General features: G+C 40.1%; 12 protein-coding genes, 5 long non-coding RNA genes and 2 pseudogenes across 19 annotated transcripts; 9 read left to right on the top strand and 10 right to left on the bottom strand.

The window, feature by feature from the left end:
• Positions 1-3,515: 3,515 nt before the first annotated feature.
• On the top strand, positions 3,516-5,502 carry LOC116934664 (annotated as a pseudogene).
• A 6,428-nt stretch (positions 5,503-11,930) lies between these two features.
• Positions 11,931-13,706, bottom strand: LOC123470646 (uncharacterized protein K02A2.6-like). The gene has a single exon (XM_045171192.1). The coding sequence runs from the start codon at positions 13,704-13,706 to the stop codon at positions 11,931-11,933; it is 1,776 nt and encodes a 591-aa protein (XP_045027127.1).
• Positions 13,707-29,693: 15,987 nt separating this feature from the next.
• Positions 29,694-30,391, bottom strand: LOC123470400. Its single transcript, XR_006644061.1, has 3 exons — positions 30,133-30,391; positions 29,845-30,069; positions 29,694-29,779 (listed from the first exon to the last, which is right to left on the bottom strand). It is a non-coding gene; the product is annotated as an uncharacterized LOC123470400 (long non-coding RNA).
• Positions 30,392-41,492: 11,101 nt separating this feature from the next.
• LOC116934666 lies at positions 41,493-42,776 on the top strand. The gene is made up of 4 exons (XM_032942141.2): positions 41,493-41,671; positions 41,741-41,942; positions 42,004-42,101; positions 42,171-42,776. The coding sequence occupies exons 1-4, from the start codon at positions 41,594-41,596 to the stop codon at positions 42,762-42,764; spliced, it is 972 nt and encodes a 323-aa protein (XP_032798032.1). The 5' UTR covers positions 41,493-41,593; the 3' UTR covers positions 42,765-42,776.
• A 12,549-nt stretch (positions 42,777-55,325) lies between these two features.
• Positions 55,326-56,095, bottom strand: LOC116934662. The gene is made up of 2 exons (XR_004400850.2): positions 55,883-56,095; positions 55,326-55,731 (listed from the first exon to the last, which is right to left on the bottom strand). It is a non-coding gene; the product is annotated as an uncharacterized LOC116934662 (long non-coding RNA).
• Positions 56,096-67,754: 11,659 nt separating this feature from the next.
• On the bottom strand, positions 67,755-68,120 carry LOC116934667. The gene has a single exon (XM_032942142.1). It carries the CDS (start codon positions 68,118-68,120, stop codon positions 67,755-67,757), a length of 366 nt encoding a protein of 121 aa, XP_032798033.1.
• A 7,476-nt stretch (positions 68,121-75,596) lies between these two features.
• LOC116934670 lies at positions 75,597-77,512 on the top strand. Its single transcript, XR_004400853.2, has 5 exons — positions 75,597-76,142; positions 76,215-76,295; positions 76,368-76,840; positions 76,914-77,163; positions 77,252-77,512. It is a non-coding gene; the product is annotated as an uncharacterized LOC116934670 (long non-coding RNA).
• Positions 77,513-77,660: 148 nt separating this feature from the next.
• On the bottom strand, positions 77,661-81,969 carry LOC116934669 (tetratricopeptide repeat protein 7B). Its single transcript, XM_032942143.2, has 11 exons — positions 81,686-81,969; positions 81,399-81,614; positions 81,090-81,341; positions 80,740-80,993; positions 80,275-80,658; positions 80,063-80,214; positions 79,161-79,816; positions 78,830-79,062; positions 78,648-78,752; positions 78,187-78,278; positions 77,661-77,880 (listed from the first exon to the last, which is right to left on the bottom strand). The coding sequence occupies exons 1-11, from the start codon at positions 81,798-81,800 to the stop codon at positions 77,748-77,750; spliced, it is 2,592 nt and encodes an 863-aa protein (XP_032798034.2). The 5' UTR covers positions 81,801-81,969; the 3' UTR covers positions 77,661-77,747.
• A 7,476-nt stretch (positions 81,970-89,445) lies between these two features.
• Positions 89,446-94,280, bottom strand: LOC116934668. 3 transcript variants are annotated; one of them, XR_006644483.1, is made up of 5 exons: positions 92,714-94,280; positions 91,406-92,631; positions 91,239-91,276; positions 90,207-91,138; positions 89,446-90,131 (listed from the first exon to the last, which is right to left on the bottom strand). It is a non-coding gene; the product is annotated as an uncharacterized LOC116934668 (long non-coding RNA). The 3 variants fall into 3 exon arrangements; XR_004400852.2 differs by having other exon boundaries at positions 91,239-92,631; XR_006644484.1 differs by having other exon boundaries at positions 91,239-92,631; positions 92,735-94,280.
• Positions 94,281-94,587: 307 nt separating this feature from the next.
• Positions 94,588-97,164, top strand: LOC123470738 (calmodulin). Its single transcript, XM_045171451.1, has 4 exons — positions 94,588-94,747; positions 95,356-95,530; positions 95,828-96,070; positions 96,830-97,164. Exons 1-4 carry the CDS (start codon positions 94,745-94,747, stop codon positions 96,856-96,858), a joined length of 450 nt encoding a protein of 149 aa, XP_045027386.1. The 5' UTR covers positions 94,588-94,744; the 3' UTR covers positions 96,859-97,164.
• Positions 97,165-98,504: 1,340 nt separating this feature from the next.
• Positions 98,505-99,775, bottom strand: LOC116919377 (E2F-associated phosphoprotein). Its single transcript, XM_032925343.2, has 2 exons — positions 98,850-99,775; positions 98,505-98,780 (listed from the first exon to the last, which is right to left on the bottom strand). Exons 1-2 carry the CDS (start codon positions 99,344-99,346, stop codon positions 98,525-98,527), a joined length of 753 nt encoding a protein of 250 aa, XP_032781234.2. The 5' UTR covers positions 99,347-99,775; the 3' UTR covers positions 98,505-98,524.
• A 1,580-nt stretch (positions 99,776-101,355) lies between these two features.
• Positions 101,356-103,774, top strand: LOC116919376 (protein MEMO1). Its single transcript, XM_032925342.2, has 8 exons — positions 101,356-101,699; positions 101,779-101,860; positions 101,982-102,050; positions 102,122-102,234; positions 102,294-102,405; positions 102,639-102,855; positions 102,916-103,020; positions 103,116-103,774. The coding sequence occupies exons 1-8, from the start codon at positions 101,651-101,653 to the stop codon at positions 103,251-103,253; spliced, it is 885 nt and encodes a 294-aa protein (XP_032781233.2). The 5' UTR covers positions 101,356-101,650; the 3' UTR covers positions 103,254-103,774.
• A 730-nt stretch (positions 103,775-104,504) lies between these two features.
• Positions 104,505-106,012, top strand: LOC123470739 (the record flags this gene model as incomplete). The annotated part of the gene is made up of 4 exons (XM_045171452.1): positions 104,505-104,642; positions 104,706-104,934; positions 105,008-105,216; positions 105,304-106,012. Coding segments are annotated over 4 exons (1,050 nt in total), but the record flags the coding sequence as incomplete, so codon positions are not given.
• A 6,496-nt stretch (positions 106,013-112,508) lies between these two features.
• Positions 112,509-113,559, bottom strand: LOC116918730. Its single transcript, XR_004391634.2, has 3 exons — positions 113,378-113,559; positions 112,893-113,313; positions 112,509-112,832 (listed from the first exon to the last, which is right to left on the bottom strand). It is a non-coding gene; the product is annotated as an uncharacterized LOC116918730 (long non-coding RNA).
• Positions 113,560-120,665: 7,106 nt separating this feature from the next.
• Positions 120,666-122,285, top strand: LOC116919335. The gene is made up of 6 exons (XM_045171190.1): positions 120,666-120,824; positions 120,900-121,023; positions 121,147-121,287; positions 121,373-121,834; positions 121,904-122,002; positions 122,104-122,285. The coding sequence occupies exons 1-6, from the start codon at positions 120,666-120,668 to the stop codon at positions 122,283-122,285; spliced, it is 1,167 nt and encodes a 388-aa protein (XP_045027125.1).
• A 963-nt stretch (positions 122,286-123,248) lies between these two features.
• Positions 123,249-123,713, bottom strand: LOC116919383. Its single transcript, XM_032925349.2, has one exon. The coding sequence runs from the start codon at positions 123,711-123,713 to the stop codon at positions 123,249-123,251; it is 465 nt and encodes a 154-aa protein (XP_032781240.2).
• Positions 123,714-124,448: 735 nt separating this feature from the next.
• Positions 124,449-129,283, bottom strand: LOC116919334 (annotated as a pseudogene).
• Positions 127,184-127,891, top strand: LOC116918655. The gene has a single exon (XM_032924382.2). It carries the CDS (start codon positions 127,184-127,186, stop codon positions 127,889-127,891), a length of 708 nt encoding a protein of 235 aa, XP_032780273.2.
• Positions 129,284-130,500: 1,217 nt separating the features above from the next.
• LOC116919333 lies at positions 130,501-131,891 on the top strand (the record flags this gene model as incomplete). The annotated part of the gene is made up of 4 exons (XM_032925307.2): positions 130,501-130,632; positions 130,701-131,034; positions 131,215-131,421; positions 131,653-131,891. Coding segments are annotated over 4 exons (912 nt in total), but the record flags the coding sequence as incomplete, so codon positions are not given.
• Between the last annotated feature and the right edge of the window lie 11,130 nt (positions 131,892-143,021).

Here is a 143,021-nt window from a genome sequence, read left to right as displayed (position 1 = left end):
TTTTTTGTTTTATTGTTTGTTTTAAATTTGTATGGTAATAAGTGCTCCTTATTGCCTTCTCTTCGTTTGTTGGCTTCCTATTTGGTTGAAATTTTTTGATATCTTTTCATAGTTGTAAAAGAACATGCTTTGTTAGAAATTAGTTCTTTATAAAAGATGAGGGAAAATGAGGATAGTGGTTTAGAAACCACTTTAGAAAGAAGATCTGTAAGAAAAGGGCCACTAATACAAAGATTTGTTCGATCAGTACGGGAAAGGTTCACTCCTTTAAGATCAGGAGGCGGGTCGACGTCAATTTTGAGAAATAACAAAAATCTAGGTGTCGAACTAGATAGTGATAGCCCACATCAATCCGATATTGATCTTTTTGATTCCAATGAAATTAAAGAATTGAGAAATGATGATCAGTGGAACGAAGTACTTAATATGCAAGTATCGTCACAAGACGAAACCGTAGTCGAACCCCTGATAGGCGAGGAGACAAGAGAATTGCTATTATATAATCAACTTCTAGAACAGGCTCGGGCAATTACGGACCTTGAAAAAACAACAGATAGGGTAGAAAACACAGAAGATATCTCTATAGATTTCCAAAACCTAGAACTAATAAATGAAGAGAACCAAGATCGGGCATGGTTTTATCAGCAATACGGAAATATGAGATTAACGGAAATTCCTGTTGACGATCTTATTTTTTAATTGCAGTATTTGCTTCGAAGTGAAAAAAAATAGAGTTAACAAACAAAGAAGTAGGAACAGCCTTAAGAGAATTTCTCTTAACCGAACCAACAATTTTGACACCAATTGAACTCTTTAAGCACTGTGGTCTAAAATCATACTACGAAAGTACCGATTCAGAGTATGAATCAGTGCACTCGGGAGAACAACAAAGTAGGTCAGAATCAGACTTAGTGCCCCAATCTTTAGTAACACTCGAAACTGAGGAGGAAACTTCTAAAAACAGCGTACCCATCAAAATTGTAAGAGCGGAAATTCTCACGCAAGGTGATCAGATTCCTTTAGATTGTCCTAAATTGACCGCTAGTACCACAACAATCACTTGTCCGGCGGTTAATTATTCACAGTCAAGTATGAATACTCAAACTCCTCAATCACAGTTAGCGTCCACTCCGTGTAACTATTTACCGTATCAAGGACTACAAAGTCGGAAAGTCTCCTTTACTCCAACGTCGATCGTGGACCAGTCAAACAAAATCATGCAAAACAAACCGTCAGAAGAAACAAACCAAGACATGTCCATTAAAATATACGTTAAAGAATTGAGCCCTTTGATAGAATGCGGAATGGATTATGAGGATGCTTCTAAAGCAGCTGATTGTATTGTGCAACACATTCTAACGAATACTAAACGTTGCATTAATTCCTCTCAGAAAACGAAGAATAATGGACAGCCTGTTTTTAGAACTAGCTCTCAGCCTTCATATCTTACCTCAACCCCTTTACATACACAACAACTTGCGTTTAGTGGACAAAGTGTAAAAATCCCAAGCAGGTACAATAAGCAAAGTAATAACGGAACAACTCAAAACGGCTGAAGGAATAAAACCAGACCCTGCTAAAATTGAAACCCTTGTGAATTACAAAAGACCTGGTACAGTAAAAGAATTACAATCTTTTTTGGGACTAGTCAGTTACTACAGACGATTTGTAAAAAATTACTCTACCGTCGCCCACCCCTTGTTATCACAGACTACATTAAAACCTACTGATAGTGTAACTTGGAAAACAGATGAAATTGCAGCTTTTGAGTACTTGCGACAATGTTTAATATCAGAACCTATCTTTATATATCTGGATTTTTCAAAGGAATTTCTGATTTACACGGACGCAAGTAACTATGGCTTAGGAGCCGTCCTTTCTCAGATGAAAGACGGAAAGGACCAACCTATTGCCTATGCAAGCAGACATCTTAATAATAGAGAAATCAAGTATTCGACAAGAGAAAAAGAGGCCGCAGCAGTAGTGTTTGGGATAAAACGTTTTCGACATTATTTACAAGATCAACCTTTTGTTATTGTAAGCGATTACAAGCCTCTTCAGTGGTAGCAGACTTTTAAAGACGAAACAGGGCGACTAGGTAGATGGGCGATCTTGCTATCTAATATGAAGTTCAGTGTTCAGTACCGACCAGGTCGAGTACACGAAAATGCTGATTTTCTTTCAAGAATACCGATGAATCTAATATCTGCCATTCCTGCACACAACAACGTAATGTGTCAAGAACAGCAGAAAGACTCTCTGTGCAAAGAAATCGTTACGTTTTTGGAACAAAATGAACCTTGGAAAAAAGAAGATGGCCCGATGCTTTCTTGGGTCAGTGAAATAGATTATTTCTTTGTTGAACATGGTCTTTTATGTAAACACTTCGAACCTACTTCAGTGAAAAGAAGAAACTTTGAACAGTGTCAAGTGGTTGTTCCACTTTCTCTATGAAAGCAACTTTTACAAGAATACCATGATTCCCCATTGTCAGGACATATGGCAACTAGGCGAACATTCTTTCGTCTAAGGGACAAATACTATTGGCCTACCATGTTACGGGATGTTAAGGAATATTGCACTTCTTGTGAACCTTGTGCGCTGGGACGTCGAGTGCACAGTACGAAAGCCTATCTCAACCCGTTAGACCTCGCTACAAGACCTTTTGAAGTATTGGGCTTAGATATTCTAGGTCCAATCAAACTTCATTCACTTGAAGGAAACAATCATATATTAGTAATCACGGATTACTTTTCTAAATGGATAGAAGTCATTCCTCTTACCAACTCTACCGCCCTCAGTACTAGTAAAGCCTTAGTAGAACGAATTATTTTACATCATGGTCCCCCGAAAGCAATAATTACATATCGAGGCAGAAATTTTACTTCTGAATTATTTTCTGCGCTTTGTAAAGCTTTAAACATTAAACGCATGAAAACAACTGCGTATCACCCTCAGACTAATGGGAAAACAGAGCAATTCAACAAAACTGTTGTTAAAATGATAAGGAAATATTTGGAGAATGGATTCGAGCGGTGGGAGGATATTTTAGGCGCCGTTGTTTTCGCTTATAATAATTCTGTCCACTCGTCAACACTTGAGACTCCATATTTTCTAAATTACGGTAGTGAACTCGTGATCCAGTCATGCCGATTGATCAATTTCTCCGTCCTCTTCCCCCAGTAATAGTTACTCCCTCAGACTATAAAAGTCAAATTATAAAACGCTTACACGAAGCCTTTCAGCTTGTCAAAATCAATCTTTCCCAAGCTCGTGAACAACAAAAATCCCAGTACGATAAACGCGTAAAATAGCAAAAATTCAACGTAGGAGATAAAGTTTTACTGGATATGCGAACGCCCTTGGCGGGAATTAGTAAAAAACTCATTCCACGTTTTATATCCCCATTTCGAATTTTGAAAGTAAGCAACAACAGTACTTTGGAAATAGAACAAGACGTAGGAAAACAAACTCAACTTGTACATGTGAATCGAATAAAACCCCTATTTGAGTCAATGATCTGGAAAGACGAACCAGGTGTCGAATTTTTAGATGTAAGAATTAAGAAACAAGCCGAAAAATTCGAACAAGAAACCGTAGATGAACTCGAAACTTTTCCTCTACCCCTAGAAACAAACCTTCAATCTGAGTTAGAACAAATTCCTTGTGAAAAAGAAACTCCTACTCAAAATTTGATGAGACCCCCACCCACAATTCCTCCTACTCCAAATTTAATTATAAGTTCACCAACAATTTCATTACCTTCCAACCCGATTCCAGAGACGTCAACCTTACCCATACAACCAGAGCGTCGCCTCGGTTTACGTCCTCGGAATATTTTAAAACCAGTTGTCAAATTCTGAAATTGTATTGCTAAAATTTTTTTTTTGTAAATCACGTTTGAATCTCTCAAACCATCTTTAAGTCGTGTTTAAATTTTAATTATTGCGTATTAACGGATTTCTTTAACTTTTAGTAATAGTTGAACAATATCAAACTTTAGTAATCTTAATAAGTCATAGAATGGATCCCTGAAATTTATTTTGAAATTACTTTCTCATAGGTTATGTCTTCTACCTCTCCTCATCATACCGTTTCTCTGTCGCCTCCATGCTCTTAACATCACTATTTGTAATTGTACGGCTTCTCAGCCAAAAGGGTTCCTAAAATTCACTAGCGATGACTGTGATTATCAAATAAGCCCCCTTCCCACTATTCCAGTATATTATGATGTCTATTCTACTCTTCCCCAAATCACCCGTTTTGTTGGTCATTCGTGTACCATGTGGCTGGAAAAGAAACACATCTATACTGACTTCTGGGGTTGGCAAACTCCAAGTCAATCAAGAGTGCCAATAGAAGTCAATGCACATGAATTTGAAAAAATGTGTGATTCCCGATTGTGCCATGGCAAAAGCATGGACTACTTAGGAAAAAATAAGTGGTCGTTCGAACGTATTCCAAATGTGCAGGGTAGCTGGCTTCAAGTCACAGCTGATCAGCTGATCAGCTGATCAACTGTCGATTAGAAGTTACTTTAGAAACTGAGGGTGTTAACTGTACGATAAGCTCCCCCATTGGCGATATACCGGGAGGGATCAACGGATCCATTTCTCACAACCTAGTGACCATTGTCTGGAAAGAATCGTTGAGAGAAGTTCAACAGTGCAAACTAAGGCTTGTGGAAACAGGTATCGCTCAACGTTACCTGATTAACAACAGTGAAATAAAAGAATTCGTGACGTCGAACAACAACTTGACTTTGTTTACAATACAACTAACAAGGAATATTGTAATTCATCCAAAAAAAGTTACAAACAAGTAATCGGAATGGACAAAATTATTTTACGTTTACATTCTTTAACTGATTCCAATGCTCATCCGAGTAAACCACTGGAAGAAGACATCGAAAAAATTGCTGACATTATCCGGGCTGAAATCAGCGGAGCGGCACATTCTCAATACGCACGAGACCGAACTACCGATAGAATAAATGGAGTGGCTCGAGAAATTCGAGCTCTACAATGTGAAAATCGTGTGCTGGCACACAAAACTGCTATCGCCACCGCACAACACAGTGAATGGCCTGCTGCCAGTTACCTTAATTTACCCACATGTAGCAAATTGATAGCCACTGGTGAATCGATCAGCGTCTATCAATGCTTCCCGAAAAATTCAACGATCACCACTGAAATCACAAGCTGTGGTCCTCAACCCAAATTCGGCGACTACACTTTAGACACTGAAGGATGGGAACTGATGCCTTACAACCCCTGTTACTGGCATAAAAATTTCGTCAACATTAACGGCCGAGCACATTTCTACAAAAACAGTTCTTGGCATCCAATCGTCCCCGGTGTAATAGTCCAAGGACATAGTTTGATCAACACTTTGCCATATTAAATTGATAAGTTACTCGCACTAAGTTTACACCCCACGCTAAACCCCCACCCGATAAGCACCGCAGCTGCAATCACCGGGATAATTGCTGCTGCTAAAGAAAAACATAGCATCGACCTTGGAAATCCTTTTCACATGAGCACTCTTCTGTCTTCACTCCAAAAAGAAAAGAACGTTTTCCTGTCGTCTAAGATTCTTAGTTGGTCAAGTGGCATTTGTAGTCTTCTAGGGATGGGATTTATCGGATTCTGTTTCTTTCATTTTTGTGGAGTAGGTTCCCTTATTGCAAGATACATACCTTGTTGTTCTTTTCTAAGTACTTGTAACCCTTTCAATTACTTCACCAAAACATCTGATAATGATATAGAAGTAGGCCACCCTGCGTTATTAAACCCCTCAAATCCATCCCTGCCCATTACTATTCTAAACTTACCCGCCTCTAATCAACAACCCGCCCCGGAATTTTTTGCCCCATCAGCCCCTTTTCTACAAGGAGAACCTCCATGGAACAATTTCCAGCGGGATGCACTAAACCAACCGCATCGAGAAGCAGCTGTTCTGTTGAATTAATTAATGTTGTTTTCTTTGCTTTGTTTTGATTCACTTTCTATTCCGTTCAAAATTTGACCTTGATTGATTGCGAGACGCAATCTTTTGGAACCGGATAGCTATCTAAAGAACCAAAACAATTTATTCTTTATTATTTTCCTTATTTTTCCCTACCCTTTATTCTTACGTAACATTAATTTTCTATACGCTCCTCTTTCTATGTAATTTCTTCCTTAGACGTCTTACAGACTGATTTACCCTTCAAACGTTTCAACTTAATTTTCTTGTAGTTCGACCTTCACGAACCCCGTATAAAAACTTTTGTTTCATAGAAAATAGAGAGAGACACTTTTCACAATTCAGTTCCCAAAGAGTTGCTCCCCAATTTTTTGTGCTACTGAAATATACTTTCCAAGAAACGACAATGAAAAATTAAGTTAAAATATTAATAGCTTACACTAGTTTCCACCACTGTTCCCCGCCCCAAAACCGTCGAAATTTTAGACATACAGACCAACGAAACGCGGTATAGGGATTCCTCTCAGCGTGAAACAACCAGGGTTCCATGACTCTGGAATGTAATATTTTAAATTTTTTTTGGTATATTTATATTTACTATTTTTAATCTGGTAACCCTGGAATATAGCAAGCAGCAGACGATACCTTTGTTTTCGAAATAGTTAGGGGTTGTAGTGTGCAGTGTGTGATTTTTCTGATTTGGATTACACATATATTGGTAAATATTTTATTTATTTTTCGTATTTCGTTTTTAAGTTAAGTTTAAGTTTAAATGTGTTTTATTATTTATACTTACTTTACTTTACTTACTATAATTGTTAATTTTTTCTTTACTTACTATTTTCTACTTTTTCCTTTTTCATTTTGTTCTTCATTTTTTTTACTTTAGGTTAATTACTTTCTTTACTTTATTTTTTAACACTTACCTTACACTTTACTTTACTTTACCTACCCTATACCCCTGTACTTCCTCGTCACACTCGGGCTTGTCCCGGTTAGGTTCTTTACTAGATTCAGTTAAGTAAAGTAAGTTAAGTTAGTTTATTAAGTTTACTTTGGTCGGGTAAAATAGACTTTTACCCCAAGTCTACAGGTCTACATGGAATTTAAAATTTTCGGCTGATTTCTCTTTTGAATGGCGACTACAAAGTCATGGCATCTGTTTTACGAGACAATTGAGTCAGACACTGTCATCTACCATAGGGCCTGATAAAAAAGGTGGGGTACCTGGTAGACTGATTTTTGATAACCTAAGTATTTTAGGTGATTTCATTCAATTCCTTGATGACCGGGGATGCCATGACTCTTCCAACTTTTTGATTCAGGTTATGGATGTTGCCTTTGTTAGAGTTGACTTTGAAAAGGCCTACGACCTGGTTAACAGGAAAGTCCTCTGGGGGATTCTGGATGTCATAAGCTATCCCACCATTTTCGTCCGTTGGTTACAGACAATGTATTCTCTAACAGGAATGACAATCCTAAACGGATCGGAGTCGACTGGGGGAAAATTTTTCATATTCAATCGATTCGCCATGGGTTCTCCGTATCTGCCCATCTCTTTGTTTTGTACATTGAGCCAATATTCGTACCTTTATCTCAAGTTCTAAAGGGCATATCATTATTTAATGAAAAACTAACTGTTAGGGTTTTTGTTGACGTCATAATTTTTTTTTCCACGACGAAGATTTTACCACTGTAGAACAGGTCCTTGACCTGTTCTGTCAGTGGACAAAGGGGAGGATGAACAAAAACAAAGCAGATTCCCTTGGACTCGGGACTTGGAGCTCTAGATTGATTTGGTCCTCTTGAGTGGCTTATGTCAGCACCAACATTGTCCCTGTTAGGAACTGAATTCTCCCACTCCATAGTAGAAACAGCTGATATGGTCTGGAATGATGAATTCGGCCCCCTATATGGTATTTTGCGATACAATGCCTGTCGACGTTTCCATCTTTACCAGAGGGTGATTTTTCTTAAACCGAGGGCTCTCTCTAGAACTTTGTATATTGCACAAGTATTACCTTGTAATCAAAATATAGTTGACCAGATTTCAAAGGCAGGTGGCATGAAATTCCTATAGATAAGAAAATTATCAATGCCGAAAAAACTGTAATATACTGTTACTAACGTTCACATGCAATGGAACGTGATAACAAAGATGAGGGATGGAGGGTGAAATAATGACGATGAAGAAAATGACTTGACGAAAAATGAACGGCTTTATTCTCCGTTGAAAAAAGGGGGGAACAAAAGAGAGAGAGAGAGAACTGGGAACTTAATTGAGACTTGATTACGGGGGAGGTAAACGAGATGTTCTCGTTCACGACTGTTACAAAATTAACACTATGAAAAACTGAACTGAAAAGGGGCAAGGGCCACTTCCAACGTAAACAGCAAAAAGAAGGCCCTTGCCACCTACAATCCTGCCCGTGAGGGCAGCACTGTAAGTGACATATACCATACTAGCAGTCATATAGACCCACACAGCACACTTACTTATTTTAAAGGATATTTATTATCCTAACGGCACTACTAGGATTTCTTGATTCTGTCCTGAAATCTTACAATGACGACTTAAAGACGATTTTAACAGGTGTTGGTGACCCGCAAAAACTGGTCTAATTCACATATTTTTATAGTCACCAAGCCTCTTATTTTGGCGTTCACTGGGGTGACTTTTTGATCTATGAAAAAAAAACGCTAAAAACCTTATTCTGCCATCAGATTCGAACACGGGCCTACCGCATGAAAATCGAGTAGTCCACCATACACGCAACATTCATTTATGTTATAGTTGTTTTTAGACTGATAAATTATACAGTGAAAGATTTTGGCTCCCATAATTAAGAAATGAATTTTCAAATAAAATTTAGAATTTAATAAATCGACACTTCGCGTTTTTTGACCAAAATACCAGAAGAGAAACATAATTGTAATGTGTTTCGATCGTTGAACTCCCGCATAGGACTCCCACCATATACTGAGTTTTTTCTTGTTAACCAATCACTACGTACAGTACCCAACAAACGATTAGGTACACCCCCGTTTTATTAGTGCATTTGATTGCGCTACGGGTCTTAGGAAAACTTGAATATCTTTTTACTGAGAAGGACAATTTTTTTTTCTTTTTTCCTCTATCAGAAGAGAAAGTGCTCTAAAAGTTATCTTAACATGAAAAAATTGTAGAAGTTACACCCAGGGCGTATCGTAACGTATCGTTCACATGATTAGGTACACAACTTTTCTCTCCATAAACGCCCTGTTAATACTTGCGTTTGCAAAAATATAAATAAAATACCTCAAAACATCCTTAAATTAATTTTTTTTTGCCGAATAACGTGTTTTTCTTTACTCTATTAGCATATTGTAAAACCCCTACTTACTTCATCTTTAAGTAAATAGCTTTTACTCGATTAAGGGAAGCTGCGGACTTCGTTCGATGGTATATTCCCGTAAAATGTTAACATGATTCAAACAAGTCGATGAATGTCTCAAACGATTGGAGGCATACATACAGGCCGTAGCCGTATAGCCAGCGTCAAGCACAACAAAGACACAAATAAGACAAGTTTAAACGGGGAACGAGCAAGCCAGTAGCAGGTCGAATAAACGACCTGACACTTGACTCGCGAAGGGGTGAATCAACACTAGACTGGGTGAACAGCCCAGCGTTGACTAACGAAGAATTACAATTGATGGGGTTTTATACGACAAACAAAGTCAACGCGATCACCAACGCAAGGTGAGCGTAATGAAAGGATGGAAAGGAAAATGACTTGTTTCCAGGAATGAGAGGGAGGATATTTTTCCAAGAAAGAGTGAGCTGATGCATTCCTTACAATATAGAGTATGTGTTTTTGTATTATTTGAACTAAAAAAATTGCTTCCCTATACCCCAAAGTTGTTACACTGAAATGTTTTACAGAGAAAATTATGATTTGTGCTTGAGCCACCAGGGGCGCGGGGATCAATTTCAAGTGCTCAGATTTTTTTCTTTAAACACAGCTAGATTTTTTGGATGAAAAAAAATAAACTAGAAAATAATTGATTTTTTATCATAAGAAGAAAGTATTTAATCTGTTTTGATTGTTACCGTAATGTATAACCACAAATTCACAGACATTCTTTTAGTTGTTGTTATACATTACAGCAACAATCAAATCAGATTAAACTCTTTCTTCTTATGAGAAAATAAAATTATTTTTAATTTTTTTTTATACGAATAATCTAGCTGTGTTTAAAGAAAAAAAATCTGATTACTTGAAATTAATTAATTTAATTTAAAATTATTAAAGAAATTATTAAAGAGATTATTAATTAAATTAATCCCACTGCCCCTGGTGGCGCAAGCACAAATCTAAATTTTTTCTGTAAAACATTTGAGTGTAACAACTTTGGGGTATAGGAAAGCATTTTTTTAGTTCAAATAATTCAAAAACATGCACTATATTCTAATAGAGTGAAGAAAAACGCGTCATGCGGCATAAAGAAATTAATTTAAGGATGTTTTGAAGTATTTTATTTATATTTTTTTAAACACCGGTATTAACATGGGGTTTATGGGGAGAAAAATGGTGTACCTAATCATGTGAACGATGCTTTAGTGCCCTGGGTGTAACTCCTGCAGTTTTTTCATGTTAAGATAACTTTTAGATCACTTTCTCTTCTGATAAAGGAAAAAAGAAAAACAAATTTATTCCTTACCAGTAAAAAGAAATTTAAGTTTTCCTGAGAACCGTAGCGCCATAAGAATGCACTAAAAAAACGGATGTGTACCTAATCGTTTGGTGGGTACTGTATCACAAAAAGCAATTCTAAACTATTATTTGATGTAGTGTACGTAATTCTTACAAAGTTGAACCCCAATGCTACACTGTTAATTGTGACAACGTAGCTTTTAAAGAATTGGAACAAAATAAGACGTCTTCTGAGGAACATGATTTATTTTTAAAAAGGACCGTTGCTTAAGCGCGTCCTGATAACGTCCTTTGGTGGTCCAGTACTGCACGTCCTAGTAAGACAGATTTAGGATGAGTTACTGCATTAGATTGTTATGTGGGGACGCCCTTTTACCTTCAGTAACCCCTGCATCAAACTATTCGCCTCGTCCATCCTCGTGCAGGGGAATCCAATGGTACACCAGAAAAAATTTAACCATTGGATCCTGCAAGAGACCAGAATGGGAAAGCTGGAGATCCTGCGGGCTAATCTGGATTGACCACGTATCTGGAAGGAGACTGCAGCCCTTCTAATATCCGGGAGACCATGTTTCTGTTCAACCAGTGACCTCTTCCTACCAGGACCAGATGCCATAGGTTAGATCCAGCCCAGGATGCTACATGGCCTTTTTGTCATCAACATCCCGAAACCTATGAGCATGTGATATTCCACTGCCCTGGGCGCCTCCCGTTTGGAGCCGGTTGGAAGTAATCATGCTTAAAACGGGTTGCAAGTCGTCCAAAGAAGATCTGATTCGTGGCCATTTTGGGCCAATAGGAAACATTTACTCTTCTGGCTGCCTACGCTTTCGTCACCTGGAAGGCGAAGAATAACCAAAAAATCCCACGTCAAGAAGAAGTAGATAGGTTATGGAAAAGAATTTATCCCCACTAGTTAGATCCTGCCATTCCATTTTCTTTTAAGTCATAATTTTAGTTTTGTTTTGTTTATTATATTTTTTGTATATATTTTCCAGTTTCAATATGTAAAGCCTTTGTTTATATTTTTTTATTGTAACGTTTATTTTTTTTATATATATATTTTACTGTTTCAATATGTAAAGCCTTTGTTTATATTTTGTTTATTGCGTTTCGGAAGAGCATCAGTGCTTGGCTCATTTTGTCTGCATCCCACTTCCCGCCGACTTTGGAGTCGCAGATGAGTTTTTTTATTTGTTTGATTTCGGCTTCTGCTCGGCCGTTGGACTGTGGGTATTGGAATGATGATGAATGCCAAGAGACATTCTAGGTGCGCAAGAAATCCTGGAACTCGGCCGCTTTGAAAGGCTGATTGTCCGACCAGAATCCTTCCGGCGCGGAGAACGTTGTGAAGAAAGCTCGACTGCTGTTGATGAGTCGGTAGGCTGTGGTGTTCTTGTCGTTGTACATAGTTACGTCTGGCCATCCGGAAAACTGGTCGACGATGACCAGAAAGTAGCGCCCGTCGTCTTCGCCTATGTCTGCATGGACAAATTGAAATGGTCTCGCTGCTGGATGGTGAGGGCGGAGCGGCTCTGCTGGCTGTGACGGGAGGTGTCTGACGCAACTTTCACACGACTTCGCAGCGTTGTTGATGTCGGCGTCCATGTGTGGCCAGTATACTGACAGACGGGCCCATTGTCGCATCTTGGTTGATCCCTGGTGCATTCCAACTAGGATTTTCAGCATCTCCGGGACTTTAGCGCGGGGGATTACTACTCTTGGGCCACACACGATCATGTTATCGTGGTCCTCGATCGCCAGGCTTTCTCTTTTATCCCAGAATGGACGTAGGTTGGCTGGTAGGTTGGTCTTTTCGTTTGGAAACCCGTTTAAGATTACTTCTCTTAGGTCCTGTAGGTCTCGATCTGCAGCCGCGGCTATTTTGATGCCTTCCAGGCATATGTCTGTTGCTTTTTCTTTTGAACCTGTCCACTCGGCTATCATACCGACGACTGCTTTTCGGGCTGTGTAAACCATCGGTCCTTCTCCGAGCAAGTCCTCCTCGGTTGGTTTGTCCGTTGGGGAGCGGGATAAGGCATCAGCTTCAATATTTTGGGTGCCGGGCACCCAGCGGGCATGGAAGCAGAACCGAGACATTTTCAATCTCAGTCGGAGCAGTCGCTGGTTGTCTAGCTGGTCCAGCGAGTAGTCATTGAGAATGGGGATTAGCGGCCGGTGGTCCAGTACCAGTTCAAATGTAGGTAGGCCCTCGAGGAACTGTTTGCACTTGCTCATGGCCCAGGCCGCTCCGAGGCATTCCAGCTCTATCATGGCGTATCTGGATTCGGCCGGAGCGATGAATCTTGATCCGGCTTGCACCATCCGCCATTGTCCGTCTGATTGCTGCTGCTTCAGGATAAATCCGAGTCCGCGGAGGCGCGATGCGTCGGAGAATAGCTCTGTCGGTCGGGACGGGTCGTAGTAGGCCAGCGCTGGGACATTTGAAAGAAGGCGGCGTGCTGCTACGAATGCTTTGTCGTGGTCGTCGAGCCATACAAATGCGGCTTGTTTTTTCAGAAGGGGGGCAAATGGAGCCAATGCTGCTGCGATTTCGTTGCTGAAAAGGCCGACTTGTTGGCAGAGGCCGTTGAATGACCGAAGGTTGGTCTTGTCGTTTGGGCGGGGGAATTCGGCTATTGCTCTAGTGAGTCCTGGGCTTGGTCCATATCCATTTCTGTCCAGTCGGTATCCGGCGAAGTCACCTTCTTGTGATGCGAATGCTCCAATTGTCTTCTTGGTGTTGAAGGAAACGTTGTACTTGTCTGCTCTTTCGGCAATTTCCTTTGTCAGGGCCAGCATTTCGGGGTATGTGGCAGTGTATACGCACATATCTTCCACGCAAATGGCGATAGGGAGGTCGCCGAAAATCTGGTGGTAACGGCTCCCGAAGCTGTCGCCTGAATGGCTGATCCCCATTGGGAGGCGGGTGTATTGGAATAGGCCGAAAGGGGTAGAGAAGGTGGTTAGCGTCATTGATTCTTCGTCGAGGCGTACCATGTGGTAGCCCTTGAGGCCATCAAACATGTTGAAGTAATTCATTCCGGTTGGGATCGATCACACGGCTTCAAAAGGCGTCTTGTTCGGAAAGATGGTGCCTACGAGCCATTTGTTGAGCTCCCGGAAATCGAATGTAATGCGGACGCCTCCCGACACAGATTCTTTTGGTAGTGTGACAACTCCACTGATGAAAGGTGTTATGGCTCCTGGTTGTACTGCTCGGACGAGTCCCTGTTCCACTTGGCTCATGAGTTCGTCGTGGAACATCTGCATGAGCGGTTCAGCAATGTTTCGATGACCACGTATCTGTACTGGTATGGCTCCTTCTCGTAGTGTTACGTGCACCGGTTCGCAGTCCATCTCTCTGCAGACTCCGTCGAAGACTTTCGGGTGTGCGGCCATTAGTTTGGCTAGGTCGGAGTCTCTCTGTTCATTGGATGGGCGGTCTGCGTTGGTGATTTGATGGACTCGGACATGTGGATAATCGACTGGAATCATCCCTAGTTGTTGCTGCGATGATCTCGATAGGACTGGTTGCCTCAGATCTTCCAAGACGTGGACTGTCGACTGTATGCGGCGTGATGATCCGTCGTTGGCTGTTCAGTTGATCGAAGCCTTGAATGATCCTAGAGATTGCCGGTGGCGGTTTCGGCCTGAGTGTCGGCATCGAGTCGTACATCTCCAAAATGGCTGCGGTAAATTGATGGCAGGATTGCGTCCAAGGTTGATCCGGTATCGGAGTACCTGAGTGGCCGGTCCTTCTTTGGGTGTGATGGAGATTGCGACTGTGTCTTCTTTAGTTGAGGCGATTCGGTTTACGTAAATTGCCGAAAGTTTACCTTTTACTGGGCAGACGGATTTGAAGTGGCCGGTTTGGTCGCATTTTCTACACTTGTCGTTTTTGGCTGGGCAGTTGTGACCTCCTGGTCGGATTTCAAAGCCGCATTTGTCGCATGTGGCTCCACTGGTGCCGGGGTTGGCTTTGGTGGTAGCTGCAGCTGCGGCCTCGGTGACTCTGGATGATTTGGCTTTCTTGTAGGCTGATTTATGGATGGCTTGGACCAATCCTCCTGGATGGATTTGCTCGGCTTGCAGTTTTGACATCTCGGACGTGCGGACGATCACAATCGCTTGGTCAAGTGAGAGATTTGGTCCTACTTCCAGCAGCTTGATGCGGACGTCGTTATCTGCTACTCCGTTGACGATGCGGCCCAGCAGTCGCTCCGTTTCGCAGAGGTGGCAACATTCGACTTCGAACTCGCATTTTCGGGATAGGTCGCGGAGCTCGCATAGCCAGTTGTCGATTGATTGGCTTTGTCGTTGGTCGCAGGAGTCGAATTTCGTGCGCCAGACGTGTTTGTTCTTCCCTGCGTTGCAGAGGTCTTTCAGATATTGGATGATGATCGACGAATCTTTCATTGCGGCGTCGCCGAGGCGGGCGTTGATGACGGTGCTGAGGGTGTTGGGTTACATGCATGCAAGTAGTTGTGTCGCTTTGTATTCTTCTCTTCCTGATGCTGGTTGGTAGGCTTCATCGATTGTTGAGAGCTTGATGTATAGATTCCAGCGAGTCTCCCAGATGCTGAAAGTTTCTTTGTCGGCTTCGATGTCCCGCGGCGGAGGCTGGCCGTTCGGCTTGAACGACTTGGTGGGCTTGGTCATCATGCTGTTGACGACGTCGATGGCTTGTTGTTGTTCTCCTTGGGCTACGAGGAGGGCGACTTTTGCTTGTGTAACCTGGGCTGAGGTTGTTGCTATGTCGTTGGTTCTGTTGGCTGCGGTGGCTGCTGCTGCGGCGGTTTTGGTGGTGTTCACGTCGGTTGTGGCGTTGTGGACGGCGGTTTGTGCAGCTGTGAGGCGGGCTGATGCAGCTTGGAGGGCTGCTAGTTGTGTGAGGTCCATTTTTGGCTGATGGAATCTCGTTCACAGGCGGCTATTTGACTCCCGCCACGTGGTGGTGGCGGTGGGCTGGGTGGGGGGTGTTTTCTCCTCCACTGGTCGCGCTTTCTTGGGTGATTCACTGGTTTTGGGGAATTTTCTTAGATACTGCGCTGCACGTTGCTGTCACGTAGGTTCTGTAGATAGATCTGCGCCATGTAATGACTTGGGATGACACTGCGAGGCTTCGGTGATACTGTGTATTGACACTTGGCACTGAGACGTGCTCTTAGCTTGTGACTTGAGTCCAGACTGACTCTCCATTATTGGGGTGGGGCTAAAGACGATACAGACGAGGGGGAGACCTCTTGCGGAGATATAACAGAATTATAATAAAATAGACTGGAGTTTAGAGTGTTAACGGCAAAACCTTCTTCATTTACTTCAGGTAGGGTCGTTTCTTTGCCACATTTTAAATCTTAGATCCACTGACTTGTAGTTTTTTTATGATTGTTTGTTTGATTCCACTTCAGTCAAAACTAGCAACGGAATGCCATTTTTTCAGCACTTTAGAGAAAAATCTACCTACAAAAGAATTAAAGAGCTTCTACCTAGATAATATAGGCATAGTATAAGTGCAAATACTATTGAGGACGGTTTTAAGATGAGAGGGGAACTTGTTCTTGTGTAGACAATTTTGTGTGCTTTGACATGGCCTCCCAGATAAGGAGTAAGTTGCCTGTTTTTCTAAAGGCATAAAATAATCTATAAGGGTATTGCATTAAAGCTATCTTTATTATCGGCATCAACAGAGCAATTCATAAAGTGCGTTATGAATTATCAGTCTTGCAGCAAGCGCGCTCAAGGTTTACCCGGCGCACCTCCCACGCTAAAACGTTCGGCGCACAACTCAACTAATTTTGAGCGTGGGAGGTGCGCCGCACAAAAAAGTTTGATCGGTAAGCGCTTAATCTTCCGCTCAAACTCATCAGCTCCACCATGCGGTCCCAGACAAAAAATTTTGTTTCGACGCTGTCATTGCAGTTGTCTTCAGCTGGGCGTTTAAAAGAATAGCAGACACATTTAGAAACTACTGAGTGCTGACATTTCAATTCGAAATTAAAGGTAGCTTAATTCACAACTAAACATGTCTAGTTGTGATGAAACTGAAAATGATGTGGAAAATGTTATAAACAAAAATTTGAGGTAAAAAAAATTTTGTCGTGTTAAAAAGTCAAGGTGTGTTTTGCATACTTTAGTCTTAACTTTATTGAACATGTGTTTTTTTTACAGAATAGTGTTAAGAAGGTAGACATTTCGGCTGAATTCTTTAAATATTTTGATGATGTATATGGAAAGAAAGCTAGGTTTTACAAATGTTTGTTTAAAGGCTGCAAAACAAAAGTTAAGAAGGATGGCAACAATCAGTGCTTCCACTTTTTGCTTCTAGGATACGCCGTGGCGTTGCCAGAAAACTTAATCTAAGATTTTTTAAAAGTAAAAATCCCCCAAAAAACCCTGTTTAGCTAAAAGAAAAAACCCCGAAATACAACCAAGTTTAATAATAAACCCCATGGAAATATATTTTTCTAAGGAACTGTCAATAGGTTGGGCATCAATTCTTTCAATAGGGTAGAAACTGAATGATTTTTGCCAAACATTACATTGCAAGTGTCGGCTGAGAAGCCAACGACCCTATAAAAAATTGGCGTTAAATAAGGACGGACAGAAAAAAATATTATCAGACTAGCTTTCAAATCGTATAGCGGATTTTGTCAAAAGATCGACTACCGCTTGAATGAGGCCGTTTGCGGTGCCGTTTTGGCATTGAACCAGATCAAGAATGTTGACAATCAGCTTCTGCTTTAATGAATCCCAATATTGAATCATAACAGCTATTTGAGTAGATGTAGTAGCATCAGTAGTTTTGTCAATTATAATGGAAGAGAAGCTGCTGAATTAATTTATTTTCAAGATGAGCCCCACTACCTAAATATAATAAATTAATCAGTACATTTTGTTAAGCTGTTTTTATTCAAACGTATTATGCTTAATCATTAATAATCGATAAATAACGAAATTAATTGCTCATCAAATCTTATGATGTTACTGGCCGAATTAACTGCTTCGCTAATTTAAGTTTTCGTAGGCACTCATCATGAGGAAAACAGAATCGAAGTAGAGGAATGAGTTGGTCAATCAACGGAAGAGGCAAATTCTTTTCTGCAAGGAACATGCACATACGAGTAGCGAGAACAACATCATTGTTTTCTTGAGGAAAGTTGTTACATGCTTCAGAAATTTGTTTTCTTTGGGCCTCAATTAACGTATTCAAATGGGCGCTTCTTTGATGTTTTGACGTCATTTTGTTTTGCTTGAACAGACCAGTTCCAGGAGAACAAAATTCAGCACATGGTATGCAGTACGCAACAGCCTCTTTGGTACCCGTAATCCTCTTTTCAAGCCATCCAATACATTCAGGATCACATAACCATTGGTCCCGAAACCTTTGTTTGTATGGCTCATTCTGTTTGGTTTTTCTTTGCATTTTTTCTGGTTAAATTTACCTTTTTTATTGTGGGCACTATCTTTTGAAGTTGAGGACTTGGGCTTCCTTTTGCTGTTTTTACTTATCTCTTCATTAGAGGCAGTTGCTGCGTCAAAGATCTCAACATCAGAATCACAGGATTCAGATGTTGCTGGTTCAGTTCTTGCAGATTTTCAAGCCGAGTCACTTCAGTCAGTTAGTGATGCCTCAATATTGAGTTCTATTTCAACTATTTGGCTTTTTGTACTTGCAGAAGGCTCTGAAATTCATGACTGTGATAGGCACTTGTCTTTCTTGTCATCCAGTTAAGTAGAGAAAAGTTATTTTTTTAACCTAGTTTTTCAATTTAAAAAAATTTATTGAGTTGAGACTAGACATACATCAAGATGTGCAGCTAAGTATAGAGTTGCTCATTTTTTACCTAGTTTTGTAATTTAAATAAATTTGACTGACTTGAGACTATATATCAGGTTAAACACGTGAAAACAACTTAAATAAGGCTTACCGGCTCAGTGACGAGTCAAGTGTTTTAGAATCATACGAGTAAGAGGATACGCCAAATAGCAGACGAAAAACTAATTGTTGTCATGTTCTCACACAAACGGTAGGGAACTAAAGAAGGGAGAACCAGGAATACACCAGTTGAACCAGACACGTCAAGGTTAGAACATGGTGTCAGAAGTGGTCTCACTTTCCACCTTTTGAAACAAAGAAACCACGTGTGTACCACACTGTGTCCAACCTCTGTCGTCCTGTCATCCTCGCTTAAAGCGCCGGAGCCCTTCTCGTTTTCGGCTAGTGATTTGGCCACACAACGAGCAGTATGGCGTCAACAATTTCAGTGGTTTTTGGTAGCTACCAGAAAAGAGGAAGATGACGAAGAGGTGTTGGTTGGTGTTCTTCTCCCCCTTCTCGGCAGTGAAGGCCTCAAAATCTACGACACCTTTACGTTCGCGACAGCAGGTGATTCCAAAAAAGTTAAGCCGGTGCTAGACAAGTTTATGTTGGAGAAATATAATAGAATAATGTAGTTCAGTTAACAGAACATTAAGTATATATTTAACCGGCTTGACGTTTTACAATACTGTTAAGTGAAGGATTGTATTCTTCCTGAGACGGTTGAAACACAGATAGTTATAACAAGAGAGATAATCAGTCGAGAGAACTTCACGCTTCAGGTACCATTGACAGCTAGATTGGATTGCCTATATCCAGGTGCTTCTTTTGCTCTGGCTGACAACTACTAGGGCCAGCAGCCGACGCCATCTATGTTGATAGAATAGAACTTATTAAGTTTGTCCTAATATTTCCAATAGTTTAGCGGTTATTTCGAACCACGCCGCAGTGAAGTGTTTGAGCTTTTTATATTTCTGTGTCGTCACCAACATCAAGACGAGTCGTTCGATGCTTGGTTGGTTGACTTGCGTGCTCTAGTAAAAAACTGCAATTATGGAAATGCGGCTACGGCAATCTTACACGACCAGATCGTGCTTGGTGTGGCAGACGGTGGGATTTGCGAGAGATTGTTGTTCGAGAAGCATATAACCCTAGAGCGAGCAACCGAAATCGCAAGAGCATGTGAGTCGTCCAAATCTCGGTTGTCTCAGATCGAGGCACAGAGCACAGAAACTGAAAAAGCGCACAGCCTGTTTCTCAAGAAAGCCCGCAAGCAAGATAGCCGGTTCGGGGATGGGATGCTAAAGGCTGACCCCCAAAAATTCAAAGCAATCATCAACATGACAGAACCCGAGGACAAGAAGAGCCTAATCCGTCTGCTAGGAATGGTAACATAACTCGGCAAGTTTTGTAAGAGCCTTGCCGGCCTAATTCGACCGCTTAGATATCTCCTTAAAGAAAACACAGCCTGGACGTGGGGGGAGCCGCAGAAAGCGGTTATGAAGCTCAAAGTTGCAATTGCAACCCTCCCCGTCTTGCGCCTGTACGATATGTTGAAACTGGTAGTGGTCTCAGTCGATGCCTCGTCTGTAGGAATCGGGGCTGTATTGCTGCAAGAAGGTCAGCCGGTGGCGTACGCGTTCACTTCTCTCACACCCGACCAACGTAGATATTTTCAGATTGAAAAAAACTCCTGGCGGTCCAGTTTGGGCTTATGCGCTTTCGGCAGTACGTGTTTGGACAGTCAGAAGTGGTGGAAACAGATCACAAGCTCTTAATTGGTCGTGTTAAAAAGCCAATTCCTACCAGTTCCCCCAGAATCCAGAGCATGAGGCTCCAACTCCAGCGGCATTTTCCACCTCCAATACAAGCCGGGAAAAGAGTTGTTCATCGTCGATGCTTTAAGCAGAGCACCTGTATCCAGCCAGTATCAGGATGATGTCACTTAGGCGTGTGAAGAGCAAGTTCTGTTTGTGTTGCATCAAGTTGTGCCAGCAGCCGATACACGTGCTCGCTATGCGGAAGCGACAGTGAAGGATTCAACGTTGCAGCTACAAAAACTCACTCTAAATGGGTAGCCCAACGACAAAAGCCAGTGCCCCGTTCCTGCAAAGCCCTATTGGGCAGTAAGGCATGATATTGCTGAAGTGGGTGGGCTGCTTCTCTACAAAGAGCGTCTGATATTTCCCACATCTCTACGGCAGGAGGTGCTAAAAGGGAATCACAGTGGCCATTTCGGCTAAACTAAGTGTGTAATAAGAGCAAGGTCAGCGATTTACTGGCGGGTTGTGAGGACCAAGTAAAAAACGTTGTAGCGAGCTGCAACATTTGTCAGTCAAACCAAAGCCAAAACCCGTCAAAGCTGCTGTACCCAGTAGAACTGCCCGTACACCCTTTCAGTTCGTGTTAGCTGTCATTTTCAAGTTTCAGGGTCGGTTTTATTTGTTGACGGTAGACGCTTATAGTAAGTGGCCGTGTGCAGCCCAAGTCAAAGATCTATCGGCGGCGGCCACCATCGTGGAGCTTGACCGAATATTCGCGGAGTTTGGAGCGCCAGAAGTCTTCAAGTCAGACAATGGGACCTATTTCGCAAACGCCGAATTAAGGAGGTTCAGCGCTTGAAATAACTGCTGCCTCATACCGTCGAGTACACAGTATACACGCTCCAATGGCCTCCCGGAACGTCATATTGTAACGCGGGGAGTTACTTGAAGACCCAGGTAGTGACTAAGACACGTTTATTCACCGTAAACGTACATAACACTACAACAGATATAAGTACACTGGGGCCACAGCAAGGGAAACGTACGAGTATTTATGGTTTTGGAGAACAGAAGCTATCGTGGGAAATCTCTACGAACAAGACTGCCGGACATCTCGGATAGGATTTCGGGAAATATCCGATAAAAGATCGCCGGACATGACGATCGAGTCCATAGTCTCAATAACCGCGACAATATTCAAACCGTGAAAAGAACACTTCTCAAAATGCTCCAGGATGGGAAGACGCTGTCTGAAACTTTAGCGGTAATTCGCTCAACCCTGCTGTCAGAGTCCCTTCTATCGCCCGTGGTGCTGCTGCAAAGCCGAAATTTGCGCGGTGCTTTGCCGACCCAGTCTTCAGAAGGTGGCAGTTCCAGCAGCTAGGGTAGTTCAACAACGACAGAAGAGACAGGTGGAAGCGTTATTCTTCCATGGACGGGCCCCGGATGCTCGTTTCTCAACGTTAAGTGTCGGGCAATGCGTGCGAGTGCTAGTTTCAGGTGTTCCCGGGGCGTCATAGCAGCAGTCTGCCCGAAACCTAATTCATACCTGGTCAAAACGGACGATGGACGGTCCTTTCGGCGCAACAGGAGCTCAATTTATGTCGACAAGTCAACACCAGTGGTTCCTCGCGCAGTCGGCAAACCCAGTCACAAAAACGGCTCGCATTGGCGAGAAATGTTAGACATCCCTCGACGCCAAGTTTTAGTGCCACGGGTGCCCGTTGGTCGAGTGGTCACCTTTGAGCCTTTCCAACAAGAACTTCGTCAAGCTGCCCAGAGAGACCCCACCCTAACGCCAACGGTTAACTCCTGCCAGACGCTCAGTCGAGCGTTCGAAGCCAACTGGCCAGCAGCAGAGGTTATAATGCAGTACGAAACTCGTGGAAAAGTCTACTCAATACCAAATTGAGTCCTTTTAATGTTGGCCTTGTTCCTGAGTTAAATTAGTTCAGTCAGTCTTGTGTCGGTTGCTCATTCATAGTCGTTGGTGTCGTTTTGTTTTCACATCGCCCTTGTGTTAGTTCATGTACGTGCAGTTGTCTGATTCGTTGTAACGAGTCGTTGCATTCAGAGTTTGTTCATCATGGTCTCCTCTTGTCTCATCTTGCATCATCATAATCATCCTGGTGGTAGTCTTTAAGTTAAGCTCACTACTCGTTGTTTTTGTTTGTGTTATCTCTGTATGCGTGTGTGAAGGGGAGATGTTGTAATGTGCTCACACATCCGGTAGGGGACTAAAGAAAGGGGAACCAGGAATACACCAATTGAACCAGACACGTCAAAATTAGAACAATAATCGAATATCACATAATCAGATTCAGAGTTTCAGACAGAGCAAATCAGCATTAGTCGTCAATAGACACGAGTCCGTAGCCTAGCGGTCGGCATAGGCAATTTAGGCAAGCCAAATATAAACTGCCATCCTCTATAGCCGCGATGAATCGGATTTTTCTAAAATTAAAACGAACATTTAGAAAACATAAAAAAAACTTGGTTATATCGGAAAACGTCAAAAAGTTTTCAAACCCTAACTTTCCAAAAAAATAGATCCAAAAACCCTGAAAGTGGAAAAACTGGCAGGAATGGTGACTTACTGCCTTACCTAACTCATATCTGTAATGAGTGACAGGCTTTATCCATTAATAACAAAACTGAATGATGAACGTTGTTGATTCTATTTTTCTTTCAACATATAACATATAAATAAGAAAAGCTTGTAGTTGTAGAAAACAATAATTTAATTCTTTCTTTTCACCAAGAAGTGTAAATTTTAGTGCTAGATGTCATGGAGAAAAAATTTGAGCTGTGCGCCGCACCACTCAAACTCGATTGAGCAGTGCAGCGCCCAGCTCAAGAAGTTTGAGCGTTTAAAGGCAAGACTCTGCAAAAGGCAATAGTAAATTAAATTTTGGTTTTTTGTGAGTGAAAATGATTTATCTTTACCATATCCTTGAGAAATGTAGTCTACAAGCTTTGCAGAGTATGGAATCCCTGAATATCAGTAACGGTCACCTGTGATGTGTTTTGGCCTTTACACAGCAATGTTTTTATATCAGGCCTGAATTTTAAATGCATGTAGTATACGCTACAAGTCAACAGGTAAGCATAACTTACAGTTTTCATGTTGATGGGCTGGAAAAAGAGAATGAGTTGCATGACCTAAATCTGTTCTATATTCCAAATATTAATTGATAAGATTTCTTGTAAACGTGTTAAAAGTGTGATCCTAAATTATGCCATTTTTTGTGTGGAAACAAATACAGAATCGTCATCAACGGTAGTTAATCCCCTTTGAGCAAAATATAAGATATGGAAAAAAAAATGTTGATTCATACCTTCATCAGCAAACATTAATTAAAGCAGGTAGGTTTTCTTTTCTAAGTACCGTCACTAAGAAATCATCAATATGTTATAAACAAAGTGAGCTTGGAAATCTCATGAAATCAGATTCTTTATAGCTTTGTTCTAGCCAACTCATCACCTTTCAGGAGATTTTAATTTTATACTATGTAATTATTCTTGAAAGTAAAGCTTATTGTATGTTTGGTACCTTTAGACATTGAGTGGTTTCCCCTAACCGATTACATCCGTTTAATACGATGAGGTCTCATCAATTCGAAATTTCCATTTTAAATTTAATCAGATCTAGAATTCAATAGTAAAAGAAGCTATAAAAAATTGAAAACTCAATGAAAGATAGGCGGTAAAATGAAACTTCCATTTTTAGCTGTCACTTGAATCTACTTCAACTACTTTATAGCATATATAGCCCACTGGATGTACTAGTTCAAGCCTGGAGTATAGAACTATAAAAAAGACTCACCCCTCCGCTGACGGGAGGAGCTTATTCTCGAATAGACACTAGCACCACCACCAAAGGTTCTTGGACTTGGAACTTTGTTGAGCAATCGTCAACAAAACAGTTAGTTGTCGTTGTCGCCTTTTGACGTTAGGTTTCTTTTTTCTTTTTGAATTATAATAAGTCAAACAAGGTTGAGTGATGAACGCGTCTGATATTTACAGTATATGAAAATATGTGTAAAGTTCAAACCCTACCCGATCCTCGGTTTTCTTTTCAGTGATAGCTCTACTTTATTTAATAACATTAAATTAACGAAAATTTCAAAAAACAATTACGTTGCATTTCTATTCAAACAAAAACAAAGAAAAAATTTGAAAATAATCGTATAACGCAATTGTTGTCCTTAGCGAAATATAAACACAAAAACATGTTTAGATTTTGAGAATGTTGTTCTTCGACACTAGTAGAACGCGCTGAAGTCCATTCCAAGTTGGACACAAAAGAGGCAGGAAGTGCGTCGAAATGATTGAACGGGCGAGATAGGAAACCTCTAGGCTTGAACTAGTACATCCAGTGGGCTTTCTTTATAGTCTACTGCTTGTTTGCTACGTGGTTTCCCCTCAAATTTTTATAGCCATTTTTCAGACGAATTATACGAAAATTGTTAGTGATCGAATGTCGCGATATCTAAATAATGTTTAAGATTGAGATTGAGATTTAATTTTCAATTTTTTAGAGATCGTATTTTCCCCTCCATAGTGAAACAACACAACACAAAAGCATCATACTACATTAAGTGTAGGTCGTTTATTCTTTGGAAAATGTTTTATTGTGTCCCCATCAATAATTAAATCCTATATATATAATATAATAGTATATAAATATACCAGAGTTATAGTATACTATGTATAATACATAAAGTATTCTATTACTACTTACTTAAGGGTTTCTAAGAATTCGGCAACTCTGGTTGATGCCGCAAAAAAGGGATTTCTATAATTTTGTTTTTTAAACTACTCTAAAATCGTCGGATATAAAGAAAAAATCTAAAAATAAGGCTACGGGTAGAACTAACGTAGATCTTTTATTTAAGTCCTTTTGCGTCTTCGTAGACCTAGCTGTTTGTTTTTAAAAAAAAATTGGCCTCCTTTGCATAAGGTCCTCTCGGCTTTCTAAAGACTTTTTCATCGAATTTTTACCCACTCTTCCCATAAAAATAACATTCTGGAACAAATTAGGGACCTTTTCACTACTTATGAGAACGTACACACAAAAAATAGTACCATTTGGGTAAAAATTGTAGCACGGAGAGAACAGCAAAAGCGGCGTTTTTCAATAAGGTTCTCTCAGGCTTCCAAAGAGTTCTGGTAGTACTGTATGTATAACATTTCTGTACTAAACCCCATTTCTTCCTCGTTTTTTTTATTGTTCCTTTTTATCGTGAATCGCTGTACCTCAAGTCAATACGGAAAGAAGAACCAAATTGGGTGCGAAACACAATAGTGAACGCCAACAGTGCGTAGCACAGTTGTTTTTGGTTATTACTTAGTCAAGTCGTGGATTGTGAATAGATATTTTCTTTGTTTTTTTTTAACCTTAGATCACTACATGAATACAAGTCTATGTCAGGGTGGAGATGCTATATTGCTTCACAATTGGCTGTCAGAATGGGTAACTAAAGTTTTGTGCCAGGCCTGAATAGGTTTTTCTTGAAAACCAACAGAAAAAAATTGGTTTTTAAATCCCCACCATATTTTTATTAAGTGGGGAAAACTAAAATTTCAAATAAAAGTTCTTTAAATTAGGTTTTCATGCAAAACTATTTATTTACAGATTTCAGAAATTTTTTTCCTTTTATGCCCAAAACTTTAGTTTAAATAAATTTGGATTTATTATTTTTACGCAAATATAAGCTAAACCTAAGACCTAATTCCAGTGGCCTTGAAGTTCATGGGATAGAAATTAGAAAAACGGGATGGGATTTTTTTAAAGTATTGAGCGGTCGCATGATGAAGGTGTCTGGCGTTTGCGAAAAGTGAGACAAGACGATTCATTTTCTTAATTTTTCTCTGAGCGTAATAGGAGTGACCTTCAGGGGGATTATAAAGACGAATGAACGGCAAACCCATTTACCATACAAATTCTCTCCTTTCTCAGAATAATATTGTCGCGGATGAAGAAGGGGAAATATTATCTCTTTACAGAGATTATTCACCCGCTCATTGAACTACGCTGTGACCGTGGGAATAAATCATAGCAGATAATCAGCGCTAGAAGTAGATACGGACACATGCGCTCCGGAAGGGGTGTAGGGGAGACCGGGGCGAAATGGAACATTTTTTTATGTCTGCCGTATTTCTTATGATATCTGATAAAATAGATAGATTTTAGTATTTTTGTTTGTTCTGTATTGTTTAGATACATCTTGGCTACCCACTGATTTTTTTTGTTATGTTTATATTGAAAAATAAACGAGATATGAAAGAAAATATAACTCAGCTTTTTTTCACTCGACCTGCACTCGACCGAAAAAAGACGGGGTTAAATGGAACAGACCCCGGGGTAAAATGGAACGCCATTTTTCTCAGCAACGGATGAATAACATCTGTTGAAAAAACTATAGGAAAATAGGTAATTCATTTCTCTTCAAGAATATTACAATGTTTGCGAGAAACAAGTAGATTATTCTTGAGTAATTATTGTTTGAAAGTGGGACTATTTTTTCTTCATGTATTTTTACTGTATTCTGACTTTCCTTACAAAACCCCACCTATTTCCGTTAGTCATTTGTTTTCACCACTGTCCCGCCCCTTTCATTCAAGAAAGAAGGAGGGAAAGATTTCAATGTGTCCAAATTTATGGCGTCTGGCGTCTGCTTCTTGTTGCTGAATTTCTACATTTGCAGTTTCTGTTACATTCTTTCGGCTGCTCTGAAGTTCTGAAATACTATTCATGTTTTCACATCATTATATAGGTAAATATATTGGTGCCAAACATTAACAAGTTCACCTCTGAGTTTTCAAATGTAGATGAGAAACTTTAAAAGAAAAACAGAGAAGGTTGCCCAGTCAAAAATCATTTATGCTGTCAACAAATTGAAAAACAATGAAGGAAAGGGCATTCGACAGACTGCCAAATTGTTCAATATTTCTGTCACTACGCTCTTCAATCATTACCATAAAAAGAAACATCTTGGAATGCTTCCTGCAACCTTTGTTCCCCCTATCTATCACAAGACCGTTGTGAATTATGAACAAGAAGAAGAACTCGTCTGTTATCTAAAATACTCTGCTCAGCGCAATCATGGACTAAGTCCTATTGAAATTCGTCGTCTTGTTTACACCTTTGCTCGAGCAAACAATTTGAAGTACCCAGAGAGCTGGGTGAAAAACGAATGTGCTGGACCGGACTGGTACACAGGCTTTATGAAGAGACATCAGAGATTATCATTAAGGCAGCCAGAGGCAACTAGCCTAGCCCGGGCTGCTGGATGCAACTATGTCGTTTTTCGTCGATTTCAACAACAGTTTCAGCAAGTAATGGCTGTCAAAAGATTTCCTGCACACCGAATGTTCAATGGTGATGAAACAAGGACTCCAACAGTTCTTTCACCTATAAAAGTTGTAGCTGAACGGGGAGTAAAACAAGTGAGTTTTTCTTCGCTTTTTGAATTATTTCACTTTTCTTTGATCGCCAAAGTAACATTTCGTTTCTTTTTCTAAGGTAATGCAAACTACTTCTGCTGAAAGAGGACAGAACGTTACGATGCTTGCATTTTGCAATGTTGCAGGTGGCTACATACCACCAATTTTCTTATTCCCCTTGAAAAAAGAAAATCCAAACAGTTTAAGAGGTTGCATTGAAGGTAGCTTGGGGTGGTTTAACGGCAGCGGTTGGATGGACGGTGAGAATTTTCTTAAGTCGATGCAGCACTTTCAAAAGCATGTGAAAAGTTGTGAATCTGATCCAGTTTTGCTCATGGTTGACAACCATGCAAGTCATTTGGATTATGCTGTAGTGAAGTACTGCAATGAAAACTACATAACATTGTTAACATTCCCTCCACACTGCTCTCACGTACTTCAACCAGAAGACGTTGGAATATATGGCCCATTCAAAAATTACTTTGCTGCTGAACAACAAGAATGGTTGAGAACCCATCCAGGTCAACGCATCACTATTCATCACATTGCAGAACTCTCTAGAAAGCCTTCTTTGAGAGCTTTCAGTCCTATCAACATTGTTTCATCATTCGAAAAGACGGGCATATATCCATTTAAGGAGTTTCTTCCCGATGATGTACGATTTATACCTTCTATCGTCACCGAGTTACCACCTGGTAGGACAATTCATTATTTCTTTATATTACATTTTTTTAAATTTTTTTCGTAATCTCATATAGCTGCATTGGACACGAATAGCCAACCTTCAAGCAGTCAGCAAATGCCATGTTCATTGGTCGTCACAGAGTTACCACCTGGTAGGATAATTCATTACTTCTTTATATGACATTTGTGTTAAGTTTTTTCGTAATCTCATATAGCTGCATTGGACACGAATAGCCAACCTTCAAGCAGTCAGCAAATGCCATGTTCATTGGTCGTCATAGAGTTACCACCTGGTAGGACAATTCATTACTTCTTTATATGACATTTGTGTTAAGTTTTTTCGTTATCTCATATAGCTGCATTGGACACGAATAGCCAACCTTCAAGCAGTCAGCAACTGCCATGTTCATTAGAATGGAATAACTCAATTGATAGTAAGTTCATGTTGTTATAATGTATCCTATACTATCTATATACAGAATTACCAACAGATCACGTGATGGAGGAAATTGACCGCAACGGATGTACCCTTCAAAGAACACCTTTTCGGCCTCCATTTAGTCCCGTGGAGAATGATAAAGATAAATCGTCGGAGAATTCGACAAATGCAACAAGAGCAGCCCCAAAGAGACTAACATTTCTTGACATCATGCCACTTCCACAAGTTCCTCAAAGTGGCCCAAGAAATAGTAGAAAAAGTCGTAAAGGTTATTTTAGAGAAGCAACAAGTCCACTTGAGATGTCATTATTGGAAGAACAGCACTTACGAAAAGTTGAAAAAGAAAAAGAGAGGCTGGCTAGAGCTGCTGCTAAAGCTGATCGAGTTAAATCTAAAACAACAAAGCAATCAAACAAAGAAAACATTCCCAACTCCGCCTTACCCGAAGTTTGTTCCACGAAGGTCACCAATTCAAGAAAAATGTCCAACAAACAAAACAATATTGTCACCAGACCTGGACTTCGTGCACGTTTGAACACACAGCAGGGGAAAGTAACTAACATAACCATGTAATCAATTAATATTATGTGTGCTTGTGTTTATTTATCAATGATTTATTTTATTTTTTCAATACAATAATTTAAAACGAGTTCATCATCACACAGACTCTCCTTTTTTCAAAACAATTTGTTGCAACTGAAGTGGAATTCTTGAAATAAGAGAATTGACATAATTTTCTTTTTGAGTTAACATAAGAAAACACTTCTCAACTTCTTTGTAAAGATCCTTCTCAGAATGTACACGAATTTGTTTAGCATCGAACTCGTTCAAAATATCTGTAAATACAGCATCCATGGGCATCAGGTCTCCACTCGCTGTTGGCCAGCTATAAAAAACTGACATTTTTATATTGTCACCAAGCCATTTCTTCACTTTCAGACTATGATGAACAGGATATCTTAAACAATAAATATTGCAAAATTACTAAAATAAAATTATAAAGTTATAGCCTAGCTTCAGTACTTATTGTGAACGATTGATATGGGATCCACCTTTGGGTATGATGCCATTACCTCTTCAAGAAAAGCAACATACTGCTGTGAGTCAATTCTCATATTAACTTTACGAATGATATTGAATGATACATCATCATTTGGTTTCGAGATGCAGGCAACTACAGGAACACTGTTTGCTATGTTTGTTCTTTCGGTACCGAAATATGACGATATTTCACCTTTGCTGTCAAACCTAGTATAATGTACATCAATGTGAAAAATGTATAACATTTTAAGTAAATAACATTAAGTATACTTATAGCGATGTTCATTAATGTAGACCTTTGATAACCAAAATGGTATTGCATTTTCACGGAATTTCAAAGCAAATATTACTCTTTCCTCTCTCTGGGAGGCAGAGATAGGCCACTGAGCCACCCTTCAGAATTTGTTCAAATTGACAATTGATTGCACGAATTATTTTACAAACACAATGAAAACGAATTTCACTTTCACCTAAGAAAACTTTGACAATGAGGAGGTGATTTTTTCATCACTTTCCTCAAAGGTTAGGTCTAAATAGAAACATTTTTATGCCCTCCTTAAGCTCCTCCTACTGACGCTAAAAAGCGTTCCATTTAACCCCGAAAAATGTGTTCACTTTAACCCCGTAAAAGTTGTCACATAAAAAGTAACATTTTCTCGGTGTACAAATGAGCAATTTTTTTTTAAACGCCATTAAATAGAAAAAAAAAATCTTTAAAATGGCTATCTTACTTTAATTTTAATTTGATAACCCTGCTTAAAAACAAAAAAAAAACAGTATTCCTTATCATCCACACCAGTGATTTTACTTTTTCGATAATAACTTGAGAATTATTTCAACTACTCCAATTAAATTTACTCCCAGGATAAAAAATACCATTTCTCATATGCCCTAAAGAATTTTTATTTTTTTAACAAGTTTTTCATTATAAAAGCCTACTGTTCAACTTAACCCCCTGTTCCATTTCGCCCCGGTCTCCCCTAACTAGCATAGCAGTATATATACGAGTGTAAAATTCAGTTAAAGTTAGAGTTCCCTGATTTTCCTAAAAGTCTTCAGACGCTTCTCCAACTTTTGGTAATGGTTATCCCCTTTTGTTCGAGTAAAACCATCGTTTAGATTTAAGTCATCACTTGTTTATTCATTTGTGCTTGTTCAAATACAACTCACGTGAATGCTCGTGAATTGGTTAAGACGCAGCTCATTACCCGTAAGTGACGAATTAGTGCTGTAGAGTTTAAATTTTTGAGACGACCCTCGTTACCCATAAGTAGCGAATTTGTGCTGCAGTGTGGCAATTGTTGAAGATGCAGCTTGTTGCCTGAGAGTAAACGAAGTCGTGCTGCAGTCATTGTTAGCCGATGCCGAAGAGGGCAAACCCACGGCTACCTAGTTGCCCAAGAGACCCCAGCCGACGATTACATCCGTTTCGAGAACTGTCAAGCGTTCCGGTAGAAACTTCGCCTACCACAGCCTCATCGTTGGAGATTGGAACTTCCTTTTTGTCTAAGCCCTAAATTTTGAAGGTCCTATTCAAAAGGACCATTTGACGAAGAAGCTGACAGTCAGGGTGAATCAGTCGAGACTGCAAGAGATTCAAACTCGGAATCAAACACCGAGGTCGTTTTGAGAGCTGCAAGTCCAGTTGTTCCAGACGGTGGACAACAATTTATAGTGCCATCATGGCATATTGTGCAGCCACAAAGACAAGCTATGGCAGGCAAAATTATTATTAATTTTATTATTTGCATAATTTGAAAAGCAGAATTGGAGAAAACTTGCACGACATGGTGGAGCTCGACATTAACACTGGAGTTAACCCTCCAATTCACTAGTTTCCTTATAAGAGTGCCTGGAAGGAACGAGCTGTGATCCAAGAACAGATGGAAGAAATGTTACGTCAGGGAATAATTGAACATTTTGACAGCCCTTGGTCTTCACCTGTGGTCCTAGTAAAGAAGAAAGATGGAACTTGTCATTTTTGTGTTGATTATTGCAACTTTAATGCAGTGACCGTAAATGATTCCTACCCGCTGCCTCGTGTGGCCGATACATTGAGCCGCCTGAAGGGGGCTACAATTTTCTCCAGCATAGATCTCCAATCCGGATATCACCAGCAAGGATAGACCGAAAACAGCTTTCGTAACTGCGGATGGATTATATCAGTTCCGGGCTCTTCCATTTGGATTAACTAATGCTCCTGGCCCATTTCAGTAGGCAATGGATATTATTTTTGCCGGACTTCGATGGACAACGTGCCTAGTGTACCTAGATGACGTCATCGTCTACTCAGCAACGATCAAACAACATTTGAAATGACTGCAATCAGTGCTGGATTGCCTTGCTAAAGCCAACCTGAAACTAAAATGGTCAAAGTGTTCATTTGCTAGAAATACATTAAAAGTATTAGATTTCGCAGCCATCGCACGTCTGCTCACATCGATAACAAAGAAAGACATTCCATTCATTTGAAGAACGGATCAAGTTAGTAGCTTCAACGCTCTAAAAATAGCACTTACATCCACTCCAGTGCTAGCTCATCCAAACTACGATTTACCAATGAAAATTCTATCGGACGCCTGCGGTTTCGGTATAGGAGGTGTACTAGCCCAGCGCATCCATTGAGTCGAAAGACCAGTAGCGTACGCAAGCCGCTTACTATCTAAATCAGAAACAAATTATTCTATCACGGAGAAAGAATGTCTTGCATTAGTATGGTGTCTTACCAAGTTTCCATGTTTTGTGTGGGGTTTGTCAAAAGAAAGTGATCACCGATCATCAAGCGTTGTGATGGTTAATGAGCAAGCGGGACCTCGTCGGAGGTTTAGCACGTTGGAGTCTCTCGCTTCAGGAGTACGATATGACTATCGTATATCGTGGTGGGAAAACACACAACAACACCGACTGCCTTTCATGAAACCCACTTCAGCAGATAGAAAAAATGGAACATGATCGATGTTTCATCGTTGCAGCCATTGGACCAAATTCAGTGGATATCCTTTCTCCCGAAGAAGGTGGCTCATTTGTCAGCAAACAAAGAGCTCACTGTGATTAGAACGAAAATATCTCGAAGCTCGAGGATGGGAAAGAAAGGGTGAAAAACCTCATGCTGTGTAACGGAAAACTCTACAAAGAAAAAGATGGGAAAAATTACAGAAGATTATGTGTATCTGTGGAATATGATGAAAGAATTTTGCAAGCTTATCACGATGACATTGTTTCCGGTCATTTAGGCATCAAGCGGACTCTCCACAAAATTTGTAGTCAATTCTTTTGGCCGAAAAAGAATCTTGTTATAATTCGCTACGTTCAGAGTTGCGTGAGCTATCAAGGAAGAAAAGAAGTCCCAGATAAACCTTCGGGACTCCTGCAGTGCATTAAAGTAGAAAGACCTTTTGAGAATATGGATATTGACCTGCTAGGACCATTCCCTCTATCTCACAAGGGTAACAAAATGATAATTGTGGCAATGGATTACCTGACTGAATGGGTTGAGCTGAAAGCTATGCCAACCGGCAAAGCAGAGGATGTCACTGAATTCTTCTTTTACAAAATTTTTCTACGCCATGGAGCTCCAAAACAAATTATCACTGATCGAGGAAAACGCTTCGTTTATGAGTTAACTGAAGCAGTGGTAAAAAAATTACACACCAACCACAAAATGACATCCAGTTATCATCCTCAAGCAAACAGGGCTTTGGAAATAATGAATCATACGTTAGCAGTAATGCTTTCCATGTATGTTAGTACTGACTAGTGGGATTGGGATGAGTACCTAGAGTATGTGTGCTTCGCGTACAACACAGCCAGTCAAAAATACACAGGATATCCTCCATCCTTTCTCCTCTATGGACGCGATTACTAATCGACTTGGAGCTTGGCGAGGATCCAAATCCATTGTTGACAGAAGATGGCACCACAGAAGATTACGCAGATCGCCTATTGATTGAATTATCGACAGCTAGAGAAATGGTGAAAACTAGAATGGAAGAGGTGAAAAACAAACAAAAAGAGAGGTACGACTCACATCATCGGGATCTGTCCTTCCAATAAGGAGATTTATTGCTAGTGTACAAGCCATTCAGAAAAGTGGCAAAATCCGAAAAACTCCTTTATCGATGGTTGGGACCTTTCAAAGTGTTGTGGAAAACCACGCCGGTGAATTATGAGGTGATATCGGCAACCGGACGAGGGAAAACGTATATTTTGCACGTCATTCGTATGAAGCCATTCTTTGAAGCTTCAAATGAATGGAAGCTCCCATAAGAAATAGCTCCAAACAATGTAGAAGAGGCCACTGAAAAAGAACAAAGATAAGATCAAGAAATTGAATTACAAGAGATACCTGTAGTTACCAGCCCTCAAGCGGTAGTAGATGACGAAGAGACAGTTACCGAATATCCCACAGCAGATGGCGTAATGGTAGCCCCCCCTCCCCGCTTCAACCGAAGTAGAACCAGCTCAAAGACCCATCCGTAACAGAAGACCACCTGCTTGGTACCTTACTTGCTTGGTACCATTCTTGATACTCCTGTTTACAGTCTTCAATCCACCAATGGTTATGGCACTGATCCTGAGAGAAAACACCGTTTTTAAAGAACTAGTAGATGTCGCTTTCAGAGAATCAGAATGGACAATCGTGTCTGACCTCGATTTAGGGCCAGCTGGAACTGCAATAGCTTACTTGCAACAGAAAATTCTCCAACAGCAAGCAGTGGCAGACAAGTGTAAGCAGCAAGGGTCTCGCCCCCAAAAAATAGCAGCCAAAAGAATTTTCAGCAAATTACGAAAATTCTCGAAGGAACTGGGGAGTGTGACCGAGCAATTCACGACCGTGAAAGAAGCCTTAAACACCAACCCAAGAAACCGACGTAGTCTCAACGACGTAGGTATTAAGATCAACTTGGTTGTATTGCGCACACAAGGACAGAAACGTTACACTCAGACGGTAGCAACCTCAAGACTTGCCTTCCTTACCCAGCAGACGAACCGGTTGCCATAGTAACGCTCACCATCCTAACAACCCCCCTCAAGTTCAATTAAATCACATCCATACATTTCAATCACATGTTTATCCATTGGCTCGAAACTGTGAGATGAGACGATTGCGTGGTTTCTATGTTCTTGCGCTTCTCCTCGGAGCTGCTTGGGACGTCTCTGCAAATCTCACCGGGCCAGGTGTCCTCTTCCTGGTCGTGTTCTCTGACCATATTGCTGATGGTGGTACGGGATCAATGGTGAAGTCCTTTCGCACGAATCGACGATTTCTCCAGTACACACGGTCACTTGGCAGCTTGATGCGGTAATCGTGGTTCGGACCGATTTAAACGATTACTTCACGTTTGTCCCATCGTTTGGATGATGAGTCTTGAATACGAACGGGGCAGCCAATCTCCAGAGGTTTCAGGAGTCGGGATCGTTGGTCGTAGTGCTCCTTTACTCTCTCCCTCTCGGTCTCCGACACACGTTTGCACAACTCCCACGCAACGTTTGCACAACTCCCACGCATCCAGCCACTTCCGAGCATACGATTGGTGATGAGCCGGCACCAGCGATCGGAGTTGATGGCCAAATACCACTTCCGCCGGTGAGAAGCCGTGGGACTTGGGTGTGTTTCGCCACTCCAATAAGCCGCGGATGAAAGGTTCACAGTCTATCCGGCCCAATGATGAGGTAGTGATGATTAGCTTTTCCATTGCCTTCGTCGGCGGGCCGGTCACCCGTGCTGTTTTTGGTATTGTCCTGCTAATATAGTTTTTGCAAAGTTTCGTTTCTAATTTCGTTTTCTATTTTTAGAAGGGATCAAAGGCGTTCCGCAGTTCACAGGCGTCAGACTAAGTGAACAAGAACGTGAAACAAAACATTACCTCAAGCGGGCACCTGAGCAAGTGCGCCTTCAACAAACACGTAGAGAAGAAGCTGTTACTTCCCGCAAAATAACTACGCGAACTGCCGCCAAATAACTACGCGAACTGCCGCCGACTTTGATCAACGAGGTGAAGTAGGTAGCGTTGACCTCGCGGCAGAAGATAGTGGTGATGATATCCCTAACTGACAAGTTGGTAAGTATTTAATACTTTGACAAGTGTTTTCCAACCATTTTAAAATGTTATTTTGTTACAGAATCCAAAGTTCACACAGAGAATCGGCTGCTGTGCACTTACCATTTGATTATTGTATTAATACAGAAAAGTTCATATTCAAAATCTAGAATCGCGTTTGTGAAAGGAATGCGTGGGTAGCGTTGAGCTCGCGGCAGAAGATGGTGGTGATGAAATCCCTAACTGACAAGTTGGTAAGTATTTCATATTTTTACCTGTGTTTTCCAACCATTTTAAAATGTTATTTGGTTACAGGGTCCAAAGTGCACACAGAGAATAGGCTACTGTGCACTTACCATTTGATTTTTGAATTAATGCTGGCTATATATAGTCAGTCTAGTCGAGCAAAGTGGAAAAGAAAATATCAGTCCTGAAGAGATTATAGTCGGATCTTGTGGACTGGTTGATGCACATCGTGTCACTGGAGACCCAACTCAGGTTGACATGGACGCCATGGTCATTTTGTCACGAGAGCATCTTTACATGGTTTTGTAAGCATCGATATTTGTTATTTGGTTGTTTCAACTAACACACATTTCTTTTTTGGTGTATACATATGTACTATAAATTAACCCAGCTAACAATCGCAGCATAACGTAAAATTTCATAATTGGGGTTGTATTGTTTTTGAAATTTTTCAATAAAATGATATTTTTAAATTTTATTCCATTATCACAAGCGGGAGGGGTTATGGGGTCCTCTAAACTGAATTTGCATTATGCAAAATTACGTACGTCCTTGTCGGTTGTGATCTGGACGTTCCCAGGATGTCCCAGATCAGATGAACCAATAACGTTTGGACTCAAACATCCCAAGGACGTCCAGTTGCGGACGTCCTTGGGATGTTTGTCTGGATGTACAGTATGTTGCAAAGAAATCTGTCGAATAAGGCCATAGGATTTTTATGTTTTATTTTCACCATATTGGCCGCAAGATGGCTTGTTTTGACAGCGACGTTTTCCGCAAGCATTGTTCTGCAGAATCCTACCTACGGCAGCAGACGGTTTTAGCCGAATGTCAATTAACATTAAAACATCACAACCAAGTCTCTGTTTTGTTTGTATTTTTTGGTTTCTCAATAAAAGGAAATACCTATGAACATTAAAATCTGTTTTTGGGATTCCCTTAACAGTGTAAAGGTATACTTGCTACAAGTTTGCATAATCCTATTACAATTTATGCAGTCTAAGGCTAGACCCGCAGTGATGCAATAATACATACCAGTTAAAGCGGAGGTATGCTATGATGTAACTACAACCTCAGAAAATGATTTAAGAAGAAAAAACTACAGTTACTAGTTTTTTTTTTACAGGAAGTTTAATCGTTAAATATTTTACTCTTACAAGAGTGTGGTCTGCTACTGTTTTCTGTTGGCACGATAAACGTTATTTATTAAAACCGGCTTTCATTAAAATTTATGGCATTTAACAGGTGTCTACAGATTACTTAAATAGTGTAATTAATGCAAATACAGCCTTATCACTTATCTTTTATTCTATACTTTACATTTTGTAACTTATCGTTGTATACAGATTGTTTAAATAAAACATTTTGATACATGACACCTGTATATTAGTTAGTTTATTTTTTAAAAAATTAAAACAAATGAAAGGTAAATCTTCTTGACCAAAATCCTTTTTTAGTAACACAATAAATGACAGAAACATAAAACTTAAAACAGGGAATCATTAGAAAAAAAAATCTTTGCTTTCAAGAATGAAGTTCACTTTGGTGTAAAAGAATCTAAGAGCGCTTTCCAATACACGTCACAAATGCTTTTTATATCCCAGAATTTTTCTATGAGGACCCAAAGATCTTCTTGGTTTCCTGGCTGTTTCGCGTTAAGGTAAATTGTTTTTTTAAGATCCAACCATACCTTTCGAAATGGCCAAACATCTCTGAAACTTTCCGGCCACGGATCTGCCGTAACATTATCTTGGCCACTGATCCACTCCTGCAGTGCGTCCGTGATGCGTGATGCTTTTCCATCCACGTAACATTGACAATCTTGAACTCCGCCAGAAATTCCGGACCAAATTCGTCGCTGAATACTTCGATGATCTTGCTAGGGAAATTGTCCACTCGACAAATGGATCCTACTCCGCCAGTCGTTGAGAACCAAGCCCACACATAAATGGAATGCTTCGTTTTTTTACCTTACATGGGGAATCGTCCAAAAATGTGTGACCGGCTTGATGGATACTAAAGAAAAACGAATAAAAAATAATAATTACTACTTTTCAGCGCAAAAATAATACTTAAAATTAATAGCCTTATCTGAATGTAGCGGAGTCGGTAAAAATAGTATTATTCCGTTGTTGCCTATCACGCCGGAATGCAAGATCATTTGGCGTGGTAGATATTAAATTTGGGAATGATGACGATGCCATGCCAAGAGCGAAATTCATGTCTACACTTCAAGAAAAATGACAAGAAATGAAACACGAGACCTTGACTTTTGTCCGTGTCGAAATCATGAGAGGAAAGGGTAAGAAAATATCACATAGGTTGGAATTGGACAGAAAGTAAAAAAAAAGCTACCTAGGCTGAAGTGGGACAGGAAGTCTGTAGCTGTGACGTAGAGGGATTTATCCTTGACCTAGGTCGAACTGCGTAAGCTGAAAAAAGTATACCTTTTGTCACAACATAGTTTTTAACTGGAGGAGGAAATGCTTAGTAATTAAAATTATTGAATAAGGTCAGTCGTACCTCAAAATTTCCTTAAGCGCTATGTTTTTTGGGAGCCGGGCAAACATTTAAGTCTCCAAGATAAAGGAGCTGAAGTTGTGCTTTTTAACCAAAATACTAGCATACCTGAAATCGCAAAAATAATTCAATGCCACCCGAATACGGTGAAAAAGTGGTTCCGTCGATATGAAGAAACTTTTGACGCTAAGCGCAAAATACAATCCGGAGCAACCCGTAAAACGACGCCAGTGCAAGATGCAATGTTGTTGCAGGCCACAAGTGTAAAACCAATCACAACCCTGCAGGAACTAAAAGGTAACAGCAACATCAAAAGTTTTATGTTATATATATTGTTAAAGCTTAAGCATCGATAGATATTTGTGAATTGGCCATTCATCGAGGAACGATTTCTCGAAGACTAAAAATGCATGGCATTCACGGGAGAATTGCTGCCAAAAAAGAATTCCTTACGCAGGCCCAAAAAAAATGCAAGATTAGTATTCGCAACGGAATTCGTCAATAATGATGCAGATTAGTGGGCAAAAGTCATATTTAGTGATGGAAAAACTTTTGGGTAAATAGTGTATTTGGGTTATTTTTTGAATTTTTCTTTCATTTTTTTATGTTCGCTTAACAGTTCCCACGAGTGTGGTCGTTCCTTCGTTAATCGAACTAACGGAACGAGGTTCAACCCTAGCCACACTCGGGTGATTAAACGGAGCGGGAGACAATCAATTCCAGTTTGGGCTGGTTTTCATCCGATGTTGCCGGGAAAATGCATCGTATCAGCGGCCGTCTTACGGCTATAAAATATATGGAAATATTGGAGAACGATCTCTTAACATCTGCATGGGCTAGGTTTTAAACGGATGGACTCATTCGATTTGTTCAGGATCAATCCCCAATCCACAGGAGTTTCCTCGTTCGGGACTGGTTTGAAGATGAAGGTGTCTCCTTTCAGCTTCTGCCTTGGCAACCAAAAGGAGCAGATTTAAATCCCATTGAAAATTAGTGGAGTGAAATGGTGCGTGAAATGGATTCCCACCACGCCAAAAATCCCGAAGAACTTTGGAATGCTGTCAGTAATAACTGGAACCATCTAAGTCAACGGCCATCTTACTGGCAAACTCTCGCAAAGTCCATGGTGTCCCGTCTGCAGCTTGTTATAGCTGTGGATGGCGACTGGACTAAGTATTAGATGTGTATGTAGTATTGTACGCAATAATAAAGACATAATCTGGTAATCAACTGGGTGTATTTGCATTAGTTACACTATTCGATACACATTCAAAGCCTGTTTTTAATAAAAAATTTTAATCGTGCCAACAGAAAAAAGTATTAGAACACACACTTGTAGATGTAAAACCTTTAACCATTAAAATTCCTACAAAAAAAATTAGCAACTGTTGTTTAAATTCTATCTTATTTCATTACCTGAAGTTGTAGTTACAGTATAGCACCCCTCCACTTTAACTGGAAAAATATATTATTGCATCACTGCAGATCTATCATTTGCGTGTATGAATTGTAAAAGTATTATTTAAACTTGTAGCAAGTATATCTTTACACTCTTTTTTTTGTGGATAGACATTTCCTTTTATTAAGATACCAGAAAACGCAAACTACACGGAGACTTGATTGTGATGTTTTTATATTCCCTATTTTCTACAGCTCCTATTACCTAAAACAATACACAAAGAAATAAAGATAAAATTTTAATTTAAAAGTTTTACACATTTACCTTTTCACAGTGTATTGCTATCTAACAATTTCTTTTAACAAGAACACCTTGGCACAACATTTATTTTTGACGTTTTACGTTTTCTATTTGACATTCGGCTAAAACCGTCTGCTGCAGTAGGTAAGATTCTGCAGAACTATGCTATGCGGAAAACGTGGCTGTCAAAGCAAGCCATCTTGTGGCTAATATGCTGAAAATAAAACATAAAAATCCTATGGCCTTATTTGACAGATTTCTTTGCAACATACTGTATTTCACTTAATGTCCTGAAAAGCGGACATTAGGAGTTTAGGACGTCCTCGGAACGTCCATAAGACGTCGGATGGGATATCCGATCACGACGGTATAGGACGGAGCTGGGATGTCCTGGTGACGGACGAAGGCTACTAGGGCCTGTTTGTGTACCATTTTTTTCTGTAGCTTGTAGGGTTAGGCTGCGCTGTCCTGTCCAACAGTGCCTCCAAAACGTAATCTCTGTCGTCGATACTTTCTTCGTGCTCCTGTCCTGGTAAAAAATCCCTGTTTTCCAATGACATGTTCGATATACAGTACCCACCAAACTATTAGGTACACCCCCCTTTTTTCAGTGCATTCTTATGGCACTACGTGTCTTAGAAAAAATGCAATAACTCTTGAACCGCTTGGGCTAGATTTTTTTTCCTTTTTTCCGTGAGTAGATCTAATGATGATCTACATTTCTTATACACATGAAGTCGTCGTAGGATTAATCCCCACGGCGCTACGGTATCGTTCACTTTATTACGTACACCCCGTTTTCCCCCATATGCGCCGTGTTAAATACGGCGTTTTCAAAAATATACAAAATATACGAAATTTCTTATAAAATTTCCTCACGTAAGTTAGGAGAAAATGTAAGTTCGTCATTTCAATAAACACGTATTCTAGCTTAAATTTTCTTACTTTTATTTCTGAACTTGGTATAAGTTCCGATTCTAAGATCAGATTTTTCAAGCATAGAATTTTTTATTTTCTTAGAGGGCGGACCTTATAGCGACCAATAAGAATATTCGTTTCCTGACATTGCGTACAGTAATAGATGCTGTTTACTTTATTATTATTACAAGGCGTCTGCTAGAGCTGGAATCTAGTTAGTATTTTTTAAGTTATAAGACTCTTTGATTGACAGTTTTGGAATCTTGAACTGTGTTTATTGTTCTAGTGATAGACTTACGAGATTGAAATGGCCCCAGCAATAAAAGAAAAAGCGTGGCCGTCATTCCAAATAGAAACTTTAGTTGATGAGTACATCGCAAGAAAGGTAACTTAGCTATAATTGTGTAGCTTATTAGTTTAATGTAAACTTGATTGTTGATTGTAATTGGTCTAGGGTGTTATTCTTGGTGCCTTGAGGCCGGGCATTACCAAGGAACAAAAAAAAAAGGCTTGGACAGAAATTGTGGAAGCCATAGAACTAGCCTGTCCTGATGAACCAATTCATGATGTTAAAGACACGAAGAAGAAATTTGGTAACATCAAAGCAATAGCAAATGCCAAGATTGCTGAGTATAATCGTAGTTTGAGTGAGACAGGTAGCCTATTATAGCAAAATTTATGTTATTGAGGTATGACGTTTAAAAATTTTGTTATTAGGAGGTGGCCCAGAAGTAATTCTTAAACCGTTGCATATTAAAATGCTGAATGAACTCTATGGAAAAACCAATGCTGCCCTTGCAGGCAACTCTATTACAGTAAATATCATTCTATAGTATAGCTAACCAGAGTTTCAACTAAACTTTATTATGCATTTTAAATAATAGGGAGGGGTGCAGTCTGAAACTGCTATCAATAACCCAACTCAAGAGCTTGGAAGATCCAACAATGAAAAGGATGCGCCGAGTATTCACGATTATGAGCCCCTTCCTTTCTGCTCTAATAATGAACACGTAGAGATTGAATCAAACATAGATCGTGATGATCCCGAATTAGAAATAGCTATGACAATCTTCAATCGCAAATCTTTCGAAGAGTTCGGAAATGACGAAGATGATTACGAAGCCAATCCAGCATCCAGTCGTTCCGAGTCGTCAACGGAACTTATTCATAAAAGTCATTCACCATCATTACTTAAACGTCCTTCTACGTCTTTAGGCATCACAACTGTTGGTTTCTTGTCAAACAAACCGAAAGAAAGTTCCCCTACTTGTAGTTTACGTGAGACAGTTAATCGTTCTAAACGTCTACTATGCGAAAAATCTGATTTGTCATCATCAAAACGTCTTCTTCGTGATAGATTTGACGTTCTTAATTCCATCATGACAGCATCTAAAATAAGGGATGACCCCATGAGAGACGATGAAATCCCCAAAGATCTCTACGATATCATGTATGGAAAGACTAAAGATGCAATCTAATACACAATAACACGTCTAATACGTAAATTGAGTGTTATTCTTCGTCGCTTTGTGAATCCTTCACGTCACAGCCGAAGTTTTTCTTGATTGACATTTTCGTTTATGTCATTGTTTTTGGGAGGGATTCTTATTTCAAACAATTCTCCTTCTTCTACCCCTTCATCGAAGTCTGGCTGCTTCCTCTTTCGCGCAATGTTGTGTAAAACACAATAAGCCATAATTACTCTATGAAATTAAAAAATTGGATAATTGTAAGTGGAATAAGTTTTCAGTGATTATGCCTACCGACAAGTACGGCCGGGTTGAAGGCGAATTTTTCCATGTAAGCAGTGAAAACGTCGTTTAACTGTGCCAAAAATGCGTTCAACGGTGTTGCGAGTATTGTTGTGAGCCGTATTTAATCGTTTTTACAAGGTTTAGTTTAAAAACTGTAAAATAGGATCATCAATCTTTTTGAGAATCAAACAAAGCTGAGAAACTTATATACCTCAGCTCTTCCTTGGGGTTGAGAGTATGGCGTTAGAAGAAACGGAGTACAGGCATAGCCACTATCGCCAAAGAGATAAGATTGGCCAAACTCGTTGTTTTTGAAAGCCCGGCCAATCACACTATCTGCAAACACATTTGCATCGTGACTACTGCCTGGCTTTGAGGCACTTACACTTAAAAAATTGCACTCTGCGTCACAAATCCCCTAAAAGGTGGTACAATGAATGTGTTAGTAATTGTATCGTGTTGAAATAAACTTTTTTTTTTGTATTTATCTCACTTGCACATTGATTGAATGGTAACCTTTTCGGTTAACGTAGATCTCTTCATGGAGATGGGGCCTAGCAATTCTTATGTGAGTGCCATCGACACTCCCTACTACACCTCTAAGAAAAGCTATCTCAGTAAAGCCTCGTTGAATCTATACTTAATTATTATTAATAGAATGTTAACTTTTCACTGATAGTTGTCAACAATAACTTATTACCTCTAAGACATTTTCAGGAAAGAATATGTGATCGGAAGATATTTCACACAGAGCATTTGAAACATCTCTTACACATCTTGACACCGATGGCTCACTTATCTTCAACACATTTCCCACAGTTGATTGGAACGTGCCATTGGCATAAAATTGAAGGGATACAAGTATTTGTTCAATAGGTAACAAACATATTTTACCAAACAACTTGCGGCCCAATTTGTTGGAAATGAGTCCTATGGTTAATCAGCCAATGCAACAGTTAATACACATGGAAATGTTGTAGTAGCTTAAGACTACTTATAAAATGAGATAGAGAATACCTTCGATATACCAAATAGAAGCTTTATCGAATCTAAATACTTTGTAAATTTGATTATCGTCAAATAGATCAAAAATATCAGCACGTTGACGATAAAACGGAACCATTCTCCTTCTCACTTCTATTCGTTTTTCATACAATTCATCCTCATTCGCATCACTGTCATTTAAAACTTGTACAACACACTGTATTTAAAACTTCGTTCAAAACATCAAGGTGACGTTCGAACTCGTCGATGTTATTCATCTTCAATTCTCACTAGACCACTAGATGATGTTACTTGATAATCAAAACAATGACACGTGAAAATACTAAAAACTAGGACAACAATAGCTGTAAGCATTAGCCTTAGCACGGAATTGTAAGAAAATAACCGCTGTAAGCCAACATAGTTGGCTTACAAAAATTTGCTATCTTAAGTTTAAAAAGACAAGTTCAAAATATTTCTTAAGAAAAAAAGGTGAGTTGAGAAAAGCTAGAATACGGTTTTAGGTAAATCCAAGCATAAATTGGATTTTTAAGCAAAAAACAGTAAGTTAAGAAAATATTCCGTGCTTAAGTCAAGGCTAGAATACGGCCCCAGGTATTGATGACCGACAAAAACTGCTCTAATATAAGGATATTTAGATTGGCGGTGAAATAGGACCAAAACCCAATAGGACGGGAGAAAAAGGACTGGAAATTTACAGTCCTTTTTCTCCTGTAGGAATAGGACTGGGAGAAATAGAACTACTTTTAAAACACATTTAGAACAGTCATATTTCTACTTGGAGTTAAGGTTATTTCGCTTGCCTTCATCTTACATCTTTATGGACAATTAGATCCCAACCGGTAGGCAAAATGGGGGGAACTTTTAGTACATGAGCGTTGGCTTTATATGCTCACGCCCTTGAAAATGACCGATGACAAATTTTCAACGCTTACTTCACTTGCATGTTAAGAATTCCTTATCCTATTTAACTTTTTATCATTTTTGACTGCATACAGTTCATTTAACAAATAATAAAATTTAATAAATCTAAATGTTTCACTTTTTTTATTGTAAATTCTTCGTACATCTTGCAACACAGAGAAGGTTGCAGGGGATCATTCGGATCTTGGATTCACAGTCCCTTTGGTGAACCACCCCCCTCCTAAATAATAACCAAAGTAAAATCACACTCAGACTTATGAAATGATTAATTTTTTTATAAATGAACCATACAGTACCCGCCCTTAGTATCCGAACGCTAGGGCCATTTAACCCAGCGTCTTATGGCGAATGGTGTGTAGCGCGGATGACCAATGGGGTAGTAAAAATTTAAATAAAGCTACACAACTTGGCACCCCATAGGGCGAAGCGTTGTTCGGATATTTGATGACTAACATGCTAGTCAACAAATCTTGTAGGTAAAAAGTTAACAAAAAAAATTACTGGATAGCTTATTCTTTATTTAACACTAGAAATTTCTCTGTAGCTTTATTTAAATTTTGGAATGCAATTATTATAATAAATATAATAAAATGAAGACTTAAATAGACATCGTTATTCATTCTCTTATTATCCATAAGGAAATAGATCACGTTCAGGTAATAAAAGAGAAAAGAGAGCCAACTACTTTTTATTGGGGTTAAAAGCGGACATAAAATCAGTAAGCGGGTTCTTAGAACAGTCTATTTGTTTTCGAACCTTGCACAGGTTCGACCGACGAATTCCCGAAAGCTGATACAAACAACCATGAACAAGACATAGGCCCCCTCCATCGCTTTCCTCCCCAAACAACTAAAATAAACATAAAAGAAAAGAAAAAACAAGGAATTGAGTAAATTTCACCGAACAGGAGTGCAGATGGTTTCCTTTTTATCACTTGTTTTCGAGTAAACTTTTACACATGAAGTGCAAGAACTTGTCTGATCCAGTTTTCGGAGGTGGAGTATGACATGACATGACATGACAAAACTTTGAAAAATGAAATTCAGTGATATCATGTCATATTGATTAGAAAATGAGGAGAATGAAGTCTATTGAGGGGAAAAAACTATCTACCGTAAATGATAAGCTTTGTTTGATATAATATCTTTAACGTTATTTGAAACCAGACAAAACATAGAAGCAGCAGATTGTTTAGTTGAGTACGGCAATTGTTTCCTGTAAGGTAGAAGAAAAGAACTACAATTAGTTTTACAGTTTATTACACTTAGTGAAATTGAGGAAAGCTTAGTACAACCCAAAGGATATCCAATATTGCTTTTAGAAAAAACAAACTTACTGAGTCAGTTTTTTTTTCTAGCTGTGCATTGTTTTTACTTCGTGTAGCCGACAAATGTCTATTTATTTTTTTTTTTTTATTTATTATTTTTCCCTCAAATTGACTGAATTGTTCTTTCGATATTCTTGTCTGTAATGTAATCTTGCAGTTTTCGCGGAGCATGTATTTGCCGTTTCGGTCTCTTTGGACTTTTCTCTATTTGTTTCGTATTCGTCCGAGTTGTGAAATCCGAAGACTTAACTGCTGTATGTCAGTTTAATCTTTTCACCGGAGTCTCACTAGCATTTTGGTCATCCTTGTCTTGCATCCTCAATTTTCTTTTTTTCGTTGTGACATAATCACACAATCTCAATTTAATACTGTCTCTCCGTTTTAATCTCCCGCTGCATTCACGTTGATTAGTTGCGTGTAAGTTGACAGATGGAGAATTTACGATTGAATGCTCTTCTACTTCTTCCTTAGATACTGTCCTTGCTGAGCTGCACTTTCAGAACATGAAGTGATACTAATATCCTCATTATTGGGGATCCCGGTTCCTACGGCTGGGGGAACTTGCGTTGACAATGTTTGTCACTTACGTCCGGCTTTCAGTTTATTAGCGTGCTTGAAACGAGAGATCAATTCTGGTTGAACTAATACTTTGTCTTTGTTCCAATATCCATGGCTATCGAAGCCACCAACCCAATCTAGGAGAACATGATGGTTGGAGGTTTTCCAAATAGCTCAAATCACGGACCGCAGGGTGAAGAGGCATCAACCGAATATTTTCCCGATTGCGCACCCGAGACAGCGCAACAAAAAGGCTATGGAAATCGTATTAGGGTTTGAAAGGGGGGGATCGAGAATTATTTTATCTCGAGTTTTTCCTTGGATTTTGTGAACGGTGATGCCGAATCCGAGTGCAACTGCATGAGGTCTACAGCTGATTGAAATGTTTTTCTTCACTGTCGCTGTTGGTTATCTGACTTTACATTTCGTACTACTGCTTTTGCAGGGTATGGGGATGACTACATCTCTCTCTACTAGGGTAACATCTCTTAAGTCGTCTATATTGGCTTTTGGTAAACGCATGAAAACATAAGCAGGGGGATATTGTAACAGTATCTCGTCTGCTGGATTTGCAGTCAAGTTATCTTTGATGGTCTTGGCGTCTTCCCTATCACCCAACTTCGTTGAATGGTATTCTATCGGTGTACCATTCGTCAGTCCAATGCCTGGATTGAAGTATTCGGTAAGATATCCCGGTACACCAGCGACAAAAATCCACACAGCTTAGGGTTGTTTTCATAGATTTTTTCATGCATGACTTCAGGGATTGCACTTAGAGTTCTACTTTAGTTAGTAGTTAGTTTGTAATTCCATCGGAAGAATGGTGTACCATGCAAGACCGACCACTGCTTGCACCGGACATCGTTCATTACGGAACGTTCCCTATTAGAATTAACAACCACAGAAGCAGTTAACCAGCTTGCATCTTGAACAAGATCAGTTGAGGACAACGTCTTTAGATTCGACAAGTACTTTGAACTAAGTGTTCACTCTAGTTCTACTGTTCGAGTTTGGATTCCTCATGTTGTTCAGCATTTCACTGTGCTCAAAGTCCGTTGCCGCTCTTATCTGTTAGTGTAATTCAAACATTTGAAAAGTAGCAAAGAGTTCGGCACCGTAATCTTTAGGTCCCAGTGCTTCACTGTTGTCATCCAAAGACACCTTATAAATGATATGCTTCACTACACCGCTGAACAAGATCCGCTGCTGCAACTGGTGCCAGCTGGAAAAAATCTCCGACCACAAATAGAGGTATTCCACCAAATGGTAATTCTGCTTCCTCCATGATATCCCGTAGGCGATGGTCTATTTGTCCAAATAATCCTGGATCAATATATCATTTCTCATCATTGATTACCATTCCGAGACCATCTGTTTGTAGTTCATCTTGAATGAGGGCAAGTTGCTCCTTGGTTCGTGGATCAAGATATCCCGTGTTCGGTATGTCGACAGGTAATGAAGGGCATTGTGAACCGTTTGACCTCTTAGTAAGTTACTAGCAGCGATACCCGTCAACGACATTATGAGAATCTGCATATCGAATGCTTTTGCAGTTTTGGCTAGTGCATTAATGACGAAAGATTTCCCAGTGCCCGGTCCTCCAGGAAGTAGTATGTTCACCACGGCAAGATTAGATGAGTCAGAATTGGATCTCCATGTGAAATCCTTTGCACACTTGTTTACCACAACTTTCCGCATGGAATTCAACTTCCGGTAAGTGCGGCTTATTTTCGGAAATGCCTCTGTAAGCTTGGACGTATTAATACTCGTCTGTCTGGCCATGTTCAAGGTACTCCGACTACACGAAATTTCAGATTGTTTTACTGGATTACGTAATCGCTTGTATACAGCACCTACATCACTTGGCAGACTACTCTTCCAGAAATGACAAACTTTGCGAAACGTTGCCATTCTTTGATGCGAATTACGCTTGACATCACTCTCCATGTAAGCCTCCGGATACGAAACGATTAGCAAGTCTCTCGTTATTTCTAGAAACATGTTTTCTTTTTCATCTTTCACATTCACAACAGGTTCATCTTGAGCAACGTGTAATCGTAATTCCTCGATGGCTCGTAGAGCTTTATCCGAAATTTTCACACTATCTCCTACCTCCCCAGGAGTCGTGTCTTCGAAATGGTGCTGTTGGAGATCAACTTTCCAGCGTGTAGCGCTCATGGATCGATACTCTTGAGTAGCCACTCTATCTGCATTTGATACAATGAAACCACGTAAGATGTTAATTAATCACTTTCGCCGCACACGGTTGATATAAGACGATTTTTCCAGGTCAATAGACCTCATCTTCAGGTGTGTGACGTAATCACAGAAATACTGCCAGGTAAGACAAACAGGTATGGTACCTCCATCAGCTATTTCCCTCTTCCAAGGATGGAGTACAACATTACAGTATTGCGCCACCAACCTTGCTTGACGTTTCCAAGAATAACTGGAAAGGTTTGCACATCCGCGTGGTAATCTTGGTAGGTATTCCGCGAAAACAGGCACTTTCACCTTAGATCGAAGACGCTCAACGTGGGAATAATATAGAGGATTTTTAAAGAAGAGGTGTTTAAAGAAAACAAAATCTGAGCACTTGAAATGGATCCCAGTGCCCCTGGTGGCGCAAGCACAAATCTTAATTTTCTCTGTAAAACATTTCAGTGTAATAACTTTGGGGATAGGGAAGCACTTTTTTAGTTCAAATAATTCAAAAACATGCACTATATTCTAATAGAGTAAAGAAAATCGCGTCGTTCGGCATAAAAAAATTAATTTAAGGATGTTTTGAAGTATTTTATTTATATTTTTGGAAACGCCGGTATTAACATGGCGTTTATGGGGAGAAAACTGTTGTACCTAATCATGTGAACGATACTTTAGCGCCCTGGGTGTAACTCCTACAATTTTTTCATGTTAAGATAACTTTTAGATCACTTTCTCTTCTGATAGAGGAAAAAAGAAACAAAAAATTAGTCCTTAGTAAAAAGATATTTAAGTTTTCCTGAGACCCGTAGCGCCATAAGAATGCACTAAAAAAACGGGGGTGTACCTAATCATTTGGTGGGTACTGTACGTTCTGGTAATAAACGGAGGATTTCCAATAGTTGATCGTTAGGGAGAGATCGCAACTGATTGAGCATACTTTAGGCAATTCAAACACTTTCGTACGAGAAGAATTCATATCCAGTGATTTTTTTTTTCACGATGTCTTCAGTTTCAGCTCGGTATTCATACGAAATTGGAGTAATTCGAGGACGTTTCAACTCCCACATTAAAATTCGTCGATTGATAACAGAAATTGGCTGTTGGTACCTGTTTTCCGACTTGATACATTTTTAATTTGGATGACAAATAACATTGAGCTCCACGTAGTGTCGTTTATCTCGTAGATCTTTGGAGATTGATAATTCCGGATAGGGGAGACTGGAGTATGCCGGGACACCGGGTCAAGAGGGACAGTAGGGGGAAAAATAGTAGATTTTAATAAAATTAAACATTTTTTTAGTATGTTATTTAGATACATACAATCTAATTTGGCATGAAATTTGGTTGAGTTTTATCAATAACTGTATCAGTTATTAACAAAACTAAAAAAAGGTTTTTTTTTAGTTAATTTTGTCTCCGCCATTTAATGTTTCTAGAAAAAAATAATCGCAAATGGCATGTAAATTTAATATGGAAATGAAGCTTAATCATTTCTTTATTGTTAAAAACAAAAATTATAATTTTCGATCAATTACTGTAGATAATATTAACGTTTTAAAAAAATAGTCTTTATCGGGAAATCGGGACAGCTTTTTTTTACTAAAATGGGACATTAGTGGGCGGGTTTGGCCTTCAAGCCCATCAATCATCACCGAGCTCATGACGCCATTACTGTTCCTTACAATGATCACAAGCAATCCATTATTCAGCATATTAATCGATTACAATAAGCCCAACCCTCACCTATCTTGTAATAAGGGTTTTTTATCATATAAGAAAAATTTTTTATATACACAATAATCAAATTGAAACATTTATTAACTTATAGAGTATATGCAGTGGGACGCTATTTCAATTTTTACAAATTTTTTTAATGAATTTTAAGGCGAAAACGAAGGACGTCCCTCACCACCCACCCTAGTGTCCTCACTTACCCCTCAAAATAGGCTCCTCCCACAAATCTAAGAAATTTTTAAAGGTCTTATATGGGAAAATGGTTTATTATTAAATTATATAAAAAATATGGGGGGTACATTACCGTATGGAATACATAAAAACCAAATAATAAATTAATTTAATGATTAGTTTGGGAGATATAGGGGGAAAACGAAAACCGTCCCGGCTTACTCCAGTCTCCCCTATGTCGTATAATTAACGAGCGATTGTGGTCTAGCCCATCGACACTGCTTACGTCCTAGATTCAGCTTGTGACAAGTGCACTATGATGATGAATGTTACAGCAGGATACAATTCTTTCTTAGTCCTTCTGAAAATCTGATGATTCTGCATGAGAGCTCTTGAACCACACTGCTCACGGTGGAGGGACCCCTTCAAAGTTACTTAAAAATTTGTCGACATGCACCAACGCCAGCAGACTTGCTTCTGTAAATTGATCGATCGCCTGGCTAATTTCGTCGAGAAATTCCTGCTCTTCTACAACACCAAAGGACGCCCCGCCGCAACCAAATATGCCTTTCTTTCCATTGATAGAAGCACGCGTTTTTTCCATAGTCTGATGAAACGGAGTATTAAGCAACGAATCGAAAAATCTTTTGGCAATTATTCTGAACACTTCGGTCGCCACCACCAATGGACTCACTAGACGGACTCGTAGTGAATATTTATCGATTGAGATGCTCTTGATATGTGACTCTCCATGCACCAAACCATCCAAGAGCCCATCATCTTCAGAAGGAAATCCTTTCTTAATAGTCTGCGGAATTGAAGGCAAATATTCAAAACAACGTTGATATCGTCAGGAGAAAATGTGAGAAACACACTTGGCTTGCCGAAGAAAATCAGAAGAAAGTTTCTCAAAGAGCTCTTCCGCTGAGAAACAAAGTACGGTATCTGAGAAACACAGGTCCGTACGTGCGGTACAATTCGCTTCAGCAAACATTTAGCTTTAGGAGAAATGGGATCCTTTGCAGCTTCACATAGGTCATTCTTGAATTCGTGGGATTCAACCCAACGACCAAAGGCTTCCATTGACTCTCGGTGCGCTTTTATTCTGGAAGACACTACACGACAAGAAGTGTGACGCGTAGTTGATCCATTAAGAAAAACAGCAACCTAGGGCTGGCGCCGAAGCGGCCCAAAAATTACCTCAGCATATGTCTAATAAACTTTGCCGATAATGAACTGAATGACGGCAGTGTTTTTCCCGTGACGAATAGAAACGGAAAAGCGTTATACATGAGCTTATCATTAGCCGTATATTCGTTGTATGATTCATTTCCAATCAAAACGTCCACATTACCGATTGGTTTTCCCGTCTTATAAGCTGTATCAGGTGACGTCAGAAAGCCATCAGCGTGCCGCATTTCTTTATTTGAGTCGCTTCGTGTCACTCCATCGGCTTTTCTGTCCCGAACATTCAAACACGAACTCAATCATGATGTCTCTTCATTTGCACTTGATTCCCAATTTTGAGATGTAGCGTCATCGAGAGTAAACAGGAGGTTTTGGAAAATACGTCGTGAATTGTCTCCCTGGTCCTGAAGGTCACGGTGACGTTTTAATACCACCGAACTCTGTAGCGGTAGGTAAAACGATCTTCGTCCTCCACCACACCAGCCACAAATTCATTTTCATCGTCTATCACAGTTGATTGGGAACTGCAAGCTGGTCGATACGCTGCACGATAGGATCGTCCAGGCTTGTAGCATGTATGAGCAGGTCTCGCGTCATCCGCTCCATTTCCATCCTAATATCAGGAGTGTCAGTATCTGATACCAAGGGTATACCAAGGGTTGAGCTTCTTCAACATTTGCAACCATGACCATGACAACGTCGGTCTGAACTTGCAACTCTTCCACCTTGGAGCCATAATAGGGCAGTAACGCCTCCCATTGCAATCTCGAACCAACAAACGAAACCGATAAATATTGATGGAGGTCTCGTATCTCTGGAAGAAAAGTACTCATTAAGACACCAGCAGTACCCTCTTCAACGTAGCTACCTTCCAGCTCTCCGGCAAACATGTCCTTTTTCCCGGCCTTTAACTCAGATACACTGGGTCCAACCAACTTCACGATGTTCATATAAATCCTACATCTAGCCACTAGCAGTTCTTCCGACAATGTAAACATCGGGAGATTTAGCCGATTTGGATTTCCGAAATCAACACCAGCAGCGAATGACAATTGCAGAATCTGACGATTCATTACGGTCACGTGACACTCTTGGCATAGCCTACAACGCTCTTCAACATCGCCAGCATCCCCTTCCGTTGTAGAATCGATGAATTCCGGATGTAAATAGTATAATTGACCAGAAAGGTAATTGATCACATTTAAGATTTGTCGGACGGCCTCATCAACAGCATAATAGCAACTGGTATCTATCATTTTAAGGTTCTCACAACAGCGCACGCTGATATCGTGATAACGAATCGACGACGACATCAATATCCAAATACCGCAACTAGCACACGCAACAAACTTTCCTTTTATATCGTATTTCATCTGGAAGTTGTTGACTAAAATATTGCTATTAGATTGATCGCAATTTTCTCGAATCAAGTCTGTCAAACGATTCAAAAGATCTTCACGCTGTATCGCTTTTTCATGAGTGTCTTCATTATAGCACTCTATCTCCAGTAAATCTTCGAATTCGTGAAAACGATGAACACCGCTTAAAGCCGCACAGTTTAAAAGAGCACTAATCGGGTTATTTTCAAATTCATCCAAAACTCTGTCATCCGGAGGATCAGTTAATTCATATAATCTTGCGTTCGGAATTAAACGTGATTGACCAGTAGACGATTTTCTCTTCGACGACTGACACTTACTACGATGTTGAGTGTCGTTACAACATTCTTTGGCAGTTGAAGCCTCCGCGTTCTTAGAAAGCTGGCCTCCACTCTTACCAACATCCACCAGTACACGATTAGGACCACTTTCCCTAGGAGTTGAGTTGGAAGACCTCCGACCCACATCAACATGCAGTAAACCATGCAACATCTCAGGTATGCGCACCCCATCCTCATTCTTCGAAAGTTTTCTTCGATAGCTCATATTCGGTTTCCAGTGGAATTCTAAAAGATATGACAATAAAAAATTCATAAGTAACCCAAACTGTATCAACTAACACCATCATCTGAGAACAATTGTAAACACACTCATCGAAAGGAAAAAATTATGAAATTTCTAGACTGAAAACTGAAACCATTTAATCACACAAAAGCAGTGAAATAGCAATACATGAAAAGAGATATAAACTCATTAACAATACAGACGAGAAAACACAACAACCAAAAATGTAGGTTTCCGTAGGTTACCATGTCATTATTTTAAAACTAACGGGTATGACTATATAATAATAACAACTACCAACGGCAAAAGAATGAATATAACATATCAAATCATTTTACAAGCCAAAAAGGGATTCTATGACACAAGACTGAACATAAAAGCCGAAAAAGAAAAAAGAACGAAACAATGTAGGAATTCGTAAGAAACACAACAGGTATTCACAACTGTATATTCAACGACAGTAACTCGATTCACAATCGTTGAACAGGAGAATACATTTCACAAATCGACGTCAATCAAACGACTACTTCCATGTACCACTCAGGAATAAAGCAACCACCGACATATAGAAAATCCACCTCGTTTATGAAATGGCAGCACTAAATACACTACACTAAAAGCACTGGTCTGGCACCGCTGCTTCTATTTCCCGCATAGCCTTTCCACGTTTTAGTATTGTAGTATATTGAACTTGTATGACTTGTAATGGCGTCCATCAGTCTGAGACGAGAGTAAGAAGAGAAAGCTGGAAGTCAGCAGTTAGACGCGAGTCAGTCCCTATGTGGTGTACGCCCACGTTGAGTCATTTTCCTATAGTACTACTGTAACTTAGTGCTATTCTCCAGCCTCGAAGTGAGGTTAGCTTCCATTCGTACACGTATCTATTTTCCTGTATGTGTTGCGTCGACACCTCGAAGTGAGGTGCCCTCCATTTTTCCTTTGTCATTTCATCCTCATTACCCATCACCCATTTTCCGAGAATACAATCAGATCATTGACGATAAGACAGGTCTCTTACTCCCGAACTATTGAACAAGCACAGACCTTTTATTTTTCAATCTCAAGCCAAAACATTTCACCCCCCCCCTCCCTTTTCCCCAGCATTTCCCAACCACTTCTCTATAACATTTCCTCGACATGGCTACACAAAAACACATCACAAATTTTAGTGAACTACATGAACAAATAGAACCACGTAAGTACAAGCACACGAATACAATCACAAAATATGACACAATTTCTCGTTTATTAATAAATAATATTCATCATTGTTGACCACAAAAGAACAAGCAATAATGAAATTTCTTACAATTGTTCCGTCACACAACTTCTACATCACTGAAATTTAGCATCGGGAGCGCAATGACAACACAAAGCAAAAGGTAACATTTTTTGAATAAACTAGTACCGCACTTGCATATAAAGTACTGTTTCAGAGTAATAAAAATAAAAATTTTACATTTCTTACAGTAACAATTCACAATCTTGGTTACAATACACTACGACAATAAGTTTAACCAATTACTTGTGGATGCGATCTGTTTCTTACGACACTTTAAACTGAATTATCATTCGCCAGCTCCCTCTGCACCCACGCTTCAAAAAATTTCGATTCAGCGCAGCCAGGCTCAAACTAAACACAACACAAAGACATCTCATTAATTTAGAACGATGAACATGAGGCTCATTGCTACATAGCAACAAATTCACGAATTTGAACTTCACGTCAGACCACATTAAGACAAACACGGTACAAACAAACAATTACTAATCATAAACAATACCTGAATGATAGTATCTGAAAAATCATCCAAACTAGGCGAATTCCGTGGCGGATTATTACTAGTTCGCACAGGGAACTTTGATTTCTTCACACCTTTCATGACGATTACTATGTCCGTACGACGACCGAATCTCCGCACAAAATTATCGCCAATTTTGAAGAAGTGAGAATACAATCTGTATTGGAATCCGGGAGAGTAGACACGACCATTACACAAGAGGGACGAAAGGGAGCTCCCCAGGCGAGGGCTCCTCCGTTGGGCACCACAGGCTTGGGGGGATGGGTGCCATGTTGCCAGATGTGGCGTCATCACACGCCCCTTTCAACGAGCAAAAAACAGTTAGGTGAAGTGTTTTCTGCTCACACAGTACATACAAAACAGTACGGTAGGGTAAATGAAAAGAGTAGTTGGGGCAATCATGACACAGTAGGGTAATGCAGTTGACACAAAGGGAGACGGCATAAAAAAAACAAATCAAACTACTGTGTCCAATCATTAGGGAAATGAACTCGCTTAGGTTGGCGGGCACGCGCGGATCGGCGAAGCGGCGGCGGCGATTCCGGTGGTGGAATCGGCTCCGCCTGGTCCTGCTGGGTTGGCCCTAGGTGGGGTAACGCAGTGCCAATCGGAAGACTGGCGGATGCTGGGAATGTTGGGACGCGAAGGCGGAGAAATCACCGATTGCGTTGAAATACACGGCCAGCTGGGGTTTTGATCAAGTAGTCGCGGTGTTTACCGACTTCGACAATAACACCGGGCGTGCCCCGTAGCTTGCTGTCCGGGTGTTGAATGAGGACGTGATTTCAGACCACAAACGGAATAAGTGGCCGCGTCTTTTTATTGCAGTAAGTGATTTGAAGCTCTTTCGATCGTCGGGCCCGTTTTTCTAAAACGTTAGCCACTTTCTGTCACTCGGGGGCAAAAGAGCGGCGATGGGCTGGCAGGCAATCGCGGACGGGGCGATTAAAAATCAATTTTGCGGGTGATGCTCCTCCAGACCGTGGCGCGTTGCGGGAAAGCAAAATGCTTTTGTCAAACTTGGCAGCGTTAAATGCGCCAGATGTCCAGGAGCCATGGATGAGGGATTTCATCGTGTTGATTTCCGACTCGGTGCGACCATTAGACTGGGCATAATGGGACGATGAGGTGAGGGCCGTTATCCCCCAATCGGCCAGGAATGACCGGAATTCCGCAGCTCCAAATTGAGGGCCGTTGTCGGACCAAAATGTCAGTGGCGCACCCGCGTTCGAAAAAAAAAATTCGGATATGTTCGACCACTTGTCGGGCCGTTGTGCTTTTGTCGCGGAATGCGACCACATGAGGGCAGACACTGAAACTGTCGACGAGGACAAGAAAATGACGGCCGTTGATTTCGCCGAGATCGGCATGGATCTGTTCAAAAGGGCGGGTGGGCGTTGGCCGTGACTTGAACGGTTCCGGTGGGAGGGACGGCAAATGCTTGGTGCACACTTCACAGTTTTTGGTGGCGTTGATGATATCATTACCAATATTGGGCCAGTAGACAGACATGCGAGCGCGTTGACGAGTTTTTGTCGTGCCTTGGTGCATCTGCAATAAGTTCGTCAAATGTAGACGCGAACCGATTGCGGGATCACAACTCTGGGTCCGAAGACAATCATGTCGTCGGACTAATCGATGGCTAAACGTTCCTTCACTTTTCAGTACGGACGTAAATAAAGGTCCAAATTACACTTGTCATTTGGGAATCCGGTGACGATTTGACTCCTGAGTTTCCTCATAACGGGGTTGGCTGCTGCCGCCCGCTTGATTTTTTCCAACACCGGATCGATGGAGGCGTCTTCTGTTGGGACGTCCAGCCCGGTGAGGCTCAGTAAAGCGATTTTTGCCGAGAACGAGGGCAGACCTTCACCGAGTTCGTCACCGGCGGATGCTTGATCGACGGGTGCCCGCGACAGGGCGTCGGCGTCCATGTTTTGTTTGCCGGGGACCCATAGAGTGACAAATGAATAGCGCTGCATTTTGAGGCGCAAACGGAGAAGGTGGGGGTTGTCGAGTTTGTCCAGCGCGTAACTGTTTAAGATGGCCAGGATTTGTGGTCTGTCACAAGCTCGAATTGTTGAAAAATTCTAGAAAACAAAATTTTAAAAAAAGTTTATACCTATATGTGGATTTGAACTCCGAACCTTTTACATGTGAATGCCGTCTTCATCCACAGCGCTATTGAATCGGTATTTAAAGCTGCTATGCAAAAAACAATCATTTTGTTACCGAATATCGATATAAATTGCACAATGCAAATCTGAACTGATCACCGTCTGCTTTACTTAAGGCTAAACAGTATTTTGCAAAGTTAGTTTTAAGTATATCATTATATATTTATATTTACGTTTATAGTTTTATTCTATTATCAGAAATATATGGTGCCTCATGAAATTTATGTGTGAATGAATACATTTCAAAAAATATAGGTCTGTTGTGCAACCAATTTCTAAAATCCAGTAAAAAATCAAAAGCAAGGTTTTCCCAACAATAAAAACGTTTAAAAATATACTTCAATCAGGTTTGAACCCAATGCCTTAGTAATACTAGCCTAATATTATACCACTGCACCACTACTCTGTAGGTAACCAGAAGCATAACAAACATTTAAGATTGTTAGGTAGTATCGATACAAATTGTTACAAAAATCTAATCTCTCTGTCGTCTGCTGGCTTTCAAATGCGTTAAAAATTTATTTTCAAGAGCCAATCACCACGAAAAAAATATAAAGCCGCATACGGCTTAGAACTCCGAACTTTAATATCACAGAGCAAGTCGTTAACCTTAGCGCTAGGGTAGACTACATTCTGTCAACTATCAATGCAAATTTGAAAAACTATTATTATTTTTTTGCTTCATTGTTTGAGGTTTGTTGGTGGTAACCTAGTTACCACAACTCACAATCCCTTTAGAAAATCATTTTAAAAAAATAGGTTAACCGTGTTTATTATATCGATACAATCATGTACACACGCACACAAATTAGATAATCGCCAACACTACAATTTAACGACATATCCCATTACATCTTTAAACATCGAATAACTGAAATATTTAAAATGATTCCTTGAACAACATACTTAACAATAAAATTTTTATAAATACATCAATTACCATCTTGACGACTCTTACCGAGAACAGCAGAATCCTCAACACTACCCAATTCCGCAAACGGCGTAAAACTGAACGACAACAAACGGTTATCAGGAAAATGATTCGGTAACGGCTGCACCTACAATTACATATAGGTTCTCTTAACAATGAGCACGCAACAATATAAGTATAATAATGCAGCACAAGCCTAAACTTGATACTACTCTTTTTACCATGATATCCACAGAAACCATACTTCAACACATTTTCATCCTACCGAAACTCCATTTAACTCGAAGCGGATATACCCAGGATTCGTCACCCACGTATACTGTAACTGTGTACTGTAAGAATTTCGGTTGACAAGAAATTCTTCTCGGCTTGATAGGATATATGCTAGCAGTTTTTTTCAGACAATTTTTTAAATATTTGTTTGCACTCTTTATCGGTTAGTGATCATCAGTCACATCAATTTTACTTGCAATCTCGGTCTCCCACATCGTATTAGATCTTCTGCTGGTATGTGGAAATTAATTACTTCCATATTGTCAGAAGAAGGTTATCAGAAAAATGTGATGAATTTTATACAAGAATTTGTCAATCATTCTCTTAGGGAAAGTAATGTTACAAACTGGTGGGAGAGTGTCCTGAAACCGGGTATCAAACGCATTTCGGTAGATTATTCTAGGCAAAGAGCTAGATTGATTAGGCAAGCGAAGTTTTTCTACCAGTCCAGCATTCAGGAGATGGCCGAAACAGATACCTTTGATTGGGTTGACTTTCACTAGTTGAGGAAATTCTTAAAGTTATGGGAGGAGAGCACACTTACAGGGTATGGGATTCGTTCCCGCTGCTTTGAAGGCCAAGAAGTAGAGGAAGCCAATATTTTTCATATAAATAGAGCGAATTAACTACCGAAAGTGTCGTATTAATAAAATAATTGCCTCTAATGGCACATGCTTATCGACCAAAGAGGACATTTCATGAGAGATTTTTTCACATTTCAGTAAAAATTTGTAAAATCAATCTTCTCCTGACACAGTGGCAGGTACTTTCTTGAGGGAGTAAGAGATTGATTTAAACCAACCCCGAACCAGACAGCACCGATTTCCCACCTTGAGATTAGAGCTGTTCTCATGGCGATGAAATCAAACAAGGCCCCTGGCACGGATGGCATTCCTTAGGAGTTTTACGTAGAATTTTGGAACGTGATCGCACCCCATTTCCTGGATATGTTCAACCATATCCTTGAAAGGGAATCTCTGACGTCATCACAGGGCCAAGCGGCGATCAGGCTAATTCCCAAGTCTTCAGTGCTTTGTGGAATTTCTAATTTTTGGCCAATTTCTCTTTTGAATTCTGACTACATAGTCATAGCATCTGTTTTAGCGAAACGATTGAGGCAGACACTGTCATCTACAATAGGGCCTCATCAAAAAGGTGCGGTACCTGGTAGATTGATTTTTGTTATTTTCATGCTTTATGGAGATGTCATTCAATTCGTTGATGACCGTCATGACTCTTCCAAGTTCCGATGCGAGGTGTGGGCGCTGCCATTGTTGGAGTTTACTTTGAAAAGGCCTACGACCTGGTTAACAGGGAAGTCCTCTGGAGGATTCTGGATGGCATGGGCTATCGAACTACTTTCTTCCGTGGGTTTAAGATTATATATTCTGTAGCAGGAATGCCAATCCTTAACAGATCGGAGCTGGCTAGGGTGCTTTCTGATATCCAATTGATTCGCCAAGGATGCCCCTTATCTCTCCATCTCTTTGTTGTATATATTGAGCCGCTTCTGGTGCGTTTATCTCGATTTCTCCAGGGCATATTATTATTTAATGAAAAACTCACTGTCAGAGCCTTTGTTGATGACGTTACCATTTTCATATCTTGTGACGAAGATTTTACTAGGGCAGGACAGGTCCTTGACTTTTTCTGTAAGTGTACAAAGGCAAGGATGAATAAGGAGAAAACAAAAGCCCTGGGATTTGGGATTTGGAGCTCTAGATTGACTTGGACTCTTAAGTGGATTGTGTCAGCACCAACATTGTCCCTATTAGGAAATAAATTTTCTCACTCCATAGTTGACACAGCTGATAAGGTCTGGAATTATGCATTCGGCTATCTAAATGGTATTCTGCGGGAGAATGCCTGTCGACGTTTCAATTTATACCAGAGGGTGATTTTCCTCAAGTCGAAGGCTCTCTCCGGAACTGTTATTGCGCAAGTATTACCATGTAAACAAAATATGGCTGACCAGATTTGGGAAAAGTTGAAAGGCCGAATAAGACTGTAATTTACCGTCCTGTTAGTCAAGGGGGAATGGAAATGTTCAACCAACACCTCTTTTACCGTCCCCTTTTCTTCTGCTCCACGTATAAGGTCCTGACAGGCGCCAGTAGTCCAGAAAGCTCTCTACTTCGTTATTGGATGGCCTTACCTCTACGAACCGTAAAATGGTGAAACCGAACCGAACCGAACCGATTTATTTTGAAAAAGCCATCTGTGGGTAGAAAATATTAATAGTTTACCTTTTTAATGTGAGGTAGGGCGGTTTTGGCGTAAAATCATCATAAGGGGAGTTAGGTTATGTCAGTCCAGACATCTTTTTTTTCCCTAGGTATTAAATGTCTCGAAAAAGTGTAAATTTTATTATCGATAGACTCCCCTACCCCTCGGCTAAGTAGAACAATTTCTGTTAGCCAATATCCCAGTGGTCTGTAGATCGAAACTATGTTGTGTTAATAGGAATACCAATATTGAACATACAGGTATGTTCACAAGAACAATAATTTATAAACAGAATTATCTCGTCAATGGGGCATCGGCCTCATCAACTAGCGATGGCTGACGAGTATATCAACGAAGATAACCCTCGGAATCTTTTTGTATTTCAAACCAATGAAAAACAAAATCACGTTGGTAAACTTTAAGAAGACAATGTTGAACAGAAATGCAACCCACGAAGAGTTCACAGCCTTTACACCGAGATTGACACAGGCCTACTCTGGGCTAGTTAACATCCATCAATGGTACGTGCAATTTGCTGGTCTAAAAACATGACCCCGACTTTTATTGCCATTTTATGTTTCCTGTGTTCGAATCGGTTCAAATTGACCAACAATAAAGTAAAACTTACTTGATCCATTTTTTATGGGCGCCACATGCCGCAAACTGATTCCCTCGGCTTTCCTGATGTGTTCGCAATTTTGTTTCGGCACCAGTGTTGCGTATTTACTCCGTTAGAAGTCATTAACTAAGATTTGTAAGCTTACGGATGCACTCCGCTATAAGTAATTAACTAGAATTCTTAAGTTGTTAGCTGACACATCAAGGACCTCGATATATATTGTCTCAGCTTACTCGAATACAGAAAAAAGAGACCCCTTGTTTTCGTGCCAATTTGTTGTCCCGCTGGTGCGCCTGAGGAATTTACAATAATTTGTTGTATATAATTTTTAAACATGTTGTTTAAGCATAGATGGTTTAGTGGAAAAATACTCGCCTGCCGCGCGGGCGGCCCGGATTCAATTCCCGCTCGATGCACATATAAGTTTAAAATTAGAATAAATAAGAGGGCTTCAAAAGCCGTAAACAGAATGTAATACAGACTCCAGATTACGACAGCAGAGTGGCGCAGCCAAAGCGTGCTGGGCCCATAACCCAGAATAACCCCCCTTCCCCCCTCCCTGTAATGAGGAAGTAGAAAACATGGTAAAAAAACGGTGGTTGCACGTGCTGAAAAAAAAGAGTTTCGGTAGTAGCATCTTTATCATTCCGAAGAAATTAGTTGGTCTCAAACCCGTCATTAACTTAAAAGGCTTAATACGTATGTTGTATATAGGTGTTATGTTCGTGAGAGTAGGTAAGAGGAACAAATGTATTCTTAGTCTCGGGAACTGCATGTGCCTTGTACAAGCGTAAAAACCAAAGTGAAGTTCTTCCATCAACCGTCTCTCCTCGCTCTCACTTCTGGAAGCCGCTCGCGCGCTCCCATCTAGCGGAGTGATACACAACAACCCTTTTCCAAGCGGCGACATACCATACAGAACCAATAAACAGCGCCGCTTAACACACGATATGAAATTAAAGGAAACAGAAGACTAATTATGCAATACGAGAACGTAAATTAAAGGGAACAAACGACTGATTACACACTACGAGGAAGTAAGTTAGGCCTGTTGAGGCGGGGACTGTTCTACACGTCTACCATCAACCGAGGTCGTCGAATCCTCCCGCTCCGTCGCGGTTGGGTCGGTATCGGAGCGGGTTCCGGTTTTGTCTGGCTATCTGCTGTTTCCGGTACTCCGTCGTCGTTGCTGTTAGCGGGCGGCGTCTTTGCATCTCCTTCGATGCCGGGGATCTTTTGTGCGTCCTTGTCGTCGGATAATAAAGGGCGGAGGTGGCGTCGGTTTCGCCACAATACACTTCCGCTTGCAAATTTTACTCGATACGACCGGTATTTCCCGATACTGACAATCTGTCCGGCTCTATCCCATAGCAACGAATGGGGGTCTTGGATTCGGACGTGAGATCCGATGGTCAGTGGTGAAAGCGGGCGTGCCCGTTCGTCGTAGCGCTTTTTCACCTCTTCATCCAAGGCATGTTGGCGGTCTCGTGCGTTCATGATGTCCTTCCAGCGTGGGGCAAAAGAGGTGCGATGGGCCGGCAATATCGAATGTAGCTGGCTACCGAACACCATCTCCGCCGGGGACATTCCGTTTTCGCGTGGCGTATTACGGAATTCAAGAAGACCTTGCATGAATGCGTCGGATGTGAGGTCTCCTGCCGGTGCGATTTTCAAAACGAGCCGCTTCATAGCGTCGACTGCCGCCTCTGCATGCCCGTTGCTCTGCGCGTAGTATGGAGATGAATTTCCCCAAACGACCCCCCATTTCTGTAGCGCTTGCTGGAATGCTCCGGCTCCAAACTGAGGGCCGCCATCGGTGCGTATACGGATGGGCACCCCGAGGTCGACAAAATTTTCTGTGATCGCCTGGATCAATTCTCTGGCGGAAGGGGCATGATACCATCGGTGGATTACCGGCCATCCGGATAGGCGGTCTGTATACACGAGAACATGCAGTCGCCCGGATTCGAACAGATCCGCCGATACCTCCTCGAAGACGCGTTCTGCTAATGCGTCGCGTAGTAGGGGCTCTTGTTGCTGGGACGGCTGAAGTTCTTGACATACCTGGCAACTGTCTACAAACGCGACGATGTCGTTGCTCAATCCTGGCCAGTATATGGTTTGGCGGGCCCGCCGCTTCATGTGGACGATTCCTTGGTGAGCGGCATGTAAATTTTGAAGGATGTCGCGTCGGGAGCTTTGCGGGATAACGAGCCGGCAGCCGAAGAGAACCAGTCCGTCGTCCACCGACAGCTCGTTGCGGATTTTCCAAAATTGATGAACGGCCGGCGCCATTAACTCACGTCTGGTGGTGAATCCAGTTTCGATGGCCTGGATAAGAGCGGAGTAGGACGCATCATTCGACGCAGCTATCTTGAGCTTTCCCAGCAATGGGTCCACCAGATGGTTTGGACCATCCGTAATTTCTTCCTCGTCTTCTGTTGTCGATGTGACGGCCCCAACCGCGGCTATTCGCCGCAGCGTCGCTTGTCGTGAAAAAAGCTGAACATCCGCATTCATCTCATCGTCGTCCGGTCCCGGATCGTTTACCGGAGCACGCGATAATGCGTCGGGTATGGCATGGTCCTTTCCCTTTTGCCATACCGTGTTGAAAATATACGGTGTGAGACGCTCCTTTAAGCGTTGTAACTTGGGGTTGTCGACTGCATCCAGTGTATAACGGTCGAGAATGGTTACGAGAGCCTGGTGGTCGACCGTGAGCGTAAATATGGGGAGGCCGAGAAGGTATAACCTGCACTTCCTCATTGCCCATTCGACCACCGCCAACTCGAGTTCGACGATGGCGTATCTTGATTCCGTATCGGTACACCATCGCGAGTTTGCGTCGACCAATTTCCAAACGGTGTCGTGGCGTTGGAGCAGCGCGTAACCCATCCCGTTTTTACGTGATGCGTCGACTTGGAGTGCCGTTTCTAAATCCGGGTTGAAATGGGCGAGGACGGGCGGGGCGCTCAATGCCGCTTTAACCGCTGAGAACGCCTTTTCGTGGTCCGTTGTCCATTCGTAGAGATTTTTCGAACTCAACAATGGGCGTAACGGTCCTTTGGCCGTTGCTACATCCACAGAAAATCCCGCGAGTTGTTCTACTAATCCCATGAAGGAGCGGAGTTCCGTGATGTTAGTTGGGCGAGGGAATTCGGAAATGGCTTTAAGTTTTCCCGGATCAACTGCGATACCCCCGTGTTGGATCTGATATCCCACCCATTGTACCGTCTGTTGGGCGAACTTAAATTTCTTGGGACTCAGTGTGATGCCCGCATTTCTCGCCGCGGACAAGACCGCTCGCACTCCTTCCACATGGTCGGCAAAATTGGAGTCGAACCGGAGAATATCGTCGACGACGCGGACAGTATTAGTCACCTGTGCAAAGGCGATGTCCGCGCGTCTATTATATTCGTCGCTAGAGCTGCATAGGCCCATGGGAGCGCGTAAGAACTTGTACCGCCCCCAGGGCGTCATAAATGTGGTCAAGTGTTGGCTGTCCGGATGAAGAAGAATTTGAAAATATCCGTTTGTCGCGTCGAAGGTAGAAAAAAATCTTGCCTGGCCATCGATCTCTGCCACCGCGTCGCGAGGTGTGCGTGTCGGATGGGTGGGCCTTTGGACGTGATGGTTGAGTTTAGTAAGGTCCATACACAAACGTAGAGATGAATCCGGTTTACGCATCACGACCAGTGGGGCCGCCCAGTCGGACGGTTCGGTGACGGGTATGATGATTTTCTCGTCCACTAATTCATCGAGCAATTTCTTGACTTGTGGTCGGTCGGCGAACGGAATGGGCCGTGCGCCATTAACATAATAAGGCACCGCGTCGTCTGTTAGCGTGATAACCATTGGTGGGCCTTCCATGCAGCCGAGCTCCTCGTTTTGATCAAAGACATCGAAAAATTCCTCGATGAAAGCCTGTTCCATGCGGTTCTTCTGTTCCTCCGTTGGATCACCCGGGGTTGATTCCGGAATGGAAGACGGTGGTGCTGCCTCCTGGTGTGGCTTTCTCACTGGCGTGGAATTGATGCGGGCATGGCGGACCGGTTTAGGATAATCGGCGTGTAAAATACCGAGCGATATGCAGTCATACCAAGAGACTAGGAGGCCTGATATTTCTGGACTGATGACTATGGTAAGAGTGGTGGTAATGCCTTCATATTCAGTCACAATGGTGGCCTGCCCGATCACAAGTAGTGGCGTTGTTTTGTCGGCCATTACCAGGTCGAATGATGATGTATCTAAGTCCTTCTCTGTCATACCTATGGCCGTTAAAATATCCAGGCCGCCGACAGATACTTCCGCTCCGCCATCCGGTATGACCTTGTCGATGGTTGAAAGGAACTGGCCTTTGTCGTCTAAGACGCGGAGAGAAACAGTGGGTGCCCGACGCCATCGACGAGGATTCCGGATGGCGGATGGAACCGACAACAATCCGACCGATTTTTCCTTTCGGGCGTGGTCCAGATGGGAGTCCGCCCGCGCTGCTACCGCCGGAACCGGGTTGCACCCCCTCACTTTTGCCGATGCTGCCGCCACTCTGGCCTGTACTACTACTTCTCCGGGGTTTTGGGCATCGTGGGGAAAAATGATTACTTCCTCCGCAATTATGACACGTTTTTCCGGTAGCCGGGCAGGCTTCTCTGGGGCGATGATTGTTGCGACCGCATGAACCGCACGCTGCTGCGGTTGCCTCATTACGCTGGTGTGGACGCACGTGGTTGATTGCCGATTGATTGCTTAAAGAGCGTTCATTCATCCTCGCCGCTTCCTCGCTCCTACACATATTGATTGCCTGTTGAGCTGGGGGAATGGTGTAAGTGCTAAAAGTTTTCTTTTCGTCTCGGTGTCGCGAATTCCCGCCATAATCCGGGTAGTCACTCGAGCGTCGACACAAGTTGCGCAGAGATCCGCCGCGTCTGCTAACCGCCGCAGCCGGATGTAAAAATCTTCAAAAGATTCCGTGTTGGTTTGGTGGCATTCTTCGAACGCCACTCTATCGAGGGCAATATTTCTTTTGGCCCGCACGTAGTCTGCGATTTGGTCTAAAATTTCATCGGGTGTGAAATGCGTCGTAGGTGGAATATTCAGAGCCACCTCCACCACTTGTTGCATAGATGGGTCCAAGGCCATTCGTAGAGCCGCCGTCTGTTCATTTGCCGGGTACGTCGCTAATTGGTTCAATTGGCAAAAATCATTCCATCGGTTACGCCACGTCCGTAATTGCGGTAGCCGTACATCGCCCTGCAGTTTCTCCAGGCCTGGTGGATCAATTCGTCGTCGCTGAGTAGCCGCGATTGGTGGAACGATTGCTCCTCCTCCACCTCCGCCGCCACCACCCCCGCCGCCGCCACCTCCGCCGCCGCCACCGCCGCCGCCAGTGCCAGCTGCAGCGATCAACACTTGTAATTGTTGTGCAATATTGTCTAATTGTGTCTCCATGGTGTCGATTCGGGCTGTCGCCGTCGTTGCAGCGGCCGTCGCCACGTTGGCCGCTGCCAGTGCGTCCGCTGCCGTAGCCATGGTGTGTGATCGTAGACGGGCGACTATGGGAATGGTTCCCTCACTGAGCATAAACGGTGTATCACGGAAATGAAGCCACTGACGTAATCACTGAACGTATCACTGTGCCAATTCTTCGTCGTTGGCGACTTGAAGGACGTCGTCTTCCAGTTCCGGCCGGATTTGGATTCTCCTAGCCGCGTGTGGACCTCGAGCAGCTTCCGCCGAGTACTGGACTAACACTGCCCGCGCCTCAGGCGGAATAGGCCCGTCCGGTGCGACTGGGCGTTGAGCCTGAATGGCCCTGACGATTTCTTCGCCTTGCTGAACTGCCGCTGCTTGCCGTGCCGGGTTGATGGCGGGGGCGTTGGGTGCCGTTACTGCTTGTCGTCGAAGGCAGGCCGCCGCTTTTCGCCTATCTCTCTCTTGTTTGTGGACCGCAGCTCGATTAGAGCGACTGATTTCACTATTCCTCCTGCGTGGCATCCGTTTTCGGGCAATCCGTGTGTGCCGACGATAATAGCCGTCTGGAATGGTGCGAGTCGCTATGAAAGAGCGGCCAAAAGGAAAAAAATTAGAGGGAAGTCGAGAGTCAACTAAAGCCCACACGCTGGGGCCCAATTGGCCTCCCCCGTGAAAGATCACAAGGTGATTGCCGCGAATGAAATGAGATTTCAAGGACGAGAATTCAGTGGTTCAGCAAGGGCCCAACAACGCTTCGACCGATTAGCCCCGATGGGCAACGACCTTAAGGTTAGGACCACAAGTGACGTGAATACACGAAACACAAGAGTCGACGATCTATCGATGCACTATGGTCTAGCAGATACAATATATACAGGGCGGTACGAGGGTAAGAATGCACTGAGCGTTATGCACGTGGGGCAAAAATATGGCCGCCCCAATGCACACGTATGCTTTCTGATGGCGTATGCTTTGGATGTCGTTGCGTTACACTCGGAAATTTGTCTCAAACCAGCAGTATATAATTGGAGGCCCGCAGATAAAGCTGCGTGACGATGATGTCGGATTTAGAATCTAGAAAACACAGGAAATAACGGCAGCCCAGCGAGCGCCAGATGTGAATTGGACAAGATGGCGGCGTACTAACGCCGCTGTGTCGACTCACAGACGTAGAGCCGAAAATCGTTGAACACTAAACACGGAGATAACCACTGTGTTCGATGGGCTACCACTGTGCGTAGAAATCGAAGAAAACCATCTGCGCCATGTTATGTTCGTGAGAGTAGGTAAGAGGAACAAATGTATTCTTAGTCTCGGGAACTGCATGTGCCTTGTACAAGCGTAAAAACCAAAGTGAAGTTCTTCCATCAACCGTCTCTCCTCGCTCTCACTTCTGGAAGCCGCTCGCGCGCTCCAATCTAGCGGAGAGATATACAACAATAGGCACTTCAAAATGGAAGGGGTAAGCTCAATTAAACACGTACACGTAGTCTGCCATTAAGAAAGGATGGCAAAATTAGACCTGAAAGATGCGCATACTTCACAATACCCATCCACAATGATGACCATAGTTTTTTACAATATTGTCGCGGGTGAAAAGGGAGATTGGTTATCTCTTCGCAGAGATGAGTCATCCGCTCCTTGGACAACGCTGCGATCGTGGTGAAGAAATTATCGGGAGAAGTCCGCTCTAAGAAAGATACGCAGATATGCAGTCCGGAAGGGGAGTAATTCGCGCGACGGTATAAAACGCTGCCCCGAATCTGCGTTAGATGAGTCTCCATCGGGTGAGCTCCCGGAGCTGGGCTCCGTAGGAGAAGTTCCCTGGTAGTTCCCTGGAGTCTTCAGACGCTCTCCGAGTTTGGTATGGTCATCCCTTATTGTTATTAGTTAAAAGTGAATAATTGTCTAGAATTTAAGTCATCACTTGTTGTATTCGTGTATTCTTGTCCCAATACAACTCGTGTGACAATTGGTGGAGACGCAGCTCGTTACCCGTAAGTGACGAATTAGTGCTGCAAAGTTTTAATTTTTGAGACGCAGCTCGTTACCAGTAAGTAACGAATTTTTTGCTGCGGTGTGGCAATTATTGAAGACGCAGCTCGTCGCCTGAGAGTAAACGAAGTCGTGCTGCAGTCATTGTTAGCCGATGCCGAAGAGGACAAACCCACGGCTACCTAGTTGCCCAAGAGACCCCAGCCGACGATTACATCCGCTTCGAGAACTGTCAAGCGTTCCGGTAGAAACTTCACCTACCCCAGCCTCATCGTTGGAGAGTGGAACATCCTTTGTTGGTGAAGCCCTAAATTTTGAAGGTCCTATTCCAAAGGACCATTTGACCAAAGAAGCTGACAGTCAGGGTGAATCAGTCGAGACTTCAAGAGGCTTATACTCGGATCCAGAAACCGAGGTCGATTTGAGAGCGGCGATGAGTCCAGTTGTTCCGGTCGGGGGACAACAATTTATAGTGCCATCAAGGCAGATTGAGCAGCCACAAAGACAAGCTATGGAAGCTGTCAGAAAATTTATTAGCCCGCCAATCTTCTGAAAAAATTCAGAAGAAGATGCGCACCAATGGATGGAGAGCTTTGAATAACATTCTACCCACAAGAGATGGGGTGATATTGGAAAAAAAAAATAATAATTTTGAAAAGTATTTTGATGACGCCGCCAGGAGCTGGTTCAAGTGTACAACGCTCCCGAACGAGGGGATGGTAAATTTCAAACGGCCGGAAGATATGCGATTGCAGCACCTCTTCCATGGCCGAAGGCAGGCGGTTTAAAAAAAAAAAAAAAAAAAAAAGGAAAATCCTTAAGACTATCCGGGAAATACAAGAAACATCTAAACAAGTAAGCGCAACCGGAAAGAAGAAAAACGAAGGAGTAAAAGTCCCTTATTTGCCAAGAGGACGCAAGCTGATTTTTTTTAGTCTCATCAACCTTCGTGGATCACAGAAGATTAGTACAGTCGGGTCGCCTGTCTTGAAGAAGGGGGACCTGTCGCGGGTGAAAAGGGAGATTGGTTATCTCTTCGCAGAGATGAGTCATCCGCTCCTTGGACAACGCTGCGATCGTGGTGAAGAAATTATCGGGAGAAGTCCGCTCTAAGAAAGATACGCAGATATGCAGTCCGGAAGGGGAGTAATTCGCGCGACGGTATAAAACGCTGCCCCGAATCTGCGTGTGATGAGTCTCCATCGGGTGAGCTCCCGGAGCTGGGCTCCGTAGGAGGAGTTCCCTGGTAGTTCCCTGGAGTCTTCAGACGCTCTCCGAGTTTGGTATGGTCATCCCTTATTGTTATTAGTTAAAAGTGAATAATTGTCTAGAATTTAAGTCATCACTTGTTGTATTCGTGTATTCTTGTTCCAATACAATTCGTGTGACAATATAAATGGGAAAACACTCTCTTTCAATTCATCTGTCTTCATTTTGGTCTCTCTTCTCTTTTCTTTGTTTTTGGCGAGTGATATAGGGGGATGGATTTTTGGGGGGAAGGGGAGAAGGGTCGATTTTTCATGTGGGAAGGGGAGGGTGGCAAGACACTACTTATGTCTTAGGAAATGGACGTCTAAGTGGGCGTGCGTATAAGATCTTGCAATTGGCATGAATTAACGGGAAAAGTCGATTATATGGTAACGTCAACGTCACGTATTCACCGTTTCCATACGAAAATAAAAACAAAACAAGAAAAAACTAAGGAAAAAAAACTCCAAGAGAGACCTGCCGCAACACCGGCACCTCCTGGTTTGGGTGACATATTAATTCTAAACCAGTGTAGGAAGTTTTTGGAAGGGCAGTTAGTAGTAGTCTCTGATCTACTTGGTTCGCTGGGTTTTATTATAAAGAAGAACAAATTGCAAATTACCCCAGCGCAGGAGTTAAGAGTTTTTAGGCCTTTTGATTGATTCCACTTCTATCTCGCTAAAACTTTCGTGTACGAAGCAGGAACCCATCATTAAGTTGTACAAGGGCGCTCTGAAAAAGACTCTATAACGCTAGGAGAAATCGCCAGTATCTTAGAAAGATTTATTTGGGCGGTCTGGTTTATTCCGTTTTCCCAAGCCCACCACCGTAGTATCAAGAATCTCTATATAGACGGACTGAAGTCAAACAACTGGAGCTAAAACCAAGATATCGCTGACTCGAGAGGCCAGGGAAAATTTTTCATGGTAGACTTCATAGCATAAAATAAAATAAAAGAAAGGATTGATAGATTCAAGGACCTCCATGACCATTTACGCCACCGCGTCTCTTTCATGGTGGGGGCAGTAGGTAAGGAAGTAAGGACGGGAGGTCCGTGGATATCATCCGACCCCACCAGACATATAAAGGAGCTCGAGCTTTTGGCAGGGTTACACGCACTAAGATGCTTTGCTTGCACACAACTCAACTTCAGTGGTTTGTATAAATAAAGTTGGGGGCTCCAAATCGATTAGCCTAAACAGGATAGCGTTCGATACAGCTAGGTGGTGTGAGGAACGAGATATATAGTTACAGGCTGGCCATTTACGAGGGATATTTAATGGTGTCGCATATTAGTAATCCAGAGTGAGATAAAACTCTAGTCATTGGATGCAGAAGAAGGATCCGTTTCAATTGATTCGGAAGTTTTAATCAACCTATTCGCATCCCATTAGAATGCCCAGCTAAAAAAGCCCCAACCGGGAGTGACGGAGACGAACGCTCTCTCATTCAGCTGGCTGGGACGCCAGGGATATGCCTTCCCCCTTAATCTCTAATCAAAGACTTCTTAACAAAGATAATACAGGAGAGAGCGACGGTGATCTTAGTACGCCCATATTGGCCGAGCTAACCCTGGTTTCCAACAGTCCTAGAGATAGCTTGCGACATCCCAATAGTCCTCCGCTCCCGACCAGATCTACTAACTTCCAGTCGTTGGGAACACTACTCGCTGTGTGGAACCAAAAATTTCCAGCTTACCGCATGATGAAATTATCCGGAGATAGTATGCCGACCAGGGGATTCCAGGACAAGTGGGCCAATTATAACTTGCAGATTCGAGAGAGTCTACAAGAGATACGTACCAGTCCGCCTGGCTCGCGTGGTAACAAGACGGTGTGGTGTGGACTGGTGTGGTTAACAAGACCACAATCACCTTCGAAATTACCAAAATAATATTCTATTGTACCTCAGAAGCTCATTTGGAAGGTAAAGCTTATAACACAATAAATATATAATATGAAAAGGTTGTATATGAAAAAGGTAATATGCAAGATGTTGCAAATTGCAGTATCTTTAAAGACATATCAATGCAATAACGATTCTTGTTTAAGCATCGATGGTTCAGTGCATAGCTTATTTTTCAAGCGTGTTTCCGAGGGGGGGAATAAACTTCGCTTTGCTGGGTGCATTAACAAATAGGTTAAAATAAGGTTTTATAAACAAAAAGATGTTAAAAAAAACAAAAACAGGACGACTATTCTACTAGGAAATGGGGTTTTTCTCGTCTTTGGGGTTTCTTTCACAGTAATGGAAGTAGGAACACACACAAATTACATTGATCTCTGGTTTGATGCAAATCAGGCCTTAACCCAGAGGTCCGTAGATCGAAACTACGCTCTGCTAATAGTAATACTAAGATTAAATGTACAGGCATGTTCATAGAAACGATAATTAATAAACATAATCATCCAGGAAACATGTTTTTGTAAATGATGTTTAAAGAAATATAAATCCAATAACGATTGTTGTTTAAGCATCGATGGTTCAGTGGAAGAATTCTCTCAGGATGGTCTATCGATACCAAGAATAAAACGGATGCCATCAATGCCATGCTTTTAGGATCCCGTATCGTGCAGTCGTTTGAATACTGGACCCGGGTGTGATGTGCCAGGCTCCTTCGAGTTTGATATCTGGGAAGGGGTAGGCGCATTATGTAGAGGCTGATGATACGGATCCGTCCGTGAATCCTGTGAGGGTAATCTGGGGTATATTCCTTAGGGCATTGTTTATCACCTCTCGGGCTTTAATTTGATTGTCGATAGCATCATTTTTTGTCATTGAGAAATAGGATGTCGTGTGAGGTATAGTATACCAAAGCAGAGGGATTTTTCTTTGTGATTGATAACCGGGTTGATAAGGGAAAATGTTAAGGTCGAGGGAGGCAATCTCTCTGAGCATTGAGGAGATGATAGGAGTGCTTCTGAGAGGCCATGTTGAGGGGTTGTTGAAATGTTGTAGGGCAGACTGATGTGTCTAGTTATTTGGTTTTTTGCTCAGTTTTATTATGTATCGGGACGTGAGCCATTTACCCCTTTTTTTACCGGTTCCATTCCTAGTTTCGTGTAGAGGATGTCTACTGGTGTGGATTTGAAGACGCCCAGTATCATCCTTATGATGCCCCGGCTGACAATGTTGATTTTGGCTAAGTTGATGAGGCTTGTGCCCTCGTAGGCAATGATGCCATAGTCAATTTTACTATGTACGAGTGATTTAAATAGGGTCGTCAGGGTTTGCGAGTCCGGTCTGAATTTTTGTTTCGTAAGCATACTAAAGAGATTGTTTGTTTTTTTACAACTAGAGACAACCAAGTTGACGTGGGTGGACCATGTTAACTTCCGAACAAATATGACAAATATGACGAATTTAGCCTCGTTGTTCGGTGGGATGCGATGGCCGTGTATGAAGAGTAGCGGGTAATGAGGTGATTTGCGTGTGGGTGATAGGTCTGTAAGGCTGATTTGTCTGCTCGGAGCTCCAGTCCCCATTTGAAACCCCATCTATAGCGCTTGTCGAGGAAAAAGGTTGTACCAATTCTTCCAATTTTGATTGCAAGATGGCATTTTTTTCTTGAGAGAGTACCGCCACATCGTCAGCGTAGTGAAGGTTGTTAATGCCTGGTGTTAGCTGGGGGAGGTCACTCATCACTACATTAAACAGCAGTGGGCTTAGCGCTACTCCTTGGGGTACACCTCTGTTTAAAAGTCGATGTTTAGAGACGTAGACGCCAATTTTTACGCAGACGTTCCGTTGAGAAACGATTGGGTCCATTTAAGGATTTGGCCACTAATGCCTAGGTTAGCCAGTTTGTACAGGATGCTGGTATGTTGAGTCCGGTCAAATGCCTTGGCTATATCTAAAAAAACGATTTGTGTAGCTTGGTTTTAGCTAAATCCTGTTTTTGCGTGGTTTTCTAGGGATACTATGTGGTCTATGATGCACTTGCCGGGACGAAAGCCAGCTTGACAGTGCTGCCATATTGAGGATATTTATCCTTTCAGAGGATAATTCTGAACAAAAACTAATGCTGCAGGATAATGGATAATCGAGGATAATATCCAAAAATACTGAAATATCATTGTTTTTCCTGGATTATAGTGGAAAATCTATTGGCGAATCATTTAGGTCTAGCGGAAAGAAAAATATGCCAGTCTGATCTAACAGCTAGCAGACGAATATAAATAAATGAAACAAGTCAGAATTGGCGGTGAAATAGGACAGAAACGAAATAGGACTGGAGAAATAGGACTGGAAATTTTCAGTCCTATTTCTCCTGTAGAAATAGGACTGGGAGAAATAGGACTGCTTTTTAAATACATTTTGAACAGTCCTATTTCTCCTTTGACCAGTCCTATTTCTCCTTGGATATAAGGCTATTTTGCTTGCCTTTATCTTACATCTTTAAGGACAATTAGCATCCAAACCGGTAGGCGAAATGGGGGGGAAATTATAGTAGAAGAGCGTTGGCTTTATATGCCTACGCCCTTGAAAATGACCGTTGACAAAATGGCAACGCTTACTTCGCTTGCATGCTAAGAATTCCTTATCCTATTTAACTTTTTATTGCAGAATATTAACCGTCATTTTTGACTGAATACAGTTCATTTAACAAATAATTAAATTTAATAAATCTAAATGTTGTTTAACTTTTTCTATTGTAAATTTTTCGTACATCTTGCAACACAGAGGGGGTTGCGGGGGATGATTCGTATCTTGGAATCTCAGCCCCTTTGGTGAATCATCAGCCCCTAGAAGGGTGAGGACCACACCCATCGTAGCCCCTCTATGATGCAAGTCGTAAGAAGAATAAATAATAACCAAAGTAAAATCACACTCACATTTATGAAATGATTAATTTTTTGATAAATGAACTATATATTGTAAAAAATTTCGGTTAAAGTACTGAAAAAAAATTTTTTATCATAACGAGTTCTTAAGCTGCAAGTGAATTAAGCGCTGAAATTTTGTCAACGGTTATTTTCAAGGACTGAAGGATATAAGCCAACCCGCTTGTCTCGAACATTTCCCCTCCCATCTTGCCTACTGGTTTGGAGGCTCATTGTCCAGAAATATGAAAGAGTAGGAATAAGAAAATAGGCCTAACCCTCAACTAAATGTGTTTAAAAATCAGTCCTATTTCTCCCAGTCCTATTTCTACAGGAAGAATAGGACTGGAAATTTTCAGTCCTATTTCTTCAGTCCTATTTCGTTTCGGTCCTATTTCACCGGCTACCCAAGTCAGTCAAGAACAAGGAACAATTTAAGTGGTCAAGTCTCAAATTCTAGATTGTATTCGATAACACAGTAAGTTAAAATTTAAAAATACATAATTGGGGACGATGAATTGACAAATTATTGATGTGTTTTCATAAAAAGTTTTTGTACTCGGAGTCTCGGACTGAGTGAGTTGACAGAAAAAGAATCTTGGAAACATTGTCAAAAACACGAATCATGGCGGTAAGAAAGTTTGTATATTATCCAACTTTATTTCTTACCAAAACTAATTGTTTTGTATTTTTACTAATCTAGCCACCTACGAAACGTCTTCAACCCTTACAGCCTTACAACAAAACTGGAAACAGTGGAAAGGCACATTTCATTGATACGTGGCTGGACATAGTTGAATTTAAACCTTGGCTCGAGAAAAAAATAGTTTCATCATACGGGGGGTTCCAGGCCTACTGTGTTGTCTGTGATGAAGTTATAAGCAACCATGAGTAAACAATCCAAAACCATATGAAGAGTACCAAACATCGTAAAAAATTGCCACAATACGACGACATTATTACGGCGAGACAAGCACTATTGTCATACATTGGTCGGGCGAAAAAAGAAGACATTTCAACTACGAAATGGTAGTATGCTCTCTGATCGCGGAAAAAGTCTTTCGATAAGTCTTGTCGACCATTTGATTCCGACAATGCGGTGATTGCATCCGAAAGATGGAATACTAAAACAAGTGAAGCTTGGACGGACTAAGGCCACCAGTATCATCAAAGATGGTAATAGTTGATTGAAAACCAAACTTAAATATTAACTGCTCTCTCTTGTATTAAATGTTATTCTTTTTTCTAGGATTTGGAAACGGTCTGAAGAAAATGTTTGTGGAGAAACTTAGAACTACTTTCTTTTCAATCGTGATCGATGAGACAACGGATGTGACAGTCGAAAGCCAACTTGCTGTAATGGTCCATTACTGGGACTCTGCGGAGTTTAAACTAATGGTATATGTCTTGGATTTCGTCATGTGTAAGGAAGCCACAACAGATGGGCTATCCGTTTCAGTTCTCGGCCTACTGGATAATTTGCACATTCCATCGGATAAGTAAGACAATTCTGTCTGCATCAATAATTGAATCAAATTGGTTTCCATAGACACGTGCAAGTTTATATTTTATTTTTATATTTTTTAGCTTCATCGGGTTCTCTGCCGACACATGCAATGTAATTGTAATGTTCGAAGTTAACCACTCTGTTTCAACAATTTTAAAAGAAAGAATATCCGCCATAGTGGTTGTCAAATGTTCTTGCCATTCCTGCCATCTCGTAGCAAACTATGCTTCGAAAGCTTTGCCGGATCAGTTGGAAACAACTTTGCTCTATATCAATCTATAACAGTCGACTACACCCATTGAAAAAAATGCAGGTGCGATTCGTCTCAAGGATCGACTAGTCGAGCAAGCAGCCTGCGAATAATGTCGGCATCCGCCAGCAGTATATAGAATATACGTATATGTCTTTCATTAAGTACTATCGCTCGGTTAGTCTTCTCGAAATCTTATTCTAATTTACGCAAGAATTACAATATGTAAAAAGGCATTCTTATATGACACGTACGGTAGTTTATTTCTAGTACTGAACGATTAACAATATAAACACAAAAAAATGTCCTGAAAACCAATAATAAATCTATTCAAAACACAACGGAACAGCACTAAAGGGGGCGATCGGACTACTTTGCTGGACCTCCAAAGCTGTAGAGTAACTACGTGCTGCTAGGTCATAGTCTCCCATTGCTTCCAACACTTTTCCCAGATTATACCTAACATTCAAAACCAATAATAAAACGTATAGAAGTAAAGAAGCGTTGCCTTCATTTAACGTACACAGACAGCCTTTTTTATTTTACAACTACGCATCAAAGATAATGAAAAAAGGACTACGTAACTTATAACCTCCAAATTGAATATGTGAGCTGGTGAAGTTGCCGCTCCCCGTTAACAACAATAAAATACGGCTGTCTGTGTGCATTTTAATGCCAGTTGCACGTATTGCACAATTCTTTTCGTGGATTGTATGCTAAATATAAATCTGAAAAAGTATATAGTACAGCGACTTATTTCCTTACCACGAGTTTTCCGCTACAGGATCGAGGCGAACAGTTTCTCTAAGCGTTTTCTCTGCTAGGCGATGACTGCCCAGATAGTGGACGCAGAGACCCTATAAGTTAAAAATAAAAATAACAGAAACGCGACAAACTATTTTTAAATAATTCCCACTAAGAGAACAAATTTGCTGTCAACTCGATATTTGTTTGGCTTTCATCATCATGAGCTATGATCATTTGAGAGGAATGCCTCCCTTGCTCAATTTAGCCGAGCTAGTACGACCAACTCTCGCAAGATCTCCATCCTTCCAAGCTGAATTAACAAGGCTTCGCTTTTGCTGGAGGTAGTTGGCGTTAAACATAACGTTTGACGTAGCAACACGGTAGACTTTTCACTTTGAATTATGGCAACACCAAAGAACTCGCGATCGACAACCATAAACAAAAGGAGAAATTCACAGAGGCAAAAGCACGTGACTAACCAGGTGTTGTAGACTGGGGATGTGAAATGGGCTCAATGATGTGGCATTTTTAAAATATGTCTTGGCGTCTGCAAACTCGTTCTTTGTTTCATGAATAAGTCCACGCTACGGAAATAAAACGCACAATTGAAGCTAACACCAAAGTTAACGGATTTTAATACTTCGATTGAGTTCAGCAGTACCAAGTGCATGACATGATGAGAAGCCGGGCTCAGAATGGCAGCCTCCTGTGCACATGCTAGTGCCTCTTCGCATTTTCCTAGTCTAACGTAGAGCTCTCCAGTTAGAAGCCAGATTTTAAGCTGTACTTGCCATGCCGGACCTGGTTTTGGTAAGCTCGAGCACATCGATGACGTAACGTCTGACAGAGCCTGCTCCGCACGAGCTGCCGCAACCGACTGGGCGTAAATGGAACCTACGGGAATAAAACGTCGTTATAACACTGCTGTATCATAAACGTGATGCTACTACGCACATTAAGAGAACGCAGATTTGAGGCAAGATTAGTCTTACTTTCACGTTCGTTGGCCTCGGAAATATGCTGTGCGGAAACAGCGCTCATTGCGAGACTTCTGGTGTCGTAGTTGCTATAACTATGACTGACGTTGTTCGGATTACTTTCACTCGTCACATTGGCCCCTGCTGAGGATGAATCCTCATATAGTTGCTTCCACAAAGCCAACATATGTTTGGCAGTGCCGAGCGCAACTTCACCTCCAAAACAACGTTCTTCCAACAGCGTCTTGATGTACAGTAAATCGAAATTATTGGGATATTCTTCTAACGTTGCTTCTGCTAGCGAAAGTGCTCCTTGACATTGATTAACATGTGATTCCTCCTCGTCGTCAATACTAGAGATTGAAGAAGAAGACATTTGCGAGGATGGTGATGCGGCTGGCGTAGAAAGCAAAAGCGAAAGCAGTAACAAAGATGGAAGATGTTCGCCGCGTAAACGAAGAGCCATCCGCACTTCGGTCAGCGCTTGTGTCACTTGGCGGCAAAATGAGTGCGTAAGCGCCAAGTAAAAGTGAACAAGGTGATCATTAGGGTCGTGTTCGGTTGCATCGCGCAGTGATTTCAGACAGACTGACATCCAATTTTGCTTCAGGGGTTGAATGCGGCTCTGACGCCACTTGATGAAACTGGCAATTCCTTTAATCAAGCAGGCCCTGTCGTAACAACAATCATAATAACAATAATAAAAATAAAAATAAAAATAAAAATAAAAATAAAAATAAAAATAAAAATAAAAATAAAAATAAAAATAAAAATAAAAATAAAAATAAAAATAAAAATAAAAATAAAAATAAAAATAAAAATAATAATAATAATAATAATAATAATAATAAAGGATACACTGTTTTTACTACAGAGCGCCCTGCTATGATCTACTGGTAAGAAAAGATAAAAGACACCTAGAAGCGACATTGGAATCCTGCGCCTCTGCTCGCTTAGTCGCTTCTGAAGCCAAATTGAACCCGTCATCGACAAGATTCAGATGTTCCAAACAAACCTTGGCTGCCATCAAGCAAGGTAACGGATTTTGTGGACACAGCCTGGCAACTTCCTATATGATTACATAAATCACTTTGTTAAGTTGTGTGCTTTACGTAAGCTTTATTCAAACCTTCAAGACTAGAACAGCTTTGTTGAATTTCCCTGCCGCTATAAGTGAATAGGAAAATTGCGTCCAGATGTGAGCATCTTCAAAAGAGAACTTCAGAGCTCTTTCAAGGGATTCACAGACCATAGCCGTTTGGCCGTGTTGAATACAACACACTATCAACAAATCATACACGACGGTCGCGTTTCGCATTGACGCCTTGCGCAGTTCGCGAAATTCTGGTGATTGGCTTAAAACGGCATCTCGGACGGCCATGGCCTCGCTTAAAAGTAAAAGAAGAAAAACTTCTTCGTTAACGTCACGCGGTGAGAATAGGCTAGAACCAGAATAGTATTTTGATTTCCAGTGGCTGTTTGGTCCTTTAGACCCTACGGCCCAGTAGTTGGCCTGCAAGTGAGATTATCGGTAGTTAGCTGCAATGCTCACACAAGAAGCTAGAGTCAATTAAGTGAAAAGGATCTCGGTTACCTGGCACACTTTGCGAAGTAAGACCTCTGCCAATTGTCTGGCAAACGTCAAACGAAGGGTTTGAGTTGCAGAAGATTCCATGGCGCGTAACACTGTCCGGTATCTAGCAATTGCTTCGTTCCACCTCTGAGCTTTAATATGAATTAACGGAGCCCTCAACAAGGCTGTTTCAAGCAACATTCCTATTCTTTGCTCAGTCAAAGGAGGTAGAGGCGAATTTGATCCTGTTGTTGCAATACTCCAATTGCTCTGGCCTTTAAAATTTTTTACGTCAGAAGCATTTAGAATGCATCATTTTCAAAAATTGGACTGGCAACAGTGTTTACTTTCCATTCAGAAACAGTGTATACCTTGCAATTTATCTTGCTCCTGCAGATACAACAATGCAATATCCCCAGCTATTTCCATGCTTCTAAGAATCTGTTGGTCTCTACTATCATTGTTTTTTCCATGTGTTGACCCAGGAGGAATTTTTTCCAATGCTAGTGCCTGAACAGCAAAAGACTCTGCAATAATTTTAAGACTTCGAACAGGTAGGGGTTTCTCAGTTAATTGATCTAAGCCTGCTTCAGAAAGGAATTGCAGAGATTCATTGTATTCTCCTGTAAATAAAAAATGAAAATACATTAGATGCTACAAATTACCATTTGAATTTTTACCACAGGCAAAATGCAGTTTTGCTAATAACAATTGAGCATCCATGGATCCTGTGGTTCTTGAACCTTCAATTCCTGCTGGAAGAGTCAAATATTGTTTAGCTTCCTGCAGTCCGGTCTTCGATTCTGCATGTGTTTGATTTGCTGCATCATATGGTGTGTGTTCTTCTAGGTATTGCTCCAATTTGGCTTCTCCAAGTAAAAAATTTGCTAATTGATCTGTAATGCCTCCCCATATGATTAGTTTGAAATGGAAAATTTCTTAATAAATTTTGAACAAGTAATATCACCATTAATCCCAACTTTCCCGCCTTCTGTTAACTCAATCAGTTTCTTCCAACTGCCTTCGTCTCGTAGTTTCTGAACGTCTACTTCTAGTTTGCCAGTCGATTTCTTTGAAGTCATGCTTAGTTTTCACAGACTCAGTTTGGAACAGTAACTTTCGGTAACTACCTTTGACACCGTTATGTATACTGTTTTCCAGTTAGTCATATATCTGCAGCCAAAAACAAGAAGAAATACAAACTTTCTGACATATAATGGAGTTGCTGTCAGATAATCTTCAAAAATTCGTCTGCCAGGTAGGGGCAAACAGTAGCATTGTTAAAGGACAGATGGCATCGTCTGTGATAATGGGGAAAATGACAGTTGTCTGCAACAAGAAAACTAATAAATTTCGAGCACGTTCTTGAGTAATCATAGCCATCATAAGTAATAAGGGTTTTCAGGAAGAGCTTCACTTATGTGGTTCATGACCCAAAGTTTTTCCTCTTCCATCACCAGTCTTTACTTCAGAATGACAGGAAACAGAGTACGCCCCGGTTCATTACTAAGGGCTGTAGTTAAAAATATAATCAGGTTATGGTTGGATGAACATGAGATCTGGTTATAAGAAATATCCTGCATAAGTATAACTACCTGCGATAAAAATCAGGCATTAAGCTATTATCGACCCATCGCGTTATTTGTTGTTATTCGTAAATTATATATTAAGCGGATATAGGAGAAGAACAACAAGAAGATTGTATGAAGTTGCATTATAGCGAGCGATTAAAAACTGCGTTTAAAACATTAGATTTTAATTTTTTTTTTTTTTTTGTTTTTGGCTGTCTTAATTCAATGGAAGCAAATACGTGCGTCTGTTCCTGTTGTGCCGTTAGATGGAGTAGATATCGAAGAAACTCGATCGATAAAAGAGCTGTCGCATTACAATTGCCAGAGGAGAAGCGAGAGGCGAAAGTTGCGCTAGACTCTCTGCCGAGATATTGATTGGAATAAAGCAACCAACGGGCAAGGCAAAAGACGAGAGAGATCAGATGAATGGAGGCCACTCGAACGGCACCCACGCTTTTTTTTTTTTCATTTTTATTTTTCCAATCTTCCAACTTCCCCACCGTGTACACGATCGCTTTTCCTTCGGTGCGTAACTCGCTGTGGTTTATCAATAATTCCCTGACTGACAGTAAACAGATTCGTCAATGATGTCAGTTTCTTTATCCGGACGCCAGTGGAAACCACAGGTGGCTACCATTTCATTTTGTCCCTAAGGCGCGTATGGAAAGTAGGTTCTTTTTTTTGGTTTTTTTTTTTCGTAACAAATTTACACCGAAAGGTGCAACATTGAAATTGTCATGTTGGTGTGTAGCTACACACATTGCCCTCCTTGATGCAAATTTCACCGCACTGATGCTTCATTCACCGCATTTACACTAACTTGCAGTAGCTCTAGGTAGCCTCCTGGTACTAGTTGGGAGCGGCTAACCAATGGCTTACGTGTGTAACTTGTGTAGTTTTCTGATTTTGGACTTTGGAGGAATGAGACAATGTTGCACCCGCATCCGTTAAAGGCGCGAGTTCCGCAATTTCGTTGGTGGCTGAACCATTAGCAACTCACCACTCTGGCTGTATATCATGGCCTCGTACATAATTGAATCAATTAGAGCAAGCACAACAAAAGATTCAATCGGGGGAACCAAGGCGATGGGAAAAACGCATACTTTTTTCCTGTGTGTTACAGCCATTCGGTTGCCTTCTGGGTGAAAATCCAGTTACGTTCAACCCTTAGCCAAACCTAACTATCGTAGGAGGGATCCCTTTGGCTATTAAGTCACGCTGGTCGACATATTTATTGTAGCTATACAGGACCCCAAAATTCGTTCTACATTACAAGTGGCCCATATACACCTACGTATGCGAAGGCGATGGGACGAAAATTGTAGGCTACACATGTAGTCTATAACACGGACTTACGATACCATCGTCACATTTGGCTATATGTAACGCTGATTTCGTTGTTCTGTGTGACGCAGTGTTTGTATTGATCTCCCAAAAGTGTATTGTTTCATTGTTTAAATTGTTTAAAATCATTGATGAAATAAAACGTGGATTATCAGCAAATTAAAAGAATAAGGTGATTGAAAGCTTGTGGCTCAGCTTATGAATAGAAATGTTCTCAATTACGTTCTCTGTTAGCACCACGTGGCAAATGTTCCTTTTGCACGTGCCCTATTTGATGAAATGCTAAACCATGCTTTACTTTTTAATCCCAATAAAAACACTATTAAATGGCCGAGCAAACAATAACAAGCTTTAAAGCATTTTACATTTGTGCTGCATAGTACCCAACTGTCGCGTGAGTTTCACCTTTAACCTTCTCTATACTGCAGCGAAACCAATTTTAATGCGCCCGTATAGCTATACTGTATTTAGGTAGTGCTTCATTTCTGCTTCAAGGAAGAAATACTGGACAAGACGAAGCGTCACAGGTTTTGATAAGAATATTGCGCCATTTCAAAAATGAGTGTCATGCTGCAATCGGAGGCTACGGATGTGCAGCACACAAGGTGTATTGTTATAAAATAGCCCACATAAGTTTGGTGCCTGGTACTAACAATCAGCTGCGGTTTTGTAGCCCCACGTCGTGATATGCGTATATACATTTAATGGCAAGCTTTACATTCTGCAGCATTGACGGCAGCTATACAGTGGCCGCGATTGACGTCATTTTCGACGTGTGCTATATGCTTTGCCACCGTAATCTCGGTTCCCTTGCTCCTTCCAGTTTACAAGAGGAAGGGGAAAACCAAACAGAAAAACCAAACAACAAAAACAAAAACCAAAAAAAAAAGGGCGACGCATTGCGGAGGCTTTGCACGAACGCGTTCGACGAGCAACGACGAAGCCGGAAAAGAACCAAGACACACGAGAAAAGAGACAGACAACGCAGAACAAAAAAAAAGATAATACAAGAACAATAGGAATGAAGATTGAAGAAATGGTCAGGCAAATAACGACAGAAAAACCAGATCCCCGCAAGATCCTCCTTTCCTTTCTCCGTTTTTCGGACTGACAGCCGAGATCTTTATCTCCAGTCTCGTATACAAACGCTAGCCAAAATCTTTGCTATAGAACCTCCGAAAAAGGCAAGGAAAAAGGCAAGAAACGAAAGAAAAGAAAGAATAATAACTAGATGAATAAGCCAATAAAGACGCCAACATCCGTCTTGCTGTACGACATCTGTGCTTGTTTTTATTTCTATTTTCTCCTACCGATCCCATTTTTCTCAACCAATCGCCGTAGAGTCATTTAATTATTATCACCCATCCGGACGTGATGGCGATCAATTTCCCGAGAGCCTACGTATGTCGAAGTGTTTTCTCTGCTTTCGCAATGCGCCAGACAGTGATGGAAAATTCCCCAAGTATATAGTTGTATAGTCTAATGATTCTAAAAACAGTGCCAATCTTTGCCAATGAATAGAGCGGCATACAGTTTATATAAAACACAGCCCAGCAAATATAAAACGTGCGATATAGATGTAAACCAGTTACCATATGGCTTATGAATAGCATAATCAACTTACGTTATAACCATGAACATTGAACCTATACGCCTATAGTCCTATACGGTGCCATGAAACGGGAAAAGATTCAAGCAAAAAAAAAATAAAGAACAACAAATAAGTAAATAAATAAACTTGGAAATGTGCGATCAATTGGGCCAAACAACTTGTTATGCGACGAATAGAGTTCCCGGAGCGATCATTGGTGGACATGTCTTTCGTGTTTTCCGGCAGCAGCCGAGTGTGACCGAGCATGATAAGTTGATCCCCCCAGCAGTGTTTGTTGCTGGGTTTGATTTATCATGGCATATCATGGCTCCTTGGTCGACCATATATAGATTAAACTGGCGATAGTTAAAGAACGCGAGCAAGTCGTTGGATGATGGTGTTTCCTTTCTTTTCCCATAACCATGTAGCTATACGTATTATAATGCAAAAGAAAGGCAAAACTAAAATCGAGAAACCGGAGCTCGTGTCGTGTGATAAAACAAACAAAACTATTGTCTTTTGATCGTCTTCAATTTGAAGGGAAAAAAACGCTGCGTCATTCGAGCTCGGCAATAGGTAAGACGTACCGGTACATAAGACCGTAGTGCGTCTATGTTACCTTACACCATTTCTTCGGCGCGTTGGGGGAGGGGTCTTGGGAACTGCCGTGGTTCTCTATACGACACGCCAAAAAAATTTAACGACGACAATGCAGATCGTTTTCAATGGCTTCTCGGCAGTATCCGCAGTCGCTGCTTTTCCGCTTTGCAGATCATCGATTTTTTTTTCTTTGTTTTCCGTTTTTTTTTTCGTTTTTCTTGTGTTGTGTTGTGATTCGCTGGTCAAACGCAGACTACTGGGGTGAGTTATATTGTACGGTATCTGAATGTCAATGACGTTATTTAGTGTCACCAGTCGTGTATGTACAAAAGAAAGTTGAACGGGCGTGCCATGCAGCCGGTCGCGTACGGAATTTTAATCCAGACATCGTCAGGCTCGTCACGCGGCTTTTGACGGCCGCAAAGTTTTGTTTGCCTCACTACACACGCCCTCCCATCAAACTGTTTTCATCATTTTTTATCAATCAGTGGTTAAAACGATTTTTTTTTTCTTTCTTTCTTGATGAATAGAATTATAGGCTTATGATAGGATATATAACCTTTTTCTTTTTTCTTTCTTTATTTCTTTTTTTTTTTTTTTGGGGGGGCAAAAACAGGCGCAGTTTCTGTTTGTAATACAATCAAATGATATTCATTCCGGCTTTTTTTTTTGGTTTTTTTTTGTTTTTTTCGAAAATGTAAGAACGAGGAACTTGGACAATACACAGGCGCATGCGAATATTAAAGATGTTGATCATCGATTGAATTATCGCATAAGCGTTATGGGGGATGTGGCTATATTTTTAACTATAGTAAAAAGGAGCGAGCTTTTGTTGCCAAAAGTGTAATGTATTTATTGATTCGCCAAATGATGCTCACACGATCGGACGGTCCCTAATAGCTTTTCTCCGCACCGCCATTCGGGAGACTATTTGATGTCTTTACGATTGCCAGTTTACGTACAACTTATATGATTTGCATTGTATATGAGAAGCCCCATGAATATTCTTTGCACACAATATTTATCGTCCCATTAGCTGTCATTTTGAGAAATAATGAGAAAAGTATCCGGTCGGCGTGCGGAAGCAAAACGATTGTTGGATGTAGCCGATTCGGCATTTCTCAAATGGCAATAGAATATCAATGTAAGATAGACAACTAATCGTTCAGATCAATTCGGCAACAGTGATTCTCATACGAGGATCAGCTTTTGTTGACGTTACGCGACTTGGTTCATAAGTCTGTTTGCCAGTTGCGTGTGTCCGACTAATTACATTAACTATGAGCAGTCGCGCGAGACCTAACGTTATATTAAATAGCCTACATTCTTTACTATTTGGTAGCATATACATTTCTTTCTTTTTATTTTATCGGATTGTCTATTACTCTGCCCATGCGTTAGTCCTTTTATTTTTCGATCCATGTAGATATTCTATATTAGAGGGGTGGGTGTTACTATGGTGACGAGATAAAGAAAATGGAAAAGGGAATCGACCGTACCGTCGTAAAAGTGCGCAACGCACAGCACACATCACACAACCAGTCTACAATCTGTGTGGAGTGGAACACGAAACTCTGAAAAGCGACGAGGAAACACACACACACACACACACACACAAAAACCAAAAAAAAAAAAAAGATGTCAAAATCAGCGGTTAGTCCCATTCGTTCGGTTACGGTATGGCCCGGAAACTGTTGAATTTCCACACATTGAAAATCTGAAATAAAAACATAGTTTGGCTGGTTGGATATGCTCGTCAAGCATGTGACTGGAACAGCTCTTCTTTGTACGAAATCAAATAGTTTCATTGTATTTTGGGCGTGTCCACAGCTCGTTTCTCTGACAACATGGCAGGTAGGTTTTAATATGGCGCTGTATCGTGATACGACGCCATACTAATCCATCAAAATATATCCTCCGCAAATGCTAACCAAGATCGAAAGAAAATGATTACGTATCGCATTCGTTATCGTTCCTAGTAACGTGGTCTGAATGCCGAAAAGCTTTTCTGCGTTTTTCATCCCCCTGGTTTTTAGCAAAATGTAGCAAATGGGAAGAATCGGGACTATTAGTAATATAAGATACACTATCATCCATGCATCAGCAGTAGCTATGCTCTCTCTTATTTACAAATGCCGAAATCAATCGAATTGAACAACTGACATTCGGACGCATACTCGTCGGTTTTTCCATTACGTCTCAAGTCTTTATCAACGAAAATGCGACGATTGGCGCGAATGTCAGGCATAGTCTACTTAATTCACAACTGAGGAGCTACGTGCTGGCAAATTTACTGTTGATCAGTAACAGAAGAAATAGAAACAAGCAAAATAAGTTCTCTCCTAATATTTGATTGACGCGTGCAGCAAAGTTGAAAGAGTATAGCGATGGAGAAGACAACAAGGTGGTTACTTGCTTTGCTTGATATTCTGAAAACACATAGATTACGAAATTATAATACAATCGTGCTGAGGTAGGTTATGATCGCACGTAGTAATTAAATAGATCGGCTACATTATCTAGAATGTTAAAAGATAATTGATTCGCTAAGAGATTAAGCCAGCATTTGCAATGATATCGCAATTCATTTCGAGGACTTTTGATGATATGATTAGTTAACGTCGATTTGCCTGGTTTGTCCTGGACGTAAAGCCCGCCTAAAGCAATAGGTTTTTATCCGACTTGCGGAAGTGGCTGCTGTATAACAGATCCGGCCATCAGGCAGGCAGATGACGCAACCTCTGCTTTCTCAGCGTTTTGGATAGAGGCGACAAACAAAGGCGGGTGTTACTCAACAGTCGGAGGCGCCACACGATCATGCAGTTGGCGCGGCGGCAAAAGCGAAATGCCGTTTCCCGCAGACGACGGTCGTATCAGATAAATGTTTCTTTCCAGTAAGCGACGGCGAGTCTAGCGCACCCTTACGACGGCACAGAGTGACTCGGGTCGCTATGTAAAATGACGCGCGCATCAAAACTCCACTCTCTCATCCAACGTACCGTATTGGCTGGTCGGATATACTGCAATGCGAAAAGCTACCATCTTTTATCTATGGGTGTTACGTTGGGCTCCGTGAGACGCTCTTTGGATCGGTCACGATTTATGTATTATCTATACAGCGGGCAAAAGACAAAATGGGTGGCGTAGACTATGGGGGGTGACGGGCAGAAAACAAACCTTTGATTTTCAAATAAGAAATGAGACATTTTTTATTTTGATCTGGCATCTTTCCTGGTGCGCTGCGTCTAATCGCCCATCTACGACACACATCATCGCGGGATAGAACAAATCGGGTTGCATTAGTTAAACTAAGAACCAAATGACAAATGAAAATCCATTGCTCAATATTCGTGTAGCTTTTAAACAAATTGTGACTGAATAATCCTGCGTGGGTCACTTGTGTCAGCATATGCCCGCTGTTTACGTCACAACTGACAGCCTGTGCATGTATGAAAACGAAAATTGCTCATCCTGTAGTCTTCCATCTTCCTCCTAGACGAACGACAGGGCAGAATACGAGATGAATGTCGGCAATAGTATACATTCGGATCCGATTTTTTGTTTGCTTTTGTCAGAAATGACGCACGGCCTTAAACCAAAATAAAGATATTATTATTTGATGATGACAGGGGCGGCGGAAGCGCTTCGCAGTCAGAGGGGGGCGTACGTGAATATTGAACACCTTGTGGCTGCATTTCGTTTCTCGCTATTTTATCATGCAAACGCGACAAATTAATGGCTATATAATCTGAATCCGTGAGCATAACGGCGATGCTGGTGATCCGTTTTGCTGACGTATTCCTTAGATGAGCAACGTTGGCTATTTATCGCAGAGCAAGCAATTTTTTTTGGTTTTTTTTTTGTTTTTGGTCCTTTTGGAAATCGCATGTGGATTTATGCCAGTGCGACAGCTACGTCTAAACGGCGTGAAGTGAAATAGCAAAGACATTGTAAAAAAAAAAGAAAAAAAAAAAAAGAACGAAATTTATAGCTGAAATCATCGTTGTTTCACAATTGTTCGACAACGCTTCCGTGGGCTCCTTTATTTTCAATGATGTTTGTTTAGTTGAGCACATTCCTAACTGATTTATTGTGATGAATGCGATCAGCTTTAGCACCGTGTCTCAAGTAGATGTCTCTCTGTGTGTCAGGTGGTTAAAACCAGATTTTAAATGTGACATAGATCATCAACTCTATATAATTATGGAGCGACGAGTCATTTGAATACTTGTGTGCGCATATGTAGTACATGACGGATTGGGATCGTCCTGCCAAAAAGGATGGTTTTACGACATCTAGACAATAGCCTATAGAGAGAATTAGAAGGGGGTTAGAGAAAAAGACTTGGCGATAGTGGGGGCCGCCGTCGCGGTAGTAGTCACCTTGGTGGCGGAGCAAGGGTGTGTGCGCCGGGGCGGGACTATTAATGAGTTCAAGTCTATTGATCGGGCCCTCTTTTGGCCGCCTCCCGCACAAATCACTCATAGACTTGTCTCGTCGATGTAGTTACTCCTTCCACAAATTACCAACAAATTTCAAGTCGACAGAGTCGGCACATTTGCAACGCTGCACCGAACGTTCAGGGTTCTTTACTTAAACATTTGACCAGATAACGGGAAAAGCACTTGCTTAATAAATTTACTTCCAAAGTCAATTTTAAAACAATGAAAAAAAAAAAAAAAAAAAAAACGAGCAAAAAGAAGAGGATTTATGAGTGTTACGGCAGACAGGTGGCGCTCGTTATTCACAGCTCGAAATTATATGAAAACATTTACTTATGGAATTAAAAACATAATAAATAAAGAGCAAAAGATAAATCTATTTCCCTTGCTTTTTTTTTCTCTATTTTTTTTAACGTCAAGCTCGCAGTTCACATAAAGTCATCTATATTTTTAATTAGTGGTGTTTGACAACCCCTTTTTTCTTCCCCAGAGGCATCGGCGTATAGTGTTGGCCGACGGGCAGTTTTGGGTGGATCCTCATATTCCAGCTATTGCATCACGTATCGATACAATGGCATGTCAGACACGTCGAGAAAAACAAATAAAATAACGTGTGGGAAAGACATCGACATTTTCAAAGATAACGATTTATCTCGTACATGACAATCTCTGTTTTTAGTTTTTCTGTACTTGTCTACGTGGCTCAATGAATTCGGGGCTGAACGTAACTATATTTCCGTTGCAACAACTTCTTCAACTGGTTATCTTATCGTATTTTCTGTCTTGTTTTCCGTAGGTAACCAAAGCAGCGCCAAACAAATGGCGACATATCAAATCCCTTTTGCTTTTTTCCTCGATTAAACTTCCAGTGTCTTTAAAAGAAAAAAGAAAAAAAAAGAAAAGAAATAAAAGAAAGAAAAACAAAGAAAAACAAGTGAAAAGTAGAAAATGTCTATTGTATTATATACATACCCGAGCAAGCGAGTGACGTGTAGCAATGGGCTAAATGTCTGTTTACGTTTGATCATAGAGAAAACGCCAAAACAATTGACGTTCGCCATCCGCAGTGGAGGGAGAAAAAAAAAATGTCTGGTTTTACCTGTTGAAAAAAAAACAAAAAAAACAAAAAAAAAACAAACCTTTGCATGCAAGTTTCGACTTGCCGTGCGCTTCTCCAAGGGGCATGCAGTCAAGAGGTTCTGCAACCATACACATAGGGTACTCCAACCTCGATGACGTGGCCGCTAGGTGAAAAACCTAATGGCTGGGAGTAACCAACAGTGGAGACCATTCGCACCATAAATTTTAATTTGATTGGCTACTCGAATATTTTTGTTTCAATGTTGGATTTGTGGGGGCTTAGAGAGGCTTAACTAAATTACGTGAACTCTGAATATGACGGACTCAATAGCCTATGAAAGCAACTAGTAAGACTAGCAATTTCGAGAAAAAAGAGGCAATGTCCAACGGGTATTCGATTCGACTTCAGTGACAAGTTTATGATCTTTCTCGTTTGAGCTTTCCATATTTTGTTTTCTTGTAATCAGACAGTTGCTTTATATTCTGCGTTTCATTTTGAGATTTGCCTTCTTTTTTTGGCCATTTGCTTAAATTAGAGCCATGTTGACAAACGCCATAAAGATTTCCCTTCCCCTTCTTCCTTGCTTGTCCTTGTGAAAATTTGGCTTGATACTGGCAAGAATCCCCGTGATGTGAACTTGATTCTTGTGTGTTTTCTTCCGTGTAGTTCAAACGTTATTTTAATTAATGTAAGCTGCTTCAGTTCAGTACAACATAAACTGTAAAGCTAAGTCAATCATCTTTTTTGTTATATTTAACGTCAGTCACAAGGAGGAAACAGACGAGAGAAAAAAATAAACACCAATTAAAAAGACATTATATAAAAATTTTGGAGCTGAGCTGATAGCACTGACGATTCGCTCTTCGCTGTGTCGTCGACTCTGCATTGCAGGTGCCAGCCGACCAATAGGCGACGGCGGACCCCACCCTACGCGGAAGTGGGGGGAAAATGGGTGGAAAGCGACTGCGGGATGGGAAAGTAAAAAAAGAAAAAGAAAAGGGAAAAACGGGACGCGATGCAGTACGTTCGCCAGCCAACCAGATAGGACCGATAGGAGAGTAGCCTCGAGGAGTTGCGGTGGCGCTAGCCGACAGTCTCACAGCAGAAAGGCAGAGCTTGACTGCTCGAGAGGCCCTATGGCCTAGATGGCTACGTATGCTCGTGTCGCATCCCAGCGATATTCCATTCGGTCTTCAACAAACATTCAACACAACAATTTTCAAACGGTGGGTCGTCGGGATGATTGCGCCATTGCCCCTCTCACGGTAGTGAACGGGCTGTCAGCTAAAAACAAAGACAAATAGCGCAGTTAATAACCCTCTCTTTCATCAAATATATCAGGTAGTTTCAAGCAACAAACGATTACTGAGAGCATTCTAAACCTCACGGCGAACAATTTCAGCATGCTGATGGTTGAAGTTCAGGCCGTCTCACACCACGTTTTGCATGGGACCTCACTGAAAAACCAGGCAGTGCACGATATGGAATCATCGGCCGATTAGTTAACATGGAAAGCATTGATAGGTGCATTTTCTCGCGTTCGTTTACAAATGTTGGCCCCCGCCGAAATACTCGCCAAACTTAAAACTCAACGCAATAAGAAATCCCGTGGAAATTGAATCGAACTGACATGTTATCCTCTAAATAGAATCAAGTGATTGATTTCTTCGTAATAACAGTACGAAGCTCGGTGGCAAAAAGTAGACCAGGTAAATGTTTCACTAACTAGAAAGAACGTGGAATTTTCCTTGAGGCGGAAGCCACGTTGACGAACTTCAAAATAGCTTCGCATACCCTGGAGTATCTTTTATCTGCATGATGTCATATCAATGCTCCAGTTAATTAACTTAAGAGCAAAAAGCTTTGCAAGTTTCCATAGGGAAACCATCTAAGGAAAGCTAATGAAACCAAATGTGGCGTATTATTAGAATGGTCTATTTGGTTGGAAACTCTGTATCTGTATTTTCAAGCGACGTAGTTTAAAATAAATGCATTTGACGCATCGTAGATGACAATAATCATGGTCGTTACTTTGGGCGGGCACCGTACTTTGGCATAATGCATATGGACAAGGCCGCCTAGTCATTTACCTACACGAAACAGACCCCCCTTCCTCTTTCTCGCAAAACGTATTATCCATATTGAGGATTGAATAATAATATAAACTAAGACGAAAAGTGTTGACGAAAAGTTTCCCTAAACGTGAAAACGCGGAAAACTCGAATCTGCACGAGATTGACAACTGATCTGAATACCTCCCATTTGTCACGTTTCGCTGTCCAACAACAGAATCGGATCCGTTTATTCACCTTGTTTAACTGACCCCATTGATGCTGTTTAGCAAATCCCACGAACATTTTTTTTTCCCCTTTTCAAAATTGGGAAACTGTTTCTCGTAGAAGAACGAAACCGGAAAATGTATATCAAAAGGAATGGCAAATATGTGGCAAGGTTGGGCCTTGGCTTGATAAAATTTCGGTTTTGGGTTGCTCACTATGCATGGCTGAAGGCTGTTACAAGTAAGTGTATGTTGGTTGAAACATGGTCAGTTTGGGCTATTCCTTACACGAACGCACCAACAGTTGATGAGGACACTGTCTGGCTTGGTTTTACGTTTGGTGTCAGTTTGGACGGATTTATGCCATTGGATAGCCTACATAACAGGTAATGCAGAAGGGTTTGCAGCACAGGACGGAGAGAATGTGAAACAAGGTTAACAGTAGTCTGTCTGGCAGCAATGAGGCTAGCGTGTCATGAAAACCAAGCCTTTTCGCATCATCTAAGACAAAGTCCTAGCCATTTACGATTTTTCTTGACGCGAGATATACAACGCGAACGCGAATATAACAATTGAGAGATTTCAGTTCTCGTTGATGCATTTCCCCCTCTGCAATTGTCATATCAAGCGTTAAAAAGCGACACGTCAGCCAACAGCAGCTACCGCAAACTGAATTGCGCTTCGCAGGAGCGCTCTCAGTCGCATTGCTTCACGAGTCCGATTCTTAAATTGCTGAAGGGGAAATAAGAAAATAAGAATGTAAAACCAAATGGGGAAAAAAAAAACTGAAAAGCGTATGCGACCGCGTTTTTGTCAGTGGCTTCCAAATAGTAAGAAGGTTGCTCTAACCGGTCAATATCCGTTTCTGGGTTTGGAAGCTTCCTCATTCATCCGCGATGTGCACGTGGCGCCCCTAGTCCCGCCCCGCCTCTTTTCCCACTTTCTCTCTTCTGCCAAGCTTCGAGTTCAGTTGGCTTTCGTCTGTAGTGCTTGGTGAACGTCTCCGTCTGGTTGTGGTACTGCCTTCTTCTTTTGCTCTCTCCCCCCAAAGTCGACGTCGTCCGGGATAACTTATTTTTTTTCCAACAAACTCTCTATTTTCATCCAACAATATCCACTATGGTAAGTGCTTCTACCTCGGCATCCTGTCGTGCAAGGCTGCAAAAGAAAGATTACCGTAAAAATGCTTAGAACCGGGAGGACGACTACCGGGCATATACAGTTTATTGACTAAAAGAGTTGGGTGGGTGGGGGGAGGAAAGAAGGGTGATTTGCGTCTCTTTTTTTTCGCAGCTTGTTGTCGATTTGGGCGAAGCTTTGACATTGCCGGCTCGTTCTTCTGAAAACAGAGCAATTTGGTCGTCATCGCCCTCGAAATGCGGAATGGTTCTTTCTTTTCTAATTTTGGAGCAGCTCGTAAAAGCTTGCTGCTGGACGTCAGTATGAGCCCGGCATATACATGAAGCTTTCAGACAATATGGTAACATACTGACTGACCAGAAAAGCCAAAAATTTGAAGAGAAAATTTCTAGTGCATGAAATGTACAGGAGAAGTTGAAAGCTTAGGTACGGACGGGTACAACATCCTTGCAACCGGTTAAAAACCTCTTTTCTTTTCAAAATAACACATATCCATCTAGTTATTTTCTGTCTTGTGACAGCTATTTTTTATCAATATATGATAAACACTGCTTTCATTAATTACACATTTTTTGTTTTAAATCTTGTAGGCTGACCAGTTGACAGAAGAGCAGATTGCTGAGTTCAAGGAAGCCTTCTCCCTTTTCGACAAAGATGGTGATGGCACCATCACTACTAAGGAATTGGGAACTGTCATGAGATCGCTTGGACAGAACCCAACTGAAGCAGAACTCCAGGACATGATCAATGAAGTTGATGCTGATGGTACACAACTTTCAAATTTTTCTAACCTACAAAATCTTTTAGTGACACTTCAAGTTCCTGGAAGATTGTATTTTACTGTCAAGAATGTGCTTGTATGTTGATTCTTAAAACCTGAGGCGTATGAAATCAACTGTCAAGTTGGAGGACTCGTGGGAGTGGACTTACTGCATGCATAAAACTAACTTTGTGCATGGTTCTGTATACCTGGCATTATAGTGCAGTTTCTAACCAATAGCTTGTTTATTAAGCAGACACAAATGTAAAATCTTTTGTTCTAATCTCTGAATTTTCATTCAGGTAATGGAACAATCGACTTCCCTGAGTTTCTGACTATGATGGCTCGCAAAATGAAAGATACCGACAGCGAAGAAGAAATTCGAGAAGCCTTCCGCGTCTTTGACAAGGACGGTAACGGCTTCATTTCGGCTGCCGAGCTCCGACACGTCATGACAAATTTAGGAGAAAAGTTAACTGACGAAGAAGTCGATGAAATGATTCGGGAAGCCGATATTGATGGCGACGGCCAAGTTAACTATGAAGGTAAAAATCGCAATAATTCCCACCACCTATCTCTATCTCTGCATCAATCGAAATCAGCTTTCTAAACCCCTAGATTAAAAAAAAACAAAACAAAACAAAAAAACACCTGCGTACACCACAGGTCCAACTTTCCTGATGAGTCTCAATTTGATTAAGAGCCCTGTTCTATGCACGTGCGGGTCCCATACCATTTGTTTGCTTTTTAAAAGCGTTTCCCCCCCCCCGTTAATTTAAGGCTTTTAGTCATGTGAGATTTTCATAATCTCCCCCCAAAAAAAAAATATATATATGGCACCTGATTACAGCATTTGGTTCTGTACGGTTTGAACTGTACGCGCACTTCACAAAATTCGTTGTCAGGTGCTTTGTCGACACCACTTCATTTGCTGTCAATGCTTCATTTTGAACCGTTCACCAGAGGAATTCACATAGCGTGTGTAGACTAACCGAATTTAGTTCTCGTTGAGTAGTCTGTTATATTTAGAACGATATTTTGATTGTCACCATCTTACTGGCGCATCAATGTTAAATTCACAATCTTCGAACATGAGACGCTAAAGCTATTTACAAATCAAGGATACGCCCTTGCTGCTCTGGTCATAGAATGTGCCAGTCCAGTAATAGGTTTGTGATACGAGTCTTACAGAATGTCAAAATTGTAGTCATTGATGTTGAATGTTATCTACACGCCTGTCTTTCTGTTAAGGCAAGTGTTTGTGATTGATAAAGCAATGTTAATAATTTCATTTGTTTTTGCAGAATTCGTGACAATGATGACCTCGAAATGAATCAGTCCTGCGGTGTCGTGCCCCTTCCCCAGTGAGCCGTGTGTAGCGTGGACGTGGTTGTGTTTATCCGAGACAACAATCGAAAACAACATAACGTACCATACTTATCAAAACAACTGTTTGTAAGACTACAGCAACACCCTGGCTGAGGAAACGAAAAAAAAAAAAACATAAAACAAAACAAAAACAAACAAAAAAACAAAACAAAAAACTAAAGAAAAAAAAAAGCCAGTTGTAATATTGATCTTTCGAGGGCGGCATCCATTTTGTGAAGGGAAAATAACATCACCAGATTTCTGTTTCAAATAGTTTTTTTTTCTTTTGCTTTTTCATTTCAAATATTTTGTGTGTAAAGAACCTAACGTCAACGTTACTGTCTAAAACACTTTGGTTCCCATGCATATAAACTGCGCTCGTCCAGTGTAGTGTTGTGAACTGCCGTGCTGCTCGGGGATGGAATACTGGACCAAGTTAATTTTAAACAGAAAACGAATCGGCAGATTAAAGTAAAAACAGAAAAAAAAAAGACAAGACGTGGGACGTTACTTGTCGTACAGAAAAAGAGTGATCTTTGTCAGCTGTAGAAGAAATTCGATACATTCACCATCAACCAAACCCCTCCTTTTCTTTCAACTTTGCGTTCACAAATTTTTTAGATTTTGTTTGTCCATCATTGTCTAGTTCTGCGCTTGAAGTCCCTTAGACTTTCGTTATTTTGAACCATCTGTACACAAATCGAGCAATGGTTGAACTAAGTAAAAGTTTATGCGAGGTGAAGCAGGAAACGGTCCATGAACCTATAAAGAACGCTGTCATTCTATGATACGATTAGTATTCTCGATGCAACCTGCTGATTGTTGGCGGTAGGGGAATGGGAAGAATATTTTTGTTTGGAATCGGCCAGTTTTTCCTCATACAAGTTTTGAGTGTCTTCATTGTATTTTTACCCTCCGAGCATTATCCCATAACATCTAGTAGGTGAAATTCGATCTATTCGACTATTGAAGTGAATTCATCTTCGATCCCTAGAATCATCCAAATTATTTTCAAATCTTTGTGTTGTGTTATATCCGCCCAAACCTCTTTTCCTTGATAAGACACAAACAACTGTCCATTAAAAAAAAATTAATAGGTGTGGACATCCTCCCTCAATCCTTCTTTTTCCAATCTTTGTGAGTTGATTTTTGGGTCTCGTCTTTGCGTTTTCTTTGTCGGTATGATTTCCTTTGCTCTTTCTGGATTGCTTTGCGTTTCCCTTCTTCGCGTTTCGAGGCTGTTTTGTGCAAATCTTTTCCAATTTCGAATTCGATAGGGACTTGGGCTAGGTAGATGAGTCGATTGGATCACACACACACAGGAATTGTTTTGAGTAAATATTCCTTTTTAATTATTTGATTCCCATCCGGTTTACGGCGATTCACATATTCACTTTGGTCTTGGTTAAAACCCATGTTTCGTTCGCACAGCGCGGAATATTTCTTTTGGGTGTAAACCGCTACCCGTTGATCCCTTCCGTTATTTTATTTTCTTTTCTCATGAAAAGAAATTGTGACTTCCTCTCCTCCCCTTTTGATGTGTGGCGATTACACAAAATTTTTGTCCTCGACGATTCTTTGATTTTCTTATACACACTTCAACAGTACACATGCTAAAGTAATGAGTTTATTCAATGACTCGTTACTACATTGAAAAAATGATACACCTCATCGCTATCGAGCATAGCCACGTGCGTATTGCATACTGAACACCGCACTGGGTGGTAAGTTTCTTCCTCACCGCTGAAATGAAGTTCCCCGGGCTGACTCAAAGCCTTCTTGGAACGGTTTTTTTGGGAGTGAAGAGGAACTTTCATGACCTCTCCAAGGTCGACTTGACAGTGGAAGGTGAACATTGCTCTATATTGTGTTTTTATGGTTTCATGCCTAAATTTGAACAGTGGTAGAACTGGGTAATTATTACAACCAATAAAATAAATTAATTGCTGTAGATACCTTTGGCAGTCATGACACAAGGTGGTGAAGCAAGCAGGGCAATTCAATACTGCATCACTATTAGGTAAAGGTTTTGGCTTGGTTCGATTCATGAGCTTTGTTCTGTACATGTCTCTTTGTCTTTGGACATATTTTTCATCTTTGGAATCCATTAGAGGATCATAAAATAAATCCATGTTTGATTTTGCCTCCACCGTTGGATCTTCTGTTTCTTCACCTTCTTCTGAATCAGTGTCAAAGTAATCCCTAGATTTTCTTACTTCTTTTTTATCACTCTCAGCCTTCAAAGGATCACAAAACTGTTCTTTCTCTAGGTAAGCTGCAACACGTATGTCTGCTTCGTTTTCCATTTCACTCTCAAAATCTTTTAATGATCTTTTTAACCCAGAACCTGATTGCCGGAAAAATTCTTTCATGACCATTTCATCTTCATCACTCGAGTCAATCCCTCCGTCCTCGCTAAATTGTTGTACAATATATTCGTCATCCGAATCCATTTGAAGACTTTGCTGATATGAATGGATTCGATTCAAGCCAGTCACAGTGGAAGTTGGTAATAAACTGATAAAACTTCAACTTTTAGATTTGGTATCTGACCACTTACGATTTTCTTACGTTAATAAGACGACGTTATTACGTTTTTTTTCCAACTTCGATGGTGGTAACTGAAGTAGACTATTAGTATTGCCACAGACAACGAAGTGGTATTGCGGTGGACTCGGACTACGGATTCTCCTTTGTTGACATCCTTGTAAGTCGATCATTGGCTCGCATGTCCTGCGCATGTCCAATAGTTAACAAAATATTTTGATTTAAAACAAACGTTTCTATTTTCTAATGAAAGCTTTGAAGAACGGTATATCAATAATGCAGTCACAAATTAACTTTCGTTGCATTTAAAAATTGTTATGTTTAATTTTCTTTTAGATATTGAATCTCCGGGCGTGCCTAAAATGCAAAAGTGAAACCGCGGAGCCTTCGACTTAAGCGCGAAACTCAATGCGGAACCAAAATCCTTGTTTCGCGGTTAAGACTCTTTCGAGTTTCAACCTTTTCGCGAAATATTCTAAACTGCAAAATTTTTTTGCAGAAAAAGCAGGCGAGACGTTAACATGACAATTGTATTTAGTTTACGAATTGTTCATTATTGCACTTATTTGAATGTTAATTTATCAAGATGAAAAAAAATAAATTAAAAGTACAGCCGTTTACAATGAAGTCACACTTGTGGCTAAAAAATTCATGGTGCCGGTAATACTGTTAGAAAGAACCTTAAATACTATTTAGCTAATGCATCGCTTGATGATTTAACAACTAGAATTCTGATCCTAATCGCATTGTGGTATTTAATAAGCAAACTCGCATTCCCCAATCTATTTCGTTCCCGATCATCCAATATGACCTAGCAAATTGACGCGAGGTAATTGAAATAGGTGCAAGCAAAACATTTTCAAATTTTATTAGTGACATAAAGAACCACATGCCATCATTTTTTTTTTTACTTTTTTGTATTAGTCTAGATCGAAACTTAATTATGGGGGCACACGCTCGTCAGAAGAAGCACAGGAAACTTTTCTTTTTTCATAGTAAACATTTGAAGCCTAGACACATAGGGGAAACCAAACTAACTGTAACTATCCTGACATATAATTCGTTTTATCAAATGATTTTAATCGATTAAATGCAAAATTCACTAGCACTTTGAACAATGGTTTCGTAAACCTTTTCGCAATTTAGGATGCCCTGGGGCGATATTACATCATATTCTTTGGGACCATGCCGCAATGAGTTTCGCGTTTTAGCCGAAAAAAGTTTCGTGTTTTATCATAGCCCACTGAATGTAATAGTTCAAGCCTGAAGGTTCCCTATCTCACCCGTTCAATCGTTTTGACGCACTCCCTACCTCCTTTTTTTCAACTTGGAATGGACTTCAGCGCGTTCTACTGGTGTCGAAAAACAACATTTTTCAAAATATAAACATGCCGTTTTTTCAAATACTTTGCTAAATATATGACAATTGTCTTTTAAGTTTATTTTCAAATTTTTCTTTGTTGTATGAATACAAATGCCATGTAATTATTTTTTAAAATTTTTGTTTATTTAATGTAAATATTGTATAAAATGGTGCTATCACTGGAAAAAAAGGCAAGAATCAGATTGGGTCTGAACCTAATACCAATTCTCATTTAATGCACTTATCAGACGCCTTAACCACTCAGCTATGCTATACTTGAAATATATAATATAACTAATAAGATAACTATACTACTAATAAGAATAATAATTAGTCTTTTTGGATTGAACTCTTAACATCAAAACGCTAAAACGACAACTAACTGTTTTGTTTGTTTTTTGTTTTGTTAGCGATTACTCAACGAAGTTCCAAGAATCTTTGGTGGTGGTGCTAGTGTCCATTCGAGAATAAGCTCCTCCCATCGCCGGAAGGGTGAGTCACTTTTACAGTTCTATGCTTCAGGCTTGAACTATTACATCCAGTGGGCTATGGTTTTATAAACACCCTGAGCCTGATCCATTGACTCCGTTTCCATTTGACTTTTCTGTCGCAGAACGTTTTGTCTGCTTTTCCACCCTAGAGGCTTTCCACCCTTGTGCTTGTACCGCTTGTACTAGGGTCTAGGGAGGGTTGCTGACTGTGTGATTGCAGCATTCAGCTTTGTGTTCACTGCTATTGGTAGGCGTAGCAGGACGTAGGACCAAGAGGGAAACTATCAAAGGCGGAATTAAACCTGTGATACTGTTAGACCAGTTTCTTGCCTAGTAAAGATATTGTAAATTCTAATATGTCCGTACGTAAAGCTTCTCATGCAGGTAGCTGGTATTCCGATTCAGGTAATCTTAGCTTTTCACATTGTTTCTTTGTTTGAAAAGTGACGGCAACTACTTGAAATTTTTCTTCCATTCTTTACAGCTAAGGAACTTGGTCGTCAGCTTGATGGGTGGCTAGAAGCAGCCAATTTTTCACATGGGCCTGCAAGAGCTATTATTGCACCGTAATTTTTTAAAACTTCTTTCTCATTCTTAGTTATTGGCCTAGTTCTGCTACTGAATTATGAAAATGTACAAGAAAGCCCACAGCTGATGCAAGAATTAATGCATCTTTTTTTGTTACAGGCATGCTGGCTATCGTTATTGTGGGTCATGTGCAGGTTTTGCATACAAACAAATTGATCCTTCAAATGTGTAAAAACAAAAAACAAAAATCTTGTTTGCCCCTTTTTCATCAATCAGTATTTGTTTTTTCATTGGAACAGGAAACGTGTTTTTATTTTAGGCCCATCTCACCATGTCCGTCTGTCTGGTTGTGCCCTATCTACAGTGGCAAAATATCGCACACCTTTTTATGATCTCACTTTAGATACTCAGGGTAAAACTCTTTTACTTTTCTATTTTACCCAGGTGAAAATGTTTAACTCCTGTATTTAGTGTACAAAGAACTACACAGTACTGGCTGCTTTGAGTGGATGAATCTGGAAACAGATGAAGATGAGCACAGCATTGAGATGCATCTTCCCTATGTTGCCAAAGTATTTGAAAAGTAAGTTAATTTTGGCGCATTTCCTGATTTGCAGGTAGACAAACTGTTTTTTTACACAATGGGTTTTTTTAAGCCATGTTTTTTAAATATTTAAGACTAAACATACAGACTGCTAGACGGAAAATACTTTTCTGAGGTTGGCCATATTAGATCTCATTATAGTATCGCATCGTGCAGTCACCGAGTTTTCAGTTCTCCTCAATAAATAAATAAATAATGGTCATTGTTCTTAGTCACAGAGATATTTCCATAGTCCCGATTTTGGTTGGATCGCTGTCACCGGAACGTGAAACCCACTACGGAAGACTTCTTTCCAGATATCTCGCTGATCCTAGCAATTGTTTCATTATTTCTTCAGACTTCTGCCATTGGGGACAGCGTTTTCGTTATACGCACTATGATAAATCTTGCGGCGAAATTTATCAGTCCATTCAGAGACTTGACCAACAAGTAATATTGTTGGTGGCAATTACTGATGCTTTATGAAATCTATCTAGTTTTCCAATACAGGGAATGTCCATTATTGAAATGTTGGATACCGCTGGATTCACGGAATACTTGAAAAAATACGGAAATACGATTTGTGGTAGACATCCAATCGGAGTGCTGCTAAACGTAAGGAAAACATTTTACTGCCCGACATTTTTTTTTATCGCTAAGTTTCATTTCATAACTTTTTAGAGATACTGATTCAATTTTCATTTTTTAAGATGGTGGACCATATTCGTGAAACTTCGAACGGTTTGAAGGCTTCCCTCAAATTTGTCGATTATGCTCAATCGAGTCAGTGCCGCTCATTTAGCGATTCATCTGTCAGCTATGCATCTGCTGCTCTACTCTTCGAATGAATGAAACTTGAGAGCATTCTATGTTAAACTAAAGAACAAGGTGAAAATTCCGTTAGACCGGGTTCTCATAAACCAAGGAAAATATGATGTGACTGGTTATTTGGCTGAATTCAAGAACAACCAACAATTTCACGTTAATCTCCTTTGATCACAGGTCTCGGTCAAAATTGCAATCAGCTAGTGTCTGCTCCTAACTATAACTTGAAAACCCTTAAATCAGTCCACACTTTCATGCAAATTAATATGACACAAAATTAAAATTGCACGTAACTTTCGAATCGTTTTATAAAGGCAGAAATGATCGGCATTTGGAGCATTGCCGAGGAACACTTTGTTTTCGTCTTAAGTTAGTTAATTTAATTTTTTTATTTACTTGTTAAAAACAGCTGTTTGCATATAACTAAGTATATGTATACAGCTGGTTTTGTTTTTCGTTTGTGCTTTACATAAGATTGCTGGTTATTTTACTATGCAATTACATTGTGTACTTTTAAGGTAATAAAATAGACCTCTAGCGGATACTGAGATGCGTAATCATGCCTATCCAATCTGGAGTTGTTTTTTTTACATTATGACTATAGAAGCTCAAAGGGATACAGAAAAACCTCAGTTCTAATCTAGAAATATAGAAGATGGCTATAGTGAAGATTCCTGTTACATGATCTTGTAGATTAAATATTTCTGATTTCATTCAATACATAAAAAAAAACCTTCTTTATCCCAATTATCTTTGAAAAATAATAAAAGGTCAGTGTTTACACTGGAAATCTTCAGTTGACACTGGATAACTAGGATGGCACGTAGACTTTAGACCCCAGGGGGTAGACCCCTTGGGGGGTCGACCGTAGACCCCTACGTTACGACGCAAGACCCCCAACATAAAAAAAAATATATATTTTTTAAATTAATGGACAACGCAAAACCCCTAGCCCCCGACGCAAGGTCCCTGTGTCTTTTTTTTATTTAATGTAACCCCGACTTAAGACCCCGTGCCTTAAAATGTCTTCATATATTACCGACTTTAAGTCCCTGTCCCCCGACACAATGTCCCTGTATTTTTCGCCATTAAATATTATCCCGACTCAAGACCCCGTTTTCCAAAATGTGCCAACAATTCCTAACTTTATACCCTAGGCACAAGTCCCCTTAATTTTTGCAAACGAAATATTTTCCCGACCAAAGACCCCTTGCTTAATCATGTTATAGTAACATCTACTTGAAGCCCCGCTTTAAAACCCCTGAAATTTTAAATTTACCTATATTTATCGTAGAGCCTGCAAAGAAGGACTTCAAAGGGCCTATAGATCAGGTGGGGACATAAGGAGTATCGTGAAGAAGCTAATTGCCCTCGCATTGCTACCGTCGAATCGAGCCTACGAAGCATTCCAGGTAAAACATAGTGATATAACTGGGTTTAATCCATGGAAAAATTTAACATTTTTCTCATTGCAGACTATAAGACACCGTACCGAAAATGCTCTTCTTGCCGAGAATCCGCAATCAAGAGCTGGAGTAGCACGGCTTTTCCAATATATTGGAGGATATTGGTTCACAAACCAAGGCCCTGAACGTTTTTGCGTCTCTGGCGACGATCATCGAACCAACAATGAAGTTGAATCCTTTAATCGCTGGTTCAACGCACGTTGCGGTCCGCATCATCAAAATTTCTGGTCTTTCATACGTAAATTTTTTACACATGTTTGCAATTTGTTTTCTAATTTTACTATTAATGCGTTCTTTTCCTCATTCACTAGAACATATTCAAGAATTTAATGAAAATACAGAGAGGGACTTCATTGCCATTCGGGTAGCACAGCAGATTCTTCCACCACAACGTTTGGTAAACAAGCAACGCGACCGTAACATCAAGACCTTAACGGAACAGCTAACATCCGGCGCAATTCAGATATATGAGTTTCTCGATGTGGCGGGTGAATTCTTCGAACCAGGTAATCAGGATCAGGTAACTCTATTCTCTGGCAATGGTTAAATTCAACTAGATTACTTTGTTCTAATCTGTTATAACAGCCTTGTTCTTTTTTTTTTCTAGCTTGATAGAACGGCCGATAAGCTGGCCCGTCCAGCGCCAGAAAATGACGATCTAGAGGGCCTGGCTGGTATAGTTGCTGAAGAGCCAGCTCCAGTTCATCGTCAACCTGTTTGTAGACGCCGGCTGTCAGCTGAAAATGTCGATGAAGTTCCAGCTATTCGGCGCCGTGGGCGCCCACGTCGAATCCCCATTGAAAATTTAAATGAGGGTAACGAGCCACTACGTCGACCCCGAGGCCGCCCACGCCAGTTGCAAATTCCGGGAGGAGCCTTTGCGGAGCTTGCTGCTGCAGAGTTTCCGGCTCCAAGACCTCGAGGTCGACCACGTCGCACTCCGGTTGCGGCTGCCGCTGCTCTTGGTGTTGTCGAGCCCGTAATTGTTACCCCTGCTGTTGTTGAGCCTGTAATTGCGGCCCCTCCTGTTGTTGCTGCTGACCATCACAATCCTCAGCCAGCGCACATTTGTGACATTTGAACCATCAATCCAAAGAATAAAATTTTTATTCCTTGTGGGCACGGCACGGTCTGCCACCAATGTGCCGAGCAACTTGAGAGATTAGCCCGCGATTCCTGCTTTTATTGCCGTACTCCAGTCGCTCCAATTTTCAATTAATTTTCCTGAATTACTTTTATTTATTCATCAGTATGATCTGTTTTCTTTCCTCATCTGACCCATAAAATGAAATTCGAATAAAAACAAATTCAGCTATCCGTAATCCGTTTTCTGTTCAGTCACTTTTGCTAAAAATGCCTGGATGTATTAATGATTGTTTTAAGATCCTTTTAAAGGATATTTTAAAGCTAAAGTGTGCGATCTATTCTCGAGTCGGTAATCCCTACAAATGATGCCGCTTTGTTTAAGTGTGGCAGAAAAGATGGGTTTGAAAAAGAAAAATTTTTTTAGGTAAATTTAAAATTTCGGGGGCTTTAAAGCGGGGCTTCAAGTAGATGTTACTATAACATGATTAAGCAAGGGGTCTTTGATCGGGAAAATATTTCGTTTGCAAAAATTACGGGGACTTGTGTCTGGGGTATAAAGTTAGGAATTGTTGGCACATTTTGGAAAACGGGGTCTTGAGTCGGGATAATATTTAATGGCGAAAAATACAGGGACATTGTGTCGGGGGACAGGGACTTAAAGTCGGTAATATATGAATACATTTTAAGGCACGGGGTCTTAAGTCGGGGTTACATTAAATAAAAAAAAGACACAGGGACCTTGCGTCGGAGGCTAGGGGTTTTGCGTTGTCCATTAATTAACAAATACAAATATTTTTCTTTATGTTGGGGGTCTTGCGTCGCAACGTGGGGGTCTAAAGTCGACCCCTCCTGGGGTGTTATGTCGAAGGGGTCTAAAGTCTCGCTGCCAACTAGATATAATTATTCAGTTTAAGAATTTGCAAGGCTATTCACTACTACCACAGGCACAGACTACGAAGTAAAGACTACGATTGCCGCCCAACACAGTCTTCACCCGTGAATGGATTCAGATCCAAGTATGTTATTCCATGAAAACGGATGCCGCGAGTGGGGACCAACGGATCCGTTTCCCTTCACTGATGAGCAAGTAATCGCGTCATCTTTCCTCCGTACATGTGAGTATAATAGTTTGAAGGCGATCAGATTTGAATCCATTCGCGGAAGTATAAAGTCATTTTTCCTTTTTTCAGAGTTTGAATGTTGAATTTCCGTTCATGGATTATGTTTCAATTTTCAGTGTAAAATTTGTATTACAAGTATTACAATGTTTACAAGATTTGTTTCCGTCTACGGATTGTTTACCTTATTTATACACGTGCCTAATTCTTAATTTTCATTGACCACTTAAAACCACTTAATTAATATTCATTGAATTGTTGTTTTCTCCAACAATTGGTTTTCTTTCGGATTAAAATGCCTCTATTGGAAGAGCTTAATGCAATAAAACAGATTTGCAGTACAACAGTTTTACGTGTATTAATTAATAGACCAGTTTCGGATGCTGCGTTGCAAAATTAAAAAAAATCCAGGGAGGTTTCGATTGCAGGGGGAGATAGGAAAAAAGGGGGTTTTTGATTTATTTACCCTAGTAATACTTTTCCAATTCAGGAAATGTTCTAGAATACTACACTTTAAGACATTCTGCGTCTTCTACAGTCTTTATAAATAATTAATCATCCCTAGTTTATCCATTATCCCCATATCCACATTTGAATCACCCATGTTTACATATTTTCTTGACACTAGAAACACAAAAAATACTAAACAGAATCCCTACCCTTTAACTTGAATTTATTTTCATGGATAAACTAGGGATGATTAATTATTTATAAAGACTGGAGAAGACGCAGTGTTATTTATTTAACATTGAATTAGAAGTTATTAATAATCAATAATAGTTAAGTGTTTTACGTTTTTTTTTCAATGAAAAAAGACGAAATTTGAACTGGCGCCAAAAAATGATGGCCGCCGTCGTGCTCTTTCACGATTGGTTCATCCATATTTGCTGATTCCTAATCTAAAACTATGTCTAATGACGTTTTTATATAAGTGTCGTCGTGTTCCTCGTGATAAGAGGATCACGAAAAGTACACTGTTTATTAGTTTAAGTGAAGCAAATTATCCGAATGGTGTACGAAAAGTTGGGTGTGTATCTAAGTCATCCCCCTCCTCCCCCAAAGCGGGCAAAATTGAATAATTTATTGTATCCAAACGAAAGGTGCCATCACTATGAATTTTATGGCAATCGATAGCTCTCACCAAGAGCTTTCGATTTCCGTAAAAAAAATTAAAATATTAATATGGAAAGAAAATCCTATCATGACGAAAAGATTTCCGTTTTATCGGCTAGACCGAGTTATGCGTTACAGCGAAAAACGGAAATTTTTTCGTCATTATAGGATTTCTTTTCTTTTCAAACTTTTTTGTTTATGAATATTTTTTCATGGCTTTTTAAGAAGTGGATAGTTCTCACCAAGAGCTATCCATTTCTGTATAATTTATTAATTTCGGGGTTATAGTTTCCCCGATAATAAATATATTAATTTCATATATGACTGGGAGGAGGGAATTACACACTACCCGTTAAACCGCACCGACCTGCCCTAAAAATGGCTAACCGGCTTACCATTCGAGAAATTACTTGTTAAGCAATATTTTTACAGAAATGGATAGAGATCATCAAGAGCTATCCATTTCGTCAATTTTTAAAAAATGTCAACTAATTGTTTTCCCGATTGTGATTTTTATTGGGGCAGGAAATTCCCTGAGACCCGTCAAACCACACCGACCTACACAAAAAAACACCAATCGGTTTACTACTCAAGTAGATCCTTTTAAAGCGACAATTTAACAGAAATGGATACGTCTTGATGAGGGCTATCCATTTCTGTAAAATTTGTCTATTCCATATTTATATTTTTACGTATAACGTTAAGTTATTAATACATATTATACGTAGTATATAGGATATATAGGATGTAAATATATAGGGATATATATAATATATAGGACGTAATATATAGGAATAATACGTATTATATTATATATTTTATAGTAATAATACGTAGTAACACGTAAACTGTTTACGGATTAAATGTGAAGTATATGTAATGGTTTACACGCGCCTGGAACGTGTAAACTACCACAAAAACGTAACTATAAAAAATAATAAAATAAATTGGATTTGGGATTTACCGCATGTCGTATTGAACTATAAGCGACGATGGAGAATGAAAAACGATCCGCGAAGACACAGCCCAATCGATAAAAATACTGCAGCAGAAAACTGTCGTGAAGACTGAAGTGGTCAGATCAAGAAGAACTCCAAGACTGACGCGCTGTACTATTTATGGTTTTTTAAGGAAGCATCTTTTTCTTCTGGCTGGCGTGGGAATCGCGGTAGCTTCTTTTCAAACGGTTAACTCGACCTTCTTTCTTGTTCGAAAACAAGGTGGCTTTTTCCGCAACGGTCAACTCCCCGTATTGCTTGGGGTGTCAGAGGGGTGACTTTTTAGAAAGTCGAAGGCCATTGTTTCTCTGTTGTCAGAGATCTCGATTCTTTACATACGTGTTGGCTAGATGGAGAAGTATTGAATCGTTAAAAGACCGGAAAAGATTCGATTCTTTGGAAGGCCATATCCTTTAGCATTGGCGTATTTATCGTCTGCCCGTTAAGACGCCGTCTCAGAGACCTTGTTGCCCAATTTGGGATAGAAGAATCTAAATCGACCGGTTTTTTTTATTTGATTAACCGATCGGCAAAATCGATCTTTTCGATCATTTAAAAAAAATTGTATTTCCAGTGTGCTGCATCACACAGACGATAATGAGCGGCAAATTTGACCTCTCATTTCGTACTACTCCTTTGAGTAAGCTGATGTATTCGTTGACCGAGTCTTCTTCTACCCATATTAACATAACAATAAATTATGATAGAAATATCTGAATAAAAAAGATTCACACATAAGGATAACGACATTAGGCCACATGAAACACGTGAATAATGCATAATGTTGTGTGGAAAAATCAGATCGTGTGGAGGAAACGAACTTTGTGTAAGAGCTTCATAAACGACTCCTAGATGGCGCCACAATCGCAAAGATCATCGATCAAGACCATTTTGATCTCGATCTCGATCGCAAAAAAGTGATGATCCATTATCGACCTCGATCATTTTAATCGATCGCGGCAACTTTGGTACTAATATCTAAATTAAGTTTATATATTCCCCAAACTGTGCTAATTATTTCAAATTTTTAGCATTTCTCTAAAGCTCATTAAATAAATACTTTGTCAAGCCCCCCCCCCCCCTTTTCTCCCGTGATTTGGGTTGTTTCAGGACCGATTCCTAAGTACTACTAGCGATCGGTTCCGATTTGATCTAATCTGGAAACCTGGCCAACCCCACCCAGAATAAAACCAATCGATGGGACGATCAGGGGACTACGTCGTAAACCGGGGCGTGGCGGGGCAAAAATCAGGGGTTACCAAACCACGGAATCCCAGACCATATTTAAAAAGACTATAAAGGTTTCAGCTCAGGAATCGGGGTAGAAATTCAACACAAACTCCAACTGAGAACCGACTATGGTCCGATCTCGACCAGTCAAAAGATCTGATGATCTAGCGGCGAAGATAGGATCTATGTCCGATCTAAGCTTCTATGGCTTTGTATTGGGAGGAATTTTTGAACGGGCATAGTTACAACCAATGGAAGTGGAGTGAGTTGAGGGCAGCGTGGGTTCCGCAAGTTTAAACCTCTCGGTGGTCTCGGTAGGGTGTGTCCCGCTATTAAACCTAGACCAAGTTTCTTTTGTGGTAGTTTATTTGACATCAAAAGATGAAATACAAGGGAATATTTACAAATATATATAGCTAATGCATTACTCAAAAGGGGGCAGACAGGGAACAAAGTAGTATAATCGGGTTTTGAAACCGTTTTTTTCCGGCCCAGAAGCCGACCCCAGTGAACATGGGTGAAAATTTTTTACCAATTTTAATAAAAAGACACCTTTTTCTTAGTTCAATCATATTATTTAAAATAAAAAAAAAAAAGATTTAATCAATGTAAAAACATTGTATTTGCATAAATAAATAGTAGAAAAAACAAACAACAAAAGTAAATAATAAAAATAAACAAAAAACAAACAAACAAACAAATGAAGGTGGTAGCCGATTAGGCCTACAATAAAATGCATCAAATGTTTTCGACTTTCTGTGAACGGACCTATGCTCGTTCAAAAGTTCCCCCCCATCAGGGTTGTTAACGATACTTAAAAAAACTATCGTCGATTTCGATACCGTTACTGGCTTGTATTTTTATCGGCGAAACCGATACCGATCCTTATTTTGGCTGGTATCGGCGATATCGATACCGATACCGATAACGATAATCCGTGAAAAAAAATAAAGAAATTTAGTTTTAATTCTGTATATTATTGGTACTATAAGAGACAAGCATTAGCTCTAAGAAAAACTAAGGACTCAAAGCGCTGATCACTCAATTGAGTACGCATTGGCGTCAAAACTCTTCCACCCAGAGAAAACAGACGTTTTAACGGCGGCACTTGAGGGCAAACCAGTGTTAAGTTGAATAAACAACCGACGAAGATATGGAAATGAAGAATCAACAACCCGAAAATCGTTGCACGTTTTCGTTTCAAAGAACCGATTGATTTCATCATCTGCTGGCGAAAATCTTTTTTGCGGGTTTGAAATAGATTTAAGGGGCGAAAAAAAGTCTTTCGGATCTATTGGGCTGTCATCGTCCACTACATCGTTTTCCATGCCTGGAACAGATTTTGAATCAGCTTGGATCATGACTTCAATTTTTTTCTTCAATTCAGCCATGATATTGTCACACGAGTTGTATTGGAACAAGAATACACGAATACAACAAGTGATGACTTAAATTCTAGACAATTATTCACTTTTAACTAATAACAATAAGGGATGACCATACCATACTCGGAGAGCGTCTGAAGACTCCAGGGAACTACCCCTACGGAGCCCAGCTCCGGGACCTCACCCGATGGAAACTCATCACACGCAGATTCGGGGCAGCGTTTTATACCGTCGCGCGAATTACTCCCCTTCCGGACTGCGTATCTGCGTATCTTTCTGAGAGCGAACTTCTCCCGATAATTTCTTCACCACGATCGCAGCGTTGTCCAAGGAGCGGATGACTCATCTCTGCGAAGAGATAACCAATCTCCCTTTTCACCCGTGACAATATAAGCTTTAATCCCATCAATTTCTTCTACTGAAGAAAAGCCATCAGCCAACCAATTGAATTTAAATTTGGGATGAACTGCGGAAGCAAATCGAAGCTCATCTGACAGAAAAAAATTTCTGAATCTTTTCTCGATGCCTTTAATTTAAGCAGTTGCCAAGGGAGAACACACTTTCAATTTCCTTGAATTTTTAAGGTCATTAATTTGTCGCTTAATCACAACAATGGCAGGTAGCAAATGGCCAGCCGTTACCTGATTCCCCGTTTCCCCTTGTAAAATATCTAAAGCCGTTGCAACTGGCTTCATTAGAGAAACATACTCTTCCATAAACAAAACCTCCTGTGACTTGAAATCCCCGACCCCATGATGTTCGCATAACAAATTTTAATTCTCTAGCAATTTCTCTTGTTCTTCGATGTTACCATCAGCTTCAAGAAGTTTAACTGCATGGTTTACAGAATCAAACCAGGCATTCCAACGTGTTGCATTAGGGATGACAAACAGAACACCTATAGAAAAGAATAAGCTAACTTTTTTATCAAGACAACAAAGAAAACAAAATAATACCCAATTGTTCTTTTGTCTTTTCTGCAGCTAAGGTACTACGACTCTGCTTATTAAAAAGAGTATGAAGCTTTGCAAATGTAGATCGATGAAGTGATGAATAAGAATCACGTTTGAGAGCGTTTTCGCAGTCAACTGCTGCAACCAAGTTCAACAAATGGCAGGCGCATTTTCTATGAGGTGGCAGAGGATAGATCTCTTGGTTCACATTACCATGCCATTCGTCTAGGACATGATCAATCTCAACTAAGTCCTAATAACAAAACAGCAAATTATGAGCAAGAAATTTTTCAACCATATTTAAAAAACTTACGATTTCCTCATCTTCGTATTCCTCATCAACATCTTCATCAACCTGAACATCATTTTCACGAGAAAAAACCCGGAAAGCTTTAAGAAAGTTAGATCCACTGTCAGCTATTGTAACAACAATTTTGCGGGAAATCTTTAATTCTTTATGCACAGTCGATAAAGTCTTGGCTACAACGTCATATGTATGACTTCCAAAGACACGTCTCACCGCGAGACATGCACTTTTCCTAAGAAGAGTTTCGGTGTCAAGCCAAAGTGACAGGTAACACCGATGTAGGATCGACCACGAGATTTCCACACATCAGCTGTCGTGCATATGGAGGTTAACTTCTAAGACAAAATTTGGGCTAGTGCTTGTTTTGATACTTGAAACCTGTCTTCAATCTTTTTTGCGATAGTCTGTCTGCACATAATTTTGAAGTCTAGTTTAAAGAGAAAAAGATTAGTATAAACATTACAGAAAAAACAGTATAAGTAAACCCTTACTTCCATGAGATATTCCATTACAAAAAGTTTGGAATTCTTTACTGTCAACATGCCTAATAGGCAGAAGGCTTCCTACCATATTATCAAGAAGCTGCTCATCAAACTGTGACTGCGTAATAGAAATCTTAGGACGTTTGCCAGAAATAGAATCTCTAATGGTTGGTTGAGAGAGCGATCCTTCAAAAAAACTTTCACAAACGAAAACACGAGTTGACATTGTAGAGAACAGTAATTCGGCGGATACACAAAAAAAGCTTTGCAGACCTTTTTTGAAGAAAAAAGATTTTCGCCAGCAGATGATGAAATCGTTATCGGTATCAGTATCGATATCGCCGATACCAGCCAAAATAAGGATCGGTATCGGTATCGCCGATACAAATACAAGCCAGTAACGGTATCGAAATCGACGATAGTTTTTTTAAGTATCGTTAACAACTCTGAAAATACCTCTCATAAATTTACGTCGTAACCTGGGAAAGGTGTGCGTTCAAATTGTTTAAGGGGGAAAAAAATGTTGTCATTTTTAAAATCCCTAAATAGCGTTCATGGGAGTAGTTAATATGGGAAAGAGGCGGAGCTTGACGAGTCGTTTTTGGGTATAAGTAAATAATCAAATTGTAACTTTATACATGTAACACCGGGAAAATTAAAATTAAATTCTACAAATTCTTTAATCGAAAAATGATCGATTGAGGGAACGATCGATCAATTTGAAAAAAGTGATCAATTGATCGAGCGATTGATCAGTTTTCTTGAATGATCAATGAACGAGCGATCGATCACTTTTTGGTGATCGAAGGCAATGAACAGTATCCTGAACAAAAATCCGAACAGCGATTTTTGTGGCAAAATCCATCTATTTGCGGGGGAAAGCAACTTATGCCGTTTTTGCCATGCAGGGCTTAGGGCTGGGAAGCTGGGTTACAAAATGCATGTTTCTTTTGGTAAATCATGGGAAGGTGGGTTACAAAATGCATGTTTCTTTTGGCATATCAATACATGTTAATAAATAACTTGATGTTTACTTTAAATATAACTAAAAAAGTATAAATAATACTTTGCTAGAAAGCAATTTTCTATGCCATGTTTTAATGTTTTTTTTTCATAAAAAAAAAGATTTTAATGAAAACTAAGAAAAAAAAATTCTCCATAGATCGCGATTCGAACCCGGATCTCCGCAAGGGATGCCCGAAGCCTTAGCCATTAAGCTATTGTGACTATCATAATTGAAAAAATATTGGGACTATATTGATTGCTGCGGGATATAATTTCAATTGAAAAATAAAAAAATAAATTTTTCCATCAAATTAAATCTTTTCACGAGTGCAAACAAATAACATTATAAATACTTATTCTCTGTTTAGGGACTTGAACCCCGGCCTCCCTTATAAGCGTCGAATACGCTACAGATACGCCAACAATCAATGTTTGGTATTAGATATATATATATATATAAACTATTTAATAAGCTGCGACGGGAAACATTTGCTACCCTTTTTTTCCCAAGGGGGGTTTCTTTTTTTTTGAGGGCGTGTCCATATAATAATAAGGTTTTACAAAATGAGATCAAAATAAATCAAGAAATATCTGTCAGTTGGTTTTTAAATGTATTAATACTTAGTCCAATAACCTTCGTTTTCTATTACCATTTGCAACCGGTTAATCATAGAATTGGCTAACTTTCGCCAATAAGTTGGCCTCCCCTTATACCCTTCCCAAATTGCATTTTCCTTCTCGAACACTTCATCCGCGGAACGCGGACGGAAAAATTCCGAATCCTTCACGATATCTCCCCAAACGTTTTCGATGGGGTTCATGTCCGCCCCTTTTGGCGGCCAAGGAAGTAATTCAATGACTTCCTGGTGATCTTCAAACCACTGCTTGATTAGGTTAGATTGATGTATTGGGGACCTATCTTGAATGAATTTGATTCGCCTGCGAGGGAATTTTTCATGAATCGAAGGAAGCAGGACGTCCCGGAGAATCTGAAGATACCTTTCGCTATTCAGCTTCCCTTCAATCCGAACAAAATCTCCGGCTCCGTTATCTGAAAACCATGCCCAGACGGGCACAGTTTTCCTTCCGCTGCCATCCTTAATTTGGACGTGTTTTCTGTCGAAACGAGTGCCATTTACTCTATAAGCAAACACCCGCCCACACTCGTCCGATCTTAATAAATGTTTGTTAATTTCAAAATGGGAGCTAACTAACATAAATTATCCTACCCAAATGATTTTTCGTCGCAAAAAATAACGTCCTCCCACCATTCTTCCTGCATGTTCACGAAAGTGGCCGCAAAGTGCAGCCGCTGTTCCGCATGCGCTGAAGTTAAAACAAATTTCCGTGCCGCCCGACGCGGATGAATATTGTTATGATCGCCGACTTTGTCGACGTTCACACCTCGACGGATTCCCCGGGATCACCCCCCCCCCCCTTTTTGCTTCCCTATTTACTTGTATGTGTTTCACCTTATTCGACGGAACTCGACGATATAGGATCGTCGAGTGAGTCCTTTTTGGTCTTTCACGTCTCTCTGACGTTGAGTTGGAGTTCTTTATTTTCCCTTTGGAATGATTTGAGGGCACTCTTGTGTGCCACCTTGAACTAAGACGACGCCGCCATCAGCTCGGTACTCTTTCTAATAGCCAGGCTAACTCGTGTGATTTTCGTGTGTGAGTATCCTACTTTGTCTGTCTGTCTTCGTTGTGTTTATTGTTTGAATCGCATATGTGTAATTACTGGTAACTGGAATGTCATATACATGACCAGTATTCTGTGTATGTGTGAGGAGCCGGAATACCACAAGTATGGCCGGTGGGGCGAGTCCAGGCAGACACGGTGTAGTGTGGCCGGGTAGGACTCGCTTGGTTTTGTCAGGAAAATAAAGACCGAGCTACTAAGACTTATTTGCGTTCTTTTCTATGCCTGAGATCCTCTGATTTCGTAACAATATTGACCTTATTAGTATCCATAAGTCCAAGCCGACCCCCTAGCGGCGCGTTGCAGTGTGAAGGGGTGCCGTGAACAGCCGCTTTTTATTTGGCTTAGCAGCGGTTCGAACACGGAACTCTAGATCCATAGCGAACAGCATTACCACTCTGCTATGTGCCCATACATTCTAAGACTGTCAAATTTTGAGGGATAAAGGAACCGACGATAGGTGGCACTAAGATCGGGTGCTTGGTTATAGAACCATTCAGTTATAGAACCACGCACAGGCCGGTTCTATAACTGGACCGACACTGTACTGCACTTATGTTGAGCAGCTTACTATTGCGATCCCCACTCCATTTTTTTACTTCATCGCGCTTGTCTTGTAAGAGCCAAATTAATCTTTCATATAGTATTTTCACTAGTACTTTTTTTTCGAGTTCCTCACTTAAACAATCCAGTTTATTTTTACTTATTATTTTTTTTTACAGCTTACTGTTTATTGCACTTTTGACTATTTTCTCTGTTAGTACCTCTACTACATCGTCCACTCTTTCCTTCGTCTTGACAGTCGACCAGTTTATATCTACCACTCTTAGAGAAGATTCTAAAAGCTGCTTAGGTAATTTCTTATGTTTAAATTTTAAATTTTAGGTACAGTGGGTTTCCCAGTGTAAATATTTTTCGTTCGCTCCTTTTCAATCTCAAAATAGATATAATAAGGATGGTCAGATAGCGAATCTTCTTCAAGATACCTCCAGAACGAAATCCTGGGTTTATCGCCAGCTATTGTAACCTCTATCATTGATGTACAGCATCCTGCACAAAAATTCGAACACCGATTTCAATTTTGAAGGCCACCTATTAGCAGAGTAACGTTTTTTTTTGTTTTTCTCTAAGACGTAGAGTTAGACGGGGTGATGGATATGACAGGACAGGGTGGGGTAAGTCTAGACTTGGTTTTCTATATAGTCCGGAAGCCGAGGACTTTGTCAGAAACCATTTGTACAAAAGTTTAAGACGATATTGAAACAATTGGGGTGATGATGTTTATTTAAATTTGACACCAATTACATTTCAAAACACAGCGGCAAAAACAAAAGGGAAAAGATAACAGACGGAGGGAGGAAGACTGACTCACTGACTCCTCGCTGGTCGACTGGTGACTCTCCCCCTGCTGGTGAAGTTTGTCCGTCTTTTATACGGCAACGCAGAGAGTCGAATTTAAAGTCAAACGAGGTCAGGCGTGTTCAAAAATATAAGGTCGGCGGAAGAAGGCTGACTTAACCGTTAGAGTAATAAAAGTAGAAAGTCGGTCATTCGGGGCAACAAATTTGGGGTCAAAACAGGGCAATAAAAAGCAACGCGTTAAATTTTACCGTTTAAATTTTGATTTGGTCGGCGGATCCTTACAATATTATTACTAACTAAGAAACGCTGAGTACGAAAACCTAATTATGGTCCACCGCAAATTATGCAAATATGTCACCAGGTGATCCCAAAGTCGGCGTGATATAACACCAAATCTGAAATCCCGGGTACAACATATTTTTTTAATTATTATATAGAGAATGGTATGGTGAGTAATAATATGAAAGGCCAGAACTTGTTTTGTGGTGCAAAATACACACCAGAACAGGGTGTGTAATAGCTTTTTTACCATAAAACCTAAAATTAGTTGTACTAAATACTAAATATACGATAAAATAGAGAAAGAAACACTCTCTTTAAATATGGACTCCCAGAATAGATTAAGAGGTGCAAAATGATGACCAGAATGAAGTGCGTAACTTAAATTTGGGTACCGGGTAGCAAATCTTCGTGTACGGCAACGCTGCTTTCGGCCCGCGTTTTTTAAAATCTCAATGCAAGTATTTAGACAAGTATTACTAGTAACTACTAAAAAACATCTGAAATAATAAAAAGAATTCTTACATTTACTGCTATACAGTTTTTATTTAATAAAAATTTTTAACTTGGCAACGCAGTTGTCGTCTGCTATATTGTTGGCAAAAAAATTGTGACGCAATTACCTGCGCGGATTTTCAAATGTAACAAACATGTAAAATATGAGTTTCACCAGTGTTACCGAAGCAGATTCCGCCAGGATTTGTGTTTTACATGTGAACGATGTAGTTCAATCGAAAGATAAAGTTTTGCTGTTTACGGAAACATCCTTAGCAAAGTGCAAAAAATGCTGAAGTGGTGTTTCGTTTTCGTAGCAATTCAAAGTTTTCTAAAATCCAAATTCCAACAGCTCTGAGTGATAGTATTGGCTATCACGTGAAATGCTACAAAAATTACACGGCAGTTTCACAAGATGAAATAAAAGCTGCCACTGGTAAATTATCTGAGCAAAGCTCTGAAGCACAACTTCAAGTTGTCGTAGAAAATATTCAGCCAACACCAGGACTTGAGTCGGGTAATATCAAAATTTACTAATAGAATGTTTTCTTTTCATCTAACTTTCATTTGTGTTGGTGTGTTGAAATAGATAACTTAAACGTCGTAGTTCGCTCGTTGCGTTCTGGAGAGAAACGTAATCCAACACCAAATGTTGTTTTCGATAACAACTGTATATTGGGTCATTCCATCCCAACTCGAATTTTTTCGTCGCGGAAAAAAATAGAAATGTCTGATTTTTTTACAGTGTGTTCTTTATGCATAAATCATGCACTGTGTAAAATATCAGATTTTTAGTTTCAATAGGAAGCCGTGATATTCAGTGTGTTGGATTTGAAAACATCAAATCACTCAAATCCAAATCAAATCCGAAAAATTTGAGGATTTGGATTGGATTTCCCAATGTGGGAAAAGGCAGTGATTTGATTTAGATTTGACGCAAAATGTCATAAAAATCAAATCAATTTCAAATCCAAATCCAAATCATTAAGAGTAACTTAACCAATGGCCCACCAGAGGTCTGACTTCGCTGACGCCTACTGACCTGACTTGACTTCTGACCTAATTTGAGCTCAGTCATATTGCTTCGCACGTTGAGTATCTGAATTCTGTGTTTTTATTTTAATGTAACTCTGAGTGAATTTTCTGCAGGTATAAATGTTTAATTAATATTTTTACTTTCTGTTCGGTTTTATACATGTTCCCATTTTGGCATTTTCCTTTTTGGTTTGGTCTTTTCAATAGACCACTATTTCACTAAGTTAACGTGACTGTAGGACCTCGTGATTGTGCCAACTTTGCAATCTACATCTATCAATTGCATCAAAGATTCAAAGACAATTAATAAAGGTATCAGTGTATAAGTCCTGTTTATACGCCATGTTCCAACACTTAAAAAGTTTTTCTTTGTAGATTAGTTTGGTCTACTACTAGCTTATGTATCTTTCTGTTGTACATGGTGTTACTGCGAGCCAATTAAAATCAGTTGGAATTCTGATTGCGACTAATTAGCCAGGTCTAGTTCTGTTAGTTTAGTTTACCTACATCAAGGTACTACTTTAACAACTAGCTATGTAGAACTGTGAACTCATCAATCCTTTTATTTTAACTGACATTTTAGAATGAGTACAAGAGGAAACAAAAACGAATCACGAGGAGGCGGTTCACGAGGACGTGGTAGCTCACGAGAACGTGGCAGCTCATGAGGACGTGGTACCTCAGGCAATGGGCAAACCGTTCGAGCTACAAATCCTACTAATACTCCACTTGCTCAAGACATTTCTCAAGAAAATGAAGAACGTATACTATTAGCCGAAGAAGAAAATCACGGGCGAATTGATGAAAGTATGGAAACTGAAGATGAGCAAGCAGATGAAGAAACTGCACAACTACCTTCACATCTAAGTTACCAGAAGGTGCGCATTCTATCCCGATTTTTGAGCAAAGCAAATGGCCAAAATGGAGGAAGACTTGTTGGACTGATTGCCATGAAGCATCGGGAAAAGTACTTGCAAAGTGCAAGTTCTGCAGTTCTGGTATCTATCATTCTGGAAACAAAGACTCGTATTCAAATTTTTTAAGACATATCAAAAGGAATCATGTTGAGGAATATGGCAAAATTCCTAAATCCTATCCTAAATCCAGTCTCAGACAATCTTCGATGACCACGTTTGTTTGCAATGGAAAGAAAACTTCTAAGGCCAAAAAATAACAGTTAGATAAATTGGTTACTTTAATGATCTGCAAGGACAACCTTCCCCTTACGATTTTAAAACGAGAGGGGTTTCGGAATTTGATGGCCGCTGCAGTTCCAGATTACCAAATTCCTTCTTACAAACGAATGCGAGAGACACTCATTCCACATCTTTATGAGGAAGTTGCAACAACAGTTAAGAAACGTCTTGCCTCGTCCCCTGCTTGTTCAGTAATGATGGATTTGTGGTCTTCTAAGTCAATGGAAGGATTCTTGGGTGTATCATGTTCTGCGGTGACTTGTGACTATGAACCCTTTACAGCATTTCTCTCCCTCCGTGAGATGCCAAAGAATCATACGGCAGCAGCAATCTTTGCGGAATACGAGTCTACGATTGAGGATTGGGAAGTAAATAAAAAGGTAAAGTTTAAGAAATCAACTCGTTTGGCTGATGAATGAATTAATTCTTACTTATTCCGTTTTTGCTCATTTTAGGAGATTCGGTGTGTTACTGACAACGCCCGTAACATGATTGCTGCTTTAAGGGTTAAACTTCCAACATTTGTGGACGAGACGGAAAAAGCTCAAGAGGAAGAGGAGTTAATAGGAATTGAAATTGAGGCGGGAATTGACGTTCCAAACTATCTACTAGTCCCCGAGTTTGCTGAATTAATTGCCGAGGCAGACAGCAACGACTTAGAAAGCAATGCTTCGGATTCCGAAGATCATTTTGTATTAGATCTGGATTTAGAATCGTTACTGAACGACAACACCGAGAAGTGTAATGAGACTGGATACAACGTAACGGCTGGTTATCATGCAAGATGTTTGCCCCACCATGTCCAATTAGCCATCAAAGACGGACTTTTAGTCCTTGAGGTCAGTTTTTGAAACTTTTCATAAATACTTTCTCTAATTATGATTTTATTTTATTTAGAAAGTTGCCAAAGGTGCATTGAATCTTCTAGGGAAGATTGTTGGTGGTATAAGGAGGAGTGTCGTTGACATGAAGACGTTAATGGATTGTGTTGGTTTAAAAATTCCAATGTTAAACCAAACCCGCTGGAGTTCGCAGTATGGGATGATAAAAGGATCATTGGAAGCCATGGATAAGGATCCCAACATACAATCGAAACTTAACAGCTGCGCTGTTCATGGTTCTCTTACAGCCATACAAATCAAGAGTTTGCGAGAACTCGTCATTCTACTTGGACCATTTAAAATAGCAATGGATGCTTTTCAGAAAGAACCTGAAACGATTGGACTAGTTATACCGTTCTACCTGGATCTAGTTAACAAATGTAGCCTGTATCCTCAAGTAAATCCTGATGCTCGATCCATCAATTCGTGTAAAACGGTGGCTAAAGCTCTCCAAAAGTCCCTCAAGACTAGGTTGAATTATGTTCTGAATGATTCGCTCTATTTAATTGGTAAAATTTTTACTGAGATTGTTTTAAATATTTCATTACAATTTGCAAACATTTGAATTTTTATTATAGGATCAATATTAGACCCTCGCATCAAGAAATCATTCATCGAAGCTGGTGGTCTCGACGAAAAAGCCGTTCTCAGAGCAGTGTCAGACATCATTTTGTCCCGTTATCGAATAACTTAGTAGAAAGTTTCGAACTTCGTTTAAATATTTACATTTCTCTGCAATTGATTAAATGGACTCATTTTTACCCCATTTATTGTTTAGGTGAGAACGAAATTGAGAGTTCTGCCAATGAAAAACGTCATAATTCACAGGACCCTAATGACTATGAGACTTCATCGGCTGCTAAAAGAAGTAAATTTAATCGCCCCATTCTGTCCTCAGTTTTACCTAAACCACGAACTGAATCTTATCCTGCTTCAGAAAAAGTATTAGAGGAATTTTAAAAATATCTCTCCGAATTCCCGATTGTCAACGACTCGGAAGAATTCGATTTGTCTTACAGTCCTCTTTTATTCTGGAAACAAAATAAGCATAGATTCCCAGCTCTTGCCCCCATTGCTAGAGACGTGATGGGCGTTCCAGCGTCATCAAGTAATATTGAGCGTGGCTTTAGCAAGGCTGTTGATATTAAATCAGCAAAAAAAAAATAGAATTAAAGCTAGCCTTTTTCAAATGCTTTTGTTTATTTAAAAAAACTGCCATTTCCTTTCTTAATCATTTCCTCACTTAATCATCATCATCACTTAATAAGTTAATAGCTGTCGGCCTGTCGCTTATCTAGTTATTTTAATTTAGTTTTTTTATGTTTTCTTCTTAAGTTTTTGGTTAATAAGTTATGTAAAGTGACAGTTGACAAGTTGAGTGAAGAACCCAGTATAAACAAGTTTTTTTCTTAATTGGTTTCATTATTTTGAGAGGATTTGATTTGGATTTGATTTGGATTTGACAAAAATCAAATCAATTTCGAATTGATTTGGATTTGACTCTTTTTTCATTTGATTTGATTTGAAATTTTCAGATTTTTTACAAAATGATTTGATTTGGATTTGGAAATTGTTGAAATGATTTGGATTTGTCAAATCCGACCAAATTTTCCAAATCCAATACACTGGTTATGTTATTCATATATGTTATATCATAACTTATGATGAATTTAAAATGGAAATTCAGCCCTATCTTTTTACACGGGGAAGGACTGTCAGGTCGGAGAAATCAATCATCATAGAAGCCGCAACCCCCTCATGGGATAAATTAGGCTGGGGAATAGGGCTAGGGAGAGGGACGAAGGGGAGGGAGCTGGGGAAGTAATTAGAGATAAACTCAAAAGTGTGTATAATCACATTTATTATACGGTTACATTTTTTGTTTATAATAGTAAATGAAAGAAAAAAATTGACGACTCATTTTCATCCATCAGCCATACGGCTTGAAAATTTATTTTCAATAATATCATATTCATTTTTATCAAGTTTAAACAGTCTACCACGAACAGTGGTCTTTTTAAGGGAAATGACTTTGAGCAACATATTTTCGTTTCTTATCCATGATGAATCTTTGGTCGTTTTGTAGCCTTTAACGAAACCAGTGTGACCGTTAGGCGAAAAAAATTCAACTTCAAATTCTTTGCTAACTACATCAATATTGGTAATTCGCGAAACATACCAGCAACCATCAAATTCATAAATACATGCCACAAAATCGTCCACTTGACAAGAATCAAAATCAAATTCAGCATTCGGAACAGGAAGAACATCAAATACTTTAAAGTCAGAATCAGGTCCTGAGAGTTGAGATGCTTTGATTTGAAAAGAGTTGATTGGTACGAAATAGTGAAAGGAACGTGTTCCTTTTACAGCGATAGCTTCATTCATTCTTTTTTCTATCGATTGCTCGTTTAAACTGACTAATTCTGAGCTAACATAAAAACACTTGATACCAGTGACGTTATCTGAAGCCCATTGAAAAAGATGTTGCGGCGTTGTTATTTGACTGTTAACGAAGACTTGCCAGTCGCGCTAACCTTTTCAATGTTCCTCCAATACCATCGCAAGCACTTTTCCCGTGACAGGAAGCAAAGAAATGCCACTCAGCATTAAGGCCATTAAAATCTAGATTGTGCGGCATAAGTTGGCAAAATTCTTTTTGTTTTTATACTGTGCGCCCGAGCCATCAGTAAAATATTTGATATTTTTCAATGACGGATTAAGTTGTTTTAAATGCTGTAGAACTGGTTTCAAAAAGGAATGGACCGAGAGAGTATCATGCGTCAAGTGATTACTTATAACGGCCATACTGACACTAACGTCAGTTCCGTCTTCTAGTTTCATATATCCCAGAAAGGGTAAAAGAGTGGCCTGATCGTTAGCCCAATAGTAACCTTGAATCGAATCTTGGATTATGAACGAAAAGTTTTCTGAAAAGTCGCTAACCAATACGCAAGTCTCGTTGTCAATCTCCTCTTTACATTTCACAAAATGTGCGCTCTGATTTCGGGCGACGTAATGATGAATAGTTAAATTGCCGATGGCAACGACTAGGGAATCTATGAACTCATCTTTGGATGACTGTGCAGTTTCAAGTTTTGTTCCGTCGGTTTGCGCCCACTTTTAGTAGGTTATCACATCCTCTGTTTCATCGTTGATGGATTCTTCGAGAAATTTTTCAAGACAATCCGCTCCAGGGCAGGAAGGGCAACGAGTCATCATGCACTCCTAAAGATTTAGTCAATTAATTGCAAAGTAAGTTCAATGATATTTAAACAGGATTCTAGTTTATTAAAATTATATGATGTGCTGTACCTTGGTATAAACAGAGCACACTAATTGATCCATCAAATAGTGTCTTTCATTCATAAATCCGAGGGCGTCCAGCATGAGTTTGACGTTCTGATGGTACAAACACACACAAACAGAGTGTGTGCCACTAGCACCAACATTGTTGACATAGGCTGGTCTATTTTCAAAGAAGGCGGAAAGCTTGCACACTGCACTAGTGGAGCTATACTTTTTCTTGTACTCGGGCGTTCTTGTACTCGAGTTCTTTTGTGTTGACAAGCAAAAGTCGCTTTTGAATTTTCATTCGTTTTCCATTTAGCTGCTTGACGCTTTTCACATTTTTCATTCCCGGTAACTGGCGACTTAGGGTGTTTCATTTTGCAAAAATTTTTGAAATTCAAGGTGGCCTTTTAAATTGGGGTGCCCAGTACTAAAATAATGATAACTACAAAATTTCAGATTTTTAAAGAAATATTTGACCCTCCCAGCCGTGAGAAAATAGCTAAATTTGCATTTTTCTTCCTATTTTCCCCTGCGCTCGAGATGTTGTACTTGGAATTTTTTAGCGGCCTTTCGTATTTAAGTTCTTCAATATACAACTAATATATGCTCAAAACCTCATATTGATCGAAGAAGTTTGAGAGGTCGCAGAAAAATTAAGAAATATGGCACCAACGCTTAGTCGCCCTTTTTTTACAGTGATCGTTGGTGAAATCTGAAATCCAGTAGTAGTGCGTCGAATTAGTGGTAATTATTTTTATTTGGAATGGGCAAAACGAGGACCAACAATAAAGATTGGCTACTCGGCCATGGAACCGAAAGTAGCCTATCGATTGTGACTAAACTGCCTTTGAAGAGAGCCGTCATGAAGAGGTTTTTGTGGCTGAGACAACAGGCCAAAGGTAACACAAGTACTAGAGAAGTTTTTCGAGCCATACTTATGGAATTGAAAGAAATTTGGCAAAGAGCCGCTATCCCAATCAAGTCTGACAAGAAATGGCTTGATCAACTCATTAAAATTCATAAAGTTTGGGCGTCTGTTAAAAAAATCGAAGTGTCTGCTCGTGAAAACAAAAATTCACAAAGACAAATCCAAGAATTCAACAACAGCATGAATAGTCTATGTGATTTGTCTCCATCGGATGTTGAAAATCAGCTAAAAGCTTTACGAACGAATAACTGGCAAGAAGATTTAGAATTTTTAGCTGGTCAACGACAGTATCCTCAAACTGGAACGATGTATGGATTGGATCGAAAAGAGCAAGAAAGAGCAAGTAGTCGACAAAGAAGAATGAATCGAAAACAGTCTTGCTCAATCGCTGACAAGTTAACGCCTGGTTTGGTTGATGTTGGTGCCCAGCTGTCTTCTGAATCGGAACAATCTATCCCTGATTGTCATTTGACTGATGATGAGTATTCAGCTGCACGCGCTACGCCCAGGCCATCATCAGTGGTGCTTCTAATTCCAGCAAAAAATCTCACAAAACAAACTGGACAAGTTGCCGATAGCCGTAATATTAGCATCCGGGACCATTTACTTCTGCAGTCAGCTTTTGTAAGAGCAGGAGGTGGTGACATTAATGACATGAGCATGTCTTTATCTACCGCTTACCGCCACCGACGCGAGAACAGAAAAGCCATAGCAGAAAAAGTAAAAGAGGACTGGCTGAAAGAAAAACCTCTTTTTGTTATTGTCCATTGGGATTCAAAGCTCATTAAGTATTGAAATTATTTGGTATTATTGAATGCATATCATCGACTAAAATATATATGTTTTTAAAGGTATTTAACGGGAAATGTTGACAATCGCGTGGCTGTGTTAGTCAGTGGCAAACCTCAGATTGAATCACCAAAGTTGTTAGGAATTCCAGTAATTCCAGATTCCACAGGTGTCGCTCAACATCGAGCTGTAGACGATTTATTAGAAGATTGGGGCATATTGAAGAACGTTATTGGCCTTTGTTTCGACACAACCGCCAGCAATACGGGGCGTTTGAAAGGCAGCGCGACCATCATTAAATCTACTGTTGGCCACTCGGTATTGTGGCTTGCTTGTCGCCACCATGTTTACGAACTTCATGTGAAACACGTATCGGATTCAATAATTGGCGAGAGGAATAGTCCGTCAGAAGCTTTATTTTTCAGGTTTCAAAAAGAGTGGCCAAACATTGACCAAGACCACACGGTTAGTGACAGTAGCGAGTAGCGTCTTCCAATAACTATAATTGACTTATCAATAATGTTGCTTTTACTTTTTTATAGAATCTACCGCTATTTGACTTTGACATAGATGTTGAGTTGCAAAATATTGCTCATTTGGTAGTGGACTGGGGCACGGAGTGTTTAGAAAATGAAACTTTTCCGAGAGAAGATTATCGTGAACTTCTCGAACTGACAGTTTTATTCCTCGGCGGCAGCGTATATCCATTTTCTTTTCGGAAACCAGGTTGATTAATAAGCTTTAGCATATGTGTTTAAATATTGTCCACTATACATGACTTTACTTTTATTTAAAAGGAGCCCATCATCACGCATGATTTATGGCGTTTTCCATATACTTTCTCAAAATGCAATTGCTCTCGGAGCAGTTTGAAATGAGCGATGCAGAAGCAAAGAACGTCAAGACTATGGCAATTTCCATTGCACTGTTTCACAGTTCTGCGTTTCTACAATCAAGGCTTGCAACGATATCTCCAGCTGTGGATCTAAAATACTTATCGATGATGTCGCTTTATCGAAAGGAAAACGAAATCGCCGCAGCATCAGCTATCAAATCGATTCTCAATCATTTGTGGTATTTGTCGGAAGAATTGGTTGTATTTTCCGTTTTTGATAGAGAGTTAGCTGAATCTCTGAGGAAAGCATTAGTTGAAAAGCTATTATCCATTCCTCGTCCAAAGCGCTTTTTACCCGGCAAACCCAAATTTCCAAAGACTGGCCCTAACGATTTAGTTGAGTATCCTGACCAGTTAATAAGATTCATAGGCCCCAACAGTTGGTTGCTGTTTGATTTATTAAAAATGAATGAGGAACAACTTGATTGGATGCAGGCACCTGTTTCTTGCTGGGAGAAAATGAGTGGGTATAAAAAAGCAGAGGCTGTCGTTCGGTCAATGGAAGTGGTCAATGACTGTGCTGAGCGTGCTGTTAAATTAATTACAGATTTCAAAGATGTTGTGGGTAACGTTGAAGAGCAAAATTATTTGTTACAAGTAATTGAACAACATCGAGCTCATTTCAAGTCGTTCAACAAAAGCAGTTTGAATTCAATTTGATATTTACGTCGGGATGAATACAAAAACTTTGAATTTCCTTATTTTTTTTTCTTAATTTTTCTGCGACCTCTAAAACTTCTTCGATCAATATGAGTTTTTGAGCATATATTAGTTGTATATTGAAGAACTTAAATACGAAAGGCCGCTAAAAAATTCCAAGTACAACATCTCGAGCGCAGGGGAAAATAGGGAGAAAAATGCAAATTTAGCTATTTTCTCACGGCTGGGAGGGTCAAATATTTCTTTAAAAATCTGAAATTTTGTAGTTATCATTATTTTAGTACTAGGCACCCCAATTTAAAAGGCCGCCTTGAATTTCAAATTTTTTGCAAAATGAAACCCCCTATGGCGACTATATTCATCGGATGTATAAAAATCTACAATTCGCGCCTTTTCCTCTATTGAATAATTAAAAAATAATTTTCAAAATCAATTTGATTTGACGTAACTAAATTTTTACCATCACTCAAACAATGGCCGTTCCTCTTTTTGGGAGCCTACGCTAAAATACCGATCCTTATTTTCAAATCAGCGGCTTGAGTGGCGGAGTATTTTGAAACGCCAAAAAAATCACTTGTTTGTTCGTGTGTCCAGCTGTGTGGAACCAAGGTCAACAAAGATAGGCGCTCGCTTCCATTCTTTGATAAATTTATCTTATTTGGGGAAATAATTGTTAGTATATATAAATTTCAAGTGAACTTAAATGAATTACCTTTACTCGTACAGCATCTAGTAACTCCTTGTAATCATTTGCGTTGAATAGCGAAAAATCTTCCGTTTCAAGGACATTTCGCTTCACTTTATCAAGGACATCACTACAGATTCTCAGTTGGCGTTCCGAATTACTCCGATCTAACTCAGCAATTAGACTGATTATTGACGCGTTATAAAGAGCACTAATAATTCTCCTTGGAGTGTAAAGTTTGACTTCTGGGCTGTTGAAATATAATGGTTCACTTGAATCCATACAACTTTTCGCTGGGGATTCCTGATTAGACGGTTTCAAAATATTGGAATCCATGAATTCAAAACATGCTTACAAATTTTATAACCAGGAATCAAACGCAGAGTATTTGTTGCCGCATAAACGGAATCACTGAGATGAAGACTAATTAGTTTATCACCAACCACTTTTTTTTGTGTCTTTGGATCGCAACAAAAATTTGTCTTTAATACTGTACTTTTGAAATAAGTAAAAAACACGCATTGATGGTGCAAACAAATAGTGTTAATATGTTCACTTCCAACTCGCAGCTTGATGATTCGCTGGTCTTCTATGTGCAACTCAGTTAATTCGATTACTTTTTTGTGATTAGACTTAACATAACTTTGCTTGAAACAGTCACTATTCGTATATTCACCAACACAACACTTTATCACATGGTTATCCATGATGCCAAAACTATGAGCAAAAACTATGAACTGTTGTGGACAAATAAACGATTGAACTGAATCAAAATACTTCACAGACTGAATCATTTTTTAAATAACCTTGATGTAAGAGTTAACTAACAAGCTCTTGTAATTTTCAGTTTCTTTCTACCGCGAAATTTGTCGTCAAACTTTTCCCCAGCCTTATTAATCCCATGGGGGGGTTGCGGCTTCTATGATGATTGATTTCTCCGACCTGACAGTCCTTCCCCGTGTAAAAAGATAGGGCTGAATTTTCATTTTAAATAAATCATAACTAATTCACGCCGGTCTGGCGGACGATGAAATTTTTTATGACGATAAACGTTATTGATATCTATTAACTATAAAAATTTCAAGTCTCTACAGCCAACGAGATTTTGTCTGAAGGCATTTGAAATTAAAAATTAAAAACTAGCATTAGGGTAACTTAATAAAACATAATTAAATTTTTAAAAAAAGATTCAGAAAGCCTGAATTATTTCCGATTTTTTCGTGTCATTTGTTTTTTGTTTCCGTTAGTAGAAACGGTCGAAAAACGGGAAAAATCGCTATTTCCGCATGCAAATTTAATGCAAAACCGTAAACTTTGATTCCAATATCACGGCTTCCTATTGAAACTAAAAATCTGATATTTTACACAGTGCAAAATTGATGCATAAAGAACACACTGTAAAAAAATCAGACATTTCTATTTTTTTCCACGACGGAAAAATTCGAGTTGGGATGGAATGACCCTATTCTGTGGAAAAACGCGAAAAGTATTGAAATACAAAGCTCGAGAACCTTTGAGTCAATGCCAAACTATGGATGTGAGAGGGAAAATAGAAGAGGATGCCAAACTCCTAAACGATAAAAAATTTTTAGGAAAAATTACGGCGATTGGTGATTTCATCGCAAACGAAGTCAAGTATCACCGCTAATGCCGAACAGTTTATCATAACAGAGCTGACACCATTAAAAAGCAGAGTGTTAATAAAGCAGCTTTTGCCTGGCAGAGGAAAAGAGATGTCTGCGAAAGAGCCTTCCAAACAACAACTGCGTTTATGGAAACTAAACTATTTTTTTTCGGTGATGTTTTGCGTATGGCAGACATTTTGAGCCATTATTTTTTTGCTTTGGAAGAATTTGGCCTCTGCGATGGTGACATTGAAAAATAAAATGCCAAATAAATTCATTTGGGGGAAAAATTCTTAATTCATTTTGGTGGCCGAGTGAAGTCGTTCATCCATCCAACGATTAGTATAGGGAAAATAGTTTTCAAATCCACACTTTCTATGGGTGAAGCATTGAGCACAAAATTTGATAAAGACAAGAAGATTCCCGTTCAGGTAAGGATATTTTAAAAATCGATGTATGTTGTTGATTGTATAAAGTAATATTATTTCCTTCCTTTTAGATCACGAATGCGGCTTATATTCTTCGCAACGTCATTTTTAAGCAATCCAAAAAAGCATTTTCTACCAAAATAACTGTAAATGATGTGATGGAAGGAGAAGTTCAAGTTCCACCACTTCTAAAAGAGTTTTTTGAGTGCCTTGTTGCTGGTCACATCAACCCAGCCAAAATTCGAGAAGGAAAACAGATAAGAATAAAATCTTTGTGTGAAGATTCAATTTTCTCTGTCACCAATGGAAGGTGTAGACCTTCGAAACATGTTGTTCTTTCATTGGTCATGAAATCTGTAACAGGGAGCCGGAAAGTGATTGAAGTCTTCAACAAACTGGGACACGGTATACATTATCACGCAGCAGAAGAACTCGAAACAGAGCTAACCTTTTCTACATGTCGTGAATCAAGACTTTTACCGTGGGGTTTAGAACGTCAACAACATGTACACACTGGTAAATGTGAACACGCTTCTTACTTCAAGATAAAGATTAACAAAATTAGTATCGGTTATATAATTATAGGAGTCGCCTTTGACAACTACGATCGATTCGTCGAAACCCTTACTGGGAAAGACACACTTCACGATACCGTAGGTATCGTGTATCAAGATGTCTCTGAATGTATCCAGGAAAATCCGGACGAAGATGAAGTCAATCCGGAGGACAATAAAGACAACCAAGCAACATCATTTGACGGAAGACGACCGTCATCTCGTCGTCGAAGGGCTTTTGACGAACCCAACGATGTCATAGAACCGTACTACAAAAAACCAAGAATGGTACGTGAAATAATGACTTCTTTAGAAGACTTGCGACGAGAAGATGTGCCAACCAGCTTTCATGTAGCAAAGTTACTGGATTTTCTTTGGATGGCTTCTTTAGGCTTTCGATTGAAGAACATACCAATGTGTACGGGATGGAATTCCTTATTCGTTACCGATTTAATGCCCATGCAAAAAATTTGCTACTTGCCGCAACTGAACATTTCTCCAACTTCTAATTCGGCAATGCTTGAAACACTGAAAATGAGCAAACGGCTCGCGAAAGAGTGTAACCAAAAATATTTTTCGGTTACTTATGACCTTGCCATTTCTAAAATGGCACTCACAATTCAAGCTGAAGAGAAGCCCGAGTACGACTGTTTATTTATTCATCCAGGATCTTTTCACATCGAACTCTTCCTTTTTAAAGCAATTTAAAAATTTATTGCTGACTCTGGCGGGCCAGAAACTGGAGCTTTGGCAGAAGGTTCCTTGAACGCTTTTTTATCCGGGAAGCATTATAACAGATGCAAACGAATTCACCCAATTTTTGCAGTGGCACTTCAATGCATTCATTTTGAAGAATTCCTACAAAGTGCGGACTATACATTCCTGGAAGAAGAATTGCGCATTATACTTCAGAAAATTACACCCGGAGACTTGGCAAGCATGACATGAAAACATGCCCTTTGAATTACACGATGTTATTGAAAAATACGAATCTTTCTGTCAAAAGACAATTGATGGAGAGCATGGGCCCACTGCGCAATATTGGATGACGTATGTTAAGCTTCTTGAAATCTACCACCGATTTTCAAGATCCGTAAGAACTGGAGATTACAAGCTATTTATTCACACTCTACCGGAGATCGCAAATATATTTTTCGTGTTCAACCATCAAAATTACGCAAGATGGCTAACAAGATACCACGATAATCTCATTAATATGGAAATACTCACCCAGGAATAACCGAGTATTTTGAAAACGGAATTATATCAATTCGACGAACAAATAAGTCTTTCGCCCGCATTCCAATCGATTTGACTTTGGAACAAACTATTAATAAAGACGCGGCAAGTTCTTCATCAGGTTAGCGCATCAATGCATGTATTTATTAGTTTTTATATTAAAGCGAATGGGTTTCATTTCTTTGCACAGAAGTGACTGCACTAACAAACTCAAGCTCTGCCAGATCCCGTTGGAACAAAAGTCATCACATTCGGATGACATTGGGATCTCACCTTTACAACTACTTGGGACTCAACAGGAAACAAGAAACAGCTAGAGAAACTCACGTTCATCGGATTCGAAAGGATACTGCCTTGCTGCACAAACTTATGAATTTTATCAAGTCCTGCAGAAACCCATTTACTGTTAGTCAACAGTTAGTCAACCTCAGTTCTGGTAAGGCTTCCTCTGCTGCAACGCAGCAATTTCTACTATCCATAAGAGAAAAAGGGGAGAGTATGAGAAAATCCTTCATTCAACGGTGTATAACCGATCCTGCTGCCTTTCTACAACCTATTCCCCGGCAGAGACTAATGACGTTCTCATGTGAAGGTGTAAAAATTAAAAAAAAAGGCACAGATAACAAAATTGTACAAACCCGGATGGAGCGAGATTTGATGGGCAGACTATTGGCTATCGCTGTGGACCATAAGATAGACATGAACAATGTTTTATCATACCCTTTAACACCAATCCCTTTGTGTTTCAGCCACATAGATGGCCAAATCAATACCAACCCTAAAGCGAGTTTTTTGAAATGTCTGGAACAGCACAATGTTTCTTCATTTAATCCCTGCCACATAGATGTAAAAATTGTAGATGGCTTTTTCCTATTGCATTTACTAGTGGATTTGCCTACCACGTTTGGGAAAATAGCGCTTCATATACTAACCAAACTTTGTGGTATGAACTGTAAACGAGTTGATATTGTTTTCAATGATATCCTTACTCCTTCCATTAAAGACATTGAGAGGGATCGTCGTAGTGGAAGTGATAGAGATGGAGTATTTACAATCTCAGGACCTAATCAAATTCGTCCCTCAGACTTTTTAAAAGCCCTCAGGAGCGACAATTTTAAAAAACAGCTTGTAAATTTTTTTGCTAGTCATTTCGATAATGACTGTTTCAGTGATGTAATTGGTGACAAGACTGTGCGCATGACTGTTGAGTCCAAATGTTTTGTTTTTACCGCAACCGAGGGGCGAGTACTTAAAGAGTTAGATGAACGGTTATCTAGTACACATGAAGAAGCGGACAGTAAAATGATAACCCATCTTGCAAGTATCACTGGTCCTGCTAACGTGGTAATTCGTACTTGAGATACCGATGTATTGGTTGTTGCGCTAGGAAATATTGATAAGATTAAGAGCGGTGTTAAAGTTTTTTCTTGAATTGGGTTTGGCGAGTAAAAACACTCTAAGGTTTGTTGAAGTTATTAGTCTAAGTCAGAAATTGGGTCCAAGATTGTGTAAGTCTCTTCCAGGTTTTCACGCATTCACCGGATGCGACTACACTCCTTCGTTTGCATACAAAGGGAAAGTTAAGCCTTTTGCTATTCTACAAAAAAATATTGATGCTCAAAATGCATTTGGAAAATTAGGCTAATGTGGAAATGTTGCCTGATTCGACAATAAATTGCATCGAGAAATTTGTATGTGAAATGTATGGGGTTAAGGGAGTCCAATCTGTTAATGACTGTCGATTAGTTTTATTCATGAAGGTTTACAAACCGAAACATAAGCATCCCATGGCAAGCGTAAAAGGGATCGATGGAAGTCTCTTGCCCCTTGTAAAACCGTGCTCATTGAGCAAATTAAACGTGTAAATTCGATCTGCTCATTTTGGAACAGAGCAGCTGTTGCCAATCCAACAGTATTCTCCCCCCTCAAAAATGGATGGATACTCGACGATCAGAGGTATTCAATTCATTGGTTCGAAGGTGATGTCACTCCACCTACTACGTTTTTCGTGTACAGCGTTGCCGTACACGAAAATTTTCTACCCGGTACCCAAATTTAAGTTACACACTTCATTCTGGTCATCATTTTGCACCTCTTAATCTATTCTGGGAGTGCATATTTAAAGAGAGTTTTTCTTTCTCTATTTTATCGTATATTTAGTATTTAGTACAACTAATTTTAGGTTTTATGGTAAAAAAGCTATTACACACCCTGTTCTGGTGTGTATTTTGCACCACAAAACAAGTTCTGGCCTTTCATATTATTACTCACCATACCATTCTCTATATAATAATTTAAAAAATATGTTGTACCCGTGATTTCAGATTTGGTGTTATATCACGCCGACTTCGGGATCACCTGGTGACATATTTGCATAATTTGCGGTGGACCAGAATTAGGTTTTCGTACTCAGCGTTTCTTAGTTAGTAATAATATCGTCTTAAACCTTTGTACAAATGGTTTCTGACAAAAACCTTTTCGGCTCCCGGACTAATATGCCTAGATATTACCTTTAAGGCAAGTAACAGGTCGGGTCATTTTGCAACCCCTCAGGTTGGTGTGTTTTTTAAAGCGTTGGAAACGTGTGGCTTGGGCTGTGCAATATTGCTTGTATGATTTTAGCTTAACTTCTAACTGCCTGTGCAGGATTTCGTCTTTACAGTGGGTTTGTGTCTATAGATTCCGATTGTGACCAATATAGCACATTTCTGCCGGTGGATGTCCAAATCTTGGCCGAACATCCGTTAGATATCTATGTACTCAATGGGTAATTCCAGGGATGTCCGTCGGCTAGTCACCTTGGAAGTGCAATGGATGTGCAAAAATTATATTCTACGGACCTCCTTCCAACAGCCAAGAAGATTTTCAATTGTTTCATTTAAGGATCGGCCTCGAGCCAATCGGGGCGCTTTTTTGCAAATCGGGTTTCTCATTTCGGGCCATCGAGGCGTGGCTCAGGGAGGAACATTCTTCTCCCCGAATTCAATTGGGGTTTGCAATCAATTGGATTGCAATAAATCGATTCATCAATGCAAAAAACATTATCGATTGACTGTTTCACCCGATCTATCCGATAACAACCCCGATAATAGCTCGTTCTACCCGCTTGCCCCGATTTTTACTCTGAAACCGAAAGAACGGCATTTTTTAAAATTGCTTCGGGGCAACGGGTTAACCTCAAATTCTTCCCCGCTCCGCCCCGGTTGAAAAAGTGGCACCTCAATTCAACCACGAATGCACTTTATCGGTGTGGGGCGGTTAACTTGATTAGAACTAATTGGGGCCGATCACTAAGTTTCATTATTAATTGTCAAAATTTCTTTGTTTCCAAAATGGGAAAACTTAACCTTGTTCAAATTTTTCCCTTGAACCTATTTTTATTTTAAGTCCAGCATTTAATACGAAAAATTGAAAAAATAAAGGAGTAATTATCTATTTGCCGGATGGTTTATTTTTAAATTTATTACAAAAAATGAATAAAATATATGTAAGTCGTGAGTTGGTTTGCACAAGCTTTCCGTTTAGCTTACGGGAACCAAGCCATTGGAAATTAACTCAGAGAAAATAAATATTATTCGGCATCTAATAATATTCAAAGCAAGTATACTTATGATAGGATTATAAATTCAAATAATAAAAAACTACTTTAAACTTAATAAATCATGCTGAAGTTTAAAATTCAAAAAATATTTAGCATAAATTGTTTAAATTCAATTTATACACCTCTGGTTTAACCTAAGTTCGACATCATCTTGACTTCTTAAAAATCCTGTATGTGATTTGTTATCGAAAAAGCTCAAGTGTTTTACAACAATTCGATTGTATTGTTCGAAAATGATAAATAACATATTTATATATTGGCACAGCGGAATAATATTCGACTGTGATGCCGGAGACCCAAGTTCGAATCCTGGTAAAGCCTAATGTTTTTTCAAGATTAGAGGTCCAATACATGTCATATTTATAGCCAAATGAAAGCCCATTCGGATATCCTTAGAATGTCTGACGGCGCTGTTGAGGGCGGTCAAAAAAAAAAAAAAAACACATCCATAGGACATTCAAATCGGATATCGGGCTGTCCGGAGGATATCAAAAAGATGTACTCAACATCCGACCCCGACATCTGTCGGACATCCGACGGACTGCCTTGTGTTATGTGGGGATGCTGGAGAACGGTGTTCGATTACTCATGTAGTGTAACTTATTGGTTGTTGATTTATTATTATTACTCGTTCGTAAGACACACTTTTATAAAGCAATATTGGCTTTTTTTATTACATATTATTAAAATAATAATAATTAACAATTTTGTAGTGGAAGTAATGAAACTGTTCTCAGCTTTCACGAACGAAGAATCTTACAAACACGCCTTTTAATTTGTAAGTCATCATCCGGGATGAAACACTGAAATCCAACATCACAGTCAGAATCGCTACACATACTCCATTAGTAACGACAATATAATGTACAAGCAGCTAGAAGTTAAGCTAAATTGTTAAAACAATATTTCAGCGCCCAAACCACACATTTCCAAAAATCGCTTAAAAAAACAAACCAACCTGGGGGGTTACAAAAAATGACTGACATGTTACTTGCCTTGAAGCGTAAAACCTTAAGGCATATAAAAAGACAAGGTATAGACTACCCCACCCTGCCCTGTTGTGTCCATCACCCCGTCTACCCTTCCCCTTAAAAACAAAAAAAACAAAAAAAGACGCGTTACCTCGCCAATAGGTGGCTTTAAAAAACTTAATCGTTATTCGGATTTTTGTGCAGGATACTGTTCCTTTTGGTATATATTGTTTGGTATATATACTCACTTGCTTATAGGCTTACTTATCACGTCAAGGTTATTATTTTCTGTAAAATGCTCGAGTTCAGAACCTTTATTGTTTGTAGTGTGGCTGTTCCACAGTTTGTTCTTCGATTTAGAGTCTAGTTATATTATTGTGGTTTTTGAAATTCTGACGGACATTTAGTGGTGTTAGTATGGATTCTAGTGGAGGATGTTGGGTCTAGGCAATAAATATAAAAAGGGGATATAGAACTACGTTTAGTTAAGTTAATGCCTATACAGTGATTACTGCTCGGCGAGCCTATGTTTTCTGCTGACAATGGACTTCTAGTTACAATAGCCACACCGTATGCGAGGTCATTGTTTAGGTTATGGTGCATAGGGTAGTTTTCTGGTAAAAAAGTCAAATGTATGGCGTTTTTGTTAAAATGTTTTGTTAGCGTATGCTTCTTGAATTATAGCAATATCTATTTGTAGCTCTACAAGCAATTTGCATAAGTGAAGAGTAGCGGATTTGGAGTGCCTTAGGTTGATTTGGATGCATTTTAGTTTAGATTTCTTATGACTATGTTCGTGGTTGTTTTCCGTTACCCTAGGCCAAAAGTGTTCTTAGTTTCTCGACGGCTTTGACATTCACAGGACAAGCAAAATCACCCGATTTGTGGGGTCCCTTGCAGTTTACACGCTTAAATTTACTGACCGGATGAGTACAGTCTTGTCTCTTGTAGGTTTTTGGACATCGGCCACAAATTTCCGTTTTTGACTTATCGCCGCAGTGGAAGGCAACGTGACCTTGCTTTTTGCACTTATAGCAGTATGTTATCTTAAAATCCAATCTCCCTTTGTCTACTTTGTGTTTCCTGAACTGTCCTGCTTCTGTTTTGACTAAAATTGTCTTAGCTTGAAGGACTGCTCCATCACATTTTTATTTTCATTCACTTGCCCACCCTTTTTTAAGTTGAGGCTGGGTCCTGTCACTTAAAGTGGTTATTTTGAAGAAAAATAAACCGCTTGAAAAGCACCTACCCGAGTAATGACCGATCAACTATTTTTCAGGTAGGTAGGTCGGTGCGGTTGGGCATGTTTCGGGTAATCTTTCTATCCCAGTACACAAAATTAAAGGAAAATAAATAAAACTATAATGTATTGCACAATACAAGTCAAATAGGGTAAACAGTAATGATATCGGCTTTTGAAACCGGTTCCACTACCCGAATGCCCATGAGTGGAAAATAACAATTATAACAGTAATTTTAATGAAATTATACCGGTGCTTCATTAAGTAATATTCTTATAAATGAAAAAAAATATATACTGTTAAAATGCATTGTATTTTGGAAACAAAATAGAAAGAAAAATAAACATTAAACGTGGTCAATGACCACGTTATGTGATCCGGTATGCAATGCTACCGGACGTGTGACGTCAGTGTTTCCCCCCATATATAGTCCCCCGTTGTCGTGTATCAAGCCCCCAGTCTTAGTCTTGTGAACCGTCAATACAACGTACTGCTACAATAAGTAATAACAAAAAGAAGACAAAAAAATAACGGCTCGGGGGTTTTGTTTAAAGGAGGGAAGATGCGCAGCAGCCTGATGTAAAGAATTCCCCCTAGTGTCGTCGGAGCGAACCCTACCACCTTTTTGTGTACCCATGAAAGACGGTAGGGTTCACCCCATCGACCGAGATCAAGTTAACTAAAACACCAGGTGGGATTGGGCTGAATTGCGAGATGGTGCAACTCAGCAGCCGCTGAAGGTCTATTGAGGATACTCACGGCGAAAAAAAAGGTAAAAAGAACATGAAAGGCATGAGAACAGTGAGTCCCAACTGGAAATCTGGAATGTTGGTTTTGTCTACTACCAGAAAAAAATATAGAGGGTGTTCCATTGATCGGGAAACGATCAAGAATGGTTGTTTATGGTATACTTCATCTTTGGATTCGACAATGGACGAGATAATTTAATTTTACTTGAAATGCGGAATGATTTTAATCAGGTCAATAAAAGTAAAAAATAAGAAATAAGAAAATAACAATTACCTAGAGGAAGTAAAAAAGACGACCAAGTTTTGACAAAAAATCTGTCTTTTTAATCCTGTATACACTAAGCATTAGTTTGAGATACAAAATTAATGACCTAAGGGATTCTATCAATCGCGTTACAGCAAAGAAATAAAAAAAATGTGTAAAGCCCTTGAATTCCACAAGTAATAAATGTATGATCATACCGTCAGTAGATTTTGGAACGTCAACTTTTTTCCTTTCCGCTAATCAAACTAAAGATGAATGGAACCGTCCAAAGAAACGCGGTTCCAAGCAGGAGTGTGCCTCCTTATATTTTCGATGAAAACCATGAAAAATAGTAAATAATTAAATAAATTAATGGTATGAATTATCAGGGATCCGTTTCCGAAATCCACACAACGTGGATATTCTTTTAAAATTTGCAAAGCACACGTCAAGGTTACTAAAATTTGTTGTTCCCGGTAATCAAATGTCCTTTCCATATAGTCATGAATCTTGGCTTTATTTGTGATAGACGGTCTATGTACGTTTAGCCAAGAAACATTTAGCAATAATAAAAAATAATAATAATTAAGATTCATCCGAAATGAAAAAAAAATACATTTTTACCATTGATACCATTTTGGACTCATCAAAATCCACATTTGCTCCTTTTACGAGAATTTTACCCTTCTTATTTGGCTTTGTTTTGGTTTTCTTTTCTAAGGAAACGTTTGGTGTTGGAGTTGTTTGATAGGAGATTTTTCTCTTCAAAATTTCTTTACTCATCGCATATGTTTTAATTTATTTTCCATAAACCCTTCTGCTTTGGGATGGAAGGAAATATCGTGATTCATATAGTCACTTTGCCCTGAATATCACTGACCTTGGTCACTAGGCAAGGAAAACTCTTCACTATTGCTTCAGCCCACAGAAGTTTAGTAGATGTCAAGGGAAAATATTTTAATTGGTCCTTCTTGCAATGTGGTCACACAGAATTTGAATTATTGTTATCCTCTATTCACTTGTGATGAATCCTTCATTTCATCCCAGGTATTCACCTATTATAAGTCTTCCTGCACTACTGTATCTTAAAACTTCCATCACATTCAATTCACTCTGCTTGGAAAAATTTCAGTAGTAATAAACACTGCAAAAAGAAACATAAATCTGGCTTTTAACTTACGCTTTCATTTGATATTGTTTCCGGAAGTACATTTGCAATTGTCGATTCCAAACCACTTTCCTGGTCATTGCCAACATTTGTGTCCATTATCAACTTTGGGACAGAATTTTCAGAATATGTTGAATGGTTGTTATTAAGTTGGATTTTTAATCTTTCTAAAAAGCTGCGAAACTTTTCTGTTGGACCAATTAAAAACCCCGTATTAAGCATGTCAGCATTATTTAGTAGCAATTGAGCTTCACCGTCTATTTCGTTGCCTATGAGCAAAACAATATATATATATACAGTACCTACCAGAAGTCTTTGGAAGCCTGAGAGAACCTTATGCAAAAACGCCGTTTTTGCGGTTCTCTCAGTGCCACAATTTTCACCCAAATGGTACAATTTTTTGTGTGTACGTTCTCATAAATAGTGAGAACGTCCCTAATTTTTTCCAGAATTTTATTTTAATGGGAAGGGTGGGTGAAAATTCGATGAAAAAGTCTTTAGAAAGCCGAGAGGACCTTATGCAAATGAGGTCACTTTGGCTTTTTTAAAAAACAAACAACTAGGTCTACGAAGACGCAAAGAGGCTTAAAAAAAAGAACTACGCATTTGTTGAAGGAATGTAATCGATTATTGACACATCAGACTCGAATACATCGGAGATAAGATCAGTCACACCACAAGGGGGTCGCCAACTACACCATTGCAGAGTTCTTGGAAAACAACCTCTCTACTAATAAGAACTTTCCCGGTCATTGGGTCCCAAGCTCTGAAAGCTTTCTGTGCCTCGCTGTATCCAACATGTCAACACTTGATAGATTTTGGGTCGAGCTTGCCGCGTTTCTCTTTTGGAATGTGAACATAGGGAATTGAACAAAAAACTCGAATGCGAGAGAGGTTTGGCCTCATACCCTTCCAGATTTCATATGGAGTTTTTCCTTCAACGGATTTAGTCGCCACCCGATTTAGAAGATAGACCGTGGTGTTGCAAGCCTCAACCCATAGCTTGAGTGGAAGGGAAGCAAAATGCATCATGCTGCGTGCCGATTCGAGAATAGTCCTATTAACTCTCTCAGCAACTCCATTTTGTTCAGGTGTGTAGGCGATGGTCGTCTCATGGCAGATTCCCTTCTCCAACAGCCAGCTTTCAAACACTTTTCCGATGTATTCACCGCCATTGTCACTGCGAAGAGTGACTACCGGGTTCCCAATTTCCACCTTGATCCTTTGTACATACTGCTGAAATAAAGCAAAAATTTCAGATTTTTGTTTAATAAAATGAATGACACAGTATCCGCTAAAATCGTCTTTAAATGTTAAGAAATAGACAGAACCACCAACGACGGGAACTGAGATTGGACCACATACGTCCGAATGAACAAGTTCAGGGTTCCCGCGCTGCAAGATATATGTTTCCCCTGTCTTTTCCCTGATTTTCCATTTTAAAAAATAAAAAAAATCCATGGCCATCTTTTGTTAAGTTTTCTGCAATAAACCCCTCTTTATTTCAGAATAGCTTGGTTATAACAACACATATTATTTCTTGATGACTGAAACAGGATCAATTTACTTAGTTAACAAGACACAGTTATAATCATTATAAATTAAGGCGGATTAAGTTGTTTAAAAAAGGTCAGACTAAGTTTTAAAAGAATGAGTGGACTTGTTCACAAGTGCGACAGACGTGTTTCTAATTACCGCTGTTTGGAATTCTAAACTGCTAATTCTTCTTGTTGCTCGCTAACTAGCCTCGCTTTCTTCTTCTCAAGTTCCTTTAATTCATTCACAATGTTTCTCTTCATCTGCTCTCCAACAGTCACGCTCTCCTCTCTTTTTTTCTTGTTCTCCTCAAGGGCAGTTCTGTAGCGTTGACGAGTAAACTTTGATTCAGTGATCATCTTGTCAGTGATAGGTACATTTTGAACCCCTCCATGCGATTTCATTGCATCAGAAATAATCCTCAGATTAATAAGAGACGATTCCTTCATGTTTTCTACTAAAAGACTTTCGTTGATAGAGAATCCTGATTCCACAGTTGCGTTTCCGTAGATTAAGATCAGAAGAAATTTGATCACTTGATATAAATCACGGCATCCGTTTCGGAAGTTTTTTTCTATCATGACAGAGGCGTAAAATATATCCAATGATGCGTTTTAAGGATCCCATTCATCAAAAGTTGACTTAAGGGTGCTATTGTACATACTGCAGAGTTCACCAAATTGTTTTCTAGACTTTTCTGCGCAGCTTTCGCTATCTGCTTTTTTTCGAGTAGTGTCATTAAGAGATTACTCATTCTAGTTTGTTCAGTTTTCGGTTCAGAGACAATTTTTTTAGGGAAAATGCAGGATATATATTGCACAACTGGATACTTCAAAGGAGAACGTTCTTGAATTTTCAAGCATGTGTTGAGAAGAAATACTGCACATTCTTGATGAAATTGCAATATTTGTCTTTCACTTGCAGTGTTATTTTGCTTTAGTTTCTTAAGATAAGTTCGCGCACCAAAACCAATTTTTACACCCTTTGGAGCCATTAAATTGCTTGGGTCCTTTAAATCCAGTTCTGCAATTGCACTTGGTTTCAAGCCTTCAAGAACTTCACGTTTGACGAATCCTTCCATTAGGTTGT

The sequence above is a fragment of the Daphnia magna genome, linkage group LG3 (assembly GCF_020631705.1).
Source record: "Daphnia magna isolate NIES linkage group LG3, ASM2063170v1.1, whole genome shotgun sequence".
Classification (NCBI taxonomy): Eukaryota; Metazoa; Arthropoda; class Branchiopoda; order Diplostraca; family Daphniidae; genus Daphnia; species Daphnia magna.
This window is presented reverse-complemented; position numbering and strand designations above follow the sequence as displayed.

Excerpts from the sequence above, each read along its gene's own strand:
- LOC123470646 (XM_045171192.1), bottom strand. The coding sequence starts at position 13,706 with ATGAATTACTTCAACATGTTTGATGGCCTCAAGGGCTACCACATGGTA.
- LOC116934666 (XM_032942141.2), top strand. The coding sequence starts at position 41,594 with ATGGCCCCAGCAATAAAAGAAAAAGCGTGGCCGTCATTCCAAATAGAA. Across the intron at positions 41,943-42,003 it reads TCGTAGTTTGAGTGAGACAG|GAGGTGGCCCAGAAGTAATT; the intron begins GTAGCCTATTAT and ends TTTTGTTATTAG. Across the intron at positions 42,102-42,170 it reads TTGCAGGCAACTCTATTACA|GGAGGGGTGCAGTCTGAAAC; the intron begins GTAAATATCATT and ends TTTAAATAATAG.
- LOC116934667 (XM_032942142.1), bottom strand. The coding sequence starts at position 68,120 with ATGCCACGCAGGAGGAATAGTGAAATCAGTCGCTCTAATCGAGCTGCG.
- LOC116934669 (XM_032942143.2), bottom strand. The coding sequence starts at position 81,800 with ATGACTTCAAAGAAATCGACTGGCAAACTAGAAGTAGACGTTCAGAAA. Across the intron at positions 81,342-81,398 it reads AAAACTGCATTTTGCCTGTG|GAGAATACAATGAATCTCTG; the intron begins GTAAAAATTCAA and ends TTTTATTTACAG. Across the intron at positions 78,279-78,647 it reads TCCCCAGTCTACAACACCTG|GGTCTCTGCGTCCACTATCT; the intron begins GTTAGTCACGTG and ends TTTAACTTATAG.
- LOC123470738 (XM_045171451.1), top strand. Across the intron at positions 95,531-95,827 it reads CAATGAAGTTGATGCTGATG|GTAATGGAACAATCGACTTC; the intron begins GTACACAACTTT and ends ATTTTCATTCAG. Across the intron at positions 96,071-96,829 it reads CGGCCAAGTTAACTATGAAG|AATTCGTGACAATGATGACC; the intron begins GTAAAAATCGCA and ends TTGTTTTTGCAG.
- LOC116919377 (XM_032925343.2), bottom strand. The coding sequence starts at position 99,346 with ATGGATTCGGATGACGAATATATTGTACAACAATTTAGCGAGGACGGA. Across the intron at positions 98,781-98,849 it reads TTGTGTCATGACTGCCAAAG|GCATGAAACCATAAAAACAC; the intron begins GTATCTACAGCA and ends GTTCAAATTTAG.
- LOC116919376 (XM_032925342.2), top strand. The coding sequence starts at position 101,651 with ATGTCCGTACGTAAAGCTTCTCATGCAGGTAGCTGGTATTCCGATTCA. Across the intron at positions 101,861-101,981 it reads GCAAGAGCTATTATTGCACC|GCATGCTGGCTATCGTTATT; the intron begins GTAATTTTTTAA and ends TTTTTGTTACAG. Across the intron at positions 103,021-103,115 it reads CAATCGGAGTGCTGCTAAAC|ATGGTGGACCATATTCGTGA; the intron begins GTAAGGAAAACA and ends TCATTTTTTAAG.
- LOC116919335 (XM_045171190.1), top strand. The coding sequence starts at position 120,666 with ATGGAAGGATTCTTGGGTGTATCATGTTCTGCGGTGACTTGTGACTAT. Across the intron at positions 120,825-120,899 it reads ATTGGGAAGTAAATAAAAAG|GAGATTCGGTGTGTTACTGA; the intron begins GTAAAGTTTAAG and ends TGCTCATTTTAG. Across the intron at positions 122,003-122,103 it reads GTCAGACATCATTTTGTCCC|GTGAGAACGAAATTGAGAGT; the intron begins GTTATCGAATAA and ends TTTATTGTTTAG.
- LOC116919383 (XM_032925349.2), bottom strand. The coding sequence starts at position 123,713 with ATGAATGAAGCTATCGCTGTAAAAGGAACACGTTCCTTTCACTATTTC.
- LOC116918655 (XM_032924382.2), top strand. The coding sequence starts at position 127,184 with ATGCAATTGCTCTCGGAGCAGTTTGAAATGAGCGATGCAGAAGCAAAG.